The 144,179-nt window shown below is 40.4% G+C and overlaps 6 protein-coding genes across 13 annotated transcripts in view; 4 read left to right on the top strand and 2 right to left on the bottom strand.

Annotated features, from left to right (window-relative positions):
- Positions 1-43,812: 43,812 nt before the first annotated feature.
- On the top strand, positions 43,813-44,968 carry LOC148044174 (uncharacterized). Its single transcript, XM_087722565.1, is given in 3 exon segments — positions 43,813-44,006; positions 44,009-44,484; positions 44,486-44,968. Coding segments are annotated over 3 exon segments (996 nt in total). The 5' UTR covers positions 43,813-43,864; the 3' UTR covers positions 44,864-44,968.
- Positions 44,969-64,114: 19,146 nt separating this feature from the next.
- ALG10 (ALG10 alpha-1,2-glucosyltransferase) lies at positions 64,115-71,001 on the bottom strand. Its single transcript, XM_087722175.1, has 3 exons — positions 70,837-71,001; positions 69,509-69,703; positions 64,115-66,278 (listed from the first exon to the last, which is right to left on the bottom strand). Exons 1-3 carry the CDS (start codon positions 70,999-71,001, stop codon positions 65,223-65,225), a joined length of 1,416 nt encoding a protein of 471 aa, XP_087578301.1. The 3' UTR covers positions 64,115-65,222.
- Positions 70,538-79,833, top strand: TPRKB (TP53RK binding protein). Of its 2 annotated transcripts, none has more exons than XM_087722176.1 (5): positions 70,538-70,690; positions 76,455-76,638; positions 77,175-77,297; positions 78,305-78,481; positions 79,533-79,833. In XM_087722176.1, exons 2-5 carry the CDS (start codon positions 76,495-76,497, stop codon positions 79,614-79,616), a joined length of 528 nt encoding a protein of 175 aa, XP_087578302.1. In that variant the 5' UTR covers positions 70,538-70,690; positions 76,455-76,494; the 3' UTR covers positions 79,617-79,833. The 2 variants fall into 2 exon arrangements, with proteins under 2 accessions (XP_087578302.1, XP_087578303.1); XM_087722177.1 differs by lacking the exon at positions 70,538-70,690 and adding an exon at positions 71,041-71,177.
- Positions 79,834-91,850: 12,017 nt separating this feature from the next.
- GTSE1 (G2 and S-phase expressed 1) lies at positions 91,851-105,642 on the top strand. Of its 4 annotated transcripts, none has more exons than XM_087722562.1 (12): positions 91,851-91,932; positions 93,906-93,970; positions 95,105-95,162; positions 95,246-95,828; positions 98,868-99,038; positions 99,667-99,808; positions 100,762-101,097; positions 101,269-101,329; positions 102,199-102,444; positions 103,588-103,771; positions 104,790-104,918; positions 105,277-105,642. In XM_087722562.1, exons 1-12 carry the CDS (start codon positions 91,904-91,906, stop codon positions 105,352-105,354), a joined length of 2,082 nt encoding a protein of 693 aa, XP_087578688.1. In that variant the 5' UTR covers positions 91,851-91,903; the 3' UTR covers positions 105,355-105,642. The 4 variants fall into 4 exon arrangements, 3 of the variants coding, with proteins under 3 accessions (XP_087578688.1, XP_087578690.1, XP_087578689.1); XM_087722563.1 differs by lacking the exon at positions 91,851-91,932 and adding an exon at positions 91,994-92,162; XR_015697662.1 differs by lacking the exon at positions 103,588-103,771 and having other exon boundaries at positions 105,277-105,287.
- A 2,801-nt stretch (positions 105,643-108,443) lies between these two features.
- Positions 108,444-127,807, top strand: TRMU (tRNA mitochondrial 2-thiouridylase). Of its 2 annotated transcripts, XM_087722174.1 has the most exons (12): positions 108,495-108,644; positions 108,764-108,860; positions 113,779-113,944; positions 115,431-115,537; positions 115,853-115,975; positions 116,880-117,052; positions 117,646-117,699; positions 117,820-117,886; positions 120,832-120,932; positions 122,778-122,922; positions 123,210-123,292; positions 125,819-127,807. In XM_087722174.1, the coding sequence occupies exons 3-12, from the start codon at positions 113,802-113,804 to the stop codon at positions 125,969-125,971; spliced, it is 1,149 nt and encodes a 382-aa protein (XP_087578300.1). In that variant the 5' UTR covers positions 108,495-108,644; positions 108,764-108,860; positions 113,779-113,801; the 3' UTR covers positions 125,972-127,807. The 2 variants fall into 2 exon arrangements, with proteins under 2 accessions (XP_013914170.2, XP_087578300.1); XM_014058695.2 differs by lacking the exon at positions 108,764-108,860 and having other exon boundaries at positions 108,444-108,644.
- A 7,166-nt stretch (positions 127,808-134,973) lies between these two features.
- CELSR1 (cadherin EGF LAG seven-pass G-type receptor 1) overlaps positions 134,974-144,179 on the bottom strand; it is a 182,691-nt gene continuing 173,485 nt past the window's right edge. For 2 of the 3 annotated variants that reach the window (XM_087722171.1, XM_087722172.1), the window contains exons 32-35: positions 143,775-143,942; positions 141,268-141,510; positions 139,801-140,068; positions 134,974-139,241 (exon numbers count right to left, since the gene is read on the bottom strand). In XM_087722171.1, coding sequence (XP_087578297.1) covers positions 139,217-139,241; positions 139,801-140,068; positions 141,268-141,510; positions 143,775-143,942 — 704 coding nt within the window. In that variant the 3' untranslated portion in view covers positions 134,974-139,216. The remainder of the gene's footprint in view (positions 139,242-139,800; positions 140,069-141,267; positions 141,511-143,774; positions 143,943-144,179) is intronic. The other variant, XM_087722173.1, reaches the window with a different exon arrangement.

Below are 144,179 nucleotides of genomic sequence, written 5' to 3'. Positions count from 1 at the left end.
GGTGGGCGTGGGCATCATGTGATACAGTACATCCGGCCTATGGGCCACTGGTTTGACAGCACTGATCTATTGGTTGAACCACACTGCCTCAGAACCCAAAAGGAACTCCTATTATACAGCTTAAAAAGGTAAAGGTAGAGGCTCCTCTTGCATATATGTGCTAGTCGTTCCTGACTCTAGGAGGCGGTCTCATCTCCATTTCAAAGCCAAAGAGCCAGTGTTGTCCAAAGACGTCTCCGTGGTCATGTGGCTGGCACGACTAAACACCGAGGATGCCCGGAACGCTGCTACCTTCCCACCAAAGGTGGTTCCTATTTTTTCTACTTGCATTTTTGCGTGCTTTCGAACTGCTAGGTTGGCAGAAGCTGGGACAAGTAACGGGAGCTCACTCCGTTATGCGGCGCTAGGGATTTGAACCGCCGAACTGCCGACCTTTCTGATTGAAAAGCTCAGCGTCTTAGCCACTGAGCCACCGTGTCCCTATTATGCAGCTTGTGCATCCTAAAACTCCCCTAGGAATTATTCTCCTCTTTGACTAGGGTGAATTTTTGTGTCCTGTCACAACCAATTTTTATTTCAACGGTTCTTTGCTTTCCCCAAATGGTTTATTTTGCACTGTTATTTCCTTTCTTTCATGTTTTGTTAATAAAGTATCAGTCCTTCTGAATTTTCCAGTCAATACCTGGAGTTTATGCTCCCTTGCATATACATAGAGCATTATTTCAAATTTCTTCTTTAGGCACTTGAAAGAAAGGTATTTTTTGAAAAACATATGCTGACAAGAACTCCTTTTAAACAAAAAACTATTTCTTTGAGGACAAGGTTGGATTGTCATCAAAAACTTCAAGTACTGCCAATTCTTTATGTTTACATTGATCATTACAATTTGGCATCTGTTCTTTTTAGTCCGAGAAATTAATTCACTACTAGTTCTCTCGCCTTCTGATGTTGACCATGCTTTCAAAATGCCAGTTTTATTTGAAAACTTACTGCATAATATTGATAGCTGGTAGGTCTTTTCCAACACCCCCTCTCTCCTTTTTCAGTTTCAATTCCCTTTGGGTTGAGAAGAGAGGCTCAGATGGAAGGCCTGGCTGTTGTTGCTCAGAGCTTTTATCCCATTCCCAGCAGGGACTACGGCATAACAGAACATGCTGAAAATGTCTTTTTCACACTCTTCTGCTTATGTTGACTTTCGGTAAACAAGCCGGTAGCCAGAAAGGTAAGGCAGAAACACCAGCTTGAGAAGGATGAATGGTGGGGGAAGGAGAGAACAGGAGAAAGCTTAGGGAAAGAAAGGGGCCAGTTAAGATCTCATGTTTGCTGGGATCCTGCTGTTGAAAACAAAACACAACTTAGAATAACAGCAGTGACTGGGATTTATTCAGGTTTGGGCTTCAAAAATTTCAGCAACGGGTCTTCTGCCCGGCGGCTGCATGGGCGTGGCCATGGTGGGTGTGGCCTAGTCAGACTCCTCCACCACAGCAGGGTGGTGGTGTTTGCCTCCCCCAGGCTCTGGAGGCCCTCCGGAGGCCAGAAATGGTCCTGTTTCTGGCCTTCTGGAGCTTCCGGGAGGCCCATTTTCCCCACTCCCCGAGCGTCTGCATGGGCCCTGCACTTACCTCGCATCCAAAACAGGCCACGTGGAGACTCCTGGGAAGGGAGTAGGGAGGGGAGGGGTAGTGTGGGTGGGGCCAGACAGCAGTGGGATGTGATTGTTCTCCAAACCAGCCATAATGTTAGCTACAGGTTCACCCAAACCCGGGTGAACCCATAGTAGACCCACCCCTGGGTTGATTCATGTGTTCCTTTGAGTCATGGTTGACGCTTGGCAAGATTTCAGAAGTGATTTGTCATTGCCTGGGGCTGGAGAAAGTGACTGGCCCAAGGTATTTAGTTGGCTTTGTGCCTAAGGCAGGATTAGAACCCAGTGTGCTGGTTTCTAGCATGATGCCTTATCCACTACGCCTGTAATGGCGAACCTATGGCATGCACTCCAGAGGTAACACACAGAGCTCTCTCTGTGGTCACGTGAGCCGTTGCCAGCTGGTCTTTGTGGGTCCTGGAGCACCAGAAAATGACCAAAAATGGCTTAGAAACAGTCTGTTTTCAGACTGTTTGGGGGGAATTTTTTGGCCCCCAAATGGCCTGAAAACACCCCCAAAAACACCCCAAAAGTGTGCCGGCCAACTGGTCTTCAGGTTTTGAGCACTCCGGTGTGCACAAATGCATGTGTGTTATTTTCAATCCATATTCACTTTGTAACACTGCAGGCAGGGAGGGTTATAATTTGGAAAAATTCAGGTGGAACAGCTTGGTAAGATTCCTCTTCCTCCTCTGGTGTAATGTAATTCCCTCGACATTTCATACAAGGTTTTCTTCTGCATGCTCCTCTTAATGTCAGGGCATGATCAGTGAGGTCTTTACCTCTTCACCGTCCTTTGAATTATAGCAACGAATTGCAATACAAAAACAATTTCAAAAATTCACCAATTGCACACAATCATAACTGTTAGAGGACCCCAAGTGATTTGGAAATCCCCTTCCTGAATATAATTTCCCTGAAATTCAAGTCTCATGGAGCCTCAGTGTGATTGGAAGGGAGGAATGTAAAGCAGTGGTCTCCAATTTTTCCAGCTTGGCTGAGCCATGGTGGCGCAGTGGTTAGAATGCAGTATTGCAAGCTAATTCTGCTGACTGCCAACTGCCAGCAGTTTGGCAGTTCGATTCTGACCGGATCAAGGTTGACTCAGCCTTCCATCCTTCCGAGGTGGGTAAAATGAGGACACAAATTGTTGGGGGGCAACAGGCTGACTCTGTAAATCACTTAGAGAGGGCTGTAAAAGCACTATGGAGTGGTATATAAGTGTTATTGCTAAGTGCTATTGGCAGACTGGTGGGGCAGAGAGGGGACGGTTGATGCAAGCAGCAGGTGCATGAATAAATATACGCAACTCCATTTGCGAAAGCACAAGTGTCCACAACTTATGCAAGTGGAGCTGTACATACACAATTGTGAGCAGCGGCTCTTTTGTGCCACCTGTTCAGGTGTTTTGGAGAGTAAATTGTCCCCTCCTCCCTGTGATAGGCCCTCGAGAACCAGAGCTATCATGTCACCCTTAATCTTTCTTTTCATTAGACTAGACATAACGAGTTCCCTTAACCGGTCACCATACGGTTTAACCTCCAGACTCCTTGTCATTATAGTTGCTCTTTTCTACATTCTTTCTAGAGCAGGGGTGTCAAACTCAAGGCCCAGGGGCTAGATCTGCTTAGATCTGGCCCACAAGGCCACCATGGAAACAGTGAAGGACCAGCCCGCAATACCTCTGCCAGCTGAAACGGAGCTCAGGAGGGCCACATGCAGCCCTCCTGAGCTCTGAGGGTTGCAGGAGGCCGTCGCAAATGAAAGCGGAGCTCAGGAGCCCATTTTCACTGGCAAAGCACTCAGGCCAGCCACAGACGCCCCTGGCATGCATGGCATTGAGTTAGCCACATCCACCCTGGCCATGCAGACCCCAGGCCCCTGAGGTCAAACACAACCCTGATGTGGCCCTCAATGAAATTGAATTTGACGCATCCGTTCTACTGTCTCAGCCTTTGTCTTTGTATCGCGGTGACCAAATCTGGACACAGTATTACAGAACACTGTATCCAGTGTATCCAGATATACTGTATCCAGTTCTACCAAGTTCTCACTCTATCTTTATTGTAAATTTCCTGACAGTTAGAACAATTAATCAGTGGAACAGAAGTTGCCTCCAGAAGTTGTGAATGCCCCAACACTGGAAGTCTTTAAGAAGATGTTGGATAGCCATCTGTCTGAAACGGTATAGGGTTTCCTGCCTAGGCAGGGGGTTGGACTAGAAGACCTCCAAGGTCCCTTCCAACTCTGCTATTGTATCTGTATATTTGTATTTGTATATTAACAGACGCTTGCAAGACTGAAAATGTTTTTTTCCCTCCATTCCTTTTACTCTTTGGAAAACTAGGAAGAGTCCTTTCTGAAATTTCCTTCCTTCCTTCTGTGGGTCGAAATACCTTTTATGTGCCCGTGGTCTTAGTCCGTGGCTTTTCTTCCTGCCTCCCGAAAGTCATTCCCACATAACATTACATTAGCTCACAAATCTTTGAAGGTCACCTGCCTTTACCTACTGGGTATCTAATTGCTTCGGCACAAAGCTGAGTTGTCGAGCCAGAAGGACCATGCACGCAAAACATAATTTAATAGCTCAAACAGAAATGTCCTTCTCTCCCACTTTTCCTGCATAACTGATGGGGACAATTTCCCCAGCTATGAGTCAAGCAAATAGTTGGATGGGAAAACCTTCATCTGCCACTTGGGGTTTGTTTGTCTGTTTGTTTGTTTGTCTGTCTGTTTGTTTGTTTTTTGCTGCCAAATCTATTTCTGACAGGTGACAATGGCAGCTGCTGCATTTTCTTTTCTTGAAAGATACCGATATGTTGGCTAATTCCTCAAAAGCTTTCTTCATGGCTGTATTTCTAAGCAAACAAAAAACAAACAAACGTACCTTTTGAGTTTCTACTTGATATGCAACGATTAAAGCATCGAGGCTGGTTGCTTTAAAGTGAGAATGATGGCTATCTGTGTCAAACATCCCCAATTCATTGATTGATTGATATTTTTATTTGTTTGTTTGTTTGTTTATTGGACGCGATGTCTCAGTGGCTAAGACACTGAGCTTGTTGATCAGAAAGGTTGGCAGTTCCGCAGTTGAAATCCCTAGCGCCGCGTAACGGAGTGAGCTCCCATTACTTGTTCCAGCTTCTGCCAACCCAGCAGTTCAAAAGCATGTAAAAATGTAAGTAGAAAAATAGGGACCACCTTTGGTGGGAAGGGAACAGCCAGTGGTGAAATTCTTTTTTTTTTTTTTTACTACCGGTTCTGTGGGCATGGCTTGATAGGCATGACAGGGGAAGGATACTTCAAAATCCCCATTCCCACCCTACTCTGCAGCCAGCCAGAGGTGGTATTTGCTGGTTTTCTGAACTACTCAAAATTTCCACTACCGGTTCTCCAGAACTTGTCAGAACCTGCTGGATTTCATCCCTAGTGACAGTGTTCCATGCACCTTCGGCATTTAGTCATGCCGGCCACATGACCACGGTGACGTCTTTAGACAGCGCTGGATTTTGGCTTTGAAACAGAGATAAGCACTGCCCCCTAGAGTCGGGAACAACTAGTACATATGTGCAAGAGGAACCTTTACCTTTATTTATTTATTTATTTTTATTTAGTTAAAGTTCTTCAGAGGAAGATAATCATCCAGTCACCTCAAGACTGGATTACTGTAACACACTCTACATGGGGCTGCCCCTGAAGAGTGCTCGAAGACTGCAGTTGGTCCAGAATGCAGCCGCGCGAGTGATAATGGGTGTACCTAGATACACCCATGTTACACCTAACCTCCGCGAGCTGCACTGGCTCCCCATTGGTCTCCGGACACGCTTCAAGGTGCTAGTCGTTACTTTTAAAGCCATACATGGTTTAGGGCCTGGCTACCTGAGAGACCACCTCCTGCCATTTACCTCCCAAAGACCGATAAGATCACACAGATTGGGCCTCCTCCTGGTGCCTTCGGTGGGTCAATGTCGGCTGGCGACCCCCCGGGGGAGGGCCTTCTCTGTTGCTGCCCTGGCCCTATGGAATGATCTCCCTGTAGAGATCCGGACCCTCACTACTCTTCCAGCCTTCCGTAAAGCTACTAAGACCTGGCTATTCCGGCAGGCCTGGGGCTGTTGATTAGCATCCAGCCCCACTATAAGCAGTATGTATGTTGTGTAATTTTAAACAATTGTATTTCTATTTTTAATTTTTATATTCCCTTGTTTGTCTGTAAGCCGCCCAGAGTCCCTAGGGAGTAGGCGGCATACAAATGTCAATAAACTTCCAAACTTCCATCATGAAGATGAGTGTATTGCTAAAGTGAAGTGAAAAAAGTGAAAGTATGCGGTAGAGGCTTTGCAACATAATATTCACACTCTGCACAAAAGCAGTTTTACCGCTGACAGTTTTCATTCTCTTCTACCTTCCTTTCTCATACCTTTTCTCTGGCACTTTTGCTTTCCACTTGGCTCTGAAGTGATTTTTGGCTGCCTCTCAGTTTTCTTCTCTGGAGCCTGTTTTTCCACTTGACCTTTGCATGCGGGCGTGTGTGGGGGTTTGATCATAATGCTGTGAACATTCAAGAGCAGCACATGGAACAAGTTGTACCTTCAAAATCTCCCAAGCTTTTCATTTAAGCCCTGATTACTTTTCTTCCTTCCCCTCCCCTTCTTTTAATAAGTCTATTTCTCATCTTTTGTGCTCAACTATAAAAGATTTACCTCTGAAAAGGAAGTCACTGATGGTGTTATTATACGATGCCAATACGGCCGTTCCTTCTACCCTATTAATAGAAAGCAAAGAAATGCAGTCGTACTCACATTCTAATTTCAGATCCAAATTCCTTATCCCCAATAGGTGCAGTGCTGTATAATTATGACCTGAGCTGGACTGTGGAGAAAGCATATTCAAAGAAATGCTGATAATTTGATTCTGGAGGGTACAGTATTATTGCGGGAACACAGACCATAGCACTGAGCAAGAGGCAAACTTCCTGCCACGATTCATTACCATATTTTTCGGAATATAAGATGCACCTTCTTCCCCCTGCAAAAAGAGGGTGAAAATCTGGATGTGTCTTATACACAGCATCTTTGGCTTACCGAAACCCCGCCTCCTTTGCAAAAATAGACATGCGGAGGGTTTGGGAGGCTTGCAAAGTTCTCCTGGAGGCTGGGGAGGGGAAAAAAACAAGCAAAAAACAGGCTGTTTTTGCTTGTTTTTGCCCTCCCTCCCCCCAGCCCCAGGAGCACTCTACAAGCCCCCTACATGCCCTTTTTTTGCAAAAAAGGGCCCATTTATTGCTCCTTTTTGCCTCCCCATTGAGCCCCCAGGAGCACTCTACAAGCCTACCAAAGTTCTGCATGCCCCCCCTTTTTTCCAAAAAATGAGGCATGCCGAGGGTTTGGGAGGCCTGCAGAGTGCAGAAACTTTTTTTAAAAATGTACATCTTCAAAAACATGGTGTGTCTTATACTCTAGTGCGTCTTATAGTCTGAAAAATACAGTACTTATTTGTTGGCCATCCATCTTGCCATAAGGTGACTCTGGCAGCTTACAGCATCAAAATAAAACCATAAATGTATGTACAAGTGTATAGAATCGCAATAATATGCAAATTATAATTAAAACTAAACGATGAGGAGGAAAGGAGCACCCTAACCCCTTGGGGCCCCAAACCGATTGGCAGAGTCAGGTTTTCTGGCTCTCACAGAAGATCAGGGAGGTGGGAGCCAATCTCACCTCAGGGGGCAAGATATTCCAGAGTTGGAACAGTTTCTGTCAGGGATGCTGTTACACTACAATCCTAGAGGGACTAACAGTTTAGGTTGCAAGGGAAACTCTGAAAAACAAAATGCCAATTCTATGCCACAAATTGAACAATACCATACTACTGTTTTAGAGAGCTGACTGCAACAAACTAAGACAGAATTTAGGAAGGATTCCATGAATGGAGATTCTAAAGGTGAAACAATTCAAGATGCTTGGGAAGCCCTGAAAAAATGATTCTAAAAGCCCAGTCTACCATAATACCACTGAGAAAATAAACAAGAGACCCCAGACAAAATCAGCATGGTTGCATAAAGAACCATCTGATAAGCCCAGAGACAAAAAGAACAAATATAAAAACGGAAAGAGGGGCTCATAACTAAAACAGCATACCAGCCAAAAGTGTGAAATCAGGAAGGCTAAGTCTCAGTATGGATTAAGAACAAAATGCAACAAATGCCAAAAATAAGGGGAAAAAAAGTTTCTTTTGCTATTTAAGAAACAAGAAGGAAGTCAAGGAAATGATTGGTCCACTAATGGGAGAAGGTGGCAAGAAAATGATGGCAAACAAGGATAAAATGGAACTACTTAATTCATTCTTTGCATCTGTCTTCAGGCAAAAAGAAAAAATAGCCCAACCAGAGAAGACGGTAGTACCACAAAACCGCGGTAGACAAAACCGCGGTCGACGAAAGCGCGTATGTGACGTCATCACAGCGCGACGAAAAAGATCGAAAAATGTAAAAATAAAGCGAAAACCTTACCCTAACCCCCCCAAACCTAACCCTAAACCTAACCCTAAACCTAACCCTTAACCTAACCCTAAACCTAACCCTAAACCTAACCCTAACCCTTAACCTAACGAAAAACCTAACGCTAACCCTTAACCTAACGCTAAACGTAACGCTAACGCTCTAAACTTAACCCTAACCCTTAACCTAACCCTACCCCTAACCCTAAACCTAACCCTTACCTTTATGTGAATCGGCTTGCTGTAATTTAATTTTTATTTCAATTTTTCAATCTTTTTCATCGCGCTGTGATGACGTCACATACATGCTTTCGTCGACCGCGCTTTTGTGGAACGCGGTTTTGACGGGTCACGGAGAAGACAGGTCAAAATAGGTAAGAAATTGGTAAAAGAACACCTATTCACTTTCGAAGATTGAAATTGCCAGTACCAGGTGGTTTACATCCCTTGGTACTGAAGAGGTTGGCACTTGTGATCTTGGAACCAGTGAACAAAACAGTGAGAACAATGGGACAGTTTGCTTCCTGGAGTTGTGGGTCATCCTCCATCACTGGAAGTTTTCAAGAAACGACTGGATTACCATTTATCCATGATGGAATATGGTCTTCTGCCTTGGGCAGGAGGTTGGATTAGAAGACCTCCAATGTCCTTCTCTGTGATTCTGTGTCAGGGTAAGAGACAGAGTCATCTGCAGGGGTGTGTCTAAAAAAGTGTCAGGGATCCAAGTAACACCCCCAACGAAAGAAGACTCCATGGCTTGCGTTTCCTCAAAGTTCCATTTTATTAGAGATGTCATATTGGCACATCTGGGAAAACCCGAATCTGAAAGCTTCCAGGTTTCCCCCACCCAAAAGAAAGTTCAAGCCCCCCCGCCCACATGTTCATCAAATGATCCAATCAGGTACCATCCAAGCCAGGATGTCAGCATTCCAAATATCATGCAGAATTAAATCAGAATCCAAGGCAGAGCTATCCTTAAAGTTCCAATTTAATAAGACAGACATGTTGGCAACCATCTGTGGAATTCCAATTCTGGAAGTTGCCTAGGATTCCCTCCCAGCTGAAAGTTCATGATCTTGTCCCCACACCCACAAATCCATCACATGGTCCAATCTTCTACTTCCACACTGGCATCGCCACCCAGCTGGTTCCGGTCAGATGCAGAGGTGCAGAGACAAAAGATGACCTTGGGCTTCTAGAAAAGAATGACCACAACACATTCCACAATTCTATTCCTTTCTATTTCCCCCTCCCAACTACTACACTAATGAAACAGCATAATGAAATAAGAGAGAGTGTGGCAGGCCAAAGATCCTGAAAGGGATATAACTGCAGGCCTGATACAGGAGTTACCTCCCATCCATCTCTTCGCAGCTGCAGGGCCAGTCGACCTTGACTTTCTGAGAAAGAATGTTGTTATGGCTACATATCACTCACACTCTGTATAATCCTCCCTCTCCCACAGTAGAAAATGTGGCAGGCCTGAAGTCCAAAAGGTAAAAGATGACTTCCAGATCTGACAACAAGTCAATATGGCAACTGCAAATGCTTGATCAACCTTCTTTTGATCTTTACAGTCCATGTAGAGGAATATTCTGGTAAGAAATGTAAGAAAAGAGAAAGCAAAGTTTCTACTGAGTAAGCTGCCTTCCCTGAATACATCTACAGTCTGAATACATCTATGGTCTGAATACATCTATGGCAGAACAGCGTCATTTATCTCCAGTCAGGCGGTTCCACCACAAAACCGCGGTAGACTAAAGTGCGCTCGACGAAAGCGCGTACCTGACATCATCACAGCGCGATGAAAACATCACGCTGTGAGCGGTAAAGTTAAAATTAACGCGACAACCTTACCCTAACCCCCCCAAACCTAACCCTAAACCTAACCCTAAACCTAACCCTTAACCTAACCCTAAACCTAACCCTAAACCTAACCCTTAACCTAACGCTAAACCTAACGCTAACCCTTAACCTAACCCTAAACCTAACCCTAACGCTTAACGTAACCCTAAACCTAACCCTAACCCTAACCCTAACCCTTAACCTAACCCTAACCCTAACCCTAACCCTAACCCTTACCTTTACGTGAATCGGTTTGCTTTAAAAGCGCTTTTTAAAGCGCCCTTTTTTCTCCGCGGTCGTAGTTGTCGTGCTGCTGATGACGTCAGGTACGCGCTTTAATTGGGCGCGCTTTAGTGGACCGCGGTTTTGTCGTGCCACGCAGCCAGGCACTTTACCCTGCCAAAAGTTCTTATGAAATTGCAACTGCTAATGTGGCCAAAGGATATCTGCAGAACTTGTTAAAAAAAAATCAAGATGGCAGCTACCTTGATGCAACTTAAGTTAAGCCTGTTCTTTTTGTGATTGCCATCTTAACTTTTTTGGCCATACCTTGTGAGCACTTATGGTGGAAGAAGAGGATAATGATTTAAGACAGGATAATTTTGAGGAAGAGCCAACGTCACGGCGATACGGATGTGTGGTCTCGATGCTCTGAGACCGTAACCGATACTTTTGCCGCTGGGTGGTCCAATCGGACCTAAACCATCCCGAAGAGACGGTGAACAGGAAGAATTTGTCTTGCTGACCTCAGGGACATCGCAAAGTCCCTGATCGATGCAAGAGAAGTTCTTCAAGCCGGCGACAAAAAATCTAGCCAAGGCTGACGAAGTTGGGGTGGCTCCAAAACGGAAGGATACGGAAAGAGAAAGTGTTTCCAGCTGGTGAGGAACTTTTACTGTTTTAAAGAGACTGCCTGTAAAAAACTTAAAAATTAATTTAAATTGGAGAACAAAAGAATCAAGCGGCGGAATTAAATTTGGAATGGTTTGGGGCAGTGGTTATCTTACTTTTTAAATGCTATCTTCAGGGATGAAATTTATGAAAACCTTTTAAAACAAATGGATTAAGTTTTCTTCTTCTATGTTTTTGTTTGGAGTGCAGCCTGTGATATGATTGTTTGCGCTGAGACTGGTTCTGGAAAAAAATCCTACCTTCCTTTAGAGATTCAGAAATAATCATACAATGAAATCATCTCCCAAAGCACAACTGTCCATTAAGGCACAACTCAAAAACAACACGCTGTTTGAGTTGAGTAACTTTCTGAGGAGAAAATGGGCCACTGTCTACTCTTCCATCTCTATGATCAGCTAGATTGGATGTGCAGCCATTTCATCTCTATAATTATTATTTTTTACCACCACTTTTCTGGGCGCACTTAAAGAGTTCAACAGCTCTGATTAACAGCTTAGAGCTTTGTGGAACAGTGAATTTTCTCCATCCCACGAGCCAAAGGTAGGAAAAATAGATTTGGCTATGAGGAGGACAAGAGCTAAATGAGCCATCCTTGGACTCAAGGACCTCTAAAAAATGTCTGAGACCCAGAGGGCAGCATTTAATCAGTCCTTCTCAACAGCCTTTCCACCTCTCTCTGAAGGATGCTTTTTTCTTCCTCTTCCTTCTTAGTGAGATGGAAAGCGAAATCAAATCTAAGTTTGCAATATTTTTCCAAGTTACCTTTGCTATGTTTCATTTTTCTAACTTAAAAATGAACAGTGCGGTTAGAAATCAGTTGCAAACCGTTGGGTTCATAACTACACAAAACCTTGGTTGCTTTTAAATACTAGGTGATAACCTGGCATTGCCTGGGTATTTATTTATAGGGGGGAAATGTCCAGACCAAACATAATTTCTAATGTTGGATTTTCCCCCTTATCAGAGGGAGCCCCCTTGTGGAGTACTGTGAAGCCATTACCATGGGAACTCCACTGCCTTGTATAGTAGAAGCCATTTTGTGGCAGCACAGTAGAAGCCAGTTTAAGGCACAACAGGCTGTATCTAAACAGAACACACCCTGAGAGGTGTTAGGGGTGTCCTATCCCCACAGTATTTGTTTCCAAAGAGTTTGGTTGAAATCGCTCTAGGCATTCCAGAGTTATGCTGGATCAGAGCTTCCTGATATGTTTCAACATGACCAGTGATTTCAAATGCTTGTTCCTAGAAAGTAGATATGGAAGGTAAGTAAGAAATGAAAAAGAAAAAGAGATATGGCTGAGATATGATTTATTTATTTATTTATTTTGTCAAATATGTAAAAGATAACAGGTATAAGTATAAACATAAGTATGAGCACAGTAAATGGGTACAAATCAATGGAGACAGTAGGACAGGAACGGTAGGCACACTGGTGTGCTTATGCACACCCTACAGACCTCTTAGGAATGGGGTGAGGTCAACAGTAGACAGTCTTAGGTTAAAATTATAGGGGTTTGGGGATGTAACAACAGAGTCAGGTAGTGCATTCCAGGCATTGACCACTCTGTTGCTGAAGTCACATTTTCTGCAATCAAGTTTGGAGTGGTTTACTTTGAGTTTGTGTCTATTGTTTGCTTGTGTATTATTGTGGTTGAAGCTGAAGGATAATTTTGTATACTACGTTTAGGTCAGACCAAAGGAGGCATAATTCTAGGTTTTCCAAGCCCAAAATTCTAAGTCTTGTGGCATAGGGTATTCTGTTGTGAGTAGAGGAGTGGAGTACTCTTCTTGTGAAATACCTCTGGGCTCTCTCAATTGTATTAATGTCCAATACACAGTGTGGATTCCAGACAGATGAGCTGTGTTTGAGAATTGGTCTAGCAAAGGTTTTATATGCCCTAGTTTGCAGTACAATATTACCAGAGAAGAAGCTTCGCATGATTATGTTGACAACTCTTAATGCCTTTTTGGCAATGGGGTTACAGTGAACTCTGGCAATTTGATAACTGATGCAACTTGGAACATGGGAACATTGGTCTTCTGATGGTTTGCAGGAGCTTGTCCAATATTTTTTGGTGAAGGGTACGTTCGATGTGGGGAAATTTTGAAGTGAAAAAGGGAAAAGAAAAGGAAGGGGAGGGGAATCTGCCTTTGAATAGTTCCTGCTCAGTGGCCTTATCAGCTGAAGAAGCTTCTTGGATGAGAAGAGAAATGTCATCAGAGAAAAACAAGAAAGTCCAGTTGCCCCTTAAAAAAGAACCTTTGGGACTATCATTCAAAATCCAAACAGATGATAGGATTGATGAGGCAGGGATTCAATTTCTATGGATCTGTTTGGTTCTATTCGCATATGGAAAATTGTAATTTGGAATGTAAGTGACACACATTTTAAGTAGCAAGAATTAGTGAATGAAGTAAAAGTAAGAATTTTGTGTTTATGTGTGTGTGCAACTAAAAAAAAGGAGAAGGATGTGATACATCTGAATTAAGATGGTTTGATCTTATAGAGTGGGGTTGATGAATGCATGCAGAGAAGCAAAGGTGTAGGTTTAATTATGAACAAGGGGGCTTAAACATATGTCAGAAGGTTGTGAATTGGTGTCATCTAGATTGTTGTTAGTGCCTATAAAAGTAGAAAATCGTAGGTTGGTGATAATTGCATGTTACGCTCCACTGAATGGTGATAATGAAAGAACGAGAAATGAGTCTAGGGAAAAAAACTATGCAATATTCTGAATGAATGTGATCCAGGAGGCAAAAAAATATATGTTTTGCCAGGTGACATGAATGGATTGGTGGAAATGAGATGAGAAAAATATAGGAAAAATGATTGGGCCATTCAGAGGCAGAAGAATAAATGCTTAGAAAATGGTCTGCTTCGAATACATCTATTCATATGCATGCATGGAAAGGGAATGAATATGAATTTAAAAGCATGATTGATTTGATTGTTTGTGATGAAAGATTAAAAACATTATGGAAGGATATAAAATTGATGAAAAATTTGAAAGTGGGACAGATCATTATTTGGTAATGTTAAGAGCAGTTTTTCAGGGAGCTATGAACACAGGCAAAACAAAAGAAATAAAGAAGCAAACAAGAAGAAAAGACGAAAAGAAAGTAAATCCCTGTTCAAAAAAATATATTAGGAGATAAATTAATCCTCCAATGATGTAAGAAAAGAGGATTTGGAAGTTGCTTGAGGTGGGGTGAAAAATATAACAATATTATCTGCTACTGAAATGTAGAGAGTTATACTAATGGAAAACATTTGAAAAATGCTTGATATAATGATGAAGTGAAAGAGGCCATGGATGCGGTAAAATGCATATAAAAGTAATTGCTGTGAGATATTAGGATGACCAAAAGATATATAGTATAAATTTAAAAAAGGATAGGTAAAAAGAATATATTCAGAGAGAAATGAAGAGTTAACTAGAAGCAGCAGGGAAAATGCAGAACACTTTTAATGAGAAAAGTGTTTTGTAAACAGGTTGAAATTGCTAAACACAGCATAGCAGAGGAAATGGAATTACGAATAAAAGTGATGAAAATGTTTAGGATAAAACTGAATTGAGTTTGCTAAAAGAAGCATTTTAGATATTTATAGGCATCACATTACAAGACAGTGATATATCACAGAGTGGATTTTAAATAAATGATACATAGTGTCCAAGATAAAACTCATAGCAAAAAAGCTGTAAATAGTGGTGGATCTGAGTAGGGGGTACAATTAAGAAAGTGGCTAGCTTAGAATTCCTGCAGGACACCTGACTCTTAAGGTAAAGGTTCCCCTTGCACATATGTGCTAGTCATTCTCGACTCTAGGGGGTAGTGCTCATCTCCGTTTCAAAGCCGAAGAGCCAGCACTATCCAAAGACATCTCCATGGTCATGTGGCCGGCATGACTAAATGCCAAAGGCGCACAGAACTCTGTTACCTTCCCACCAAAGGTGGTTCCTATTTTTCTACTTGCATTTTTACGTGCTTTCGAACTGCTAGGTTGGCAGAAGCTGGAACAAGTAACAGGAGCTCACTCTCTTATGCGGTGCTAGGAACTTGAACCACCAAACTGCCAACCTTTCTGATCAACAAGCTCAGCGTCTTAGCCACTGAGCCACCATGTCCCTCACCTGACTCCTACACCACCCTAAATCCCCCAAGTCTTTATTTGGTTACTCTCACGAGAGTGCTGTCAGTCTGGTAAGATTCTTGTAAATAGGCAAGTAGCAATGAAGAAACTTCTCTGATCAACTCACAGTGTCGGTCTGGTTCCTTGCATCTGACATGAATACATTATATTGAAAAATGTTTAGGTTGGAGGAATGGATGGTGTAACTGGACAAATATTAAAATGTAGTTTGCTTTGGAGTGACTATATAACTTTCAACACCTGGGTGAAGACTGCATCTTCCCCTCATGATTGCACAAAAGTATTTTTTTGTTCATAAAGGGACATCAAGGGAGATAGGGTAACAGTGAATAAAAAAAACTACAAGGGAATTATTTATGTAATTATTTATTAAATTTTCCCGGTGGAAAAGAGGTTGCTAGAATTATTATTGAAGAAATATAAAGAGTAATAGTGAGTAAAATTTTGGAGATGCTGTGCTGCTTTATCCAGGCTAGCAATTAGGCAGTCCGTGTCATTTAAAAAATATTTGTATATGAAAACATGTATTGTAAATGCCTTCATTTAGAGAAAATGTGAACAGTTTGAATGACGGAATATTTTTCACAAACATGTAGTTGAAGGGTGAACTTTGACTGGGGTACTGTTTATTGCTTGGTGTTAATCTCTGCTTATCTTGTTTATTGTGTTTATTGCTGACCAGGAGATGTTCTGGTCAGTTAGCTTTTGGATTGTCTCTTTTGAATGGGAGAACACCCCTTCAAGAATAGGTATTGGAGAATACCCATTCAAAGGGATGAATGGAGAATACTCATTCAAAACTCATGTTTACGGTAGGTTGTATGCTTAAAATACAATTAGGAGTGTAATAATGTGGCTTTTATTCACCCAAGTTAATCTCTTGGACCTGACAGCTCTGGGTTTCACCTCATCTGTTCTTCCACATGCTAATTAATATTTAAGTGACAAACATTTTGCATTTTCATGACAACCCCTAAAGGGCTAGAAGCAATTAAAAGACACACACACAGAGAGAGAGCAAGCATAGAAAAGGCAACACAGATTCTCTGTCTAAAGAAAAATAGAATAATATTGATAAACTTCATCTTGAGTCAGTTCCAATCTTTGGACATTCTTAAATGCTGCATAAATTGCTCATTCATGCATTCCTCATACCGAATATTTAAGATACTTAATAACCAAACAGACTTCACAGAATTGAAACAGATTATCACAGAATTGTTTCACTAGACATTTTTAGGACTTTGGGTGATAAAAATGATGATCTTCAAGAGACATGGACATATTGTCTTTCCAGATGTGAACACTTCCAACAACATAACTTATTTGTAAAAGCCCATTTGTTTCTTATCAGAAATAATATTTCCTCTTGCGAGGAACGGCAGCCAATCAAACCTTCTATTCTGCTCATACAGAAAACCGAATGCTTTATTTTCTCTAATCAGGACCTAACGATAAGTGCTTAGATGCTTGTATGTGATCTTTTCAAGTGAATATGTTTAATTCATTTTTCACAATGCCAAATCTATTAATATTGCTAGGGAGAATGCTAGCAGCTCAGCACAATTGAAAACTAATAAGCAGTATAAATAAGGTTGTACAGCACTATGAAGTTTTTCCCTTTCTCGCTAGGCCACTAATATTAGGGAAATCAAAGCAAAGCAATAGAATGTGGCAAATCCCGAGGACAATTTATTTCCAAAGCTAATTTAGTTCATAGAAACAAGGGAAATAATAAAAGTGTTGCTAATGCCTACCGATATATTTTTCATGAGTAAGCATTCAACTGTTTAATCTTCTCATGTGTAGTCTGAAATGGGACGTCTCTGTCCCAGAATTATTAGATAATAACATCTGCAACACCCATATCTTAAAGCATTTTTAAAGTACATTGTTTTAAAGCAGTGTTTCTCAACCTTGGCCACTTGAAGATGTCCGGACTTCAAATCCCAGAATTCCCCAGCCAGCTGGCTGGGGAATTCTGGGAGTTGAAGTCCGGACATCTTCAAGTGGCCAAGGTTGAGAAACATTGTTTTAAAGTGATGACTCTGTCAGACAACTCCAGTCTGTTGAGTCATGAAGAGCCCAGAGAAATTGTAAGACTGAACAACAACCATTTCCTTCAAGCTGAGTCCAGTTTCTAGTGATTGGACCCATGCATATATCTTTTTTGACAAAAACATGGATGATTCCCCCCCCCCCTCATTGTAGTCTGTAATTGGTCGTCTCCCATTCAACCAAGCTCAAATCTGCTTAGCTTTCCAGCTGAGAAAAATATAGAAACATACAGTATGTATGTGTTACGTTGCTGGTAATTTGATTGCAAACGTGTTGTCCCCATTCGAGGAGGCATCTTCAGTGTTCTTTGGGTCAATTGAAAGCACACTGATGATGTCTCCTCAAATGGTGATGAAACGTTTGCAACCAAATTGCCAAGGGCAGAGCTCAAACCAACAACATAATGACCCACTTGAGCTACTAATATTCAAAGACATTTCATATGTATGTGACTCTCTTCTTATCTTTTGCTAACTCTGGTTCCTGTAACTTTTAACAAGGCAAAATGGTATATTGTGGGCAATGGTGGGTTTCAAAATTCTTCGAACCTACTCTGTGGGTGTGGCCTCCTTTGTGGGAGTGGCTTGTCACCCATGTGACTGGATGGGAGTGGCTTGCTGCCCATATGAAGATGCCGACGACACTTGTCAGAACCACCTTAAATTACCTCACACACAGCACTGGCAGGCATAAGAATATGATGTAAACTTGTTTTTTAAAAGGCATCTTTGGTTTGCGTTAAAACAACTTCAACACACGCAATGTTCTGATTGCACCATAAACGCAGTAGTCATCCTTACCTTTCACAAAGGCACTGAGTTTTATAAATATGAGCATGATAGTGTAGAATAATCATATCCAAGGACCAGTGGTGGGTTTCAAAAAATGTTGGAACCTCTTCTGTAGGTGTGGCCTGCTTTCCGGGTCCACTGGTGGAACCTCTTCTAACAGGTTCGGTAGATTTGACGAACCGGTTCTACCGAATAGGTGCGAACTGGTAGGAACCCACCTCTGATTGTGGAGCAACGTTTTTGAACCCAGTTAGCCCAAATGGATTAATTTACAGAATGTGTCCAAAATTTGAGGCCATTAACACCCATAGAATTAAAATTAGGCAAATTTTATAAAACATTTTGTGACATTGACATTATCATAAAACAATTTATACCAGGGGTGGACTGCTATGGTTCACCCGAACCTGGGCAAACCTTATGGCCAGTTCGGAGAACCTCCAAATCCCACCCCTAGCTGGCCCCACCCACCACACCACGCCCCTGCTACCCCATCACACCCCTCCCATGAGTCTCCACGTGGCCCATTTTGGATGCAAGGTAAAAAGCATGGAGGCTTGGGGAGGGGGGGAAATGGGCCTCCCGGAAGGCCTCCGGAGCCCAGGGAGGCAGTTTTTGCCTTCCCAGAGGCTCGAGTAAAGCCTCTGGAGCCTGGGGAAGGCAAAAACGCCCCCCCTCCCGTGGTGCAGGAGGCTGACTAGGTCACATCCACCATGGCCACACCCACTCGGCAACCGAGCAGAGAACCTATTGCTGAAATTTTGGAAACTCATCTGTTTATAACATATTACCAAAAAACCACAAAACATTACTTGGGCAGTTCTACACCAGCTTTTTTCAGGAGACATATATACCATGTTTTTCGGAGTATAAGACACACCGGAGTATAAGATGTACCAAGAGGCAAATTTTTAAAAAAGTTTTTGCACTCTGCAAACCTCCCAAAAACGGTCTGTTTTTCGCAAAAATGCTGTATTTAGTGTATAAGATGCACCCAGATTAAACTCTTATACACCGAAAAATATGGTACATCTCGAAATGTCCTCCTGAATTTTTCAGAACTTTTCAAGTTCATTAGAAGGTCTGCCATTGGTGAAGACATTGAGGAATCCAATAAGAAAAGGCTGTAAAAGCACTGTGAAGTAGTATATAAGTCTAAATGCTATTGCTATTTGTGGAACAAAATGCTTTGATTGGTGGTCTAACCAGATAGAACATATGAGCCAGGCAGGGGTGGGATTCTACCGGTTCAGACTGGTTTGGGCGAACTGGTAGCTCCAACTATCAGCTGGGAGCGAACCAGTTCCCTCCAACTTTCAGCTTGGCCTGCCCCTGTGCTATACTCACCTATATTCCCTCTTTTGAAGCCCAGCTGATAGGCATGGCAGAGTGGATTGTCGCGCCTCAGCTGTTTTCCTGTGAATTGTGCATGCATGCACAGCACGTGCCAGGCACGCCAGGTGCAAAGCACCCACTCAGTGAACCGGTTGCTAAACAGGTAGGATCCCACCCCTGAACCCGGGGATGCCAGAAAAAACAGTGATATTTTCCATAAGAAAATATAGTTCAGGTATAGCATAAAATGCTTCGAAACCTCATTTATTTCAATGGGAAATCAATGTACTTGGTGGTTACCCAGAAATCTTCATAGCTTGGGTTTGATAGCATTCCTTCGATATGTCTGATCCAGTGGTGGGTTCCTACTGGTTCGGACTGGTTCAGCTGAACCGTTAGTGATTTGGCGGTTTGGGTTGCTGAAACCAGCAGGGAGCCAGGCCAGCCACGCCCCTGAGCTTGTTCTCCAGGTGGCGCCATAGGTGGCGCCATCTTTTCGGTTCTGCGCATGCACAGAACAATTTTAATTGCACTGTGCATGCGCGTGTGGTGTGCACATGAGCGAACCAGCCCACTGGAACCCACCCCTGGTCTGATCTTGCAAGTTTTACAATGCTTATGGCATGTGATTTTCTGTGTTTCTCCCCAATATCAATAGTTAACTGAAAACAATAGGGCTGAAAATGTTATCTGGGCTTTGCCAAGCAATTTAAGGAGGTATAAATCCCCCCCCCCCGCACCCCGTGCTTGGCAATTTTCCCTGAAAATACTTTAGAAGTTCTGTTGCTGTGACTGATTCATTTGTCTAACAACATTCATTTTGTCTAACCGGGGGGAAAATGCTCCAGTTTTATTCCTTGCCGTTCTTTTGACTGCCGTTTCTTTTTTTGACTTGAATTATTCTTTCTCAGATGACCCACAGACACAGAGATAAGAAAAAAAAATCAGCTTCTTTGTCAAGCAACAACTGCCATTGTCCCAGTGGTGACATCTGGAGTGGCGCAGAATTCCAAGCCACTGCCCCTAATGGGTCATTAAAATTCAGATGCCTGCATTGTGTACTCTTGTAGAAACTGCAGCTGAAAATACCCCCGTCTTTAAGAACTACAGTACATTTGGTACTGCAAAGTGCTTTCTAATGACTTTATGCTTCTCCAGTGCAGGCTCACTTCCTTTGCTAACTGAAAAGAGGGTTGGGGAAAGGCTGTTGTTGGCACCACAGCTGCGCTGGTATTTTGAGGAAAATGAAAAGTGCCGCTGTGGTTAAAATACTGTGTTGTCAGCATTCGCTTCTCCAATATCTGATGTCACACACAAACTCACACGCATAGTCCATTGTATGTTTTGTTTGTGTATAAGACTTGCTCGGTTTCCTTTGGGGAGGGGTCAATGCAGAATTTATCAGGAGCCTCTGAATTCCATGGATTTTCTTAATGCCTTAAATCCCTTGTTTTATTCAGGCTTTGAAATTGTGCTAACCCTACAAAGTGTTTTTTTTTAAATCTCTCTCTCCTCTCTCTCCCCCCTCCCTCCCTCCGTCTCTGTGTATCTCTGCCTGTCTGCCTGTCTGTCTGTCTGTCACTCTCTCTCTCCCCTCCCTCTCTCCCTCCCTCCCTCCGTCTCTCTCTGTGTGTCTCTGCCTGCCTGCCTGCCTGCTTGCCTGCCTGCCTGCCTCTCTCTCCCCTCCCTCCGTCTCTCTGTGTGGCTCTGTCTGCCTGTCTACCTGCCTGCTTACCTGCCTGCTTGCCTGCCTGCCTCTCTCTCTCTCCCCCCTCCCTCCATCTCTCTCTGTGTGTCTCTGCCTGCCTGCCTGCCTCTCTCTCTCCCCCCCTCCCTCCATCTCTCTCTGTGTGTCTCTGCCTGCCTGTCTACCTGCTTATCTGCCTGCTTGCCTGCCTCTCTCTCTCTCCCCCCTCCCTCCATCTCTCTCTGTGTGTCTCTGCCTGCCTGCCTGCCTGCCCCCCCCTCTCTCGCTCTCTCACACACACACACACACTTTCAAAGCCTGAATAAAACAAGGGATTTAAAACATTAAGAAAATCCATGGAATTCAGCGTCTCATGACTCTATACATTTACTGAGTCACTACGTCTGTTTTTCTCTGATACGTTCTACTTTTCACACCATACATTTCAGCCTTGCAGGGGTTTTGAAATATTTAAAAACATCCCAGCTTCTCAGTTCAAGGGCAAAGTAGGAACTACCAGTTGCAATTTCAGATATTTACCGCTTGCTTGTTTTCTTGCAGAGGTTTCATTGCCCAAGCTAGGTAACATCAGGGTTGGGCAATGAGACTGGTGGTTCGGACGATCCTCTAGTTAGGATTCTGCCCAGTTCAACAAAAACCCCAAATGCCAACTCTGGCTGGCCACACCCACCACCCTGCCCCTCCCACCCAACCCCTCCCAGAAGTCTCCACATGGCCCGTTCATCATGCCAGGTAAGTTCAGGGCCTGCGAGGAGGGTCGGGGAGGGGGGAAATGGGCCTTCCAGAGGCTCCAGAAGTCTGAAAATGGGCCCGTTTCCGGCCTCTGGAGATTCTCCGGAGCCCAGGGGAAGCAGTTTTCCCCCTCCCAGAAGCTCAAGGAAAGTCGCCAGAGCCAGAGGAGGGCAAACCCCCCCCCCATGGTGCAGGATGCCGACTAGGCCACACCCACCATCGCCATAGCCACCATGGCCATGCCCACCCAGCAACAGGGCAGCGAACCCGTTGCTGCAATTTTGGAAGCCCACCCCTGGGTAACGTCATCAGTGCTAGTGCTAGTGACTAGCACTGATGATGTTACTTAGTTAGGTAATGAAACAAATGTAAGGTAACAAGCAAGCTCAGAGAGCACCAATGTCAACCTTGAGCTATAGATATTCTCCTTTATTGTGTCAAACCTGCAGCTGAAGCCCTCTTAGTGACTGGCATCACATGAGGATCAGACAGAAGTCTCTTGCTGCAAACTCTCTTCCTTCTCCTATAATCCACCCCATTCTTATCATTTGCAGACATTCAGGGAATTCAAGCCAAAATTAGCCAGGCTCAGGGATCATTAGTGAACAATATTCTTTCAGCTTACGCACTTTCTTTACATGTTCTTGCTGGACTGTTTCTGGTTGAAACAGCTGGAATCCATCTTTCCTTCTCCCTTTCCACACTACTTAATAAGAAAAGCTAGAGGGAAAGCAAAGTGCTAACAATGTACAAGTAGCCCCAAACTTGTATGAACTGGCTTCTTGTGGGCACTTTTTTGTGGCCTTTCCGGTATTTTGCATTGAGTGTAGAATGTTTCTGGTTTTTATATGGATGTTTCTAGGCAAGGAGGCAGGCTGATCTCTGAAAATTTGATTCCCCTGTCTGGCAGACCTGAATTCAATGGCAAACATTGCAAAAGTTGGTTCTTACCAGAGGTGGTATTCAGCCGGTTCAGACTGGTTCACTAGAACCGGTAGCAGAAATCACAGCTGGGCCTGCGCACCCACCCCAGCTCTATGCTATCCTATTAGGGCATATTTTTGAGACAAGGCGCATGCATGTAAGGTGCACGCATAAGCAAATTGCATGCGCAGAAGGCTGGGCACAGGTGCAGAAGGGGCACAGGCACAGGAGAATGCATGCGAGGTGAGCGGGTGTGCATGCATGGGGTGAACCGGTGGTAACAAAAAATGAACAGAAGTCTAGACTCTATCCCATTCCACAGTGCTTCACAGCACACTCTGAGTGGTTTATCATGTCAGCATATTGCCCTGATCATCTGGATCCTCATTTTTACTGAACTTGGAAGGATGGAAGGCTGAGTAACCTTGAACTGGTCAGGATCAAACTCCTGGCAGTGGGCAAAATTAGCCTGCAATACTGCACCTAACCATTGCACCATCACGATCAGAAAAGGTTGGCAATTTGGTGGTTCGAATGTCTAATTTATTTATTTATTTATTAAATTTTGTATGCCGCCCACTCTCAAAGAGACTCAGGGCGGCTTACAATAAAAGGGAGGGGAATGCTGCGTAACGGAGTGAGCTCCTGTTACTTGTCCCAGCTTCTGCCAACCTAGCAGTTCGAAAGCATGTAAAATTGCAAGTAGAAAAATAGGGACCACTTTTGGTGGGAAGGTAACAGCGTTCTGTATGCCTTCGGCATTTAGTCATGCTGGCCACATGACCATGGAGACATCTTTGGACAGTGCTGGCTTTTCAGCTTTGAAACAGAGATGAGCACCGCCCCTTAGTCCAGTGATGTGCGGTGAGGTTTATGGCTGGTGGGGCAGCAATTATTTTAGACTTGTGGACTTCAACTCCCAGAATTCCACAGCCAGGCGTGCTCAGTTCCGATTTAAAGTGACAGCATTTGTTTTTCTCCTTTGCTAAATAAGTTTCCTTCTTTCTTTTTCTTCTCCCTTCCCCTCCTTCCTCACTCTCTTCCTCCCTCCCCCCTCTCTCAAACACACACACAAAGTTGCACCAGGAGGATGAAGTTTGAATTCCTCCCCCTCCCTCCGACCCACACGTACCTTTTCCAGCTGTTTCAGAGAGGATTTCAACTCTACTCTTGCCTGCCATCATGAAAAGAAAAAAAATGTAAAAGGAAAAAGGCAAGAGGTGAGGTCAGGCTGAGCTAGTTGCTGCCAGAGTCACCGTGGATGACTCTGCTTAGTGCTTAACTGTTTAAAAAAGCCTCTAAAAAAGTGCCCTCTACAGGAGGAGGCATGAGAACAACGTGCCTCATCTACGTCAGGAATTTTTCGGCTTTTAACCCTTGCTTAACTCTGCTCGAGTGATCATAAAAAGTCAGACTAGATGAGGCACATTGTTCTCCTGCCACCTCCTGTAGAGGGCACTTTTTTAGAGGCTTTTTTAAACAGTTAAGCACTAAGCAGAGTCATCCACAGTGACTCTGGCAGCAACTAGCTCAGCCTGACCTCACCTCTTGCCTTTTTCCTTTTACACTTTTTTTCTTTTCATGATGACAGTGGTGAGGCTCTGCCTATCCTGCCTCCCCTGACTGCACGTCCCTGCTAGAGTCAGACATGACTAGCACATATGTGCAAGGAGAACCTTTACATTTACTTTTATAGATGTCCCTGGGACTGAATAAATGTGACCCTTGGAAAGTAGCAAGGTAATTACAGTTAAATATTCAAGGGGAAGAAAATACCTTGTATGGATAAATTATTGTACTTATAATTATCAGTTCATCTATCAACCAATAAAAATGGTTGAGGATGCTACCCATTTCGACTTGCCAAAGACTTAAAAACACAAGTTGAGCTGGAGACATTTTATTGCTTAAAACAAAAAATTCCTGTAGTTGAGTTGGCCCTACTCAGACCATAGAAATAGAAGCCGCAGAAAGTAAGTGGAGGAGGAGGAAAAGATACTAGAAGAACACACCTCCGCATTACTGCAATGAGCCATGAATTCAAAACTGTTAATTTCCTCTGTTATCAAGCTCGTAAGAATTATGAATGATTATCAGTCCCTTTGGAACATAGATTTTATTGTTGATTACAGCTGGAAAGGAAGCTTTAACATGGTCTGTAAACAAAACCATCTGGGCTGCATGAACATTTGCATTAAATTAACATGGGGCTGGAGAATAGATGGGATTCTTCTCCCATTGGAATAGCACCTGGTATCTCCGTTTTACCAAAAGAAACTGTTCAGAGCATGAGTTTCCTCATGTTTATTTTTCACGCATCTCATAAACACAGTGACAAGTATTCTCTCTTTTTCGACGAAATAGTATATCTCCTGCTTTGTAAGGCCCTAAAAAGCTTAAAGGCATTACTTTGAGAAGTTCTTTATCAGTATTTCTTTACTATTATTGTACTGCTTTTTTTCATCTCTAAGTCTCTTCTTCTCTTTATGTTCTTATAACGAAAGGACTTTTGCAGACAATCTTCTCTTGAAGAAGGCAATTATTTTCATTGTCGAAGTTTGTGTGCCCTTTTCCCAAAACAAGACAATCCATATAGTGTGCCAGAGACACTAAATCAGAATAAATTATGCTAAATAAAAGAATAATTTATTGCTCAGGATAATTGATTCTGTTTGAAACAGAATGAACTGTTGCACTGATTCACTTGCGTGCTTTTATAAAAATGGGGTACTGAAAAGAAAAGGAAGACTTTAGGGTGGAACAGGCCATAGACAAAATTTAAATGAGAAAGTGCCTTCTTGAACAATAACCCAAATTCCTTGCCTAGCAACACACTGTGCAAACATGAAATGTAACGTTCATTTCATTTGAAAACTTCTTTTTCATCATACCTCAATAATGCTTTCTCCATCTGACAGGTTTAGAAAATCTATAATAGTGGGATATATGAGTGAAAATTCAAATTGTGCATATGTTTCGTGTAAAAGATATTTTTTTCTCCTTGCGCATATTATCTGCACAATTTGCTCACCTATGCATTCACGTATTTCAGGCTTAAAATTTTACGGCAGTGGTTCAGCCGGCTCTACCAATTCGCATGACTCAATGAAAGTATCATTGTTATTTTGACCACTTCAACCATTTCTTCTTCTCGTGTAGTAAACAGATCATGAGATGGACAAATGTAAAACAGTTCGAAGAAGTAATTCATATGGCAGTGATGGTGAATCTTTTCAGCACCGAGTGCTGAAAGGGGAGTGTGTAAACTTATCGAGGCTGCAACCAAGAAGAGGATCTGCCCAGGGGGCGTGCACAGACCAGAAAATGAACTTCCAGTTTACAGCATGCACATGCGCCAGTCAGTTAGTCTTGCGGTTACTGGCGTACATGCGCATGCGATGATCAGCTGGCCATTGCACATGCTCACGCCAGAAAACTGAAGATCAGCTCTTACAGTTTCCGGCACTGCCGCACTTGCGAAGGCCAGCTGATCGTTGTGCGCGCATGCCCTCCAGAAACCCAGAAGAGGAACAGGTGATGCCGCATGTACCAGGTGAGTTGGCTCTGTATACCACTTTGTGTCAGGGCTCCAAATAGCATCCAAAAGTAAATCAGAGTCCGAGGCAAAGGATTCCTCAAAGTTCCAATTTATTAAGAGAGCCATGTTGGCACATCTGGGAAAACCCGAGGGTTTTCTTTTGGATCTCTGGCCTGCCACTTTGAGGACGTGTGCCATAGGTTCACCATCACGGTCATATGGGGTCCTTTCTATGGGCTTTTTATCTCCAGTTGTTGTATTTTTCACATGCACCTTCTTTTCTGAAGGTGGAACAGGATGCATCTCTTCATGGTTTTGGTTTTGTTATTCCTTTTTGCAGTAAGTAATGTAACATTTACCTGGAAGAATGTTCACTTCCAAGAAAATTTGGCAATTCTTTTACACATAATATCTACCATATTTTTGGACTATATATTTGGACTGGATTATAAGACGCACCATGATTTTGAAAAGGTAATTTTTTTAAAAAAGTTTTTGCACTCTGCAGGCCTCATTTTTTTCAAAAAAAATGGCATCCAGAGGGTTTGAGAGACTTGTAGAGTGCTCCTGAGGGCTGGGGGGGGGCAAAAATGAGCAAAATCGGCCCATTTTCTTCTCGTTTGTGCCCTCCCCAGCCCTCAGGAGCACTTTGCAAGCCTCCCAAACGCTCTGCACGTCCATTTTTGCGAAGGGGGCAAGATTTCAGTAGGCCAAAAATGCTGTATTCAGTATATAAGACACCCAGATTTTCACCCTCTTTTTTGAGGGGGAAAAGGTGCGTCTTATACTCCAAAAAATATGGTAAATGTGATAATAAATGTCAAGGTGTCTCATTTTCATCTGACTTTCATTCTTTGCCTCTTTCATTCTTTGCACATTCTTTTTGTGGGAAGAAAAAAAAATAGTCTAGCTTACCAAAAGCAGCACCGTAGGAGGTGGAATAAGAATGAAAGTCAAAATAGGCAAAAAAAATAGTAAGACAATACCTATCCACTCTAGATGAATTCAGATCACCAGGACCAGATGGATTACATCCCAGGGTTCTAATGGAGCTGGTAGACCTGATCTTGGAACCACTGAACCTATTCTTTCAAAGCTCCTGTAGCATGGAGAAATACCAGAGTACTGGAAAAGGGTTGATATGGTTCCAAGAAGGGGAAAAAAGTGTATCCACAAATCTGCAGACAAATCAGCCTGACATCAATACCTGGGAAGATCCTGGAAAAGATAATCAAACAGCACACTTGTGAGCACTTAGAGACAATGAGTAGAAGCCAGCATGGGTTTTCCAAAAATAGATGATGCCAGGCAAATCTTATTGCCTTTGACAAAGTGACTAAATTAGAGATTCAAGATAATGCTGTAAACATAGTATACAGTATTTGGAGTTCAGGAAGGCATTTGACAAAGTAGACCACAGCCTACATCTTGGTAAAATAGAATATTGTGGGATAGACAGTGCCACCACCAGATGGATTCCCAAATGGCAGCTGCACTCAGTCCTCAATGGAACTGCATCTACATGGAAGGAAGCATGCAGTGGGATACCTCAAGGTTCTGCTTAGGCCCACTACTCTTATACAATAATACAATAGCAGAGTTGGAAGGGACCTTGGAGGTCTTCTAGCCAGGGCCGGATTTTCCTATAGGCTAACTAGGCTTCAGCCTAGGGCCTCAAGATCAAGAGGGGCCTACATTCAAATTGTTAGCAAAATTAAAATTACACTATTCTAAAAACAGTGAACACTAAAACACTGAACCGAAAATAAGGAGAAATTCTACGCATATGACTAAGAAACAAACATAAAAATGTATTGGTTAAGATCGTTCCAGCGCCGCGGCAGTTGGGGAGCCCGCCCACATTCCCGGCACCGGCGGTCGGGCGAGGGTACCAACTGCTGGGTACCAACTTGTACTGGAATGTGGGGATGATCTTGAGGGACAAAGGAAAGAGATACTGCCTAGGAAACACTTGGACAAGAGAAGGAGGTGGCCCCAAGGATCTACCGATCAAAGGAAAAAACTTAGGAAGGACGCACTCTTATTGATTAGACAGTTAAAAGTGGTGGTGGGAAACCTGAAATGTATACTTGTACGATTCTGTTAACACATCCGTACATTAAAGTAGAATTATCTCACCTAGTCTGTTTTCTGCCTGATGTATCCAGGGGGACTGGCAACTGTGCAAAAGGATGATAATACTCCTGCAAATAATGATTATAATAGACAACAACAAAAGTAATCCTAGGTAAAAAGCGAGAGGTATGATAGGCTAACATAACTCAGGAACATTCAGTGAAATGGCTCCTCCAGTTTCTTACTGCATAGATACAGTAATATGAAGATTTTTCCAAAGGTTCCTAGTTTCATAAAACAACTAGTATTAAAGAAATGTGTTCTACAACACTTCTTTCAAGGACATGGATTCCTTTGACTAGATTTGCCTTGACTGATCATTATTAGATGCCTGGGGTTTTGGGAGAAAGTTCAGGAAATGAAGACCACCGAATGCGCCTTAGAAAGTCATACAACCCACAGAGTCTTATTATTACCCCTTCAAGATATGTCAATAAGTCAAGGAACACATCTTGATTGATAAATCTAAAGAGGAAAGGTTACTCATTAAAATTCACTAGGCTTTGGATCAATTGGTTCTGCATATTTAATCACTAGATGTTTCCCCCCAAAGATCATGGGGGGAAAGGTGAGCCAAGGTGAGCCAAGGTGGCGCAGTGGTTAAATGCAGCACTGCAGGCTACTGCTAGATCAGCAGTTCAGCGGTTCAAATCTCACCGGCTCAAGGTTGACTCAGCCTTCCATCCTTCCGAGGTGGGTAAAATGAGGACCCAGATTGTTGGGGGCAATATGCTGACTCTCTGTAAACCGCTTAGAGAGGGCTGAAAGCCCTATGAAGCGGTATATAAGTCCACTGCTATTGCTATCATGGAATTTGATATCTTTAGTTTAATTAAAAGAAAGACTGGGTGGCGTGATAGCTGTGTTCCAATATCTAAGGGGCTTCCACAAAGAAGAAGGGGTCAACCTATTCTCCAAAGCACCGGAAGGCAGGACAAGGAGCAAAGGATGGAAACTAATCAAGGAGAGAAGGGACTTAGAACTAAGGAGAAATTTCCTAACAATTAGAACAATTAATCAATGAAACAACTTGCCTCCAGAAGTTGTGGGCACTCCAACATGGGAGGTTCTTAAGAAGAGTGATGGAGTTGGGAAATGTGATTTTGGAATCACCAAGCAAAATCTTTCAGAGCTCCTGGAGAATGGGGGAACTGCCACACGACTGGAAAAGAGCCGATGTGATTCCCATCTTCAAGGGGAAATGGATCCAGGAAGATATCAACTACAGGTTGACATTGATAGCTGTGAAAATTCCAGGAAAGATAATCATGATGCAAATTTGTGAGCACCTAGAAATGAACGAAGTCATTATTAGAAGCCAGCATAAGTTTGTTAGAAAAGGGTCTGCTTCTGTCTTTGATAAAGTGACTAAATTAGTGAATCAAGAAAATGGTGTGACTATAGTTCATCTAGAGTTCAATAAGGTGTTTGACAAAGTAGACCACAGTCTACGTCTTCATAAGATAGAACAACGTGAGATAGACAGCACCACCATCTGATGGATTTGCAGTTGGCTGACTAATTGCACTCTCTATATAGTCCTTAATGGAACTCCATCCACACGAAGCAAAGCATGCAGTGATGTACCTCTGTCTTGGGACCGGTGCTCTTCAACATCTTCATAAATGATCTAGGTAAGTTGATAGGATAAAATCTACTCATCCAAACAGTTCAGATAGGGAAAGGGGCCAGAAGCTTGCCCACCCTAAGTATTGTCTTCTGATGGCAGCCCCTGACCTATGGATATCTCTGCCTTCTAAAGTTTGTCAGACCTCTATACTCTTAGTATTCCCTAAGTCTTTTCCCTCACGTGCCACACTAAGATTGGATAATTGCACACTAGAAGGTTGACCTCATGTTTGGATGTTTAATTTGTTTAGTTTTACAGTTTTAACAAAACTTAATTTGTTGTTTTAAGCTTTCATTGGGAGCTGCCCAGAGTTGGTAAGACATAAGGAATAATAGATAGATAATAATAAATAAAAGTAAACAAGAATCCAGATCATCCAAGCAAGAAAGACTAAGATTTAGCATACTAATGAGGATAGGTTGTTTGGAGTTCATAAAGAGACAAACCAGATCCCAATTAACACTAATGATCTCTCTCTCTCTCTCTCTCTCTCTCTCTCTCTCTCTCTCTCTCTCTCTCTGTCTCTCTCTCTGTCTCTCTCTCTCTCTCTCTCTCTCTGTCTGTCTCTCTCTCTCTGTCTCTCTCTCTCTCTGTCTCTCTCTCTCTCTTCCTCCCTCCCTCCCTCCCTCCCTTCCTCTCTCCCCCCCTCACACACACACATCAGAAGACATAGATGCTGTTAAAATGATTATAATCTTATTCTATCTTGACCTATAAAGCAAAGACACTTTTTATCTTGCGGTTTAGGAACCTTAGAAGTTATCAGTCAATCCATACAGCAATAAAGAGCTTTCTATATTCTAGTCCAATGGTTTGCTAAACCATTAACATCATCTAAAAGAGAAAAAGTAAGCCGAATTAAAATACAAAAAGCTATCTTAGTTAGCAAGTACAACATTGCTACAATGTCCATGTTGTTGGTACTACGAAATCCATGTTGTGTGACCTTCCCAACCCACTGAATGTATGCACCTTTTCTGCAGCCTGGAGCCCTTCAAGAAGCAGTAGAAGGAATAATTTCTCTACTGACATTTAGCAAGAACTAAAGGGGATTTGTTGTTTTAAAGTTCAGGCAGGCTTAATTCACTAGGCTGGTTTCCAAAATACAGATGATCCAACTTTTCCTATCCCAGTCAATCCACTCATCTCTGGCAGCACAAAATCCAAGTTGATCTTCAGGAGGACATTCCTTTAGTCTTTCAGATCCTGCCAAAAAGGAGTAGAAAGCTGTCCCTGTAAGTATTGATGGACGTAGCCTCATATTTGAGCTCAAACTTTTCCAAAGAGTTAGTTGGAACCTTAGGCACCAAACTTTTGCACTTCTTAAATGAGAGCTGGGCTCAATGAGTAATCAGAAAAATGTGATAAGAAATTGACTCCAGCAGATATTCAGTTAGTAACTGAGTAAGTTTGCTTTGGATTCCCAGGGCTCTCTCTAATTATTTTTGAGCAAGTTCCTTCAGAAGGGAACATATTCTCTCCTACCCGGAGTTAATTTAGATTCAGCAAGGAAACTGGAGGCTTAAAGGCTCCTCAAACTACCACATTGTTGTCACATCTTGTCAGGGTTTGTATTGACTTTCCTCCACATTAGGTTCTTTCCAGATAAGATGGAAGTTAAAGTGTTTGAGTTACAGGAGAGAGGAAAGAACTCAAATTATCAACTCTGGGTTTAGCAGATAAAGGCTGAATTCTCTACTAAGACTGTATGCAGAGCAGCTGGATCACAGCTACTACTCCAACAGGGCTTGTTTTAGGTTTCTGTAATCTAAGATAGATAAAGGGGAACCTTTATCTTTACCTTAATCCCTTTGTGAAGAGAAATTGATTCACAAGTGGTGGCAAGCTCTCTGCCTACAACCTTCATTTGTGTGATCAAGAATCTAAATTTTCATTTTTGTACAGAGTATGTAGCAGACAGAGCATGGGAGAATCAATCCAACTTCCTCCCAATTCCGATTCAGTCAGCAGTTCCATTGGAAATGTGCCAATCATTTTAAACCAGTTTCAGAATTATGGGCATTTGTGTATTATTCTGTTCTGTCAAATTCTCTGTACATTATTTTTTGCTGCCACAAAATACATCTTTTCCTGTGATGGGATTCAAATAACTTAACAACCAGTTCTCTTCCTTAATGACCAGCTGGGTAGGCGTGGCTCGGTGATCATGTGACTGTGTGGGTGTGGCCAACTCAACGTCACTCAGGTCGATGGGCACTTCGCCTTAGCTGTTGCAATGTCATAAGGGTTAACAGGAGAGGCAGTTTCTGTAAACAGGGCAATAAAGATTAGGCTAGAAACAACACCAGAATGTTTCCTTCCTGCCTTCCTTACAGGATTAGCCTTGTAAAGTGGAAAGAAACAAAAGGAGATTTCTTCCAACAACAACAGTTCTCTGAACTGCTTAGAAAGTTAACAACTGGTTCTCCCGAATAGGTGCAAACTGGCTGAATCCCACCACTTATCTTTTCCCAATAAATACTGTGGTATAGAACTTTCTGAAAAAACACAATTTTATCCGTAATGTTCATGGAACTTTCTGAATAAATGCAACTATTCATAATGTGTGAGTGTATGTAATTTTCTTAATTATATCTTTTTAGCAACCAAATAATACATAAATGTACATTTTCCTCAAATATATGCTGCTGTGTGCTGAATGCTAGACTTGAGAATGGTTTTAAACAATGCATTACCGCCACCTCTGCACTGACAGGCCTGTATTGATGAATTAATCCATTTCACTAAAACAAATCTATAGTGGATACCCTTCGCATTTGTTATTCGAACAACTGAATTTTAAAAAAAGAATTAAATTCTCTAGCTACAGAATTTATACATGATGTTTCAGCATATTTGTCTCTAAATTTACACTGGCACTTCTTTTAGCTGTACAGGTAGTCCTCAATTTATGGCCATAATTTTTGTTGCTAAGTGAAACACTTTTAAAGGGAGTTTTCCTGATTTTATGTCTTTTCTTGCCACGATTGTTAAGTGAATCACTGCAGTTGGTAAATTAGGTTGTTAAGTGAAACTGGTTTTTCCCATTGACTTTGCTTGTCAGAAACACATGACCCTTGGACAATGCAACCGTCATAAATATGAGTCAGTTGCCAAGCGTCCAAATTTTGATCATGTGACTATTGGAAAAAATAATATTTAGGAAAAAGAAGAAAGAGAGAAGAAGAAAAAATAGCACAATCTCCAGAAGTTGGAGTCTTAGTAGACAACCAATTAAATATGAGCTAAATATGTGCGGTGGCTGCCAAGAAAGCCAATGCAATCCTAAATTGCATTAACAGAGGGATACAATCAAGATCAAGTGAGGTATCACTTTATAAAGCCTTAGTAAGACCACATCTAGAATACTGCATCCAGCTTTGTCACCACACTATAAAACAGATGTTGAGACTCTAAAGAGAGTGCAGAGAAGAGCAACAAGGATGATTAGGTGACTGAAGGCTAAAACATAGGAAGAACAGTTGCAGGAACTGGGCATGGCTAGTCTAGTGAAGAGAAGAACCAGGGGAGACATGATAGCAGTGTTGTAATATTTGAGGGGCTGCCACAGAGAGGAGAGAGGTCAAGCTATTTTCCAAAGCACCCCAAGGCCAGACAAGGAATAATGGATGGAAACTGAACAAGGAGAGATTCAACCTGAAAATGAGGAGAAATGTTCTGACAGTGAGAACAATCAACCCATGGAACAGAAGTTGCCTTCAGAAGTTGTAAGAGCTTCATGACTGGAAGCTTTCAAGAAGAGACTGGACTGCCATCTGTCAGAAATGATGTAGGGTCTCCTGCTTGGGCGGAGGGTTGGACTAAATGTCCTACAAGGTCCTTTCCAACTCTGTTAATCTGTATGTAAGTTTCATGAGCCATCACTCCCAGATATATGAATGATTAGTAAAGACACAGAACAAGCTGAGGTGGCACAGTGGTTAAATGCAGCACTGCAGGCTACTTCAGCTGACTGCAGTTCAGCAGTTCGGCTGTTCAAATCTCACCGGCTCAGGGTTGACTCAGCCTTCCATCCTTCCGAGGTGGGTAAAATGAGGACCCGGATTGTTGGGGGCAATATGCTGACTCTGTAAACCGCTTAGAGAGGACTGAAAGCCCTATTAAGAGGTATATAAGTTTAACTGCTATTGCTATTGCTATTGCTAATATCTGTGTGCAAATGCACAAGGTTTCCCAACAAATATCTCCAAGTAAACTGTAGGCCTCAGACAAAATCTCATAGTCAAGGGAGCAGAAGAATCAAAAGAAGGCATGGCAATTAATGGAATCCAATGACCTTAAAAAGTAAGTGATGCAACCATTAAATGGGATATAACAACTAAACCTCTATTTAATAAGTAGTGATAGAGGCCAATCTGTGTAAAGTGCAATGTGTCTCTCAGCCTCAATCTCAAAGAGATTTGTTTCTTCAGGTAAATGAAATGTGCAATTCAAAATAGATAATTTTCAATACTTCCCAGAAGAAGAGATTTCAGTTGACATATATCTGGGGCTTACTGTCTCAGTATCACCTGTTTCAAATTCTGAGATTAAAAAAAATCTCTAGAAATGTATGAATGTGAGAAAGACAGATTATCATTACACATAAGCAAATCAAGTGAATCCGCTTGAATGCTGGGAATGTTTTGAGCAGATATGTTAAAGGTTGGTGGCCAAATGTATATGAGGGAAGTAAAATTATGTGTAAGAATAAATGCAATGCTTAACGAATGATTCAACTTAAAGTGGGGAGTAAATTAAGGAAGCACATTGTCCATTTAGTTCAATGTTTCTCAACCTTGGCAACTTGAAGATGTCCGGACTTCAATTCCCAGAATTCCCCAGCCAGCCTTCACTGGCTGGGGAATTCTGGGAGTTGAAGTCCAGACATCTTCAAGTTGCCAAGGTTGAGAAACACTGATTTAGTTGTTTATTGTGTTTACAGACAAATGTATAAGTAAATACATGAAAACATTAGAAATATATTGTTTGAGGACATGAACATGCGTATACTTTTGCATGTAGACCAGGGGTGGGTTTCAACCGGATTGCACTGGTCCCTGCTATCCGGTTGGTCGCCGAACCTGGAAGTAAGTAACTTCCGGGAACGGCGAAGCCACCCCCCCGCACGCGCCCGCACACCCGCGCCCGCTCCTTACCCGGTTTTTACGAATTCTGCACTTCCACGCATGCGCAGAACGCATACAGCGCCTGCGCGATCCTCCAGGAGCAGCTGGAGCATCACGCAGACGCTAGTACGCATGCGCACGCGGACACCGCATGCGTGCGCGAGGACGCCGCCGGCCTCGTTCCAACCGAACCGGTTGGAACGGGGCGAGAAACCCACCCCTGATGTAGACTAAAACCATGTTCTTGCCTAAGAAATCAGAGGATTTGCTACAAATGGTATTTTGTCTATTACCATGCAACAAGAAAGTTCTATCTGAAAATCAATACACCAAAGACCAAGGTAGTTGTGTTTAATAAAGGAACAGAATGAATAATTGAAAATATATGTGAATAATGAGACGCTGGAGCAGTGATGGCAAACCTTTTCACCACCCAGTACCCAAATCAGAATGTACATACAAGCCGGAGTGCCGGAAACACGAAGACCAGCTGCCTGGTGCGCATGTACTCATCGGCCAGCTGGTTTTTGTACATGCTGGAGCACTGAAAACCCCAAGACCAGCTGGCTGGAGCACATATGCCTGTCATTTGGCCATTTTTCAGGCTGGTTTCCGGGCTGTTTTCCAGGGCGTTTTCAGGCCATTTTTCAGCTGTTTTCAGTGTTTCAATTTCTTCCCACTTGGAACTGGCTGAAGTGGGCCAAAAACAGCCTGGAAAAGGCCTGGAAAAGGCTGGAAATGGCCCAATAAAGGCCAGAAAATTGCCCCAAAGACCTGAAAACGCCCCTAAAAATGGGCAGGAAAACGCCCCTAAAAATGGGCAGGAAAATGGCCTGAAAAACAGCCTGGAAAATGGCCCCCAAAAGGCCGGAAAACAGCCCGCCCCAAAAAAGGCCAGAAAATGGCCTGGAAAATGGCCTGAAAAACAACCGAAAAATGGCCCTTATCCTTAAGATGGGATTAAACTGTGCAGTATCCCTGTCCTGCTAGTCAAGAGTTAGCAATGGGATGAAAATAAGAGTTGTACAAACTGGAGGATTTTCAGTACTGATTTTTCTGCGGTTTTAAATATTCTTTAACTGAGCCAGAAATAAATCAGTTTAGTAATTGAAGGTAACCAGCAGTGAGGGATCACTAAGGCCCAGAGCTGCTTTTAAAGCCATGCAAAGTTGTTGTGTGAAAATGCCCAACGTTGATGAAAACGAGATTGGGAGATGATTCTTTTGTTCTTTTAGAATACATATTCCTTTTGCATAATCGTTTCATGACAAATAATTGCAGGCATTTATTTGCTGGTGGCAGTAGGGCGGGGTGGAGGGGGAGAAATACAAGCTCCCTTAATTGAAAACCATTTAGTATTTTCTTATTACGTTTCTTGCCTTTTCCGCCTTCCCCTTTCAGTCGTTTTTTTTTCATCTTTCAACTAACTGACAGGATGTGTTGTTAATAATTAGCATTTATATTGAACTTCATCTCTGAACCACATCATAAACATTAGCCAATTTAATCCAAAGAGTATTGTGTAGGTTGTTGTTGGGAGAGAGGACGGAGGTTAGCCAAAATGTCTGACAGTTCTGAAATTGGAATTGATGGCTGAGAACTCCACCCACCCAAAAGTCGTTTACTTTTAGATTTCTTGCTCATCCTGTCTCTTAATTGTGTATAAATATTGGTGGCTTCCTATTCTGCACTTCTGGAATCAGGCCAGGGGTGGGTTTCAACCGGTTCGCGGTGGTCCCTGCGAACCGGTTGGTCACCGAACCCGGAAGTAAGTAACTTCCCGGAACTGCGAAGGGCGCGCCCACCCGCCCGCGGTCCTTACCCGGTTTTGACGAGTTCTGCGCTTCCATGCATGTGCAGGATGCATACAGTGCCTGCGCGATCGTCCAGGAGCAGCTGGAGCATCGCACAGACGCTAGTACACATGCGTGCACCGCACACATGCATGAGGACGCTGCCGGCCCCGTTCCAACCAAACCGGTTGGAACGGGGCGAGAAACCCACCCCTGAATCAGGTTCTAAATAGAAGAATGAGAAATGCGGAAAGATCCAAGGTGAAGATATATGGCTGCAGTCACCAAAGGAACAGCGCTGACGTCTCCAGGAGTTTCATTATTCAGGCGACGATCTGCAGGTTGAACTCACTAATCCCTCAATCAGCATTTACACATTAGGTCTATTGTGCAGTTTGATACATTGCCCAGAGGGAGGGCTTGATGCTGTCAGTGGGAGAAGTGGAAAAAAACAAAAGCAACAGCAAGCACGATGAGAAGAGGGAGGGAGCCATCTCTCTTCATCATATCAATCTCAGCGAGTTTGTGGACAAAGGGGCGAAGCCTCCTTCTGTCTTATTATGCTAAGCAATACAGTTTGCCTTTCTTTTTGAATTCGTTCTTGCATTTACATCAGGGACCTCCAACCTTTTGTGGCTCAGTGAAATGTGCTGGAAGCAAGTTGCAGGTGCTCTTGAAAATTGGCTGCTGGGAGAAGGAGCTGCCACGTTCACAAAACGACGGTTAGAAACCCTTCCTTTTCCAGAAGATAAATGGAGGCGGCTGATTCTTGCCAGCGCATCCTAACTCCTTAAACTGAGCTGTGGCATTTTCCATTTTTATTTATTTTTAGTGCCCTAGGGGTTGAAGCTAACTTGGATACTGGTGCTTTGTTCTGAGCATAACAGCCTCAGTGTTTTCCCTCGGAAAAAAAATAGATGGATGCTTTAAAATGCGTCATTTTTTGCTTCTGCAGCACAGCTCGACTTTCCTAAACCGAGGCATTATAAAAACACCAGTTGAATACCTGTGCTCTGCTATGAAATTATGTGGTCGGGCTTGATAAATCGACACTTACAGCTTGAAAATTAATGAGTAGTTACGATCGCCTCTCCTCTCCCCTTCCTTCCTCAGGCTTGCCTTTACTCTCCTATCCCCATTCTCGCCCTCAGGCTGGCCCCATTGATCCTCTCCTATTGCAAGCACGGCTTGCACGCATGTGCATGGCTTGAAAACATGCCTAAATAGGATAACATAGAGCCAGGGCCCATCCGCAATTTCCATTACCGGTTCGGGTGAACCGGTCCAAAACAGCTGAATATCACCTCTGAATCTGAATATCCTTTATAATAGTCCTTAAAGATTGACAAAACTAAGAAGTAGTGAGAAACATAGGTTCAATTAGCACTTAAATCCAGCCTTCCCCAGGCTCTTATAATTTACACTCTGCTATTTTTAAATCCCAAATTGGACAGAATCTAGAGTTCATATTTAAAACTTGAAACTGTTAATGAAGTACATTTAGAATATTCAGCTGATAGCTGCAATGGAGTACAAGGGAAGAAGCTTCATTTTGTTTGAAAATTGGCTACATGTCCCCCTCCTCCCCACCCTGGCTAAATGTTCTTATAAAACCCAGTTAGAAAACTAAGTCTTCCTTCATTCGATTTGATTTGAATTAATCTGTTGGGAATAATCAGCAATTGAACAGTAGATTTATTGTATTAATTAATAAGGGCATGCAGAATTTATAATTCAAAGAAGAGGAGGTGCAGGGCTCACATGAAGAATCTATCTGCAACTCTGAAGCATTATGTCTTTCCATAATAACCTCCATCCTCCACCATGAAGCTGATCTCCATTGCTGCAGTAGAATTCTGGGGAAAGATATTTACCGGTAGTTTAAGAAGTTGCAAACATTTTTCCATGCACAGCCATACAAATTCTGAACATCGTTTTCCCTTCAATCCAAAGTGATGCATGACTCTATTAAGCATTGCCTATGATAAATATTAGTAAAGGCTAAGAATAACTGTTTGGCTTTTCAACCAATTTTTCAGAGCTAAAGGAAATCTTTCCATAAACACTGCAGAAGGGAAGATCTGTAGGCTGAAAAGTTTTAATGAAGAAGATTGAGTACCTTGAGCAAAGAGAAAATAGAAGAACTCGCAAGTTTCATTCCAAAATGTCTAACTGTGCAGGAGTACTGTGTTTCTCCAAAAATACAATCTACCTGGAAAGTAAGTCCTAGCTGGGTTTTTTACACATGCGCCCAATATAAGCCCTGCCCCCCCAAAATAAGCCCTAATTAAGACACTGTCCACTCCAAGGTGAGTAAAAATTAAGCTAGGGTGAGGATGGGGGGTCGTGGAGCTGCCCTACTACTTACCTTTGGCCAGGTGCCGCCAGACCTTGCACATCTCAGCCCATTTCTGTTGTGGTCCACAAGTGGCCAGTGGAGTGGTCAGGAGATTTGGAGAGTGGGGAGGTTGGGGAGGAACATGGGCCAGTCCTAGAGTCTGGGGAAGGCTCTAATGTGGGCTCTGTTGGGCAGAGAGGGGGCCAGGGCCATATGCCAGTTATCAGCTGCCTTCAGAGTCAGACATCAGTGAGGCAGATGAACAGCTGGAGCCTGTTCCCAGTGTGCGCATTGTGTTACTCACAACTCCCACAATTCCCAGCATCTTGGAAAAGATCAAAGATTAAATGTTTTTATGCTTCTGTGGGGTTAGGGTTAGGGTTAGATAGGAGAGGCCTCTGTGGGGCCAGCCTGAAGGAGAGAAGGGAATAAGATAGGAGAGGCCTCTGTGGGGCAAGCCTGACGGAGAAAAGGGGATAGGAGAAGATCAATGGGCCCAGCCTGAGGGAGAGAAGGGGGATAGGAGAGGAGAGGCCTCTGTGGAAGAGGCGTGTGCATGCGTGCGGTCACATTTTTGAACCGATAGGGAAAGTAAGTGAATACCACCCCTGATCATACTGGCAGATCTTGTTTCAAGCTCCCTGGGAATTACTGTAAATGTAACATCAGATTAAACTGAAGTAGTAGAGCCCCTTTTTAATGTGCACATCAACACGAGACAAATGGGATTCAGCACTGCTCTACAGTACTTGACTGGAAAGGTTGAAAGATACATTTTGCCGAAGCTTTATTACTTTCAACCTGTGTATTTTTAACTGGAAGACAACTGCTGTGACACAAAAGAATCACACCTATTTTTCCCCCTGGCGTCTCAGAAAGCTATAAAATATGATCGGATGATAACCATTTGCTCCCTAGCTAGCAGAGTTAAGTAATGGATGCTTTGCATTTGTGGGATTGAAATGAGCTCATTTTTATGCAGCCTCCCTCCAGCCACGCGCAGAACACTTCAAATTAGGCATTAAAAATGTGCTTTAAATGTTGCACCTAAAACCCAAGCAGTGCAGGCTGCTAGGAGGGGGAAAAGGGAGGGGGGAGATATCAAGTGATCAATGGCTTTTCCAAACATACTATGTGGTCTCTGAGCTAAAAAAGAATAAATCTCAGGGGGAGGAGGAATTAGCATGGACATATTTCAGTGACCAGAAAGCATTTTAACTAATATTTGGTATTTGGTATTTGGTATTTTATTATTTGTATGCCGCCCTTCTCCAGGAGGACTCAGGGCGGCGAACAATTCAACGGGGAGAAAAAAGGGGGAACATAAAAGACAAAATACAAATAATAAAAGTGGACAACAGTCGCACAACCATACATGTCGAGAGGGGAGGGAACTCATCACCCCCAGGCCTGCCGGCAAAGCCAGGTTTTGATGGCTTTTCGGAAGGCCTGGAGAGAGGTGAGGGTCCGAATCCCTGCGGAATAAACAGCAGTTCTGTCAGAATCAATACTTGAGGTGGAATTTCAAATTCCATATTTAGCAAAGAAAAGCAGAGTCCCCAAATGCAGATACAGTAGTACCTCAATACTCATCATTAACTGGTTCCAGGAGATGCAATAAGTACCAAAAACAATGAGTACCAAACACAATTTTCCCATAAGGAATAATGTTGTGAGTCACAAGGCCACCAATATTGACAGGTTCTAGCTTGTGCATTGAGTACCAAACAAACAACGAATACCAGGACAAAATTTTCACATCAAAAATGCATTGAGTGCCAAATTTGATGGGTTTCAAAGCAGTTGAGTACAAAGGTATCACTGTATTTGGAAAGTTATTTTTTCTGGACAGAAAGGGAAACAGCTCACTACTCTGAGCCGTGTGGAGTAGAGCTGCATAGAAATGTTAATAAAAATAAATAAAAATATTTCCGTAATCCAAAGTGTCAGGAAAAAAAATCTCATTTCACTCTGCAGGATGTTTAGAAAAAAAGAAGAATTCAAGATGTAATTATCCTGAGCCTAAATTCACATCAGAGATGCAATCCAATACAGTACAAAGTGTGGTCATTGACTTAAAATGAACTATTCTACAATAAATCAATTATAATTTGATTTATTTTTTTTGCCTGGGTGACAAAATGCATGTAAACTCTTTCTTGGGAAATTGGTGACAGTAAATTCTGAGGAAACCTAACATATTTTAAACTGAGTTTGAATAGGATTGCAGGTGGTAGGGTATGTAGGTGGAGTAACAGCAGGAGCATGTTAAGCGTTGCCATGCAACACATATTTTTGTTCCAAGGAAAAAAAAGTTATTGTGTCAAGAAGAGTAAACTCAGTGCGTTAGGAGGGAAGAAAAATGGAGAACTAAAGACAGTTCTGTTAAAAGCAGAGCCCATGAATACAATGAAATGAAGAGCCAGCAAGTAGATTGACTCATCTTCATAACTCCTCTATGGACAAGGAGAGGACTTGAGATTTCCCACAAGTGCTCTGTACAGTTGCTTCTCTCAACGATTTAGAGACTCCCAGTGGGTTTAGAACTCTGGGAGATGAGGGATAGTCCTCTTCACGCAAGCTTTCCTTTTTTAAGGACATTAGATTTGTATACTTTCTTTTCAAACCACTTTAATAAATTCTTTGCTAGCTGTTTTTCAGTTATTAGGGATCTTTAAAGCACTGGCTGGGTTTCCTTCAATCCTCCAACTTGGATAATATAGACAGAATGTATGTTTATGTACCTATATGCATATGTTTATGTATTTATTTTGCTTGACATATTCTGTTTTTAATTGTATAATTGATTTTATGGTTGTTTGCCATCCATTCTCACTTGTTTGACACGGGCCCCTGTACAAATTGTATAAATAAAGAAGTATACTTTGAATATTTTTCCTTCACTTGTTTTCTAACGAACCTGTCTTCTTTTCTTTATTTCATTGTTTGTTAAAATCTGTATTTGTTTGGTTATCTGATTTCCAAATATAAATAAAGGTACAAGTCTGTGTTTTGTAGAATATTCTTTATTGGATCCATCTAGGGCAGCTTCTATCCATCAAAACTTTGAGTATAATTGAACTGACATTTTAAACCAGGGATAGTCAACCTTTTTATACCTACCACCCACTTTTGTATCTCTGTTAGTAGTAAAAAAATTTAACCGCCCACCGGTTCCACAGTAATAGTGATTTATAAAGTAGGGAAATCAATTAAATTAAAAAAAGGAAAAAGCTTCAGTATCAGACAAAACCCCTACTGCCCACCATGAAAGCTGGAACGCCCACAAGTGGGCAGTAGGGACCAGGTTGACTACCACTGTTTTAAATAGTCAGGAAAAATAAGCCCAAGAATTTGTTGAGAACCTGGGATGGTGATAAATGATACTTTTTTTTAGTAAGGTCTTAATAAACTTAAGGAATATTTTATAAGAATTTGTAAAGTCCCAAAAGAACAAACATTTGTTTATTTGTTTTAAAAGCTTTCTATGATATATCTATCCCGCGAAAGAATAAGATTGCAATAAATTTAAATAATGCTTTAGGTTTATTATTAACCTTCCTATACTACCAGCTCTTACAATACTAGACAACACAGTATCAATAGTAGAGACCTTCAAGTTTCTAGATTCTATCATATTTCAAGATTTAAAATGGACACTTAACACCAAAAACATCATCAAAAAAGCACAACAAAGAATATTCTTTCTGCGCCAACTCAGAAAGCTCAAACTGCCCAAGGAGCTGCTGACTCAGTTTTACAGAGGAAGTATTGAGTCTGTCATCTACACCTCCATAACTGTCTGGTTTGGCTCTGCAACCAAACAAGACAGACACAGATTTCAATGGATAATAAGAACTGCAGAAAAAACAATTGCTATCAACCTGCCTTCCATTGAGGACCTGTATACTGCAAGAGTCAAAAAGAGGGCTGTGGAACTTCCGGTGGCACCGTAAGGCTCTGACGATGTCCCTCTGGGACGCTCCAGCTCCGAGATTGCATTAAACTGCTAGGACAGCGTAAATCAGTTGTCTAGCAGTTTGAAAACTCTTTCCTCGGGGGAAGAGGAAGAGAAGAGCTGCCAAGCGAGGGTAGAAGTCCCTTAAACCCCCAGGGGCAATTTCTGGGGCTTGGAAGGTGTGAGCTCGCCTGTTGCTCGACACACTCCACTCTCGGGACGCGTCTGCTATTGCAGATCAAAGAGCCACGACCATCCCTGCAATCAATGTTTTGATCTACATTTGAATAAGAAGCAGGCAGAGCAAATACTGGAGCATTTTACAACTGCAAGTACTAAATTTTAACTCCGTTTCATGAAAGTTCCTTCTGTTAAAATTAACGAGATAGAAGCGAAAATGGTGCCCGAATATTAAAGGGTGTGGTTAAACTGAAACTTAACAAGCAATTAACTCTTAAGTGTTTCCTAACATTGATTTTTTTGGACTTAACAAATCGGCTGTAGATAAGTGTGACTGAATAGCTGAAATGGCTTCAAAGCAAGTCAAATTAACTGCTTCAAAGAGCGCTGGCAGCTCTCCAGCCCAGACAAACAATTCTGCAGTCATTATTACCTCCTCCCCCTGCGGAGGTTTTAACTCTTGAAGCTCTTCAAGGCACCTTAAAGGAACAGGCTTCTGTGTTAGAAGCAAAAATAGAAGAGAAGATCACAACTGCCTTTAAAGAGGTCTCTGATGAAATGTCTGAAATCAAGGATTTAATCCAAACCCGCAATCAACAAATAAGAGAAGACATAGTGGATGCCTTTAAGGGTTTGGCTAGCTATGTAACCTCATTGGAGGATAGGGTGGAAGAAATTAACCAGTCCAATGTGAACTTAGAGAGAAAGTTGAAGATGTTCAAAGTAAGACTGAAAAGTCAGAGACAGAAATTACAATGATACAATATAGAGCGATGGAATTTGCTTTGAGAATAAGAGGCCTGAAAGAAAATAACCAAGAAAATTTGAAAGAGATTCTTGCAGAAGCTTTTGATCAATTAATTGGTCAACCCAGGGCTGAGTATGATTGGCAAATTGACAAAATTTACCGCGTTAATTCATGGACTGCCAGACAGAGACAATTACCAAAAGATATTGTAATCTACTTTGCTACCAGGAATACAAGGAACCTGATACTACAAGCATCCTATAAAACCAAATTGCAAATTGCAGGTCAGGAGGTGTTAGTATTGAAGGAAATTCCACCTAAAATGTTGAGATCTAGGAAAGATTATGCATTTTTAGTGCATGAACTCAGAAACCGCCAGATACAATACAAATGGGAAGTTCCTGCCGGATTAGTGGTGAAGTACTCGGGACAAAAGATATCATCTAAATTCAGTTTGGAAGGCCAGAGATTTTTACAGCAACATATTAAAGGCTGGATACCCTCCATCTCCAGGATTAAGAGAAAGGGAAAAAGCTGGAGAGGCCAGACAGCAAGATATTCAAGGATCAATGGATGCTGCTCAAGCCTTGAATCTTCTTGTGGAGACAGACGGAATTATGGAGCAAAGACAAACTCGAGCGGCTACTAAACGTAAGGAACAAGAATTAAAGATGCAACAAGCCCAGACAACAATCCAAGAAACTACAAACATAAACACAGAAGCTGTGGGGGGAGCTAGACCGAAGATGAAATTACAGGATTTCCAGGTGGCTCTTAAAAAGCTTCAGGGAGCTGAAAATGACAATTAAATTTTTAACCTGGAATGTTAATGGCTTAAACTCACCACAAAAAAGGAAAAAAATATTCCATTATTTGAAACAATTTAAAAATGATGTAATTTGCTTACAAGAAACACATATTAGAACAAATGACCAGAAAGCACACACAGATAACCGATTCAGCTGGATTCCCTAACTTCTTTATATACATAATAACAGCTGAATAAATGTACAATACCAATAGTAGATTCTTTCAACTTGGTAGAAGTTACAAACAGAACATAAGCAGGAGAGAATAGTTTCATTCAGAACAGACAGAGAAGTTTCAGTGTCGATTCTCAGCACAGACTCAGATCTGTTTAAGCTCCCAATGGTTGACTTAGTTGCTATGTCTATTCATTGGCTGACCTTGTTACCATGTCTCTCCCAGTCATGAATATTCTAACATTTTTTAATTCAGGCAGTAGCTTAATGGCAAAACATAACTAACACATGCTCTTTGTGAGCTCACAGGATCCGTCCCCAACTATCTGTTATGAATGAAATGCACCCAAAGGATTTGAGATGGAAAATAAAACTAACTATATTGTCTTTGTGACTGTTGTGAATTAAATTGCACAGTGGCATCTGCAATTGCATATATAAAGTATACCTGGTCACCAAGAGTACCTGCACATTGTAGTCAAAAAAGTCAAGATGGCAACCCAATGCTGTGATTGAACATGAGTGTAGCTTTGATCATATCATCCTGGCCACCTTCATGCCTTTTTTGAAAATCCTCCAGCTATTCCACCTGTTCTTAAATTTATCAAAGCAGCACTTATATAAGAATAGCTTGTGGGTCACTTCGTATCTGACTTTCAGTATAAACCAAATTTGGCCTTCCACTTTGAGGAGATATGCAATCACACTTTAGAAATATAAACAGTTGTGAAATGTGAAAAAAATTACTTAATTACTTAATCTGTCTGTGTTCAGATAGACATAATATGGTCCATTTAACCTAATGCTTGTGAAAAGCTGGTTTTAGATGTACTTTTTCTATTGAACTCCAAACTCAGGGAGTTCTCAGTCTACATTGTCACTATTACTTCACAATAGCTCATAAACAAAAATGGAAAACTTTCATTTAAAAAAAAACCACAGAGAAAATCCTCCATTGGCTTCATTTTCCTAATTGTCTAAATGCAGCCATCTTCGGTGCTCTCCTTTTGCAAGCAGATAATAAAACTCTTCAGCAGAGATTTTATCCTGTCTCCTTCTGAGACTTAAACAGAAGAAAGAAAGAACTCAATCTTATTTATTTTCCAGTATTTTGACAGAAAACGCTTACTACAATTTTATCCTTTTCTCTTCATGATTATACCGAGGAAAAAAATAACCCTCCAAATTGATCTCTCTTTCTTAAACTCCATTTTAAATGAGAGCAGCGTGTACTTCACAACTGGGTTTTTAAATGCTCTGCCTTCCTTGACAGCTATGTTAATGATGCCATTTTAAATAGCTCACTAATTTTGTTTACAAAGACAGTTTCCAGGTTTAATATCTTCCAATATTATCGTTCAGATCTGCTCAATTACTCTGCTTAAGTATGTCCCTTTTTGCCTGCAAAGGCTGCTCGGCCCACACGTTTTCCCTTTACAAGTGAGGAGGGAGCTGGGAAACATTTCTACTTTTTATTTTCAAGCAATAAGCTCAGGAGGGAATGTGATGAAAAACTGCCATGGTAGTTTTAGTGTGGAGTTAATGGCAAAATTACAAAAAAGGTGCAACCAAGAATACAATATATGAAAGAGGGAAGATGGGATAATAAGGCTGAAATAATTATTTTCCTATTGAAACCAAATGATGGTTTAAATACTTTTTTCTAGTAATATCAAGATAATTGTATTGAGTACATTTGTATGTTGAGGGGTTAGCAACCTTAAAAACTCAAAGAGCCACAAAGGTCCTAACCGGAAGCCCCCCTTTCAATTCTGGAGCCGACTGGAAGTCCGGTTCCTCCACCATAGAGTCTCTTCCTAGCACGGCATCCTTTTTCCTCTACCTGTCCTAACCGAAAGCCCTATCAATTGTGGAGCCGACTGGTGATAGGGAGCTGCAACAGAGGGACTGAAAGAGCCACATGCTGCTCCAGAGCTGCAGGTTGCTGATCCCTGCTCTAGTTAATGTTCCAATAAGATCCATGCCGTAGAAAATAGTTTAAGAGTTTGACTCTCTTGTTCATGAATCAGTTGTGTATCTGTTTAGATAAACTGACTTTCTATCTGAAGTCCCTGCAATCTAGTTTTCCATGATCTAGAGCCAAGGTGGCGCAGTGGTTAGAGTGCAGCACTGCAGGCTACTTCAGCTGACTGCAGTTCTGCAGTTCGGCTGTTCAAATCTCACCGGCTCAGGGTTGACTCAGCCTTCTATCCTTCCGAGGTGGGTAAAATGAGGACCCGGATTGTTGTTGGGGGCAATATGCTGACTCTGTAAACCGCTTAGAGAGGGCTGAAAGCTCTATGAAGCGGTATATAAGTCTAACTGCTATTGCTATTGCTATTGCTATTGCTATTGCTATTATCTAAATGTTTACTCAAAGTCGAGGTCTGCAGTCAATGACAGCCAGCATGACTGTTTCCTGAAGTGGGGATAATGGGGAAAATAGTCTTTTACCTCTGGAGGACATTAGGTTGGGAACGATAGAAAGACCAAGATAGATATTATAGAAACTCTGGAATATAGGAAATAGCTTTGTATCCAATCTACAGTAGAATCTCTGATCACGAACGCTTCTGACCATGACCAAATCGTGTTCCCACCAAAAAATTCACAAAATTTTTGATCAAGAACACATACTCGGCTGACAATCAAACACGGTCGATTTCCCCTTCCACACCATTTTTTTTGGTAAGTGCCAAACAACAATTTCGTGTGGCTGCTGCATTAATTTTGGTTAGGTTCAGGTCACAACCAAATCGGGTTGCGACCAAAGTTATGGAACCAATTATGGTCATGACCAGAGGTTCTACCGTATTTATTTTAATATTGCTTATTCTTCTCCAATCTGCTATTCTTGAAATGTATAAGACTATACATTTGGGGATTTTCATTTGGCTGGGACTTCTTGGAAGTTTATTATCCAAACAGTTCTGGAGGTAACACAAGTTGGGGAAGCCTGATCTATACAGAAATTGTATCATATAACCTCCTTGGCCCATCCATGAAGTAAGACCATTTATCAGTTGTTGGGACTTGGAGCCTCTATCGCATTGCCACTCTACTTGCCACTCAGGGAAAAGGGCGGCCTATAAGCATTAATAATAAATACCTAAAAAAATACTGCTGAGGAAGGTTAGATCAAGGTGATCTGACAGAAAAAATGGTATTTCTGTGGGAAAATGGAAGAAAATCTTCCAGGCTGATAATTCAATTTCACTTGGAGGAAGAGTTTCTCTAAGTAAACAATTTAATAGTCAGTAATTAGCCTGCTGAGAAACCATTTCTCCATCTGTTGACATAGATCCATGCCTCGGAAATCCTTTCTAAATCCAACTGTTCACAAGTCTGGTCTAATTTTCATCTCACTGGTTATCTGGCTAGATGTTTTGTCAGCCCAACCACTCTGTAGAAACATATGATGGAGATGCTGATAGCTTGAAGATAGAATACAGAATATAGAATAATAGAGTCCAACTCCCTGATCAAGCAGGAGACCCTATATCATTTCAGACCAATGGTTATCAGTCTCTTTTTGAAAGCCTTCAGTGATAGAGCACCCACAACTTCTGAAGGCAAGTTATTCCATTGATTAATTAGGAAATTTCTCCTTAGTACTAGGTTGCTTCTCTCCTTGGTCAGTTTTCAACCATTGTTTCTTGTCTTGCCTATTGGTGCTTTGGGAAATAGTTGGACTCCTCTCATCTTTGTAGGAGACCCTCAAATATTGGAGCAGTGCTATCATGTCTCCCCTAGTCCTTCTTTTCATTAGACTAGACATATCCAATTCCTGTAATCGTTCTTCATACATTTTAGCCTCCAACAGCCTAATCCTTTTTGTTTCTCTTCTCTGCATTCTTTCCAGAGTATACCAAGGCTTGGGAGGAGCGAATAACGAACATTTTACCATCAAGAGAAGATTCTGCATTTCTTCTGTTTCTGAAAAAGAATAACATCAACCAGTGTGTCTCCCTCTGGTTTAATCTTGTGCTTCTCTCTCCAAAGCCGGGCTGCTATATATGAAAATGTCCTCCATGATCATCATAAAATAAAATGAAGGACTGCCATTGATCACCACTCTTATGCATAGTCAGAGGGCATAGAAACAGAAGTTGCAATTTACCAGGTCTCTTGAGCTTTAACAAATGAGAAGGATCCTAATAAGAAATTCACTGACACAGTCGATCAGATATCCTCCAAAAATATGCTGGTCACAATTCTAGAAATGTAGTTAAACCTTTGTGGATGGGATACAGGTAATCCTTCAGTTTGCAGAACTTTCTGTCTCCCATCATCAGTGGTGGGTTTCAAAAATTGTTTAAACCTACTCTGTGGGTGTGGCCTCCTTTGTGGGAGTGGCTTGCCGCCCATGTGACTGGATGGGAGTGGCTTGCCACCCATGTGACCGGATATGAAGATGCCGACGACACTTGTCAGAACCACCTTAAATTACCTCACACACAGCACTGGCATGCATAAGAATATGATGTAAACTTGTTTTTTAAAAGGCATCTTTGGTTTGCGTTAAAACAACTTCAACACACGCAATGTTCTGATTGCACCACAAATGCAGTAGTCATCCTTACCTTTCACAGAGGCACTGAGTTTTATAAATATGAGCATGATAGTGTAGAATAATCATATCTATCAGATCCACATCATATCCAGTGGTGGGTTTCAAAAAGTTTGGAACCTCTTCTGTAGGTGTGGCTTGCTTTCTGGGTCCACTGGTGGAACCTCTTCTAACCGGTTCGGTAGATTTGACGAACCGGTTCTACCGAATAGGTGCGAACTGGTAGGAACCCACCTCTGCCCATCATGTATGCTCATCCACCAGATGTAGCAGATTGGCATATTCCAGGTACCTTTCATCAAACAACGCCATCTTGTTTGACCTAGGAGCCATACCTTTTCTGTTGCATCCATCAGGTTCAAATGCTGTAATATCTGGGAACCAGAATTGGGGAAATATTAATATTAATAGGTTTCAAAATAGCTTATATCCTTGGGCTGTCAGACTCTTAAACACAACCACAATCACTTCATGCACACACAGAAATGTATGACTAGTTTTTGCTTTGGCCTTTTTCTTTTCCCCTAAATTACTTGCATTGGGAGTAATTCTTCCTGCAGACTGGGCGGGCTCCTGTGTTCTTGGATGGATAAAACCTTCCTTCTTTTTATTGCCCATCCAATCACGACAGGTGCTAGGAGTACCAGTGTATGACTCAGTGGGCCCCATCCATCAGAAAAGGGAGGTGGACACAGCCTTCTCTAACTTTCCTTGTAAGGAACTGACTGAATATGAGAAATCAGACACATGGAGCTCAGAGAGAATTGTATGTACCTATGGGAGGGCTACTTGGGCTGAGGATGGGTCATGGGGTTACCGCACCCCAATTTACATGATAAACAGAATCATGCGATTGCAGGCAGTGTTGGACCTGGCTGGGGAAAGAATTGGGGGGCAAGGATAGTTGATGCGCCAAATATAGCCTCTCCACTATCAAACGACAACCCGGCCTTCACGTGGTGCCCCCTGTTCCTACCAATCGGGCTCTGTCGACCCTTGGGACTGGCGTCCCCTTGGGTATATCCAGCCAAAACAGCTTCCATGGATCGCCATCACTTTCCATGGAAGTCGCCTATACCCACGTTGGGTGAAGAGGCGTCGAGTGAGTGAGTGAGTGGGGAAAGAATTGATAAATCCTTGAATATTCTCTCTACTGCCATGGACAAACTTCGTACTGCAGTGTACCAAAATCGATTAGCTCTTGATTACCTCCTCGCAAGAGAAGGAGGGGTCTGTGGGAAGTTCAACTTGTCAAATTGTTGCCTTCAGATTGATGAGACTGGAAATGTCATTAAGCAGCTCACTACGGAAATGAGACAACTCACTCATTTCCCAGGGCAGGAATGGAAAGGATTGGATCTCACCTCATCTTTTAGCTCTTGGTTCCCAAAATTGCCTGGATTGCAGGCCATCATTGCTTTCATTGGCCTGATTGCAGCAGGATGTGTGATCATCCCCTGCATCATGCCACTCTTTGTCCGTGCTATCAGCAACTCTCTATCCCTCTTGGTGGAGAAACGGGCCACTGCCAAGGTCTTGACTCTTATGGGACACACAGGAGAAGAGAGTGAATATGTTGGGCTTATGGTCGATAGGGAGCCTGATGTCTATGAAACTACACAGTAATCTTAGGATTGGGTGAAGTTTCAATAGGGGGGAATGATGCAGCACGGGGTACACAAGTGAACCCCCGCAATACTTAATCAGGTTTATTATAGCCTTAATATAGTTTATATCCTTGGGCTGTCATACTCTTAAACACAACCACAATCACTTCATGCACACGAAGAATTGTATGACTAGTTTTTGCTTTGGCTTTTTTCTTTTCCCCTAAATTACTTGCATTGGGATTATTCCTTATACTATTTGTGTTGTTTGTATTTGTTGTCATGAATTACACCAGTCAGGCTAAAACTAATTTCATTGCATTTATTTTGTACAGTGACAATAAAGACTATACTAACATCATACCGCCCAAGACTTTGCATTTATCAATCCAAATCAAAATTATGTCATAATCATAACTAATAATTTATTTTGGTAAAAAAAATAACATTCACGATTACGACTCCTTGGGGGGGACTATATGAGAACAACAAATTAAGTAACATTTTACTGTCCTTTCATAACACCCCAAATCTGCTGCTTCGCTCTAAACGTGTGTTAGTGTTACTATATGTGTTATTCAGCATAAAGCAAAGACGAATTATTGTTTAACTAATCTTAGGCTCACTATGTAGGACAATTCTGCACTTCAGAACTAACAATTGTTAGAGAGAAAGTGAGCCTCCCAAGCAGAACATCAGTGTCTTCATTTAGTAAGACTCAAAATGCTTGAAATAGATTCCCTGTTGATGTACTCTCTCACACAATCATTATAGAGCAGATCTGGTATCTCCTAAGGGTGTACTAGTTTTTTTTCAGAGGTCTGAGTTTGAGTGCTGATAGCTATGCTCTCTTGTGAAACTCATCCACCTGCTCTTTATGTCACGAGTAATTTAGTCAATGAGCAACGAAAGGCAGCAAGCCATATTTAATAAACCTTAGTGTCCCAATTAATTCCTTCCAGGCAGCTAAGACAACCTTCCTATCTAATTTTCAATTTTCTTTTGACCTTACCTCTACACGTGACTTTTCCGTTTTCAACTGGTTGGCCTCTTTCTAGCTGGGTTCCCCCCCCCCCCCATTCTAGATATTTTCTCCTTCATTCTCCATTCATGCTCCAAAATGCATTTTATTACATGCAATTTATAATCAACGGACTATAGATGCTTTGGTAATAATAATCAATCCACATCCCTGCCCATACAATGTACAGTAGAATACATTCAAATGGTTACACAAACTTTAAGAAGTATTGTATGGGGAATCACCATATTTCTTAGTTCAGCTCTGAAATAAATACACACTTGATTCATGTTACAGCCCTCTGTGACTGCGCCACAGTCAAGCAACTTAAAATGCCAGCCTCCAGTCCTTGAATAACAGGACAGCATTGATGCCTAAACTACATTGCTTTGACCCCGACTTCTATTCTGCCTGAGGAATAAGGCCCACAAGAGGTGCTATAATGCAGGAGAAATTATGAAGATGATTGTTGGATTGTTGTGGCCTGCCAGCGGCCAGCAAAGTTAGCAGCAGAGTCGGACAGTGAGGAGGTTAAGGAGGAATATAGACCGGTTGGTCAGTGAACCCAGAAGTAAGCAACTTCTGGGAACGCCAAAGGGCCCACTCGCCCACCCGCGCTCCTTACCGGTCTTTGAAGGCTTCTGCGCTTCCACGCAGGGGCATGGCACATATAGCGCCTGCGCGATTCTCCGTGAGCAGCTGGAGCATCACGCAGGTGCTAAGATGCATGCGTGAACTGCGCGCGTGCACGAGGATGCCGCCGGCCCCGGATGAGCAACCCACCACTGAACATAGGCCAGTCCTGAAGGCAGGGGAAGGTTCAAATGAGGGCTCTGCGTCAGAGGAAGAGATGGGACCAAGGCCATCCAGCAGTTCTCAGCTGCCCTCGGAGCTAGACAGCAGTGAGGCAGAGGAACAGCTGGAGCCTGTTCCCAGTGTGCACATGCACAGAGCTGCCAGAAGAAAAGAACAGCTAAGAAATCAGGATCAACTTGGGAGTAAAGCCACAGGTGGACGGTGAATGGCCCTTCCCATAGGAAATAAAAGAGGAGCGAAAGGGGAGCGGGCTTTTGCAGGAAACAATTTGTTAGTTCGTTCATTCATTTCAGGAGTGTGAAGATCTGTCCATGAATCTCAGAGACTCTGTGCCAAGCCTTTCCTTGCACAGCACTGGGTTTGGAAAATATTTACACGGCAGCTTTCCAAGCTACCTAAGGCCTGTGGTCATAAATTCACCTTTACCAGGCCTTTGCTGAATGTGAATGAGAAGAATTCACATTTGTTTAATAAAAGGGGTTTTGTTGGGACCAGGAATCTGCTTCGTGCTTTTTGGGGAAGCTTAGGTCAGACATGGATTTCCCTGGTTTTTGTTACCCATTCAATCCCACTGAGTGCCCCATGTTGGCAGGACAAATAATGACCAAACATTTCCTTAATGCAGTGTTTCTCAACTTTTAAGTTTGGCAACTCTAAGTTCCCAGAATTCTCTAGGCAGCTATGGATCTCAAAGTTGCGAAATACCGCTTTAACATATATGGCATTCTCCATATATGTGGACCAGTGGTGGGTTTCAAAAATTGTTCAAACCTACTCTGTGGGTGTGGCCTCCTTTGTGGGAGTGGCTTGCTGCCCATGTGACCGGATAGGAGTGGCTTGCTGCCCATGTGATCGGATATGAAGATGCCGACGACACTTGTCAGAACCACCTTAAATTACCTCACACACAGCACTGGCATGCATAAGAATACGATGTAAACTTGTTTTTTAAAAGGCATCTTTGGTTTGCGTTAAAACAACTTCAACACACACAATGTTCTGATTGCACCACAAACGCAGGAGTCATCTTACCTTTCATAGAGGCACTGAGTTTTATAAATATGAGCATGATAGTGTAATCATATCCAAGGACCAGTGGTGGGTTTCAAAATTTTTTGGAACCCCTTTTGTAGGTGTGGCCTGCTTTCCGGGTCCACTGGTGGAACCTCTTCTAACTGGTTCGGTAGATTTGACGAACCGGTTCTACCGAATAGGTGCGAACTGGTAGGAACCCACCTCTGATGTGGACTATTTCCCTAGCCAGCATGGCTTTGCAGAGAATTCTGGAAGTTGAAGTCTAAACATCAAGCACTTTCTGGGATTTTCTTCTACAGTCACCAGGAATGGATCTAGATGCCATTCGGGACTTTGGCCAGTGGTGGGATTCAAAATGTTTTACTACTGGTACTGTGGGTGTTGCTTTGTGGGCATTGCTTTGTGGGCATGGCAGGGGAAATATACTGCAAAATCCCCATTCCCTCCCCATCCTACTGCTTTCCAGCTCCATTCTCATCTTCAGGGCAACAAAAGATGATCAGCTGGGAGGTAGTAGGAGCAGAGAACCAGCCTATTTGCCGGTTCTCCGAACTACTCAAAATTTCTTGTACTGCTTCTCCAGAACCTGTCAGAACTGGCTGAATACCACCTCTGCTCTTTACAGCCCAAATGTAGTAGCTTTATTTGTCATTTTATACGCCATTTTATAGCCAAGCTCTGGTTTCCCTTATTGCAGGCTTTTGCTAATAAGTTATAAATTGTGTACCACCCTCATGATTTCACAGGTTTTCTAAGTTGACAACTATATAATAGCCTTGTTTTTATGGTTATCTGAAATCCTGAAATTACTGATTGGTTGCTATGCTGCAGTTTCTTGTCCTTAAAAGTGAGAATGCCATCCTTTTTTTTTAAACTTCTGGAGGGAAAGAAATACACGAGAAGGAAATGATAAGATTTCCAATACAGTTTTCACTATGAATGCAAGATTGTTGTGATACATTTTATAATCTGGCTACCTGTCGATCTCCGGGTGCGCTTCAAGGTGCTACTTGTCACCCATAAAGCCCTACATGGTAGTGGATCTGGGTACTTGAGAGACCGCCTGCTGCCAATTACCTCATCGATTAGGCCTCTTCCGTGTTCCATCTGCCGGTCAATGCCGACTGGCAACTATGCGGAGGAGAGCCTTCTCGGTGGCAGCTCCGACCCTATGGAACGATCTCCCCGTGGAGATTCGTACCCTCACCACCCTCCAGACCTTCCGCACAGCCCTCAAGATCTGGCTATCCCGTCAGGCCTGGGGCTAAATACTGTAACCCGCCCGAATGGTACGAATGTTGTGTTTTAATAACGTATTGTTTTATATGTTTAAAGTCTGTTTCCCCCCTCCCTCTTGAGTTGTAAGCCGCCCTGAGTCCCCCCAGGGAAAAGGGCGGCATATAAATAAACTTCAATCCAATCCAATCCAATAATCTCACCTAGAGATTTACCATCACTTTCTTTATAAGTTACTATCCAGACTGACATTCTTGCCTTGTCCTAATCAGAATGCAAATTGTTTTGGATAGGTTGATAAAGGCTTTCCATGGAATGGATTCATTTACCGAAGTTACTTGAATCAAATTAATCTTGTTAAAATAAATTTGATAAATTTATATCTTCCTGCTACTAAGGCAGAACACCCTTGACGGAGGGGAAATCTTAACAGAACTGTTTTCTAGAGCTCCAGATGCACTGAGCAACCAAAACTCTGGGTGAATTTAGAATTATATCAGTGTTAGGGGTGAGAAAAATCTGTGCATCACCTTACAATAATTGATGTGGATGTGAGTTCTTCTCTGGGACAGAGAGGTGGAGAAGGACCAGTGGGGTATTCATGCCCCAAGTCTGACCATCCCAAATTGCATAATGATAACAGATACATAGATAATAGAATAGAATAACAGAGTGGGAAGGGACCTTGGAGGTCTTCTAGTCCAGCCCCCTGCTTAGGCAGGAAACCCTACACCACTTCAGACAAATGGTTATCCAACATCTTCTTAAAACCTACAGTGTTGGAGCATTTATAACTCATGGAGGCAAGTTGTTCTACTGATTAATTGTTTTAACTGTCAGGAATTTCTCCTTAGTTCTAGGTTGCTTCTCTCCTTGATTAGTTTCCATCCATTGCTTCTTGTCCTGCCCTCAGGTGCCTTGGAGAATAGTTTGACTCCCTCTTCTTTGTGGCAACCCCTGAGATATTGGAACACTGCTATCATGTCTCCCCTAGTCCTTCTTTTCACTAAACTAGACATACCCAGTTCCTGCAACCGTTCTTCATGTTTTAGCCTCCAGTCCTCTAATCATCTTTGTTGTGCTTCTCTGCACACTTTCTAGAGTCTCAACATCTTTTTTACATCGTGGAAACCAAAACTGATTGCAGTATCCCAAGTGTGGCCTTACCAAGGCAATATAAAGTGGTATTAACACTTCACGTGATCTTGATTCTATCCCTCTGTTTATGCAGCCTAGAATAAGGTAAGATAGATATAGATCAGAATTTCTCAACCTTGGCAACTTTAAGATGTGTGGGCCAATGCAGAGTGAGCTCATCCCTCATGAAAACTGGTGCCATGCAAATGACAAAGCCTTTATGCTGGTCTTCTTCCAAAAAAATGCTTAGAAGTGTGTGTGTGTCTGTCTGTCTGTGTGTGTGTGTGTATACACACACACACAGAAACCCAATATTTTTTACTTCGTGATGGACTCTTGTGACGAGCCGATTGACAGATGATGGAAGCAGTTAGCTTCCTCCCATAATTGGGGCTTACCAGGGGTTGTAAAAATCTAATAGATACCTTTCACCCTGGCTTCGCTGATAATGGATAAGAGCCTGTGGCCTAATGGCTAAGAAGTCTGCCTAGTATGTAATATAGCCCAGGTTCAAATCCCAGTAAGGGCTAGCTGATGAGAGCTAAATAGCTTGAAATAGATCTATACTAGTCTCCCTTTATTTATTTATCAGCACAAATAAACACACACACACACACACACACGTGTGTGTGTGTGTGTTTATAAATTTGTGCTGATATATATATAATTGCCTGTGGCATAGGAGAGGTCCTACATATTGTTTGGTATGCTTTGCTTATTTTCTGCTGTTGTTGCCTGTCTCTTTAAGAGAAAAAATATTCCGCTGAAAATAAAAGCACACTATATTAGAGAAAAGGGCTAAGCTACAAGCTTCTGCTTCCATTCATACAATGCACGCACTGTATCTCTTTTCTGCATCCTTATGAGGACTCTTCAGACCCTGTTTATCATCTCGGTCTAAAATCATAAAACCCAATTATCCAGTTCAATCAAATTATATTTTATTCATAAACCAAATATACAGTCCAATTAAACGTTAACGAGTTCATTATCCGAGATGGGCAAGGAACATCATGAATATCCCTCCAGAGGTTGTTGTACAACTCCATAGTCTCTGATGAAGGACGATGGGGTTTGTAACACACAAAAGCACTCCGAAGACTACATTTCTCTTTTTTTACATAGTTATATGAAATAGTTTTCAGAAATCTCTCTTGAGCGAGAACTGTTGGCTGGTCCTCCTTCTTTGCTTCCATCTCCCTATCTAAAAAGATACGTGCCTAAATGGAAAATGCAACATTCTGCCAATGAAATATCATTATCAATAACTGCAACTATATTAGAGCTGGGAAGCAACGTTTTAAAAGATGGGATAGATGCCTCTCGGTTGATGTTTTCTAGTAATGTTTCGCATCTCGTGTCTGTGAAAGAGGACTCCTTCTCATTCATAGTTTGGATATGGACCATATAACTTCCTTGACCAAAGCCCCTTCCCATTCTCAAAGCTGCACCCCTTCAGGATTAGATTGTTTTGAACTGCACTTCGGTCTAGTGCCAGCATTAAGCTAGGCACGTTTCTGTAATTGCATGATTACAATTCATACAATTGAAGAATGAGTTAAGAGGTGTGATATTATGTCCTTTCTGAAAATTGAATGCTAAATGGCCCATATTTCCTCTAATGAATTCTTCTAATTTCCAATAGAGTTAGTGCTCCAGTCCATTAAAAATTAATCTGAAATCCTGAGAATTGAAGGAGAGTCCTATTGCCAGAACTTCTTGACAATAGTGTCACTTTTATGGGTCTTTCTGTTCTAAATATTCTGCACCTCTTCTCAAGTTTTCTTATCACAATAGAAGCAATTCTTATCTTATCTCTTATAGATATATAAGATACGTAAGATACGTAAGATATGTATGTATGTATGTACTATGTATGTATATTATGTAGATGAGGCACGTGGTTCTCTTGCCTCCTCCTGTAGGGGGCGTTTTTAGAGGCTTTTTTAAACAGTTAAGCAGAGTCATCCATTGGGGACTCTGGCAGCAGCTAACCCAGCCTGACCTCAGCAGCTCTTTCCTTTTTCCTTTTACATTTTTACATTTTCATCATGGCAGACAAGAGCAGAGTTGAAATCCTCTGTGAAAAAGCTGGAAAAGGTAAGTGGGTCGGAGGAAGGGGGAAGAATTCAAAATTAATGTAATTTGTAAGGGCTTTTGAACATAGAGGCAGGGCTTTTGGACATAGCGGCAGGGCTTTTGAACATAGCGGGATGCCTCTATGTCGGACACAGTGGCAGGGCTTTTGAATGCCCCGGCGCTGTGTCCGGCATAGAGGCGGGATGCCTCTATGTCAGACACAGCGGCAGGGCGGCTTTTGCCTCTAGCGCCGGGGCATCCCGCCTCTATGGCGGACACAGCACCAGGGCGTTCAAAAGCCCTGCCGCTGTGTCCGACATAGAGACGTCCTGCCTCTATGGTGGACATAGCGCCGGGATGTCCAAAAGCTTTTGCCCACTTGCCTCACCAGCCATAAACCTCACCACACATCACTGTACTGGGTGGGGGTGGGGAGACACCCCTGGTACATGTGTGTCTGTGTGTGTGTTCCAGCATAACTCTGATATGCCTAGGAGAGTGAGTGTGGCATCCTTGAGCAGCAATTGTTTGAGATGTCATGGAAGAGGGAAGGGAGAGCCTGTGCCCTTAAGGATAGTGAGTGTGGCGGCCTAGAGAGGCAATTGTTTGTGATGTCAGTTCCTTCCCAGCTTTCTCTGGAAAGCCAGCCATGACATTCGCCCTCCAGTGGACCAATAGGGAAGCACCTGATGGATTTGGGGCTAAGTGCCAGGATTGTAGACAGGGCGGGAAAGAGGAGCACATGAGAGGGGAGGGATAATGGGCATGGGAGTAGGGGGAAGAAAGGCCCCTGTCAATGGCTCCCTGTCAGACAAACACTTCGATGTCTATAAATACCCGGGCATACGGGGTATCACCTAGTATTTTGTAAAAAGGAAAGAAGCCAGGATGCAGCAAACTAATTTCCAAGTGCTTGGAATACTATCTTGTTAGAAAGCTGATTACTTTACATACCACTTTCCCTGTCTCAGCCCATATTATCACAAAAGTATACAAATGTATTTTTTTACAATAAAGAATACTTGCTTGTAACTCTGTCCTTATGTCATAAAACATTTTCTGTGGCCAGCTGTTGATGTTTGCACACTTACCGTAATTCAATATGGGCTACTTCAAGGCAGATACATTTTTGAATATCTCCCTGTATTTTTTAAGAACTTTCCCAATAAAGGCAATAGAGATATCTAGTAAGAAAATATACCTGAAACAATGACCCAAGGAGTCATAGATTGTCTAATTTTATTTCTAAATATATTCTGGAGCAAATTAATTGGAAATTAAAAAAATGAATTAGAAAAACTATTTTGCAAACCAAACAGCTCTCCAAATAAAGTCTGGTGTTTTTAAAGAACATTTTTTTTCTTAACATGTCTATTGAAAGAGAAGGAAATGTTAGTTACAGAGATTATTCTTGGGATTCTCAGGTCTTAAATTATATGGTGAAATAAAACCAATTATTTTCATGGGCAACTTTTCAGGCAGTTATGGGTAAAATCATACTAATAGGCCGAATTCATAGAGATACAGCTAGTTAAAAATACATCTGAATATGGGGGCAATACTGCTAGTGTTTCATAGACTTTGCCGATTATATTTAATATTGAAACAATCCAGCCATGAGAATCGTGATTTTTATAGAAATATTAAGACACCTAATCAATAATAAGGAATCTGTTGTGGTGTTAATGGAGTGTGAAATCATGTTAATAATATTCTATTATTAATCCTGCTCCCATATGCAATACAAAACAGTGAAAAAAAATATTCATTTGGCAATTCTGCAGCATGCAGAAAAAAATGCTCACATCAAAGCAAAAGGAATATTTTACTTAAACGACAAAATTCAGTATTTTAAAGGAAAACGCATGCACATATCACAATAGTAACTCATGGTACAAGAAAATTAGAATTAAAAAACATTTCTTGAAAATAAACAGACATTTTCTTTTCTTTTAAATAACAGGAGGAATAATTTGGCAAGTGAACACAGAATAAATACAGTGATAAATTTATACTTCTCTTCAGTGTTATTTCTATAACAGGGACAATGAATTAACCTGCTTACTTCTTTTTCCAACAGGCATCACCGATCTTGTAGTTATTTACAATTCTATACCATCAGCAAATTCTGATGGGTTCCTACCGGTTTCAACCGGTTTGGCTGAACTGGTAGTGGTTTGACGATCTGGGTTGCTGGAACTGCAGTGACCCAGGCCTGCCATGCCCCCAAAATGGTTCTCCTACGGGGCCGCCATCTTGATTTTTGATTCTGCGTATGTGCAGAACAATTGTAATTGCACAAATTTATTTTTCTTTTTTTAACGTTTTGTGCACGCACAGACCTTTTTTGTGAAAATGTGAACATGCGGGTAGCACAAAATTTTTGCGTGCACCGAACCGGGACCAACTCCTGCAGCAAATGGATTATTTTATGCAGTAATTGTATTGGGCACTTTAGCCCTCATTTTAGTAAAAAAACAACATCACAGTTTTATTACACATTTCTATCCCCTGCACTGAAAAGTCCCAATAAATATAAAATCTTTGCCATGAGGGATAAAATGCAAGACGTCAAAGTACTATAATACATCAATTTCATTGTTTATGTCTCATGTACCACTTTGGTTAAATGCTTTCATTTTTCTTTTAATGTAGAAAATCCAAATAACATTTTATGGCTACCTATTGAATTCCATGGCTGTGTTCAGGTCATTTCTGCAGCTATCTGCAGATGTCGGCTCTACAGGGCGGTAACTTACGAAGCTGTTGATGCTCTAAAAAGTTGGAAGGAGGAAGTATATACATAAGATGACAATACAAATTCATTCATTGCATTTGTATAACTGCCCTCTCGCATACGATCCTGGGTGGCATACAATATTGTACATTTGACAATTTGAGACATTACAGTACAATGATTACTAATTCACTTCCTTTTAATCTGGAGAAAAACTGGGGAATTAGAGATAATATATCACAACTTTCTAACTATCATGGCAAAGAAAGAGAAAAATATTCTTCCAAGGTATTAAAATAATATACAAGGTAAGCGTATGAATCCATCCATCTTCTTGGCTATTATTTTTTGTTGTTGCTGCAATGATATATCTTTGGTTGTATTGATGCCAGTTCAAATTTGGGCACTCAAGATGTTCTGAACTGAAAGTTAAATCTACCAAAGGAAGGAAATTTATCATCTGTTGAGCCAAAGTAAATGCCAGTGTTCCTGAGCTATGTGGGCTAATTATAATGCTGATCACTGGATTAAGGTTAGGTTTTCACATTTGTGGGATGTTTGGTAAACAACATAGCAAAGACTTCTCTTCTGTACCATGATGGGCCATTTATAATAGTGTAATATAGTGGAAGAGAAAAGCTATACAAATAAAAGAGAAAGAAAGAGAGGGAGGGAGGGAGGGAGGGAAAAGGAAGGGAAGGCAGGCAGACAGGAAGGAAGAGATCCTTGTGCATGTTCAAAGGTTAAAGCAATACCACTATGGCAGGGGTGTCAAACTCAAGGCCCGGGGGGTAGATCGGGCCTGCAGGGTTTTGAAGACTGAAGGATGGACGCGACAACCAGGATGAACGACTAACTGCTTTATTTACAACAACTAAGACAGCGATTCAAAGTGGCGCGGTGCGCGCCAAGGTATTTATATAAACGATACAACCAATAGGAACCCGGGACTTGGGCAGCAACTGCTGTCAAGTCCCCGGGCCTATCAACTGGTAACTTTCGGCCGGCAACAGCTCCTGCTGCGTCCCGACCAATCAGGAAGCAGCAGGCTGTTGCTGGCCTCCAAGAAGGTGCTGAACTTGCCGAGCCTAATTTACATGGCTCATTAATATTTAACACAGGGTACTTAAGATCTGGCCCATGGGGCCTCTGGAAACAGTGGACAGGCCCACGGTGCTTCTGCCAACATAACTGGGTTCTTGGCATTGGTAAGTTATCACCGGTCTGCCCCGGTACAGGCGTACTGGTGCCTGCCGGGAGCACCAGGTACCATTCCAGCACGGTGCTCCGGAGGGCCCACCCGCATTCCTTACTGGTATTTGAGCTGTTCGGGACTTTCGTGCATGCACAGGGAGCATACGGCGCCTGTGCAATGATCCGCCGAGCAGCTGGAGCGTCACAGAGGCATCACGGGCAGTAAGTACACATGTGTGCACTGTGTGTGTGCACACGTATTCATGTGGTGGACGCCTGGCCCCCTTGCACCGTACCAGTTGCACCGGGATCCGGAACCCACCACTGGCTCCCGGCCTCCATTTTCGACTGTCATGACCTCCTGCAATCCTCTGCCAGTGAAAACGGAGCTCGGGAGGGCAGTCTTCCTGAGCTACATTTTCACTGGCAGGTAGAGGGTTATAGGACGTGGCAGCCAAAAACGGAGCTTGGGAGCCTGTTTTCACTGGAAGAGCACTCGGGCCCCCACAGGCGGCCCCCACAGGAGTGACGTCAAGCTGACATGCACACCTGGCCATGCCCTCATCTTCACCTTATTGGCTATACCCAGAAGACACACCCCTGGATGCCAAAGAGAAATACCTATTTGAGAGACCAGACTTTCTTGACTCCAAGTGCCCCATCTGAATACAGGTGACATTTAGCATGACAAAGGAACTGAAGGTGAAAAACCCTTGGATTTTCCATTTTTAAAAGCACGACTGATTCCAATTTTAGAGAATAAATATTTTAGAAAGACCCACCTATTTCAGCATTGGTCTGCTTTACAATTAGAACTAGATGCATTTTACTACAGTAAGAGGATTGCTCCACTATAAATAAAATTCCAGTTTTCAAGGACCAATGCCCCCCCTCCAATTTTCTATTAAAATATTTTTTCTTCACATTTTGCAGGCTACTGTTCTAAAAACATTCAGTCAAAAGCTATTAAAAATGCTGCAAATTGTACAGTAAGCACAGCTCAACAGCGCCACCATATGACCCTAATTTATCTGTGTTTATTCTTCCTAACTCCTCCAAGTAATGGTTTTAATATAGTATTTTTCTTATACAGTACATTGTATGATTTTCCTGATTTTAAACATGTTCTCAAAAAGGGAAAGTCGTCCCTGTTAGCAAGTATTTCATTTCTCAACTTTCACAGGAAATTTAAATTTCTTTTAACTTTGTGAGCAAGTGTGATCTTTGTGATTATTCTCCGCACAGAGTCTACCAAAGCCAAGTGCTATTTGTACAATTTTTAAAGGTGCCCAGGGTGACAAATCTACTGACATGCACTTTAAAATTGGTCACTTTGAAATCAAAAGAACAATCTGCAAAAGCTAAGATATTTTACAGACAATTTTCAGTAGGAGCCTTTTCATCATGTGAGAAATTAAATCACGATAACCATGTCTATACTTCCAGTTAAGAATCATATGAAGGTTCCCTAAAGATACATTTCTAATTTCCTTATTCTAAGTGTTCTATCGTTTTCCACCTCAAAACCTGTATTATTTTTCTATTACACGAGCTTGGAAAATTAAGTGTATATCTATGAAGAGGGAGGAAACTGTTACAACTGGAAGAATACTCTTGAACACATTTCAAACAGACAAAAAAGCTAAAACAAATCCTATCATTTATTGCTTATTAACACAATTGTGTTAATATTTGGTTCGTGATGAAAAAACATATTTATTTTACCTTATTCATTGCTAAGTGTTCTTATTGAGTATAGCTTTAAATATTTGTTTTCACATCTTAAGCATGCTTTACCCAAGTACTATGGCCCTTAAATATAAGGAACACTGATTTGGTTTTTATTTTTTGGCATTGAGCATGCAAATTTATTACTAGAATGAAAAAAAATCTCAGGTTTTATTTTAAAAAACATTTTAACTGCCATAGTTTGACATGTTGAAAACAAAATCAATCAGCAGAACTGTCATCTTATATCACTGAGAACTGATATTTGGTTAATTATAATAACAGGTCCTATAAAGACTTATGATTTATGCTGAGGCTACAAATTGATTTATGTCGTCAGTATAGCAACCTGTGGTATCTAGAAGTTCTTTTAGTGATTAACAAATCAAGTATATTATACAATATTTGCCCATGATATGTGATTTAAATATGGTTCTCTAGCTCATAATCAATTTCTTCCTAGCTCACACTGTAATCCTATTCATTTCTACATAGCTGCACTGATTGAAAGTTTCCTGCCAGAAAAATATCCAAGATTTCAGCCGTAAACTGAAGCACATTAGTTGCAATAAACTGATAATTGTGTGACTTTTACCTGTATCCCTGGACCCCAAACATTATATATTTAAAAAATGTCACTGTATGTAAGCACAAAACAATATTACCCAAGCATGGTAAAAAGACAGTATAATAATTGAATGACATCAAATCAATCACTTGTTACATGTGTAGAGAAATACAATGAAAACAGTCAACGTTTATGCTTTCTGTAGCATAATTGGTATGATCAAAATGTCCATACATTCACGTTATTTTGGGAATATGAGTAAAATTTCCCCTGATCTTTTAAGAAGTATGATTACTGATACACCCTTATATAAAAACAGTCCAAAAACCCTACACATTTCACATTTCTTCCATTACAAAACATCCAGAATACTTCATTTTCCTTAATGAAGTTTTTCAAAAGTGTAACCTCTTATTTGTAACAAAAAGCTCTAGAACAGGTTTTAGGAACCAAAATGTTACCACATAAACCTCTGGATTTCCTCATTATTTGGCCAGTGAAACGGTTTGTTCAAAAAGAAATAGAATGTTATTGCGTTCACCAAACTATATATAATCAACTCTAAGAAAAGTTTCAAAAGTGATGGCATCGGAACATTAAGCCTATATATAATGTATGGCAAAATAAAGTAACGGAATTCTAGAAGCTTTTGTGGAACGGTGGCTGCAAACAGACATACAAAATATACTAAGTTCCAGAAAACAGATTTTGACTTCAGTGCATCTGTGAAACTCCAGCCAGCAAATATATAAACTGGAACTAATATGTACTTGACAAGCTCATGTCTTTGAAAGATTTTTCTCCACACATAAAATGTGTAATGTCTGTTATCGGCAAGCAAATATTTATGGACGTACGTAAATTTCCAGACGAGGAATAAAGAAACAATTGTGAGGACACTGTATCGCAGAAAATAGATCCTCACAGAATGGAGAAAACTGATAAATTTACCGGGCGTCACTATAAGAGGGAAGGAAAAAAAAAGACTAAAAGAAAAAAAATAAAATAGCTGAGGGAAGTGCAGGCAGGCTTCATGGCTGCTCCTGTCACCAAGAACGATGCCGCCATTGAGGACAATGAAAGTAGCAAATATCACCACCACAGTAAGGTACGGCCATATCAAGGGAATCAGATTGCTGATGTTTTTAAAAGACATAAAGTACCCAAGGAGAAATCTAATAATCCTGATTGACTCTGAAATGATGTTTTGTGCCGGTAGGTTTTTCTTCTCTTTGCTTTTCAATAATTCCACTTTCCAGCTTTCACTTAGCTTTTCTGCAACAACATTTCCACCGCAAAAAACCGTCCATACAATATTCGTCTGGCGAAACATCACCCCACAAAATCCAAGGCATGCTGAAGTTTTATGATTGCCATAGAGACACATTAAATAGGCAAAGAGGGTAAAAAACGTGGATCCTGTGTCGGTATAATAAAGGAATGTAAAAAAATAAAGAGTTGGAAATGTTGCTAGTGTCAAGGTTGACAGGATTCTCTGGAATCCAGAGGCAGCCTAAAGGATAGGGGGGGAAAACAAGAAAAAGAATCAGGGCTATTGTTTCTAATAAAAATTAAAAACAACACGGGCATATTCACTAAGAACTTGAAATAGAAATAATTAAAAACATTAGCATTAAACCATAGCACACCACATTAAAGTTCGTTGTTAGAAATTCAGCTCCTAAAAAACGTGTTGTCCAGTTGATGGAGTTTTGAATAATCATAGTGTTGCATTTCATTAATTGATTATGTTCGCCCAGGAACAAAAACATTATTTGTAGGGTCAAATTTGCTTCTATGATTCACACATTGACACCACTATAGAAGAAGTGATTTTGATTCTTTTATAAATAAAAACAGTTTCCTTTACAAGATTAGGCTACCATTTGCAGATTTTATAATTACCATACACGTACACCAAGCACATATTTAAAATAAAACATTTCACTATCATACCTGTTACAGATAGTCCTCAACTTACAACAGTTCATTTAGTGATCATTCAATGGCACTGAAAAAATTGACTTATGACCATTTTTCAGTGTTACAACCTTGTCACATCCCCATGATCAAAATTCAGATGCCTGGCAACTGGTTCATACGTTTTATGTCCATTTCTGTGTCCCAAAGTCATGTAATGACCTTTTGTGACCTTCTGAACAAGCAAAGTGAATGGAGAAGCCAGATTCACTTAACAACCGGCTTATTAACTTATCAACTGATGATTCACTTAACAACTGAGGCAAGAAAGGTCGTTAAATAAGGCAAAACTCACTTAACACATCTCACTTAACCACAGAAGTCTTGGCCTCAATTGTGGTTGTATGTCAAGGACAATCTGTATTTGATCATTTGTAAAAAAAAAATTAATAGTCAGGAACGATTAAGGAATGGAAATAAAGTTGGAGGGGAAGATCATATTAATAATAAAAGATGCAGAAGCAGGAGAAGCAGAAGAAAATGTATATTCTATGTATATGTCAAGCAAAGTAGAGGGAGAGAAAAGGCATGTCTATTTTTTGTCCAATCTGGTTTTCAGATTCTGCCTCTGAGTCCAAATACTCATCACTACTACCAGTATCCCAAAATGAAATGTCACCACGTCTTTTAAAAACTCACTTCCCCATCGTAAGATAAGATCATAAGACTGCACAGAAAAAAAAATGCCAACCAGATAAGATTAAACTGATTTTAGATTCTAAATGAGATAAGACAACTAAAGTTTAGAGTTTAGAGTTTAGAGTTTAATTTCATTTGTATGCCGCCCTTTTCCCTAAGGGGACTCAGGGCGGCTCACAACTCAAAAGGGAAGGGGGGATACAAACAGTTTAACACGAACACAAAACTATACATAGTTAAAAAGCACAACAATCATACCATTCGAGATAGGGGCAGCGAATCTTTAGCTCCAGGCCTGTCGGAACAGCCAGGTTTTAAGGGCTATGCGGAAGGCCTGGAGGGTGGTGAGGGTACGAATCTCTACGGGGAGTTCGTTCCAGAGGGTCGGAGCAGCCGCAGAGAAGGCTCTCCTCCGGGTAGTCGCCAGTCGACACTGGCCGGTGGATGGAATTCGGAGGAGGCCTAGTCTGTGGGATCTAATTGGTCTAGTGGAGGTAGAAACCACTAAAACCACAAAAGTGAGATAACCCTGGGAGTGGGAAACAAGCATGGCTTATTTCATAATAACACTGGCAGTCCTTGACTAACAAGTTCATTTAGTGACTGTTCAAAGTTACAACGGCACCGGGGAAAAAAAGACTTATGATCATTTTTCACACTGATGGCTGTTGCAGCATCCCCATGGCCACGGGGTTTATATTCGGATGCTTGGCAGCTGCTTTTTATTTATGACGGTTGCAGTGTCCCCAGGGTGATGCGGTCACTTTTTGCAACCATCGGAGAAGCAAAGACAGTGGGGAAGTCAGATTCACTTAACAACCATGCTACTCATTTAACAACTTCAGTGATTCACTAACAAAATAACAAAATAAATTTTGGACTCAATTTGAGGACTACCTGTAAAATAAAGCTGGGAACAACAGATAGCTGCAGGCATAATGTCAAGAACATGCTTTATTCTTCCAAGGTATTAAAATAATATACAAGGTAAGCGTATAAATCCATCCATCTTCTTGGCTATTATTTTTTTGTTGTTGCTGCAATGATATATCTTTGGTTGTATTGATGCCAGTTCAAATTTGGGCACTCAAGATGTTCTGAACTGAAAGTTAAATCTACCAAAGGAAGGAAATTTATCATCTGTTGAGCCAAAGTAAATGCCAGTGTTCCTGAGCTATGTGGGCTAATTATAAAGCCCTATGAAGCGGTATATAAGTCTAACTGCTATTGCTATTGCTATAATGCTGATCACTGGATTAAGGTTAGGTTTTCACATTTGTGGGATGTTTTGTAAATGTATGCAGAAAGGTGCCATCGAAGAAGACTTCTTAATTTTGTCAAATATTAATGTATTTTGGAATGTATGCAGAAAGGTGCGATCGAAGAAGACTTCTTAATTTTGTCAAATATTAGTGTTACGTTATGTAGAGTAAAAGTGTTTTAAACTATATATATATATATAAATTTAAAACACTTTTACTCTACATAAATCAACACTAATATTATATATTATATATTATATATATAAACATATATATATATATATGTGTATATATATATAATACACATATATTATATATATATATATATATATATATATATATATATATATATATATATATATAATTTATATATATATGCGTGTGTGTGTATATATATATATATATATATATATAAATTTAAAACACTTTTTCTCTACATAAAGCAACACTAATATATATATACACACACACACACACACTCACACACACACACAAGTATTTAGTACATGAACAGTGTGGCATTTGGGTATCATTAGTTTTGATACATAATAATAGTGATAATATTGGCTACATTAATAATGCTCACATAATTATATTATAAATATTAAAACTGAAGTTATTGACATGTTAGTGTTTGCTCCACCATATATATAATCCTTCATCATTTAATTATTCAATATTTTAATACACAATACTAATAATAATAGTAATATTATTTAAGTACATGTAATAAAATCATCTTTCAACTGCTCATCTTTACATCTACATATTAATTTTATATCAGACTATGCATAACAATATTAAAATTTAAAAAAATATTGTGTGGAGTGAAGCTATTTTAGATGCAATGTGCAGAATGTACCTTTTTATGGTGTATCCTGCAGAAAAGCAAATATAATAAATAGAAGTTTCCAATGCTGAAAAGCAGGTTAATGAATCGGAGGATTCCAGTAGAGCAGAGGATGCTTTCGGACCAACCAAAGAGCCAGCCTGCGGGTTTCAGGATTCCAACTGACAGCAAGTACAAACCAGGCAATGTGGTGATCATTGGATCCCACTATCAGAAAAAAGAAAATAAAAAAGAATATTTCAGCTCCTTGTATTCTCCCAAATTCTCCTTTGTACTTTTGTATTCTCTTCCAAATTCTAAAATATTTATTTTATTAACATACTTAAAAAATACTTTTAACTCATAGCACTAAACATAACAACAACAATAGTGGAGAGAAGGAGGGATGCGGATATAGAATAGAAAAGAAAATATAGAGAATAGAAGAATAGAATAGAGAATATAGAGAATAGAAGAATAGAATAGAGAATATAGAGAATAGAATAGAATAGAATTCTTTATTGGCTAAGTGTAATTGTACACACAAGGAATTTGTCTTTGGTGCATATGCTCTCAGTGTATATAAAGAAGAAACAATGCTATAATATAATATAATATAATAGAATAGAATATAATAGAATAGAATAGAATAGAATAGAATAGAATAGAATAGAATAACAGAATTCTTTGATGGCCAAGTGTGATGGCCAAGTGAAACAATGATATAATATAATAATAGAATAGAATAGAATAGAATTCTTTATTAGCCAAGTGTGATTGGACGCACAAGGAATTTGTCTTTGGTGTATATGCTCTCGGTGTACATAAAGAAAAACAAAATAAAATACATTCATCAAGAATCGTAAAATACAACACTGAGCGATAGTCAAGGTTACTAATAAACAAACAAATTATACTAGGAAACAAAAAAAAACAATATAAATTTTAAAGATACAAGCAGCATGGTTATTATAAATGGAAAGAGATAGGTACTAGGAAGGAAAAGAAGAATACTTGACCACTTTAGGGAATTCTGGTCTATTTAGAAAAAAGGGAGGAGATTGTCCTCTCCTCCCTCCAACCAAACGCGCCCTTCAGATTTGAAGAACGTCAACTTCCATCAGCCCCTTCCAGCAAAAGCAGTGGTGAGGGAAGATGGGATTTGTAGTCCAAAAGCATCTAAAGGCAAGAGGCTGGATCTGTGCGGTGCTTCGTGTAAGCAAGGGTGGAGAAATGATAAGGAAAGGGGGGGGTGTCTATTTTGCGGGATATTAAGAAAGAAGGAGCCACCTTCGGCTGCCTTTGGAACCTGCGAAGCTCCGCGCTTCGCAGGGGATACGCTCGCCCGCCCGCCCGCCTACCTCCTGGAAGCGACCCGCGCAATAAGCTCTCGCTTGCGGGACGTGGAAGGCCTCGTCCATATAGGCCTCCCGCTGCTGCCGGTTGAACGCCGAGAAAAGCAGGCAGGAGACGAGAAAGGTGCAGCTGAAGGCCGCCGAGAAGCAGGAGGCCTCGGAGCGCTCCATGGCGCGCCTGCTCCCGTCCGCTTTGGCCCAGGCACCGCGGGAGAGAGCCCACGGGCGGCGCTGCCGGAGACCGCCGAGGGGAGGCCTCTACGCCGGAGAGGCCTTCCCGGCGGGAAACTGGTCGGCTGGAGGGAAGGAGGAGCCTCGGCGGGCCGCTGTTCTTGACCCGCATGCAGGTTTGTGGGCCTCGCCCGGCTGCGGCCTCCTTCCCCGGGATAGCAAAGCAGGGCGTGTGTGTGTGTGTGCGTGCGCCGGCGTTACTTTACAGCCCTGGTGCAAAATTATCCTCTTCCCCTTCTTAGGAGTGAACTTGTGCGCTTTATCTGCACGCTTCTTGTTGGTGCTCAAGGTGTTCAGCAGCTGTGATGGCTAGGGTGGGTGGGTTGTAATGTTTCCTGGAGAGCACCGTAGAGCAGTGTTTCTCAACCTTGGCAACTTGAAGATGTCCGGACTTCAACTCCCAGAATTCCCCAGCCAGCGAATGCTGGCTGGGGAATTCTGGGAGTTGAAGTCCGGACATCTTCAAGTTGCCAAGGTTGAGAAACACTGCCGTAGAGGATGGGGGGGAAACGGTGTAAAAATGCGCTTTTTGGAAAGGATCCAATGCATACAGTGGCCTTTTTAAAAAGAAAAAGTGCAAACGGGTTAGGTTAGCGAAAGGTTGGGCTGAGTGCAGCGTTGTTGCTGCTTCCGTGGATTGCATTCGAAGGGGTGGAATTCAAAGAATAATAAATAATTAAAATGACTGCATTTGTGTAATTTATCATTTCTATTTATTTAAAATGGAATGGGATAAAAAGTAGAGCAGAGTAGGAATAGAATAGAATAGAATTCTTTATTGGCCAAGTGTGATTTAGACAAGGAATTTGTCTTTGGTGCAGATGCTCTCATTGTACCTAAAAAGGCATAAAAAAATGCATTTGTCAAGAATCATAAGATGCAACACTTAATGATAGTTATAGGGTACTGATGAAAGAAATGTCCTTCTGGATTCGGCTCCAAGTGGTGAAAAAGACACTGGAGACATGGAGGCTGCTTGGAAAGATGGTTTATTGTTGGACAGGGCCACATGGCTTGAGCCCTGAACAGAAAAGGTGATCACATGCTTCAATGTTGGTGGAGAAGAAGAGAAGGGCTGAAGGAGGGGCTTGCTAGGCTTTTTATAACCTGTTTAGTCCCACCTCTCTTTCCTGTTCCTGTGTAAGAAATATATTCTGATTGGTTGTCAGACTCCCATGGGGCCATGCAGGGGCTACTCTCTAGGCTGTGTTTTGAATCCAGGTATGGATGAGTTCTCAGATGCCATGTGGTCAATTGAGTAAAGGGCCAATATTATCATGCTTTCCTGCAGCTGCTGGTGAAGTCTTTATTATGTAAAGTGGACTAGCCTGGCCGTCTTAATGGCCCATTATCAGTGGGGATGGGCAGGAAGCTACAGGCAACTATTCTGTCTTTTAAAACATGTTTCTTTCTTTTCACATCCAGAGAAATATTTTGCCTTTTCAATATTTCCTAGGATGTTTCATTTTTCTGGGAGAGGGCTGGATGATAACTTTCCGCAGTACAAATAAACAATCAGGAAACAATCAATATAAATCGTAAGGGTTCACTGACAAAAGGACGAACGACAAAACTGCGCCCGACTAAACCGCGGTGACAAAACCGCATGTTCTAAAGCGCTCCGACGAATGAGCGCTGAAATGCGGTGACAACAGCGCGCTGTAAAACTAAACCTAACCCTAACCCTAAACGTAACACTAAACCTAAACCTAACCCTTACCTTAAGTTAAATCGGCTTTCTGTCGACGCGCTGTTGTAAAGCGCCCTTCTGTCGACGCGCTGTTGTTGCTGTGCTGTTGTCGGCGCGTTGATGACGCGGTTTTAGCGACGCAGTTTAGTCGGGCGTGGTTTAGTCGGGCGCGGTTTTGTTGTTCGCCCTTTTGTCGGGTCACGAATCGTAAGGATACAAGCAACAAAGTTACAGTCCTGCAGTCATAAGTAAGAGGAGATGGGGGATAGGAACGATGAGAAGATTAATAGTAATAGTAATGCAGCCTTAGTGAATGGTTTGACAATGTTGAGGGAATTATTTGTTTAGCAGAGTGATGGCATTCGGGGATGGGGGGAACTGTTCTTGTGTCTGGTTGTCTTTGTGTGCAGTGCTCTTATAGCGTCATTTTGAGGAGTTGGAACAATTTATGTCCAGGATGCTGTAAATATTTTCACAGTGGCCTTTTTTAAACAAAAAAAAGCAAACGAGTGAGGGAAAAGTGGGCTGAGGGCAGCGTTGTTCCTGCGTACGTAGATTACCTTAGGAGTGAAGTTCAAATAAGAATAATAAATAATTAAAATTACTGCATTTATATAATTTATCCTTTTTATTTATTTGGAATGGAATATACTAAAAAGTAGAGTAGGGTAGGAATAGAGTTGAATAGAATAACGGTTGGAAGGGACCTTGGAGGTCTTCTAGTCCAACCCCCTGCTTAGGCAGGAAACCCTACACCACTTCAGACAAATGGTTATCCAACATCTTAAAAACTTCCAGTGTTGGAGAATTTACAACTTCTGGTGGCAAGCTGTTCCATTGATTAATTGTTCTAACTGTCAGGAAATTTCTTCTTAGTTCTAGGTTGCTTCTCTCCTTGGTTAGTTTCCACCCATTGCTTCTTGTCTTGCCCTCAGGTGGTTTGGAGAATAGCTTGACTCCCCCTTCTTTGTGGCAACCCATAAGGTATTGGAAGACTGCTATCATGTCACCCTAGTCCTTCTTTTCATTAAAGCAGACATACCCAGTTCCTGCAACCGTTCCTTATATGTTTTAGTCTCATAATCATCTTTTTTGCTCTTCTCTACACTTATTTGATTTTTATCCCATCAACTCAAGGTATAGAACCTAAATTATACTGTGTCCTCCTCCTATTTTCCCCATAACAACAACCCTCTGAGGTAGGTTGGGCTGAGAGAGAATGACTGGCCCCAAATCACCCAACTGGATTTTTATGCCTAAGATAGGAATGGAATTCAAGGACTCCTGATTCCTAGGCCAGCCCCATAATAGAATTAAAGAGCGGGATGGAACCTCAGAAGGTCTTCTAGTTCAACCCCCTGCTCACAACAGGAGACATACCATTCCGAACAAATTGTCCAGACTCCAGACTATTCTAGAAAAGTTCCAGCAATGCAGCACCCACAACCCCTAAAGGCAAGTAGTTCTACACCTGTACATTTGGAGGGTTTTCTGCCTAAATACAGATTCCTACGTTTCTCACCACTGAACTGCATCTTGTTAGATAGGGCCCAATGCTTAAGTCAAGATCTTTCTCAATCTTGAGTCTATATTCCAAAATGTTATCAATTTTTCCCAAATGGATGTCATTTGCAAATCTGATGAGTTCCTGTTCTATCATCCTATTTAGGAATTTATGAATCAATAACCAGTAGACCAAACTGGCTCTATTATACATTAACATGCATTAATAAATAGATGTATTAATTAATGTATCTATTACAGAATTATAAATAATGAATATGATATAATTCAATTATAGTCTTAAATATAATTTAATGATTGTGTAATATAAATATATAATTTATTGTATTATGATTAATAATGTGATTTTTATTTATATAATAGTACAAATAATATAATGTATCATAATTCTAACTATACTATATTACTTACTAGCTGATAACCCGGCATTGCCCCGGTATTTATTTATAGGGGGGAAATGTCCAGACCAAATGTAATTTCTAATGTTGGATTTTCCCCCTTACCTGAGGGAGCCCCCTTGTGGAGTACTGTGAAGCCATTATTATGGCAACTCCATTGTGGTGTACAGCAGAATCCATTTTAAGATACAAAAGGCTGTATCTTAACAGAACACACACCCCGAGGTATTTTAGGGGTTTCTTACCCCCCCACAGTATTTTTTCCAGAGAGTAAGTCATCTGTGTACCGAGTTTGGTTGAAATTGCTCGAGGCGTTCCAGTGTTATGCTGGAACACACACACATACACACACACACACACACATACACACACACACACACACACAGAGCAATTTATAGATAGATAGATAGATAGATAGATAGATAGATAGATAGATAGATAGATAGATAGATAGATAGATAGATAATTCTCGACTTACAGCAATTTGTTTAGTGACTATTCAAAGTTACAACAAAAATTATTATTAATGAAATGTATTTTAGAGAAGGTTAGTGTGATTTTCCTCTATCCATGTTAAATTTTGATTTTCTTTTCTACTGACTTACTTTTTTAAAATGATCACAATATAAATATTGCCATAACCTTAACCCTCATCTAATTTTAGAACTTACTTACTTCTTCCCTCCCTCTCTCTTTTAGCAAGCAACATCCACAAAACAATATTTAAACTTAATATTTTAGAAATAATCTTGAGGGAAGATTTCTTGAATTTAGATGGGACAATGCATCAATAAGAAACTAGATAGATGTAGAACAGTAAAACTGGTGGACCCGCGGACCAGATACGTCACACTCAGGCCATGCCCACCCCAGCTCCGTGAAGGCAAAATATGTCATGATATGTCATGTGACATTGATGTGGCGAGTTTGACACTGGTGATATACAAAGATATACAGTAGATATTGTCCTGAAAAAAATAGTCAGTTAACCAAAAATTAGCAAGATCTATACCAAATGTTATGACTAAATCATCTTTTTGTCAAATGACTTTTTGCCAATAAAGAGCATATTAAAAAAACAGCTCTAAAAGATTACTTCGTCTGTGATATGAGAACTCACTTTGTGTAAGTCTGAATGAAGGGCTTGAAAATCTATTTTTATAAAGATGCATCTTGTAATTAGTTGCAACGTTGAATGTGCTCTATTGTCATTTTGTGTGAAAGACATTGAAGAAGAAGTGCTAATAGGAACTTTGAGGTATCCCATATGTGCATGGAAGCAAAGAATTTTTACATAGTCGCTACAAATGAACTCTGGATACTCGGGCAGCTGTGAAGATTAATTAAACTTAAATTCACATTTTTTATAAAAAAAATGTTGATAATCCTACTCATATTGGCACAATTTTCTTACTTGGTGACTAATAGGCTGAGAAAAAATTCAGAATAGCAATGATCTTTTCTCTGTAGAAAAAAAATATTCTTGAAGCTGTTCCAGTGTAAAAGCCAACACTTGTTGGAGAACAGGTAATTAGTGTAAGAGCACGTTTCATAAAACCTAATCAATTCTGGAACATAAACCCAATTAGTTTAATTTTCCAGATGTTACCATTGGATAAACCACTAGCTGCACTTCATAGCAATTCAGGATTGACCTGATCCCTTCTAGTCACCTCACAGAATTAATCTTTAAACTTCAGTACATCTCTGTTTTCCAAATATAGAAGTTTAAATATAAACAGTTTCCATATGTAACTCTTAAATGTTTATAAATGTTCCAGGTTTGATTAATTCAGAAGGAGCTTACTGTTCTGGTACAAGATGGGATGTTTAAAACATTGCTTAGAATTATTTCCTGACTGCCTTGTGACTCTTATCCTATTTAATGGTGTGAAAAATGCTGCTACTCTGCGGAGGAAAGCAATGGACGGTGCTATCGATGGAGCATTAATTAATCCTTCAATGGTAAGCAACTTTTTTTTTTAATCCATTTTTCGATAACCGATGCCCAACAAGCCGCCCTAAATCGGGATCAATGGCGTGCTGTAATCCGTGATGTCCTGCCCCTGGCCTTCACAATGCAACGGTCACTGCCTTATGGACGTTGACATTTACGAAGATTAAGTCCAAGTAAGTAAGTCCAAGCAACTTGTCTCCATTTTACGTATTCAGTAACGTTCAGAATACTGTTTGGAAAAAAAAAATCCAGTGGGTAGAAACTTCTAAGGAGATAAATAATTTTCACCTCACTTTTTAAATTGCCTGCTCAAACTTCTGGAAGATTGTTTCTAGTGATTTTGCTTTCCCATGGGTAGAAATGTGATGTATAGTCTAAATTTTAATATAAATACAGAGCCTAAACGTACTATTCCATTTCATAGCTGTAAAGTAGGGGATTGCTTTCCTAAAGAATCATTTTATAAAATGACTAAAAAAAATGCAAGTTGTTATTCTGGAACCGATTACAGCCGTTGAAAACCTCTTTATATTTTCTCCGGCAGGTTGTTGATCCTTTTCAGATACTAGTAGCCGCAAATAAAGCTGTTCATCTCTACAAAATTGGCAAAATGAAGACAAGAACACTTAATGCTGAAATCATATTCAACCTTTCACCGAACAATAATGTGAGATGGTTATAACTGGGGCTGAGATACTGCAGTCCCTCTGCCTTGTTTCATGCAGCTTCACACTCTATAGACATGTTCCTTTATTTTTGGGGCTGTCATTTCTCTTCCACTTTGTGGGTTGGTATACTGTCAGGAGAAAAAGAGAAAGAAATGTTGCACTATAGTGAGAAAGGAAGAGAAAAAAGTAGCATACCCATAATACAAGAAGCTTCACCTAGCATTGGGATTTGCTTTGTTTTATTTTTGCTAGCCTCCAGCTGCAGCTCCCCATTTTACTGGAGACCAAAGCGTAATCAAAGCAGAAGAGCCATGGTGGTTCAGTGGTTAGAATGCAGTATTGTACACTGATCCTGCCCATTGCCAGGAGTTCAGTCCTGATCAGCTCAAGGCTTCCATCCTTCTGAGGTCGGTAAAATGAGGCCCCAGATTATTGGGAGCAATATGCTGACTCTGTAAACTGCTTAGAGAGTGCTGTAAAGCACTATGAAGCGGTATATACGTCTAAGTGCTATTGCTATATTGCTATAACGGTATAGGGTTTCCTTCCTAGGCAGGGGGTTGTACTAGAAGACCTCCAAGGTCCCTTCCAACTCTGCTATTGTGTTGTATTGTATTGCTGTTGATATAACCCCCACCCCCCCCAAAATGTTAGCCATTCTTAATTTGTACTCCGCTCTAAATCGGGGTTGTCAAACTCGCAGCATCACGTCATCACATGACATATTGTAACTTCGCTAAACCGGACATGGGCGTGGCCAGTGCGTGATGCATCTGGTTCTCGGTTCGCAAGTTTGACAGCCCTGCTTAAATCAATTTTTCAATATTGAGTGAAAGTATTGAGCTGAAAGAAGTAAATATTAAACACCTTATTCTCGGTTAAGTGAAAATAATATGTAGATCTTTGTATCTTCTAAATGGGATGGTTATTTTTGAAATAACATTTAGATTAGATCAGGTGCTAATGACTATGACTAATACAAGACTGTATTTTCCTTTAATGTCAGATTACAGATGCCTTCAAAAAATTCGGCATTTCTGATAGCGACTCTGCAGTCCTCATAGTTTTGATTGAACACGAAGAGAAAACTGTGAACCTGAACGACATAATAAGTGAAGTAGACGGCCAGCAAGTTTCCATTGATCATCTCTCTGAAATAAGTGACATACAAAAAATTAAGAAGGTTTGTTTCAGCTTCTCTGAGTAAGAAGATAGAGTAAACGAGCATTTTAATAAATCAAAACATTGAAGGTTCAATGCAGTGTAACAGGTATTCGCTTGGGTATTATCATCAAACCTAGGGTAATTTTCTCTCGGATATGGATGTATAGGATTGCAAGCATATAAAAAGAAGTTTGCATAATCTTTCACATATATACCATACGTTCTTCCCACCCCCCTAAAATCTGGATTGGTTTCAGTTGCCTGGAAATCTAAATGTTAATGTAGCAAAGCCTTTTCCTAACTTCCAGCTACATATTTGGAGAGTGGCAGAATGAGGAAGACTGATGTAACTAATAAAAAATGTAAATGTCATAACACAACCTATAAACTAAGGGTAAGCATCTTGTAAGCTGTTAAGTGTCATGTCTCCTGTGCTACTGAAATTCAGAGGAAGATCATATTAGTACACTGAACTGAATTTCTGGCTTTTTTCTGCACTTCTACATTTTCAGAAGAGGTTTCTTGGGATATTTTCTTTTATTCTGTGCCTCCATGGCCACTCCGGGTTCCGTCTACCAGCCAATGCCATCTGGCTACTACCCGGGGGGAGGGCCTTCTCTGTGGCAGCTCCGGCCCTCTGGAACGAACTCCCCGCAGAGATTCGGACCCTCACCTCTCTCCAGGCCTTCCAAAAAGCCGTTAAAACCTGGCTGTGTCGGCAGGCCTGGGGTTGATGAGTTCCCTTCCCCTCTCGATTTGTGTGTCTGTTGGTTATTTTTAAATGCTTGTATTTGTAGTTTTTGTGTTTCCTTTCCCCCCTTGGGTTTGTGAGCCGCCCTGAGTCCCGCTGGGAATAGGGCGGCATATAAATAAAACAAAACCTAAACCACTCCATCAGTTTGCCTTTCAGGGCAACTCTGAAGTGTAAAACTGCCTGTGATATCTGGTCTCCAAGCATTGAGTAGATGACCCTCCCTCCCCACTTCAAACCATTTTAAACAAACCAAAATAAATACTTTGTAGAATTCATGCTGTCTCTTGAGAAAGTCACCATTCTGTTATCTTTGCAGGTATATAAGCTCACTCCACAAGAAGAAAAAATAGGCACCCTGCTGGATGGCATCATTTGCAGAATGGCAACCAAAGAAATATGACTGCATTAGAAATGACAGCTGTTCGTTACTGAAAGAAATTTTATTTTAATTTTCTTCCCCCTCTTGTTATGTCGACATTAAATGTATTTTGGGATCTCTGATTTGATCTGAAGCACAATTTTATTCATGAAGCAGAACGATGCCGCTTTTAAAATGCTCTGCTGCCAGCAATTAATGATTGTCAAATATCTAAATATTAAAATTTAAAACTGCAGAATTCTGAGGCCATTTCCCTGCTTTGCATGTCATCATGATTCTTTGACTCGCCATCTCAATTTTGTTTCTGGGAAACACAGAGCAATGAGTAAAATTGCAACAAATTTTCAATAGAATTCTTTAGCAATGAAAAAATGGGAACTTAAGGTAATTCTGTACTGATTCCCTGCTTTCATCTCATTTCAGTCTAATGAAAGTCTCATAGAACTTATACTCTGTTGCTCCAAAGAGAGACTGTTTGCATGTGAGTTTTTAATTTTTTTTAAAAAAAATTAATTAATTATTTAATTGGGAGTTTTCCTGCCCTTGGCCAAACTTTGTATCTTGAGGTTATCATCTCTTTGATCAGAGGGACCTAAAAGAGATAAATTCCATTTTGCTGTAACCTTAATTTTATTTTTTCTATAGTCTTATTGCAGCTGTTCCACCTTACTGTTTCAACCAAACATAATCTGTATAGCATAGCCATGTTACTAGATCATAAGTCATTCTGTTATCTTTTTCCATTTGGGGAAGCCTCTTATGATTGTTGTTTTTGTTGCAAAAAAATGCCCTTTTTTCTGGAAAATTGATGACTTATTTTTCTTCGGGTGGTCATGGGAATGTACTTTTTCCCAAGCTTTCTGAAAATCACCCACAGCTGGTCTCTTGTTATTAGTAAGCTAGAAAATGTAGGCTGCACCAGACTGGTATTTGTACTGCTCCAGTGGAATGCTCCAACATCGTATTCGGAAGATTTCTTCTTTAATCTTGGATCTGAATTGCCCTAATCTAGTTTTTTTTCTCACTTTGGTGCCCTGTTTGTCTTTGAAACACAACTGCAATGGTCATATTGGCTGGAAATTCTGGAAGTTGTAGGATCAATATATTTATTGTGCTAATGCTAGGTTGGGAAAACCTGACAGCTTTGAACATGGAGCACTTTGTTCCAAATCTTGCAGCTTTTATTTTATTTTATAGATCTATGTATGTGATTACACTTTAAAAATGTAGAATATATTCTGTCCTACTGCTTCCTTGGGGTTATGTCAAATTTGCTCCCCAAACAAATTAAAGACATTTAAATTGGATAAATACACTTCTCAGTGACATCACCAGAGCCGACCTGAGACTTTGAAGTTTATCTATTTATATTTCATATTTCTTAACTGTCCATCTCCCTCAGAGATTTATAACATATACAATTGTAGATTTGGCCAGCAAATATTTTTATTGGTAAGCTAGATGCATTTGATGTATTCATACAGGTTGTAACAAAACCACATCTCCAGATGCTTCTTTGAGGTTATCAAAGTTGAGAAGCTCATGGTACTCATATCAAGTTAAAAACCATTCAGTCCACTAACTCCTCACTCATTTACACTTTGCCCAGTTAGACGTGGGAAATTTAGAATATACACCATAATCATGCATTGTAATATATTGTTTGTAGAAGAAACAAAGATGTCAGCCGTGAAATCTAAAAGAGAAGCTACTTGTTGAAAAATAAAAGAAAAAAGGATTAGCACAAAATAAAATTGTGTATTACCCAGTTTTCCAGTAGTGGATTTGAACTTGTGTCTTGGTAGTTGTAACCTTACTACTTACTTACTACTGCATTAAGATTATATTTACAATATTTTATTATGAAGGATTAGACAACATGAAATAGCAAAAGTGTGATTGGTTTTACAGGGTTTTTTTAAGAAAAAGCTTGTTGAAGAAAAGAATTTTTTATCATGGAAAATTAAAGATTTGTTTTCATTCCCTGACAAAATAAATGGCACATGGAATATATCATTCGTTTTGCTGGCTGAAATGAAGCTTCTATTTTTGGTAACGTTAACTGGTGGCGAGCAGGTAGGTTTAAATCATATCCTTTTTTGAACATAAATGAAAAATGGCTCGCGTGCAGTTAACATAAACCAATGTGCTGTAACTTTGTTGTTCCCTGGGAGAATGCTTCGTCAATTTTACCCTTAGTGGTGGAATACATTAAGAGATGAATTGAACCTGGATGGTTTTTTTTTTTAAAAAAAACTTTTTGAAAACTTCAGTGATAGTACAGCTTGGGTGTTGGTAAAAAACCCTGAGAGATAAGTAGAAATCTTCAGCTTCTATTATGAAGTAAGGCAGCCTTGCTTTTCCTTTTTATATTGGGAGCTGTTGAAATAATGTTCAGATCTGAGGGAATCCCTGCATAAAAATCTCACACAAAAGAAATCCCTTCACAATTATATTTGTTTCTAAACTACCACACTTTAAGATGTTTATAGCAGCAGCAAAGCAGCAGTTTAGCGAGTTAAAGTAAGTAAAAAATTCCCATAATTTTAGATGTTTTAGGAGGTGACAAGTTTTGGAAGCATCTACAAGGTGGATACCTCTTTTGGCTCTGCATACCTTGGAAGTCAAGTTAACAAGAGAGCCTCTCTGAGGAAGATGAGTGGTTCAATAATGTGAAAAATTAATAAAACTGGAACCCAGCTAATATTCTCCAATTTATACAGTCTTGGAGGTCATAAGTACAAACCATTTTGTTGGCCACGAATTACAGTTGACTTCATAGGCCAAGTTACAAATTAAGTTTGATTTCATTTAAATTTAAATTAAGTACTTTTAATTAATTAATCTCCACAGAACCATTTTCTCCATTAGCTACAATATCATGACAACTTTTGGAGATCTCAGATGTTATTCTAAGTTTGGAGGGCGGGGAGCTGCAAAAACAAATTTCAGGCTAAGCTTTCTACTCTAAAGGAAAGCTTGTGGTTGACAAAGCCCACCATTATTAGTCTTTTAAGTAACTACACAGACTTTAAATCAAACTTTCCCAATCCAATGTTCCCAGATGTGCTGGACACAGCTTTCTGTTATTTCTTGCCAGAAAATAAGAACTATATTGCTAGCATCATAGGGACAATGATCAGAATCTCTTTCCAGGGCCATAAAAATGTAAGAAAAATCAGGTACAGGTTGCTGATAACTAGACTTCATTTAAAAATAAGAAACAGCTTTCTAACAGTAAAATTTGTACAATATGGAACAAGTGTGTGCCTACGGAGATGGTGGCTTCTCTGTTTTTGGAAGCTTATAAAAGGCTGGGCATTTTTCTGCATACTTTGTATTGCAGAGGGTTAGACCAGGGGTCAGCAAACTGCGGCCCTGGAGCTGCATATGGTTCTTTCCTCCCTCTGCTGCGGCTCAGTCACCGGTCGGCGCCACAATTTTGAGAGGAGCTTCTGGTGGTGGGGAGAAGCACAGTGTGCCAGGAGAAGACTATGGCAAGGGGAGGGTTTTCCAATTGTCTCCACAATTAATAGGGCTTTCGGTTATGACAGGTAGAGGAAAAAGTACGCCGTGCTAGGAGGAGACTATGGTGGGGGAACTGAACTTCTGGTTAGCTCCAGAATTGAACAGGGGGCTTCCGGTTAGGACCTTTGTGGCTCCCAGTGTTTTTTTTTCTGTCGGAAACGGGTCCAAATGGCTCTTTGAGTGTTTAAGTTTGCCAATCCCTGGGTTAGACCATATCAGTGTTTCACAACTTGGCAACTTTAAGAGGTGTAGAATTCTAGGAGTTGAAGTCTACATATCTTAAAAATGACAAGCTCAGAAATACTGGGCTACAGGATCATTGCTGGCCCTTCCAACCAGGGGTGGGTTGCTTCCGGTTTAACAACTGGTTCAATGAGCACGCGTGCTTCGCGCAAGCACACAGCGCTGAAAATGGAGCATTTAGAAGCTCAGCTGCTTACCTTCCAAGTCAGCAACGGTAAGTAAAACAGCTGGAGGGGAATCAGCTGAGCTGTGCGATTGAGATGAGCTAGAAAGCAGAAAATAAAGGGCAGGATAGAGCAGGGCAGGTGGGGGAGGCAACTGATCATCAGAGCGACCAGTTCGCTTGAACCGGTATAAACCAGCTGAATACCACCTCTGCTTCCAACTCTACAGTAGTATGGTTTTAGGAAAGCAATGTTAAACTTTTCTTCCTGGTATTTATGGGTGTCTAATAACCACCCCTAACTTGTCATGTTCCAGATACCTTACACTACAATTCTCACGATCCTTAGTCAGCAGGCATATTGACCATATTAACTGGATAATGAGATTCATAATTTTTTCAGTAGGTCATGAGATTTAAGAAGTCTGATGTCATGTGTTCTCAGCCTCTGTGAATAAATCTTGGGCAATAAATGGTGATCCTCTAGCAAAGAAACAATACTACAATAATCACATGTTTAAACATAACCTTTACCACAGGAACTCAGGCATTTTTTTCTAATGCTAATTAATTCACCTTTCCAATCCTTCAGTATTATGGGCAAGTGTTACGTTCACGCTGCAGATAAAAGGGAAATGACAAGAATTTTCTAAATGCCAATGGTTAGGTAAATGGCAGGACTCCTGGAGTCCTTTCCTTTCCCATATTAGTTGAAGAACCTAAATATGTCACTGCAGCATCTTTCTGCTTCTCAATGCCCTCCAGATAATGTGGGCTACAATACTTTGTTTTCTTTAATCAGGAGGGCCATTAGTCACCATGGCCAATAATTGCATGAGTTAAAGTTCACATCACTGGATCGCAGTCTTCTGAGCTAGAAATCCTGCTACACATTTAGCTATAAATTAAATAATATAAACCACTACATAGGGGTTCAGATTCCAGTTGTCCAGTTTTCTATTAGGGAGGAAGAACATAGCATTGTTGTTATCGACCCATTTTTTTTAACTACTGAATTTAGCCTGAGTAGAGGGCATAGTCTAGTTAATTCAGAATTAAATCCCAGAGTACAATGAGACTTACAATCGGTGAAGCACATACAGGATGCATTTTACTAAATATTGAATTGGATCTACCACCTGCATAGTCCACCTACCACCTCAATTCTTTCCTAATGATCATGTCCATATTTTGGTGTCCGAAATTCAAGGCCATTCATGATGTTGAAAGACAACTCCAGATCAGCAACTTATTGACAAAACTCTTTCGAATATGACTTCTTGTTAGTTGCAAAGTTGTGTCCGACTCATCACGACCCTGGGGACAATGGTCCTCCAGGCCTTCCTGTCAGGGGTGGGTTGCTGACAGCATTACTCCCGGTTCGGCATGGAAAAAATTGTGTGTCCGCGGTCTCTCTTTCCACCTAAAAAGGTCTGTGTGTGTACAACGTTAGAAAAGGGGAAAAAATTAAATTTCTGCAATGAAGATTGTTCTGTGCATGTGCAGAATCGAAAATCACGACGCTGACGAAGATAGAACTGGCTCGGGGGTGTGGCAGGCCAAGTACCTACTTGGCCAAACCAGTAGGAACCCACCTCTGCTTTCTATCCTCTACCATCCTCTGGAGTACATTCAAGCTCACGCCAACTGCTTTGGTAACTCCATCCAGCCACCTCATTCTCTGTCGTCCCCTCCTTCTTTTGCCCTCAATCTTTCCCAGCATCAGGCTCTTCTCCAGTGAATATGGCTATAGTTAATTTAAGAGTGTTTTATACATTAGTATTATGTATATCAAAATAAACCTTTACATTGTTTTTTCTTACATTTAAGAAAGTTGAAAAAGTAATATAAACCCATTAGTAATTCCATTCCTCAATTGAAAAAAAAAATCACTGCTTAAAAATGCTATATTTATTATTGTCTTCAACAGGGTCTTACGTTTTTGAATTCCAAGAGGGGGAAAAAAAACATTAAATAAGCTCAGTAATCTTTCCTTGCCCAAACTCCCCAGACTGCAATGAGAATAACCATGACGATCAGGGTATAGAGTACGCGGACTGTTGTTTGTTCATTTTCACACCAGTGTTTGCAGCGAAAAGAATTGTGCCAGTTCTCTCCAGGGTATGCTGATGGTTTAGGCCGATGAGCACGAAGACAATGAATCCTGCCAAAAGAAAAACACAGAGATTAGCAATTTCCTTCCCTATCATCTCTCCCAAAGGATGCTTGATGAACATCAAAATGAACAGGATTTAGGATTAGTATGCCTCTAGTTATCAGGAGTCAGGTTTATCTTAAAGACACACCCACAAAAACCATCAGGCAATCTTCAGTCGGAAAACACAAAGGCTTTGTCAGATATTTGATTCCTATATGCACTACAGTTGGCTTTTTTTTTAAAAAATGCAGACATTATTGCTTTATAGCAGGGGCCCTCAAAACTTTTTAAACGGGGCCGATTCACGGTCCCTCAGACTGTTGGGGGGGGGGCGGACCATCTGGGTGGGTGTGGCTAGGTGGTCATGTGACTGGGTGGGCATGGCCAATTTAGCAGTCCATTTTGCCTTTGTCCTTGCTACACTTGCCCCTCCCTTACTCGCCCACCGTCCTGGATCATATGGCTATGAAAAACATCCTGAAAGACTGTTTTTAAAGCGTTTCCAAAGACTTTTAAAGCACTACTTTACAAGCTGGCAGCAGAGCTGCTTTTCAAGCCAGCAGCCCCTCCCCTACTCATCCACCGGTCCTGGATCACGTGGCTCAGGGACGTGCAGTCACTAGAGGCAGGGGAGGCGTGGCCTCACCAGTCATGAGGAAAAGGAAAGAATTTTAAAGAATTTTTAAAAAATAATTAAAGCCAAGGTAGTTGCTGCCAGATTCCAAGTCACAGTGACTTGGATCAGTGCTTAGTGTTAACTATAGGAGGAGGCCAGAGAACTAGGGGCCTCTTGTGCATAAGCTATTTTTCGCCTTTTAAGAGTTAAGCAAGGGTTAAAAAGCGAAAAATTACGTATGCAAAGGAGGCACGTGTTCTCTCGCCTCCTGTAGAGAGCATTTTTAGAGGCTTTTTAGAGTTCTCTGGGAGCAACTAGCTCAGTCTGACTCAGAGCTCTGGCCTTTCATGAGGGCAGAGTTGAAATCCTCTCTGAAACAGCTGGAAAAGGTGTGTGTGTGGGGAGGGAGGAGGAATTTAAAAAGTTTGATTGCATGCAGAGCCACTTTGCCTTTTCAAACACACACACACACACACACACACACACACACACACAGCTGGATAAAAGTATATAAGCCCAGCTTCACTGAAAAGGCAATGTGATTCACTTGCAATCAAAGGTTCCGATCGGAAGGCAGCAGGGGAAGGGGGGTATGGCAGAGAAGCTACTTTCAAGCCTTTGGAAAATATATCCAATCCAACTTCTGTGTTTGTTTGAGAGTGAGTGAGTGAGAGAGGGATCCAACTTCTCTGTGTGCGTGTGTCTGTTTGAGAGAGAGGGGAGGGAGGGAGAGAGGGAGGAAGGAGGGGGAGGGAGAAGAAAAAGAATGGGAAAACTTATTTTGCAAGGGAGAAAAATGCTGTCGCTTTAAATCGGAACTGAGCATGCCTGGCTGTAGAATTCTGGGAGTTGAAGTCCACAAGTCTAAAAAGCTGCCTCACCAGCCATAAAGCTCACCGCACGTCACTGACGTGGCTGCACAGGTGAGATCACCCCTCTGTCAGCTGGTCCTCCCCAGCATCCTTCGGCAGCAGCGGTGTGATCAGAAGTGCAGCTCAACCAGTGAAATAACTAACCAGAACTGCAGCTGGAGTGGATGCTCACTGGAAGTTAAGGCCGATGGTGAGGGGCGCGGTGGAATCCCACCCCTCTGCGGGCTAAATACTTTGCACTGGTGGGCCGTATCCGGCCCATGGGCCGTAGTTTGAGGATCGATGCTTTACAGGAAAATTAACTGTTCGATCTCTGATCACTATTTAATTTGAATTTCAAATTGTTGAGAAAATTGATGGGCTTACTGGATACAAGCAGTTCTAAACATGGAATTTTGACTGGAAATAAATCTCACTAAATTCAGTCAGACTTGAAGGAAAATAAGCATATTTAACATTGTGGTCTGAATCTTGCTCTATTCATTTCTTTTTTAATTTAACGAACAGAGAGAAAAAAAGGCAGAGACAGCAACAAAAACAAATCATGTCTCCCAATGCATTATAACTTGTTGAATATATCTGTTGCCTCATTAAATATATGGTTGAACTTACTTGCTCCATTAAGCCAAGGAAATTGAAAGCGTAAGTCCCATTGAAATCAACAGAAGAAGAAAAATCTTATGAATATCTTTCATTAATTTCACTTTGAGTTTAGGTGATTAATGTATTTTGAACAATGGTTTAAGAGCAGTTCTGCTTATTTTGGAAATAGGATTGGAATAGCTATTTATAATGGACTTGCATTGGTTTTATCACAGCAATAGCATCATCTATCCAACCTGGCCATCCTAATAATGGAGCCATACTTAGTACATAGATAGGAACTCACCAGATAGATTATAAAGTACTGAGAAACTAAATATATATCTTGAAAGAAGGTAAACTAATTCTGTCTTACTGCCAAGAAAACACTGAGCTGATAGAATCATGATATAACTCTTGTACTGCAATAATATTCAATTGACTTTATAATTTTTAAAAAAATATTTATAGTTGTTAATGGCATGCAGCAGGTCCAATTATGCACTGGAGGAGAAATGTTCTATGCCGCATTCCTAAACACACTTATCTCTATAGCATATCATTCAATTTCTTTGTACAACTTCTTTCTCGGCAAGAGCATCTGAAAACCAGATCCGCTGGCAATCCACTCTTTTCCTCAAATGTTTAAATGGATATGGGCACCCCACATTCACAATTTGAAATTTTTACATCACCTATAATAGGCATTTGGTTTCAAAATAAAATATTGCATGCCAATAAATGTAAAGTACATTTCCATTTAAAACAACAGGTCCAGAAAAATGAAAGTACAAAAAAACCCTTTTACTCTGTTTTCCTATTTCCATCAAATTCTGGCCTTCCAGGAGTTGTTATTAGGTAAAATTTATGCAAACAAAAGAGTCTGGTAATCCAGCCCACACCCTCAATTCCTTCAGCTTCTGTGTTCTCAAACCCCCATGGTTCATAGCCTATTCTTGCACCGCAGATATTAAGGCAAAGCTTGCAATAATTCTGTACAACTCCTTATCAGAGTCCCTAAAACTCAGCTGTAAAGAGGGGGAAAGGATAAATGACAGTGAAATTGCTTGCTGCTTTAAGATGACAAACCCAGGGTGGCTTACCTCCTAGACACATTCATTTCTTTCTTGATGGCTCTTCAGCCTCAAAGCCAAGGGCCTATTAATCGGTGAAATTGGTAGCAAAAAAAGCTGTTTTGTGCAACTAAACAGGATTAAATGCGGGGAAATGCCATGGATCTGTGGCCGGTCATGATCGTACTCGTCTTCTCTTTCCTTACTGGCTATTCAGTCTTTATAAACAGAAGCCGCTAAATCTATCCTTTTCCAAAAGTGGAATAGTGGAAAAAATCCTCCCTACTTATATCGTGTGTGTCTTCAAAAGGAACAGGACAGGAGGGTGGGGAATGATGGGGGCAGAATAAGGGAGGCAAGCTTGACTACATCAGACACCATTCTGTTTCAAAACTTAACAAAAAGATACTTGGAATACTGTTCTGTTTTTTTCATTTTGCCAACACAAGCATTTGCATTTCTAGATATGAAAAAGCAAATCATTCCTGTTTATCTCAAGAACTCCTAGAGGAAGTCCTAGGTGGGGGGGGGGGGGTTTCCATCCCATAAATTACTTCAAGTTAGTTTTAAATGAATACCCAGCAAGGACACCAAGAATACACTTCACCCTCACTTTTGGGATTTCTTCACCAGTGTTGCATCTGGATGAAAGAAAATATATGCACCCTAGAATATAAAGATAGCATCACAACCTAAATCTCCAATATTATTTCTTCCTGCGCTGTTATGTGAACTCTGAAGTCTGATAGCATCTTTTCCAACTCAACAGATTTTATTAAATATATGCTTGTGGTTTTTAATGATTGTTAGTCAGAAATGATACTATTGGTACCATATTCCTGACATTTTACCACCATCAATCAATGTTACTCTCCTCCTAAACTGGAAATAGGCACATTTTAAAGTGAGGTGAGTTCTAGCCCCACTTTAGGCACAAAACCAGCTGGGTGATCTTGGGCCAATCCCTTCATCCCCAGGGAGGAGGCAATAGCAAACTATTTCTGAAAAATCCTAGGGTCTCCTGCTTGGGCAGGGGGTTGGACTAGATGACCTGCAAAGTCCCTTCCAACTCTGTTAATCTGTTAATGCACCTTGCCGAGAAAACTGCAGGGGCTTGTCTAGGCAGTCTCCAAGAATCAGGCATAGTTGAATGGAAGAGACACATATAAAGACAATGCAAATTATAATATAACTATGTACATATTGAGCTGGGTGCCGCGGTTGGAACATGCTTTAGGAGTCTAAAGTGTAAAAAAATTGTAAAAAAAAAATAGTGTAAAAAATTGCCTAGCTGCCCTGACTATTTTCCACCATTGCTAATATTTATTAGCAATATTCATTGCTAACATAGTTCATCCATTGCGATATTTACAGAAAGAAAAATGAATCTTTATTTTTTTCCTGATAGAAATAGTGTGTTTGTTCCTTTCCAAATGAACTGCGTGTTATTTCCTTTATCATATATTGGAAGAGGACACATTTGTTTTTATAATCAAACTCTGTATTTCTTAGCTGGTATTCTGTTGGGGCCCCTAGTCACAGTCATGACAACGCTTTAGAAGTTGACAAGAAACATATTTTTAAAGACAGAGTAGCTCCCTGCAGCTCCCTGCCCCCGCCCCCTTTGTCAATGGGCCATTAAGAGGCCCAAGCCAGTCCCTTTACATAATAAAGAGTTCTCCCCTTCAGCTCCAGGGTGATGGGATTAAGGCATGATTAGCTTTTACCCACTCACCACTTGGCATCTGAGAAATCAACCAAACCTGGATTCAAAACACAGCCTAGAGAGTTGCCCCTGCATGGCCCCATGGGAGTCTGACAACCAATCAGAATACATTTCTTACACAGGAACAGGAATCAGAGAGGTGGGGCTGAACAGATGATAAAAAAACTAGCAAGCCCCTTCCTCCGCCCTTCTTCTTCATCCAACATTGAAGCATGTGATCACCTTTTCTGTTCAGGACACAAGCCATGTGGTCCTGTCCATCTTTAGACCATCTTTCCAAGCAGCTTCCATGTCCCAAGTGTCTTTTTTCCCCCACTTGGAGCCAAACCCAGAAGGACATTTCTTTCAACACACTAACACTGCAATCAGAACAAAAACAGAAGTTTAGGCTTGGGTGATGTTCAAAACAAATTTAACGCTGGTGCAGAGGATATTTGATTTGACACTTTCTAGAGAAAATGTTGTTTCAATTTAAGGTGTTAGCCAGCCATGAAAAATTTCATCAGAGTAACCAGTGTTTCTGCACCTCTTTGTTGACAAGAGGAGTCATTCTGAGGGCAGTTAAGAAGTGTTGGGAGGTGACTCCAAAACGAAGCATGAAAGTTATCTAGGCATAGGCACTAATTGCTCCTAATGGCCATATATGTGCTACAACATAATGCATCCCAACTTCAATAATTCAGAATGAGATATTGCTCTCCCATTCTAGTCCAGTGTTTCCCAACCTTGGCCACTTGAAGATGTCCGGACTTCAACTCCCAGAATTCCCCAGCCAGCGAATGCTGGCTGGGGAATTCTGGGAGTTGAAGTATGGACATCTTCAAGTGGCCAAGGTTGAGAAACACTGTTCTAGTCTACGATGAAAACAGAAACAAAGCTAAAATATGGGCTTAAAAAAGACATTAAGCTAAAAAATGGGCTGCACTTCTGATTCAAAACCCTCCTCCTTCCCCAGCCCCTGCAGAAACACTGCAGCAACCTAAATTTTGTGAAGCCAACGCTTAGAATTAAAAGGTGCAGTAATTAACCTTATAATAGAAGGCCAGATCATAGAGTTAAGCAAGGCGAGTTCCCTCCCTGCCGCCCAACTCTATGGTCTTCCGAGTGGTAAGAATTTTGAGCGTCGCTCGGGTAGGAAAGAAGGCCAATGGCAAAAAAACACAAAAGACTACAAGCTCCACGTCACACGAAAGCAGGCTAAAGGAGGGGCGGACACTCATTTTTCTCTAATTGGTCAATAGGCTGTGACGTTATTTAAATCAACCAATGACACGGGAGAAACTGGTTAGAGAAGTGGGCCGAGTGGCCGTTTCAAATGGAATCGCGCGGTTAATTCCGAGGAGGAGAATGGAGTCTTCCTTTGACCCCGTTCTGAGGTGAATTCGAATTCAGTCCCGAGAGGTTTTTTTGAGCGGGTGGGATGGGGTAGGGGTTCACATTTAGCGGCTTTCAGGCTGTGTGCAAACGACAAACGGTGCCGTATAGCAAAACGTGGCTCAGCTCAAGACAGAAAAAAACGGACTAGGCGCTCAATCCTCCGAGGAGTATCCCAATTTATTTCGTGAACGGTGCACACGAGGGCCTCGTGGAGGTAGCTGCGCTGGCGGTGAGGTAGCACGTAAAGCCTGGAGGTGATTGGGCCGGGTATGGAATGCAAAAACGGCAGAGGACAATATATTAGACCACGAAACGTGGTCTCCCAACCCCCCTCAAAAAAAAGGCGATGGGATTTGTCTAGTTTTATTCGTTTGTTCAATTTATAAGGCACCTGATCGCAAGAGACCCTGCAGGTATAAAGAACAAACTGCTTTTCTCGAGAGAAAGACTTTTTTTGCATTTGTGGCCCATGCAAAATTTATTCTGCTGTATATTGCACAGCATGTTGTATTGCTTCAATCTAAAAAAAAAAAGTTCTAAATCAGTGTTTTCCAACCTTGGTAACTTTAGGATGTGTGAACTTCAACTCCTAGAGTCCCATCCTGGCTTGGTTCGTACATTTTAAAGTTGTCAAAGTTGAAAAAAAGCTGTAAAGGATCTGCTGTCGAGTAGAATACGAAATTTTATTGGTTTGAAAGTAAGCTCTTAAGGCAATATAAGTAGAATAAGTAGAAATTTAGTTAAAGTTCTTTTTCTTTTCTTTTGGTTGTGTTATAATTACTGTAAATATACTGTAAATATTAATTTTTCTTTGGCTTTGTTTCTCATTGTTACCCTGACATGGCACTGTCTTTTCAATAAATTGTTTTTAAAAAGACGATCCTATATAGATGTTAATTGCAGGTGTCTCAAAAATGCAAGCAGTGTGATGTCTCCAACTTGCCAAAAAGCTGAAAGACTTCAGATAAAAGTAGAGCTTGCTTTCATGATGGTTTTATAGCCAAGCCAAATGATAGGACCTTCTTGTATTTAGCTCTCAAATGCTATAATTTCTAAGTTTTCAATGAAACTAGAGAAGAGAAAGGGATTTAGCTAGGAAATTTATATGTGGTGGAAGATTTTTCCTCCGGTGGTGTTCAAATAAAGCATAGGTGGGAAACAATGAAAAAAGCTAACTTGAAAATATCATTCCATATCTAAAAGCTAACTAAGGATACATCTTAAATGTTATGAAGCCAAATTGTGATTAGGTTTGCTAATCCATCTTCATGTGGTGTTAAATTATTGTATTTATTAAAGGAAGTGACCTGTAATCTTTCACCATGCTTTGCTCTGAAAACGTTTTTCCATTTGTAGCACAAATGTTGCTTACTGTTATATGAAGATATCCTAATATTACATATTGTAACATATTTGAAATTCCCAGTTTCCCTGGCAATAGCTGCCCAGATTATTAAAAAAAATGCTGTATATAAGGCTAGAATCCCTATTATAATGAGTGTTTGCTGCAAAAATTCTTAGTGAGAGGAAGCACAAAAAAGTTCCTTGGAGTAAAAATTCCAATCTTAACGACAAACTCTAATCTGTCTTATACAAAGCTTCAAGTTCTTAAAATGTGCTCTAGTTTGTCTACTGTAAAATGCAGAAAAAGGAATGCTTATTGATCTGGGTTCCTATCAAAGCCAGGATATTTCCTATACTGTACCTCTACTGTCACATTAAACAGTAGAAATAAATAGGATGATGGATGTACATATGATGGATGTAAATACTAAACAAGAACCAAACTTCAGCCAATTAGGCCATTAGTAATATGTTTAGAATATTTAAGTTTCTTATAGTGCAGGACAGAAATGTGTTGGGATTATAACAGCTCTTTGTCCATTTTTATCATTACTCTCAATTTTTGGCAAAGCGATGTGATAATTTGAATTATTTAATATCTAACATGAGATACGAAACTGTTTTGCAGTGATACCATGGAAGATAGAAAAACATTGGATTCAGAATGTAAAACAACACATGTTCCTTCCAATGGTAGGTATTAAAACAATATGTTGTAAGGCGTCTTCCTAATTACTCTGTTGTGACTTTTACAGAAAGATACCAAAATCAATCTAAGTCCACTTGAAGATAAAGAGAAACAGTTTGACAGATTCATGACAGGGTAGTTTCTTCCAGGTTGTCCTTTTCTGCACCCAGGACATGCCATTAAAACTATGATTGATCAACCTACAAATTCTTATATCACCATCTGCTGGAAACCCAAAGCAAATGTCTGGTACAGATAGTCCCTGGCTTACAACAATTCATTTAGTGACTGTTCGAAGTTACAACGGCACTGGAAAAAGTGACTTAGGACCATTTTTCACACTTAATGGCTGTTGCAGCATCCCCATGGTCACATGACCAAAATTCAGATGTTTGGCAACTGACTCACATTTATGAAGGTTGCAGTATCCTGGGGTCATGTGATCACCTTTTGCAACCTTCTGACAAGCAAAGTCAATGGGGAATCCAGATTCATTTTACAACCATTTTATTAATGTAAACAACTGCAGTGAGTCACTTAACAAATGTGGCAAGAAAAGTTGTAAAATGGGGCTAAACTCAACAAATTTCTCATTTAGCAACATAAATTTTGGACTCAATTATGGTCATGTTGAGTATAGTGTTTAAAATCTCTAATGAAAATAACCAAAGGTAATTTTATTTATATAAATATATTTATTTAGCATTACTTTTGCTTACTGTTAATATTAATGTATAGCCATTTGCTATATGTACAGACACTTCTTGCATTGAAACTTTTTTAGGATGTAAGTTCAAAAGAAGCTGACTTGCTAGCACCTTTCCTATTATAATTCTATTAACATAGCTTCCACACCATTTCTCATTCATTCAATTAATATGAATAAAGAGATGTTCCTATCCTGTGAATGTCTATTAAACAGAGTCAATCCATTAAACTGAAAGTTCATGAAACCAATGCCCATTTGCGGCAATATGGTACAATAATTTGAAGGTGTATGGAATAATAATTTGATTTCTGTAGAAAAAAAGTGAATCCTAGATACATTTATTTATTAAATTTATATGCCACCCATCTCACTAAGAAGCATTATAAATGTTATAATAGTAGTGTATGATAAATTATTCTTGTAATTTCAGATTTTCACCTCCTGAGTGAAGAAAAATTTGATTTTGACCTTTCACTGTCTCCCACAAGGTAAAATTAGCGTTAAAATCAAGGTGCATTAAGAACAGACAGAAATATGTGCAGTTACCTGACTTAATTTCTCTCTATCATAGTGAAAATGAAGATGAAGTTTTTGTTGGACCAATGAACCATAAAGAAAAGTGTATTGCTGTGCGACTTGAATCCCAGGAAGAGAGTCAAAATAAAACTCAGTCACATGACCTACCTTGGAGCCCTCCTGCTGGAGATAAATTTGTGGAAATATTTAAAGAAGCTCGCTTGCTAGCTTTCCAGCTTAAAAGTGGAAACAAACCAGACAAAAATAATACTATTCATCCGAGGGAGGGAAAGACAGAGGTGGTTGAAAAGTTTGTGAAAGAATCAAAGTCAAAACTGAAAATCTTTGAAAAAGGAATAGTGGCAGATAAAACACCAACAACCCCTAGAAGAGAGACATACTGTCTATGGGAAAGCCCAATCAGTCAACTTCAGAAGCGTTTAAGGCAACCTGTCACAATAATGGACCGCCCACGTTCTCTGAACACACCAAGTCCTGCTAAAACAGATAAGTTACCTAAAATGCACTCTGTATCCTCACCCCAAGCAAAGAATAACACAAGCCTTCAAAATAGAAGCAAATTTCAGACTGCAAAAACATCACCTGCACCTAGAAATAAGAACTTAATAGCAGGGGAGGTAAAGATTTTTTTTTTTTGCATTATATCTAAGCTGTAAGTTGTGTCACAATATTACAATCTAATTCTAGTTAAAATTTATTGTCTTAATTTGTATTTAAATCTATGGGTTTGGTGATATTTATGTTTCTGTTTTTGAGAAAGCATGCAGCTCTGTGCCTGATTTTTAAGGTTATTGTTTGAAACTGAAACATCTGCGTATTTCCTGGATTGGTCAGAATGTTAGATGAAAGTGGTGGGTATTGCTAGCAATGTTCCCTCTAATTTTTTTTCAGTGTGTGCGGAAAAGTATAGTGTTTGAGCAGCACATTTTCATGCTTGAGCACCTGAATTTTTTTCACAGATGTTTCACAGCAATTGATTTATAGGATCTGAATTGGAATGGAGAAAAATGTTGTGTGTGTGTGTGTGTGTGTGTGGTTGAGTGAGCGAGGGATCCGGTAAGGGAACTGCGCTTATTTAGAAAAGGTAAATTATTGCAAACACGATCAGTCGAAGATAAGTATGGGGACAGGTTGGGCAGTAGAGGAGTGGGAGAGAGGAAGAAAAAAGAGGGAAGAGAGACAGAAAGAGACAGAGGAGGAGAGGGAATGTGACAGAACAGTGGGAAAGAAGGAGAGATAAAGGGAGACAAAGAGGGGGAGAGAGACAGAAAGAGACAAAGAGGAGAGCAAAGGGAGAAGGAGAGAGAAAGTGACAGAAGAATGGAAAAGAAGGAGAGAGAAAGAGGATGAGAGAGACAGAGAGAAAAGAGAGGAAGAGGAAAGAGTAAGAGAACATCTCATTTCAACCCTGAGGTGCAAATATTCTCTTTGGTAATTTTATTTGTCCATTTACTATCCAATACTCTCATTTCTCCTTAAGTTCATCAAGAATTCCCTTCTTTTTATTGAATTTTATTGAATTTATCACAAAAGTTGAGAACAACTTTTTCAGCATAGCTTTACAGCTATTTAAAATATATAGTAATTTAGGTCAGGTTTTCAGAACATTAGTCTTTATAAATCACTAAGTGCAAAGAAACAGAATTCAGAAAGTTGGCTTCTCTTTTTGTAATTGCCTATTGTCTGCTTAATTTTCTACCTACATTTTTGATAACTGATATTCACTGTTGACCCAAGAAGCTCATCATAGAAAGAAACCCTCCCTATGAACTTTGTTGGGTTTCCATGGAATGAAATTTGATCTTTTTCTCAACCATACAGTAGCATATTCTTTCTAAGGAGGATATAATCAAGATAGTCCATAATTGCCTATCAATTTAACAGTATGGCGATTGACAATCTCTTTATATTTCAACTCTAACTCTTTCAATCTTAAAGGTTTGGTGAGGAGAAATCCAAAAATTCTTTTAAAGAGGAAAAAAAATGCTTGTACAATTGCATCCATGGAGACCTGTATATATACACAACACAGAGAGATGGCCAGATGAGAGGGGCTGCAGAGGGTCTCCCCGAGTCTAGGGCAGCGAGTCATTTGATGAGAAACTTGCCTCTTGGAAGGAATGACCCAGCTTGGCTCACACTTTCGATCTGCCGCTCAACGACTGAACGGAAAAGCAAAGAGGCAGGAGAGACGAAGCGGGAGCCAAGCCGGGTCATTCCTTCCAAGAGGCAACTTTCCCTCGAATGACTCGCTGCCGTAGACTTGAGGAGACCCTCTGCAGCTCCTCTCATCTGGCCGGGATGCCAGCAAGAGTGTAGGGCTGAAGGAAGGAGAGATACACACACTCACACTCTCTCTCTCTCCCTCCCTCCCTCCCCCCCCCTCAAATGGCAAATCTGAGCAGCCGCTGCTGGGAGCCCGTCCCATGCCTTCTCCCAACCCCCACACCCTTTCTCTCAGCTACTTTCTGCCTTGTGGACCTAGAACTGATTACTGTCTCCAGACTGGTTCTCCTCTCCTATTATTGTGGAAGGCGTCTCACAAAAACCACTGTGTGGCAGTTGGAAACTGCTGCGTGGTGTTTTGTTGTCATGTGGATGGCTGCGCAACCGCGCAGCTTAGAGGGAACATTGATTGCTAGATATAGTTTGAGGCTAGGGTAATTTATTAAGAAATGGTATAGGGTCTGTTTGGGGTGGGGTTGGACTAGATGACCTACAAGGTCTCTTCCAACTGTTAATCTGTAAGAATCTTATTGCTTATTTAAGTTTCTAATGCTTAAGAGCTGTGGTGGTGCAGTGGTTAACTCAGTTTTCCATCCTTCTGGGGGGGGGTGTAATATGCTGACACTGTAAAACCGCTTAGAGAGGGATGTAAAGCACTGTGAAGTGGTATATAAGTCTAATCGCTATTGCTAATGGTGTTACTGCAAAAATGCATTTTGCCTGACATTTGAATTAGAATCTTAACTTGGAGAGGATGGGGGGGGGAGCAAAACTTTAAAGATGCCAAGGAAGAAAGCCAGAGGGGAGAACCTGAGGCTTTTGAACATGGTTTATCAGTTGCTTCCCCAGTTTCTTGAAATGTAGTTAGTTCTGCTTTAAAATAAACAGATTTTGAAAGGTTCTAGTTCAAACCTTTTTTTGTGTCTGTTTGTATTCATACATGAATATGAACTGGCATGCCATTTTGAATGGGTCAGCAGCAGAAAGGAGCTTTGTCTTCATAAGAAGAGACAATGCAAAGCAGAAGACCTGCCTTTTCAATTCAAAGTCATCCCAAAGTTTGACCAGGTCACACCATTATGTTAAAGACTTAAATGATTTATTTTAAATTCATGTTGATTCAGTGTGAAGTATTCAGTATTACTTGAGAAAAATGCTTTTCAATACAGTCTATACTTCCAACTGTATTTCAGACAGTTGCCTACATTGGGGAGTAGGGAGAGCATAAATGAATTGGATTTCATAATATCGGAATGTTTAATATTTGCATTCTTAATAACATATCACTTGATCTCCTTAACTAATGGTCTGGTTATAGTTTGATGGCATAACTATTCAGGACAGTTTTCATTTAATAGAAAGAACTTGAGATTTTTGTATATTTTTGATGTTTATTTGTTTTACAAATATTTCAAATCCAAATCTTGCAGCCCAAACAAGGAAAATTGCCTAGTTCTTCCAGCAGGATTTATTCAAGCAGTATGGGATCATCTGAAGATTTGCTCTCTGACAAATCAAGCGTCACTTCGGATGCAGGAGAATTGTCCTTTTGTGCCAGTTCATCCATGCAAAGCAAGAGAACTCTTCCTACTCCCAGCAAGGTGAATACTCTTTAACTAATTGTTAATTGGATTTGGATGTTGAAATACATGGCACTTCAGTATTTTATCTGAAAGTACTTTTTCCATAATTTAAGCTGCTCTGAATCTATCAATTAGAAATTACAAATTAAATTTAAAAAATACATTTTAACTGGTGTGTCTTTGAGAGATGTTTTGATTTTCTCCCATGCAATGAATCAACATGGCAAAAAAATCCATTGATGCAGAAATGTGGTTTTGCAAAGTAGTAAGTTCTGTCTAATTTGACCTCATTTTTTGTAATAAACAGAAGAAAATCCATATGCTATTAATGCAGCAGTACCCAAGTTTTCTGCCTCTGTGGACTTGCATGGGGGGAGGCGGGGCGTGGTTTCGCACACACACACGTACGCACGATTTGCATGGCCTATTTCACAACAGGTTGCTGTATGGCACTGGGCCACAGACCAGAAGTTAGGGACCCCTGCTATAATGGAGTGGAATAGATAAACCTGTACTTAAAATTGAAATTATCCAGGTAGAGAGATGCAATTTGATGAGAAAAAAATTGAAAGCACAATGGTCAGAACAATATACCTGATTATATTTGTTTGGCATACAGCCAGATCATTTATCTTTGTCTTTACAGTTGGAAATGAAGACAAGACAACTGAAACCTCCTAATAATGTTCGTATGCGAAGAAATACTTCATCTTCCTCCTCCTCTTCTATTTCCAGCATGAATTCAAGTTTGAATTCAAGCCTGCCAATTTCTCCTAAAAGAGGAAGTGGTAATTATTCAGTTGTAGTTTGATTCTAGTGCATAGTATGGAATTGGGAACTGTGACTTAATGAAAACATATTCAAGTAGTGAAGAGTTGGACACTGAGTGGGGAAGGCAGGAGCCACAGCTATTCATAGAAGACAAAACTGTATTAAAGTACAATGACAGTGGTGCTTCTCTTTAGTAAATTCTTCAACAGCACAAACATCTTACCAGGATTTTAAAAGTGGAATTTAATAGCACATGCTTTTAAATATGTTAAAACTGAATGTAAATGTATCAGAACATAAAAGACAAATACAATAAATCACTGCTCTTCATATGCATTGTGATTTAATAAACCTCATTTGTTAGGATCAAATAAATATAAGAATGATACAGATCTGAGGCTGAATTACTCCTATATGGTTTGATTGCATGTGTAATAATGTCTTAAAAATGTATCAATATTCTAATTGAGTAAGAACAATGATTTGTATGTTCATAGTAAGAAAAACTAGGTTCAGGTGCTATTTTAAGACATAAATAACTTTGGTGACCCAGATGGATGACACATGTAAAATAAAGGAAGTATTCCTAATTTCTTATATGACTTCAGATACCTTTGTGACAGTAGCATCCTCCAGGATTGCTCCAGTGGGTTGAGTGAAGGGTATTGGGATACAGTAACTCTACTCCAGCCAGACTGATCACTTATAAAATACTATCTGTCTGAGGACATGGAATGCTGCAGTCTTATTTTCCTTCATGCATTCAGCATCATGACAAACATCTGTACTAAGAGGGGTACATTTTGCACAAGGAGCGCACATTGTTTTTGTGATTTCATATACAAACATGTTTATTGCTATCCAGAGTATAAGGTTACTGTAGTAGACTGGTACCTGTTTTTGTGAGATTTAAAAACTTTTTTGACTACATTAATGATAATGCAGTCTTTGCTGTCTTCTTATTTTCTAGTCAAAACAAGTATTACAAAAGCTCCTGCAGACATCTCTGGGCGCTCTTCTGTAACAAGCAAGATTTCCATAGTTAAACCTATGAAAGGATTGTCAGTGAATGCTGCCCACGCTGATGCATCTGGAAAACAACCCACCCCCAAATGTGCTAAAGAAAATCCTGTGAATACACCCAAATTTAAAGCTCCCCTGACATCTGAGAGTGCAAGCAATAATCTGCAGAAAGGTTCAGATTCTTGTCTTCAAAAAGTATTATCAAAAAACACATTAGGAAACACAAGTACAAGTTCAAGTCTTAAACTTAACTCTAAAACAGCAGCTCCAAACTTAAAGCTAGGTAAGGAAATTGATCTTAATGCATTAAATTATGCTAATTACTGGAGAGTGTTGATTCTGTACTAAATATGCTGATGATAAAAAAGAAATTAAGCATTTGTATATTTATGTGTCGAAGAAAATTAGTATGACTACTTCAACTGTACTTTCTGCTTATATTTTTTCTGTTCAGAAAATGAAGTCCCCAGAGTATTGCAATCAAATACTGTATTATCCAATAGCAATATTGAAAGGTAAATTTCTATATGATGACAGCTACTGATTTCCACTTCAATTGTTAGTCCTCATTGAGCTGTTCTGTAACATGATTGAAAACCTTGATAGAATCCAAATTGTTTAATTTCCTGGGAAAAGGAATAACTACGTTGTCAAGCTATCCTTCAGTAATATCCATATATTTAGATAAGTTCTGTGCTTGCAATTGAGATAACTGCAAGCTTGTCAGAAACTTCAAACTGAGGCAATTATCAAGGCACAGTATAACTGTAGGTTTGCCAGTTCAAATATTACACTAAATAATTGTTAAGTTTAATTTTCCATGGTTTGAGGGCAGTATCTGACTTGGAACCCTGTAAAATACAGGCAGTCCTTGCTAATCCACCACTTGTGCAGCAACCATTCAAACTTACAATGTTGCTAAACAAGAGGTACTTAGTCTTCATAGTTGTGGCCATCACAGAATCTCAGTGGTTAGGATTTGGATGCTCAGCAAATGGCTGATGATTACAATGTCACAGTATCCCATGGTCATGTGATCACCACTTGCGACTTTCTTGCCAGTTTCTAACAGGCAAACAAGCCGGAAGGGGGTTGCAATTGGCGACCATGGGATACTGTGACTGCATGGGATTTGCCCATCTGGAACTGCCAGAATTGCCGTCATAAGTTGACATGGTCACATGACATAATGCCTTACAACTGCATTTTTTAAAATTGTAATTCCTGATCCCAATCACTATCGATAAACAAGGACTATCTGTATGACTTTTGGAACTACTGTGATATGCTATGTACATGAACGTAACATTTATAAACTACTAAAAATGACTTTTAGTTGAAATTTTCGGGTTCTAAATTTGTTATGTTTTCTTAATCTCTGTAGCAATGTTGCATTTTCCACACCTGTCAAACAATTACAAAGAACGGTATTAAAATCCTGCTCTGCTGTGAAGCCTTTTTTACGGACTCCTGACAGAAGGCATTCCATATTGCCTATCTCTGTTGGTCGAAGTATCTCGGGAATTCCAACACTGACCCCCCAAAAAGTGCCCAGAAAAATGACACCTCCTAATTGTTTAGCTCTTCGACACATCTCTAGTGCGTCTTCTAAAAAGACTACAGAAATTAGGTACGTCTTCTGCCATTTTTCCTTTATTATTGTTTATTAATATGCCCTGGGCTTATCTCTGATTTCAGAAAATGCTAATTTTATTTATTATTTATTAATCAAGTTTATAGACAGCCAGTTTAGTCTTGATTAAGGCCCCAGGCTAGAAAGTGGGAAACCGTGAGTTCTAGCCCTGTCTTAGCTATAAAAGACAGTCATTCTCTCTTAGCCCAATTCACCTCATAGGGTTGTTGTGGAGAAAATAGGACAAGAAAAATGTGTTGAATATGTTTGCCATCTTGAGTTATTTGTAAAAAAAATAAAGGTGGGAAATAAATAAGTTATAAAGTTGGTTATCTACCTCCAAAGCAGAGTCTGGCTCAAATCTTGACTTTAATATTGAGTGTGACTTTAACTCTTATAAGAGAAAATTACACAGTTTCAGTATGGAATTCTCTGGTACTAATAAAGAAGAACATTTGTGGCTCACGGTTGAAATGAGGGGTACTTGGTGCTTTCTCGAGCTTGTCTGTTTTCTTGCAGACAATTCATTACCCTAAATAGGTAACATAATCAATGGTAGTAAGGAGTGCTGTTTGCTATCAGTTTATATTCTCGTGTCTTGCCTATCTCTGGGTGCGGTTGGTCTTAGGGATTCTTTGGTTGGACTTCTTACTAATTCTCATTCTGAAAAAAACATGAAACACACCCCAGTAGAGGTGCAGGGTTTTCTATGACATTCCATACTGGTATCCATCAACTGAATGCACTGGAATTATTCAATTAATCAATTCATATAATGTGATGTATTACAATACAGACTTATGATTTCTGTTGGCTGCAGTTGATGATGTTCAAATGGTGTAACTATGTATTTGCCACAACAATATATTTCTGCAGGAAGCTGTCTTTTTTACTGTACTATAATGAAAACATGGGTCCATGGGTTTTAAGGATTTTGCGAAAGATACTTAATGAAACAAAAATCTTACAGTATCTTAACTATTTATTTTAGTGTACGTTTTAAGGACAGTCCATTTCTCATGTAATTTTGTTTTCCTGTGGGATTGGGGTAAAGAAACAATTGCATATACTGAATAGAAATAAATTATTCCATAGTTTGGAATTCTGCATAAAAATCGCTTTTTTGCTGTTTCTGCCTAGTTCTAAATGTGTGACTGACAACAAGACATGCATGTCTTCAAGCCCATCTTCAACAGAAGGAGACTTATCTCCACCAAAAATTATACCTATCGCACTTACTTTTTCACCAGATAAACCTTTTATCAAAATAGAACAAGACATTACTAAAAAAGGGGAAATAGCAGAAGTAATACTAGCTAAAGAGGTAAGTTTAGCTGTCAAAATACAAAGCATATATTACAATAACAATTAGTGTTGCAACTGCTGCTTGCTTTAAAAGAATTTGAAAGATGCTATCACCTCCTAGTGTACTTATTATGGTAATATTTTACACTAGGAAGACTCTTATGGTATCTTATTTCTCAGAGTATAAAACACCTTTTTCCCTCAAAAAAGAGGGTGAAAATCTGAATACAGCATTTTTTGCTTCCTGAAACTCTACCCCCTTTGCAAAAATGGCTGTGCATAGCCTTTAGGAGGCTTACAGAGTACTCCTGGGGGCTGGGGAGGGCAAAAATTAGTAAAAAACGGGCCGTTTTTTGCTCGTCTCCCCCCCCCCCCCAGAAGCACTCTATAAACCTCCTAAAGGCTATGCATACCCTTTTTCTGACAAAACATGGGCCCATTTTTGCAAAAAACACCCTGTTTTTTGCTCGTTTTTGCCCCCCAGTCCCCAGGAGCACTCTACAAGCCTCCTAAAGGCTATGCATGCCCTTTTTAGGACAAAAAACGGGCTGTTTTGGGGAGGTCTGCAGAGTGCAAAACCTTTTTTTAAAAATTCTCTATTCAAAATCTTGGTGCATCTTATACTCCAGTGCACCTTATACTGCGAAAAATGTGGTATTTCAATAATAAAGGATTTTGTTGGCTTTGCTTTTAAATGTGCTTTGCAGATCCATCATTCTCGAAAAGATTTTAAATGAAATTATTCCAAATGTTAGTGATATTAACAGTCCATCGGTGCCTCCTATCAATACTTTGACATATTCTTGTTAAGAGTCAGTTGTTAGGAAAGGTGGGTGGGAAACCTATTTACACTGATGATTCATTAAGGGGGAAATTTGAATTAGATCACACAAGCACTAAAATCAAAGGCAGTTTGGATCAGCAGAATATCAAAGATTTAGGTATTGTATTTTGGGAGGTGGGAATAGATGTTATATGACCTGACATTCTGTATTTTTGAGAGTATGATATTGGAACACTTAAAACACTTTTTCTAGGACTTGTTGATAGAATTTGAAACAGATAAAACACCAGTTGCCATCCAGGAATGTGAAAACAAACCTCTCATTGATCTTTTTAACACTCCTGAAATAAATAAAGCCCCTCTGTTGAAACCTACAGGGCAGGTAAGGTTCTTTTTATCTCACTCTTAATACTGTATGTAAGTGTGGGTTGATGATACAAAGTTTAATTGTACATATTTTACATTGAGGCACGCAACTATATCTTTGAAGATATAGTTGAGTGCACATAACTCTGATGTTATATATACTGCATGTAATATTAAAAAATTTAACCTCAAAATTCTGCCAAAAGCTGGCATTAATAAGCTATTGCAAAATTAATATTTGAATTGGGTGCAATTGATTGTAATCAAAACTGCACTGTTAATGTAGATTTGCTAACAAATGGGGTTCTTTATATTTTCAAGAATGTAAAAGTTGTGTTTAGTCAATGTTTTAATACTATATTTTCTACTTCTAGCTAATAGATCTCAACTCTCCTTTGATGAAACTAAGTCCTGAAGGAAATAAAGAAAATTCACCTCTTCTGAAATTCTGATTTTAAAAAAAAAAGGCTTTCAAACTGGAAAAAAATCTAGAGTTTAGCAACTAATGGTTTGCTGGTCAGTAGTTTTCATTCTGGAAAAAAAAGACATGAAATTAAAATTGTGAACTTGAAATGTTGATATATTGCTGCTAGGAAAAATAGAAAATATACAGTTTTTTATTTTAAGCAATTTTGGTTGTAGTAAATGTCTTTCCTGGTAAAATATTTGTTTTAAAATTGTGCAAAGTAAATTGTAGGTGTATATCAAATATATTGAAATAAAGTTAAGCTTTTAAAATATTGATTACATATTTTCATAATTATTGCAAAATATTCAGAGTCTCTGAAGACTATCACAATTCAATCTCTGTAAGAATGGCAGATTTTTAAATGTAGAAATTCTATTTACGGCAGGATAGAATGTGTTTCTCACTTTTCCTTTATAGTCAACAAACAGATGTGCAAAAAGGAACGAGTTCTCCAAAAAATTATTAATTTGAATAATTCAGTAGAGAATTACAGTATACTGCCCCAAACTATTTTCCATTGTGATTGAGTTTTAAAAATCCTATTCATCTTTCTGTCTGGCTAAAATTTGTAGTTAGCAGCAACTAGCAGCAGCAACTAGCTGCTGCTAACTGGATGTTAGTCTCTAATCTTTCATTTCTAAGTGGCTTGTTAAGGCAATTCATGTTAGAAAGGTTATTTGCCTCATGGAATTCCTTATAGAATGAATAATAAAAAGTTGTAAAAAGCAAAACCAGTATTGCATTTCTTTATCTTATTGCAACAGCTCAGATGTAGATGAAGTTTTGTCCTGTAATATATAAAATAAAATGTTGTAGTTGTTGTAGTTGTTTATTGTCATTGCACCTTGTACAATGAAATTAAATGCCATCTTCAGTGTACATTATAACTATAAAATATAGTTATCATCATCAAAGAGAAAGAAATATTATAAAAATACTATTATTGTTTAAGTCATTTCTCTGCTTTTTGAAGGGAGGATTTTTTAAAGCAATTTTGATAGTAGGCAATCTCTGCTGTGCTTGACCCACTCTTCACAAGAGCAGAGAGATTGGATAGGAAGAGATTATAAAACAAAAAGCAGGCACACAATAGGAAATATACTGCCTGTTTGCCTAGTGCACTTGTGGCTTTCAGCTCCAGAATCAATGCATTCCTTTCAGTGTGTATTCTCAACTCTCTTGTGATCTCTTCCTCTCCAAATTCTCCAATCTGCAATTGGGGGGGGGGGGGGAGAATTGCCAGGTCTTCCAACAGGAAGGATTTATTCCAACAGGATTTATTCAAATAGTATGGGATCATTTGCTCGCTGACAAATCAAGCATAGCTTCGAATGCAGAAGATTAGTCATTTTCTACCAGAGCAGACTGCTGTGCTACTCTCCCACACTTATCAGTGATTTCAGGGTAGCTGCTCAGCAAAATAAGATTTCCCGTTTCACTGCATAGCCTCCCATCATTCATTCATAGAGATACAACATTAAAACACATTGAGCCAGGGACTGACTTGGAAATGTGTTGGGCACAGTGGAAAATGCTAGCAGGAAAGATGCTATAAAGCACCAGGCTGAACCCACTTCTGATGAAAGGAATGAAAAATCATTAAGTAACAGGAAAAAAAAATGATACATGGCATGCTTACATTAAGGTTAAATGCAAGTGGGGAAATGCCTTAATTCTTATCTAGTGTTTATCACTTATTTTAAGAAAGGTCAGGTGAACTGTCTTTACATAAGTTCCTTTTTAATTTTAATTTTTTAAAATTCAAATAATACATAGTAAATACAAAAAAGAAAGCGAAAAGGAAAAAAACCCAAATATTACAACGTACCCCCATCATCTAGAGATGCTCCCCCCCCTTATATTTCTTCATCTATAACAACTAAGATACACAATATATTCCAATTGTGCCCTTATCCCCTCCAAAACAGCATATATTCTTGAGTAGGTTTATTCCCTTTGCCTTCCACCAATACTGATTTTATAAAATCCCCATATATTTCATTTACGTAAGTTCCTTAACATGGTTATCCATGAATGATATGGCAATCATATCAACCAACAGAACCAACAGAAGATAATATAGTCCTAAGAATATAAAAAATATCTCTTTGTTTAAGGTAGTTTTTTTCAAATTTGGCAACTTGAAGACGGCGTGAATTTCAATTCCTAGAATACCAAATACCAACATGCTGACTAGGGAAATTTTGGGATTTGAAGTCCACACATCTTCAAGTTTGCTAAGTAGGAAGAAATAATGGTTTAAGGAATGGTTCCTAAAAGTCTGGAACTTGCCTTGGCATAGAATAGAATGTAATGTAATGGAAGTAATGGGAATGGAATAGAAGGGAAGGGACCTTGGTCTTCTAGTCCAGCTCCCAATTGAAGCAGGATACCCCATCTCAAACAAATTTCTTAAAAAACTCCCGTGATGAAGCCCCCCACAAGTTGTTAAGCTTCATATTTACAACACAACAGGAACCTATTCAAAACAAGTGATCCCAACACAGGTTTGGCAAATCTGCACCGGCCCAGTCTGGTACAGTGGTTAAGGCCTCTGGTTAAACCCAGGAGACAATGAGAGTCAGTCCCTTTCAGACCCTCAGAAATCAGATATGGCAAAAACAGCTCCAAAAATCTTCCTAAAAAAAAAAAAAAGCTGGGGCTGGTTCAGACAGGCACCAGGAACCATCCCTGACCCTGAAGGTGCACACGTGTGCAAACACACAGGTGTCCAGTGGTTGCTTCCATTCCTCCGCCTGGGGTGAATCAAAAAGGCAGGACTTCAGCTTCCATCATCTTCCTCGGCCTATGCCAGGAGTCTTCAAACTTAGCAGCTTTAAGACTTGTGGACTTCAACTCCCAGAATTCCCCAGGCTGGGGAATTCTGGGAGTTGAAGTCCACAAGTCTTAAAGCTGCTAAGTTTGAAGGCCCCTTGGCCTATACGACCCAAAGATAAAAGGACAAGAAAGCTCCTCCCACTGTCGGGACTCCCCCCCCTCCCCCCCCCAAAAAGCGGCCCTCCTCCGGAGGGAGAGCAGAGGAGAAGCCCGGCTTTCCCCGGCCTTTTGTGAGCTCAGCTCCGCCCAGAGGCGGCCCCGTCCTGCCGCCTCTGCCCTTCAAGTCACGGTGGGCCGCGGTCGCAAAGCAAGCGCGGCCGGCCTTTTGAAGGCAGCGAAGCCAGACCATGATGGGGGCCGCGGGCCGGCACGTGGTGTGCGCCATGTCTGGCGGGGTGGACAGCGCCGTGGCGGCTTTGCTGCTGAGGCGAAGAGGTGAGGCTTCCCGAGCGGAGAATGGGGGCGAGAGCGGCTGGCCCCGTATTTCACCCACCCCACTCCCCCGGCCTCCTTTAACTGCCCTCCCTCATCCACCCGAGCTTGCTTTCCCTCAGTAGAACTTCCGTTCCGATCTATGGAGACTACAACTCCCGGCATTCCCCTTGCGAAGGGCCTTTGAGAGGAGAGCGGGAGGGTCGTAGTTAACATCAGGTGGGTGAAGCCTGAGGGAAGGTGTTGCTTTGCGCGGATAAAACGCTCCTTCCACTTGGATTCCTGGGGACTATAGCAATAGCACTTACACCTATATAGGAGAGAATTAAATAGAATAGAACAGAACAGAACAGGAAGGGGCTTCGGAGGTCTTCTAGTCCAGCCCCCTGCTCAGCCATTTCAAACAAGGGACTGTCCAGTCTCTTCTTTAAAACCCAATTGGTTTGAATCTAGTTTGGTCCTCATCTGAGCTTCCAATTTCTAGTACAGTGTTTCTCAACCTTGGCAACTTGAAGATGTCTGGACTTCAACTCCCAGAATTCCCCAGCCAGCGAATGCTGGCTGGGGAATTCTGGGAGTTGAAGTCCGGACATCTTCAAGTTGCCAAGGTTGGGAAACACTGTTCTAGTAAGTTTAAAATCCTATAGCCTCTTTTTGATGGGTTAGCTCCATTAAGCCATTTTATAGTGCCTTTTTTTTTTTTGGAAGAAGACTAGCATAAAGCCTGTGTCATTTGCATGGCACCAGTTTTCATGAGGGATGAGCTCACTCTGCATTGGCCCACACATCTTAAAGTTGCCAAGGTTGAGAAATTCTGATCTATATCTATCTTACCTTATTCTAGGCTGCATAAACAGAGGTATAGAATCAAGATCATGTGAAGCGTTAATACTACTTTATAATGCCTTGGTAAGGCCACACTTGGAACACTGCATTCAGATTTGGTCGCCACAATGTAGAAAAGATGTGGGGACTCTAGAAAGAGTGCAGAGAAAAGCAACAAAGATGATTAGGGGACTGGAGACTAAAACATATGAAGAACGGTTGCAGGAACTGGGTATGTCTAGTTTAATGAAAAGAAGGACTAGGAGAGACATGATAGCAATCTTCCAATATCTCAGGGGTTGCCACAAAGAAGAGGGAGTCAAGCTATTCTCCAAGGCATCTGAGGGCAGGACAAGAAGCAATGGGTGGAAACTAATCAAGGAGCGAAGCAACTTAGAACTGAGGAGAAATTTCCTGACAGTTAGAACAATCAACCAATGGAACAGAATTTGCCTCCAGAAGTTGTGAATGCCCCAACACTGGAAGTCTTTGAGAAGATGTTGGATAGCCATATGTCTGAAGTGGTGTAGGGTTTCCTGCCTAAGCAGAGGGTTGGACTAGAAGACCTCCAATGTCCCTTCCCACTCTGTTATTCTAATCTAAAAATATACCGTTTCACGGTGGATTTACAGTCCTCTAAACCAGTGGTCCCCAACCCCCGGTCCGCGGACCGGTGCCGGGCCGTGGAGTATCTGGCACCGGGCCGCGCAGCGGCCGGGGGCCATGATCGCTGCAGCGGCCGGGGGCCTAAGGGAAAGTCGCTAGGCCTACGGGACAACGTCGTCCAATCAGTAAGTAAAGTGGGATGAAGGAGGGGTGTCGGTTCAGTTCCTTTCCAGTTGCGCGAGCAGTGCACGCAAATTGGTGGCTGGGGTGGCCGGGCGCGTGCCTGGGACGGTGTGTGGAGCGGGGCCACCGGACTGAGCCTCTCAGAGGCGGTTGGTGGGCGTGTGCCATCGCGAGGTTTCGCCGCGAGGAATGTGAGAAGCCCAGGTGGTTGTTTCCTCCTCCCCTCTTCCCCGCGAGCTCTCGCCGGCGCCGGGCTTTCCCCTTGCTCGTCTGCGGCCGCCGTTTTTGTCTCCCGCAGAGGCTGTTCCCCGAACCACCACCACCACCACCAACCCGGCCTCCCCTGTCAGCGCCCCGCATCATGTCGTGATCTCCGGGCGGACGTGTGAGACCAGGGAGGTGGCGGTGAAGTCGTGGTTGTGTGTGTGTGAATGCGATTGTCTGAAGTGAGTCGGGGTGAGGAGGGGGGAAAACACTTTTCATTTTATCGCAGGGCTACCAAGACGGCAAGTATGGGGGTCATGGGGGGGGGGAGAGAAGGGAGGCTGATCTGGAGAAGCTTTGGAGACTGATTGGGAAAGAGGGTTGAAAGCCCACGGGGTCTTCTCACATCTCTATAAGTGGCTCTATAAATGAAATAATTCGATTTTGTTAGCATGATTCTGCGACAAACTCTGCCCCCCCTCCAAAAAAAAAAACCCCTGACTGAATTCTACAAGCAGTTGCACCGACCCCCGGATTTTAATCTATTACATAGATCCTCTCAGGGTATGAATTTCAAAGAAATCAAAAGGGGAACAATATACCTTTTAGCTAAAAACAACAGATGAGGAAGTTTCCTTAGGTCTGAAGTTTTCTCCAGTCTCCAAATGAAACATTTGAAATGCCCTTTTCTGTTTAGATTTCAAACTTTGAAATAGAGAAGTGTGCATGAAGGAAGAGAGACAGACAAGCACTCTTAATGCATATTGTATATTCTCTCTCTGCGTGTGTATTATATACTCTTAATATGCACTCTTAGTGTATATTGATTATGAAATATTTGCTGCTGCATGTGGAGACGCCCCCCCACCCCTGCGCGCGCTCAGCGGGCCACGGTAAAATTATCAAAGGCTGACTGGTCCGCGGCGATAAAAAGGTTGGGGACCACTGCTCTAAACGGTTTACTGCATCGGCATATTGCCCCCCCAACAATCTTGAGTCCTCCTTTTACGGATGTCAAGTCATGAACATAGCTGCACTTAATAACAATTGAACAGAGAGCACACCACAAAAGTCTCACTTTGGGATTCAGAGGTTTATTAGAATTTATAGCATAGCAAGCATAAAACCTTTGCTGTAGGCACTTGCATTACATTGCATAACACTTTTCCCACAGCCTCAGCCGCTCTCATTTCGGCATATAGGGAACTATGGTGTCTATACCAGCTACTGTTTCATCAGATGAACATGCACATATGCTGATTACAAATTTTGAATCAGGCAATTTATGTCACTATTGAACCTATCTCAGTCCCCCCTCACCCCCAACTTTACTGTGCTTGAAGGGGGTACCCGTTATTTTCTCCTCACACCGACCTCGGAAAGATAGAAAGCTGAGCCAACCTTGAGCCTGCTGAGATTTGAACTGCCAAGTTGCAGGCAGCCGGCAGACAAGGTGGTCTTTGACTTACAACCACAATCCAGCCTAAATTATCTGTTGCTCAGTGAGATATTTATTAATGGAGTTTTGCCCCATTTTACTACCTTTCTTGCCACAATTGTTACGTTAATAGCTGCAGTTAAGTTAATAACATGGTTGTTAAGTGAATCGGGCTTCCCTGTTGACTTTGCTTATCAAAAGGCCATAAAAGGGGATCACATAACCCCCGGGACTCTGGAACTGGCATAAATAACAGTTGCCAAGCATCCTAAATTTGATCACGTGGGCGATGCCACAATGTTTGTAAAAGTGAAAAACGATCATAGCTCACTTCTTTCATTGCCGTTGTAACTTTGAAAGGTCACTAAATGAACTGTTGTAAGTCGAGAACTACCTGTATTCGAAATGCTTTGTCCTTGCCTTCTTTCAAAGAACATTTTAAAGCTTCTCTGCCCTTCCTGCAACCCTGGGCTCTCATAGTGGTCTTCCATCCAAACATTTAGTCTGTCTTGAGTCTGCTTAGTTTTTGCAGATCAATCAAGCTCATCTAGGACCTCCATATAGCTTGTCATCCATTAAATTATGCCCAATTCTTTCAGATTGACTTGCTCATTGGCATTCAGTGGGCACAACCTGGGTCCTAGATCAATCTTGGTAACTTTAAGATGTGTGTACTTTAACCCCCAGAATTCCCCCCAGCATATTGGCTGAGGAATTCTGGGAGGTGAAATCCACACATCTTAAAAAGTGCCCAGTTTGAAACACAGTGCTTATAAACCAATCCTTTTTTTCTGAGCTCATTCTGTCTCTAGGGTTGCTGTTGTAAGAAAAAAAATGGAGAAAGGATTTGTTTATAGAGGAAAGTCAGATATATAAGAAATACAAAAATACAAATATAATATGTTTTTCTGTTATGCTATTCTGTGTTTCATATGTGTGCCAGTAGGTGTATATAATACTCCCAAATATATATACTTCCGTTTGCAATTTTAAATCTATCTTCATTTGGCTTTGGAAATCATTTTCTCCAGGGAACTCTGAAAAAGTTGTGGTTATGTGAATTTTGTTTACGCTAATGGCATAGGTGTATGTTTTTAACTGAGCATCCTTTCTCTGTTATTCTTTAAGTAAACACTTAATTTTTTTTAAGAAAATGATTTAAATGATTTTACATGAATGAATCTATAAATATTTCCAGCGTAGGGTATCGTTTTTGGAATCAAATTCACACACAAAGTGCTGCTAAACATGCAGCTATTTCTGGCATTTATTATGTTTACTTTCAAATGTGTAAATAAAATTTAGCTATTCTATGTAACATAATCCTGGGAAAAGATACTTTTGGTTTAAAAGAGTTGCTGATAGATATTGAGTGAGACCCACGCACAGACTTTGAAGGATCTTTTTGCTAAGCTCTTATTTAATTCTTTATTTTATATTTTAATGATAGCAATGGCAATAGCACTTAGACGTATATACCGCTTCACAGTGCTTTACAGCCTTCTCTAAGCAGTCTCTATATTTTAATGATGAAACTAAACATGAGCTAATTCAATGCTTTTATGAGCAATCGATGACCAGAGATAACTATTCAGTCCATTATTGCCTATATATTTTGACACATCTAGATAGAATGAAGATTTTCTACTTGTCATGTCCACAATTTACTATTCTGGTAATAGTATATTTTATAATAGCACAGTAACAATTATCCAAAACTGGATAAAGTGTAGCAGATATAAGTTTTTGCCATAGATGATTCAAAAACTTTAACAGTGAAAGATTGAACATTATTTGTGGGGATATCTAGAGTATGTTAATTTTTCTTATGCGGTCTTGCCACTTATACTTTCTCATTTCTTACTTTCCCCATCTGAGCAGGATATGATGTGACTGGGGTGTTCATGAACAACTGGGACTTGGTGGATGAAAAGGGAATTTGTCAAGGCAGTCAAGATTGTGAAGATGCTTATAAAGTGTGTCAGATACTCAATATTCCATTTCGCCAAGTTTCCTATGTTAAAGAATATTGGAATGAAGTATTCAGGTAAGAGAATTTTCATAAATCTTTTGCTGAAAGAAAGCTTTGTGTGACTGGGAAGATTAATAAGAGAAGCAGAGGCTTCCTATGTAGGATTTGCAAGCTTCCTTGCCTAGTTCTTGTCTCCTTTTCTGGTCTTTATAATCTAGCAAAGCATCAATGCTCTATGCTTTGGTTATGAAAGGGTATATTAAAAATTTTGGAACATTCTGAAGTCTAATAAAACTTATTTGCCTCTGGAAGCAAAAACAATCCACCATGAAGCCGAAAGAAGCTTATTTGAAGAGCCACCAATGATAAACTAAAGATATAGACATTCTTGGGTTGAATTTAACTTCTGATGACTACAATGCAGGCACCTGGCTTTCTTGGGGATAATATGGAAGTAATTCACCATTTCCTATTTATGATATACGGGTAGTCCTTGACTTACAATCATTCGTTTAGTAACTGTTTGAAGTTACAACATCATTGAAAAGAATTACTTACAGCCTTATTGATGCAATAATTTTATAATCCACATTTAGTAGTGAAATAGGTCTATAGTTTTTTACTTGTTGTAGATCTGACTCTTCTTGTGATATAAGCATTATATATGCCTCCGTCCATGTTTCTGGTATCTTTGCCTCCCTTAATAAGTCATTAAATAATTCCAACATTACATTGCTTAATACTCCTTGTAGTGTTTGGTACAGTTCTGCCGGTAATCCATTTGGTCCTGGTGTTTTCCCATTCTTTCGCCTTTTGATGCCTTCTATTACCTCCATCATTGTAATTCTTTCTTCTAGTGCCTTCTTAAATTTTTCTGGGATTTTAGTTATTCTAGTTTTTTCTAAGAATTGTCTTATTTTCCTTTCTGGTACCCTCTCATGTTGAGAGAGTTTGTTGTAGTAGTTCTCAATTATTATTTTCTTTTCTCCATTTGAATGATGTAGATTCCCTTCTTCATCCCCCAATTGGCTTATCAGCTTTTTTTTTTCTTTCCTTTTTCAATCTGTAAGCCAGCCAACGTCCTGGTTTATTTGCTTTTTCAAAAAAAGTTTTGTTTTGCCGATTTTATTTTGTTTGCCAAATCTGCACTTTCTATCAGGTTCAGTTTATGTTTTTGCAGTTCCAACATATTTTTGACTGTTGCAGCATCTACTTGGTCACATGATTAAAATTTGGGCTCATGGCAACTGCATATGTTTATGATGGTTGCAGCATCCCAAGGTCATTTGAAAATCACTACTATAAGCCAATCCTTTTTTCGGCCATGTCATTTTTAATTGATTAAAATAAGAAGCCTAATTATAAACTGAAACAATTTCAGTAAAATCTGGTCAGGGCAAAGCGATTGGTCTATTCTGATCAGCTTATTCTGATTAATTTGATATGGTTCAGATGTTTAGCTGTATATAAAGTAATTGGGGTTCTTGATGGAGCAGTAAACATGCCTCTGCATTTCCAAAAATTCATAATGATTGTAGTGTTTTTTCTCCCTTACCTACAGCTACCTTTTAAATGAATATGAAGTTGGACGGACACCTAATCCTGATATTATATGTAATAAAAACATCAAATTCAATTATTTCCTACACTATGCTATGAATAACATTGGTAAGTTCTATTTTCAGTGGTGTTTTCCTTTCTGAAAAACAAAGCTCGGGAATAAACCTGAAAATCAGTCCCAATTTGCATACAATCTTTTTACAGCCTATCAAGATCTGGCTTTTCAGATCAATCTGTGACTTAATTGAAGGCTCGGTTTTACACTTTTATATTCAGAGAAAGCATTACTGAATTCAGTGAAGTTTCCTCCTGAGCAAAGTGGTATAGTATAATATCATAAAAAACAAAAGTCGTGAAATATATTAAAAGTCTTGCTAAAATAAAAGCATCTAATTTCTCTTTATTTTTTCAAAACTATGCCAGGAGCTGATGCAATAGCAACTGGGCACTATGCAAGGACCTCCCTGGAAGATAATGAAGTTTTTCAGCAAAAATATCAACAAAAACCACGAGGACTATTCAGAAATAGATTTGAAATAAGAAACGGTAAGTGTTCCACTGTTTAAATCCAGATTAGATACATAGCATCAATTCTCAGTCATCCAGGTCATGATTGTCCCAAAGATGCTTTTTCAGGAGGCAACTGGACTTCCTTGTTTTTCTTTGAAGACGTCCACTTCACATACAAGAAGGTTCAAACAGATTTCCAGAAAAAATGCAGATTACAGAAATCATTTACACTTCAGCTTGAAATTCAGACAACACAGACTCATCTCCAACAGCCTCTGCCTGTCTTCAATGAAGAGACACAGGACAGAAAACATCCTTCAGCCAAAAAGGCTCCGCACCCATTTGTACTACTCAGGTGACCCTGAGGACACAGATAAACCTCCAAGTGGCCTCAATGACTCTCTAGAAGAATGCAAAATGACCAGCTGCCTGAAAGGAATATAAATCCTTCCATTCTCCACCATCCAGTCAGAGATGAAGCAGCTTCTTGGATGAGAAGCAAAATGTCTTCAAAGAAAAACAAGAAAGTCCAGTTGCTTCTTGAAAAAGCACCTCTAGCATCAATTAGTATAATGAAATAAATTTTTAGTAGTAGGCACCTTGTCTGCAAAAGTCTTAGAATACAGATTAAAACTGGAAAACAAGATGAAGAAAAAAGGTAATTTTTGCAGAAAGAAAATGGCTAAAAAATCTGCTGCATTGGATTTAAAGTAGTATATCATATACCGTATTGATCATATATCAAAGTATCATATCACATTATATATCATCATCTTCATATCAAAGATACCATATCATAATCAAGAGCCCCTTTTGTTATTTGTTACTTTGGCTTTCTTGGCATATAGTATTAATTGCATAGTATGTTGGCTTGTTTTATTGTTTTCAGCCTTGTTACATTTTTCTGTGATTTAAAGAATCGAACCAAATGTTCTTGCAGCTGTCAAACTTCTTCAGGGAGCGGATCACAATAAAGACCAAACATTCTTCCTCAGCCAGATTTCTCAAGAAGCTTTGCAGAAAACCATTTTTCCTCTTGGAGATTTAACAAAAGACTTTGTGAAGAAGATAGCTGCAGAGCATCAGCTTTATCATGTGTTGAAAAAAAAAGAGGCATGGTAACATTTCCTACTCAAAGGACATTATAAGGGGGGGGGGAACCAATCATTATAACTTAGAGCCGTGTTTCTTGAACTTGCACATTCATTTCCCTCTTCATACTTCATAGTGTCCCCCTGAAGCCTGGTTCATATGTGAAAGAGCTACTCTTCCATTAAGATGTGTGGATTACAACAAAAATTCCCCAGCCAACAATTGTCAAGTTTGAAAAAAAACATTAGTTTAGATGCCTTTGCAATCTGGAAAAATGACCAAAAGCTGTTCTTTTGATGGATCTTGTTTCTGGATAAAATTACCAATTGTGCCATTTTAGTATTTTGATCATTTCTAAGTCAGGAATTAGTTGTTCTATCTTTCATTGCAGTGAAGTAGGATAGTCTTCTGTTGAACACATATTTTTGTATTTCAACATTTCCTATTGTTTAATTTTCCTCTAAAGTTCACTATATTTTCTTTAAGATTATTTTTTGCATCTAACATGTTTCTAGCTAGGTAGATCTAATAGGTGAGAATAGATAGATATAAAGTGCCATTATTTGAACTTTCAAAATACCTAAAGGGTGACCATCAATTGTGTTTTATTTTAGAGCATGGGCCTCTGTTTTGTTGGTAAAAGGGATTTTTCAGAGTTCCTTCTTGAGGTGAGAAATTACTGATTCACAATTTTTATGAACACGTGTACATTTTATTTTATTATTACTTTCAACATGTATGACTTTTAAATGGGATTTAAATTGAGAGGATGTTTTTCCCCCTTGTAGTATCTGCAACCACGTCCAGGAAATTTTGTCTCCATTGAAGATGGCAAAGTTCTTGGAACACACAAAGGTGAGCAAATGTTTATTTTATCCAATTCCTATTAAATGTTGTGAAATATAAATAACTCTACATTATCCTCCCCCCCCCTCCCTGAATCTGGCAACATAAAATTCAGTAAATCTTTAGTTTTCCCCAAACTGTCTCATCACCATGAGCCATGATGGCTCAGAGGTTAGAATGCAGTACTGCAGGCTACTTCTGCGGATTACCGGCTGCCAGCAGTTTGGCAGTTCAAATCTCACCAGGCTCAAGGTTGACTCAGCCTTCCATCCTTCCGAGGTGGGTAAAATGAGGACCCAGATTGTTGGGGGCGATAGGCTGTTTCTGTAAACCACTGTAACTGTAAAGCACTGCCAAGCGGTATATAAGTCTAAGTGCTATTGCTATTGCTATCCGGCAATGGATTTGAATGAACTCAGAGCCTCAAGCCCCTACAATATCCTCTTATTAAAAACATCTGCCACAAAAGCTTCAAATTAGGTGGCGAGTTATTAAACATTTGGTTACTGTTTTTATTAGGTGATACTGTGTAAGGAAGAGGGATTTTATAAAGTGAACAAAATGTAGATCCTTTAATCTCCTTAAAAATAAACAGTCAAGCAGGCTAAGCATAAACATACTTAAGAAAGGAATCTATTAATGCTGAAAATTAGACCAGATTTGTAAGGGGAGAGTAATGTTTTTTCGGGGGGCGGGGGGGGGAGTAATAATTACTGGGCTTGGCCTGCGAAGTTCCGGGGGGCGGGTGGTTTCCATATGAAAAGGGATTCCATAGGATGACATTGCCTGGAATTTTGACAAGTCCAAGTGGGAGAGGAAATGGCTTAAATTAAGCCTTGACATTAGGGAGAAGAAGTTATGTGGTTTCTTTGACATCTGACATCTTATTTGATTGCAGATCTTTTGAGAGAGCAGGGGAGGAGGAAAGGAAGGAAGGAAAGGAAAGGAAAGGAAAAGAAGGAAAGGAAAGGAAAGATCGGTTTCAGAGGCAATGCATTTCAATAGAACTTCCCAGGCTCCTTTTTGTAGACAACTTTCCAGAACAATGATTTTAGCTATTCAGTTATATTATTTGAATTACTATTTGTTATTATCACTATTATTATTGATGGCTAATAAGTTGCTGTTGAAAAAATAAATTGAATAAATTGAAAGGCTGTGACTGCTGCCTAGGACAGTGATGGCGAACCTATGACACGCGTGTCAGTGCTGACACGCGTAGCCATTTGGGGTGACACGCACAGGATTTCATGCGATTCATCCTCGGCTCCTGCACGGCCGCCGAGGATGAAAGAATCTGTGCTGGAGGAACGGGGGGGGCGGGACGTGTGATCTCCCCCGCCCACACTCACTTACTGTATCGCCGCCGCCCCTTTCTGAGTGCAGGGGCTGCTGGTAAGGCATGCGTGCCGTGCGCACACACGTCATCAGTGCGGCGAGGGAGGACCCGCAGGAGAGGAGCGCTGGAACAGTGCGCGCCTCTCTCCAGTCAGGCCGGCACAGAGAGTCTACTCCTGGGACTGTCGGTTACGACCACACTACAGCAGGGAACAGCGGAGTGCCAACGGGAACTGTGAGCGCCATTATACATTTTTGTAGTTTAAACTATAAATTGCGCAAAATTATGTTTTTGTCGAAGTGACACACAACGCGAGTTATGCTTGATTTTTTGCCGATTTTTGACACACCATGCCAAAAAGGTTGCCCATCACTGGCCTAGGAGCATTTCAGAAAACCTGCCAGAGATATATTGCTGACGATTGTATTACAAATGGAGCAGTTTATAAATCCAATCGATCAGCATTCACATTCTTGTGTTTGTGTAATGACCAAACCCTAACCTGTTAATATATATTATTTTAAACACATCTGGCTGCAGTTTTACACTGGGGGTAATCTGTTGGCTAATTATGTTCAGAACTCATTCTCATGTTCAGAAATTTCTGTTACATCTTTTACTAAAATGACCTTAATTTAACTTTGCCCAACCAAAGGCTTTGTGGATTGTTGACTTCCAGCACCATTGGGGGCCTACCCACTTAAGGAAAGTTGTGTGCCCTTCATTTGGATGCTTATTGCGAGAGTTAAAAGTACTTTGAGCTACCATTACTTCTTGCTAGTGTTATTGGAACTTGGAAGTTAAGTCACATTGGAATTGGTTTAGAGATGGGATATTGGTTAGGATGAGGCTGTTACACTGATTCTTAAGCAAAATTTCAATCATACATTCTGTTTTTTAAGGAAATTCATCTATATAAACTCTTGGCAGATTATTTTAATCTGTAATATGTGTTTGCTGGTATCATGAGTAGACCTATTTTTTCCCGATGAAATACAGAAAATACAGAAAATACAGAAAATCGTGAGTTATAGTATTTTCACAGAGTAAGCTTATATCTGATACCTGCTAATTTGCTGTTTCCTTTTTTTGTGCTTTTGTTAATAGTAATAGAACTTAGACTCATATACTATTTTACAGTGCTTTACAGCTCTCTCTAAGCAGTTTACAGAGTCAGCATATTGCCCCCAACGATCATTTTACCTACCTTGGAAGGATGGAAGGATGATAATCAATACTGCTCCAGAGTTGTAGGTACTAGCTTGTAATTGATCTTATTCAGCTTGTTGCTCTGTGCATGTTCAAGATATAAATCTCATTCCAAGCCAGCTTGGATGATAAGAGTTAAAATCATGGACCAGAGGAAAGAGAGTAAGGGACTATATACTTGTTGCAACAGCACAATCAAAGACCTGCTCCTTTGTCGGGATGTTGGTTAGGGTGAGACTGTTAAGCATAATGAGCTTAAATGCCAACCGTACATTCAGTAGTTACGTGTTTCCTTTCTGCATTTTGCCTCTTGACTAAACAGCGGGTATTCATAGTCTTTTCTCTCCTCTTGGTTTTCCACATATCTGTGGGTTATCTTTTAAAATATGTGTTTTGCTTTTCTTAGGTTGCTTCTTATATACGTTTGGCCAGAGAGCTAAGCTAAGAAACTGCAGTAACGCATGGTTTGTTGTAGATAAAAACATATCCTCTGGGGATGTTTTTGTGGTAAGTTTGCTTGCATTTGTACCGTTTGTGATAGCCGCCTAAAAGAATGTGCTTATTACTGGCCCAAGATTCTTGGCTTTTGCAAACAAAAGAAAAACCAAAGCTGTTAAGTCAACCGGGTGTCGAGACGTTTCATTACATCCTGTTCAAACGAGATTTTGATCAACAGAAAATTGAAAAGGATGTTGGCACGAAGTATGCAATAAATGCCAAGCAATGAAAGAAGCGATTAGACGGTTGAGCTTCACCTTAAAACAAGCATGCCTTCATCCTAAGTGTTTCATCTTTAAGTCAACCATCATCCTGATGCCATAGTTCTATTGTTAGCGATGGCCACTGTCGCAGGCTGGAAGGGCTGACTTGTACAGTGCATCCTTAGATTCCTGCTTCTCTCTCCCTTATCAAAGGGAAAGGGATGCACATTTGTGAGGGTGGAAGCTGCTGTGAGATTTTGATTCCTGAATCAACGGTCACGCAATGTGACATCAGCACTGGGAGAGGCTGAACAAGCAGCAGAACTTTGATGGACATGCTGAAGCTGTCCGCTTGCTCCCTCTTATTTCCCTTTTTCCATGGATAGTGTATGGATACACATGTAATTCTCATGTAGCAACTTTGCAATTACACCAATCATGAAAAAGTAACTTTATGTCCAATTCTTGTGTTTATGAGCATTGTAAGGCAAAGAAAGGTTTGTAAGGCAAAGAAAGGTTGAAGTAAGATAGTAAGTGCAGTTGTGCATCGCTTAGTAACTCCTGTTACTAACTGAAGTCGCTAAATGAGGACTGCCTATACTTAATATGCTCCTTTAAGCCTGGATAAAATCCCTAAATTTATATGGGGAGCAGTGGCTCCACTCTTGTAGCAGTGCTTTTGTTCTTACCTGGCCCTTTAAAGTATGACAGTTTGGAGATATAGCATTTAGTTAAGATTAATATCTACCTATACAAAAACATAATTTCTTGTTCATATTGCCTCTGTAGCTTTAGCAATGTATAGGCTAATTACAGTTAAAACATTTTAGGACCAACACTTTCCTGCTTTGTGCAGGAAGCAAAACATTCCATAACAATTATATAGTGCAATGTTTTGTGATCTTGGCAACTTTGGACTTCAATTTCCAGAATTGTGTGACTTGAAGTCCATATGTCATAAAGTTGCTAAGATTAAAATACATTGATCTGGTTTAATAGTAGAAGCCTGTTGGTTTCAATAAATTACTGTATGACCCATGAGGGCTCAGCACCCTGGAGCCTGTGGTCTCGAATAGCTATTGGAGACCCCTGCGATCACATTACCAGCATCCAACAACATGGCTGTTGAAAACTAGCAGATTATTTCCCTCATTTTGGAAGGCAGACCCCATAAATGTCTAATATAAAAGGCTTCAGATAGTTTTAAGATAGTTCAAATAAAGAGAGAGAAAAATAGAAATCCTGGCCAGCTGGTTCTATATGGTATATAGCCTACTGTACTGTAGGCTATGTTTAGCATTGCCTTTTGAAAAATGTTAAATAATATTAAATTTGCCCACCCCAGTGTTCCATCAAACCAGCCTGTGATATTTTCTATGGTCTCCCTTCATAAAACAAATAAAATGTCTTCCCAGACTGTTGAAAACGAATCCAGTGAAGCATTAAATGAATGCAATAAAACATTGCATTAATCATCCCTGTGATAGAAAGAGGACCTCACGATTTGAGTTTTTACCCCCTCTCAAAGCAGAAGTCTTTGCCTTCCAATTTAACTTTGATTTTTTTTTCTTTTACTTGTTGCTAATTTTATCTATGTATAGTGGTGAGATGCTGAGTTGTAAAGATACATCTTTTTTGTATCTTTCTTAAGGCGCCCTCCAGGGATCACCCTGCGCTGTATAGAGACCTTTTACGGACAAGCAGAGTTCATTGGATTGCTGAGGAACCACCTGCAGAACTCATTCAGAACAAAATGATGGAGTGCAATTTCCGCTTCCTACACTTGATGGCGCTAGGTGACTAGACTTTGTTAATAGAAACGTGTGGTGGCACACAAGGCCCAGAGAGGGCATTGGGAGAAGGATATGTTTATAGAAGGAAACATTATTTGCTCAGATGAGAGTACAGATTTTGAGGTTTTAATTTCTGATTTTAATTTTACAGGTTTGTAAAGGGTATTTTAAAAAAAATTGAATTCTGTGTTTTATTTTGATGGTTTGATTGTTTAATTATGTGAGCCAGGCTAAGTCAAATCAAATCCATGAAAGTCAATCGCTTAACAGTTTTTTTTTTAAATTCGTAGTGCCTTGTACATTAACCCTAAATCAAGATGGATCAGTATGGTTGACTCTGGCTAAGCCAATAAGGGATCTTACAGCAGGGCAGGTATGTGCTGAGCCTTCTTCTCTGTGATTATCTTAAATTTTCTAATCATCCCAGGACATATTTCCTTGTAAATACACTCAGTTGTACTTTTGAACAGTTAGATTGAATAGCAAAGTGTGGAGCAGATTTTGCCCATGCACTGTATAACTCAGGGGTCGGCAACCTTAAACACTCAAAGAGCCTTTTGGATCCCTTTCCCACAGAAAAGAAAAGACCGGGAATCACAAAATCTACCCGGAGTCAAAAAGCTTAATCAATCGCGTGCCAGTGGGTGTCGTACATAGGTGGTTATGACACATATTTTGAGCGACGGGAAGCCGCAACAGAGAAATGAAAGCCACATGTGGCTCTAGAGCTGTGGTTTGCCGACCCCTGGTATAACTGGACGAAATAAGCAGTTCATACATATTATTGGTTGATTTATTAAACAATTACATATGAGTGAATAGAAAATCTCAGTGAGGAATCTTGGTTCTATCCATTGCTATTGCTGAATGCTTGAACATGATCCAACATGGCTGGCGTGATTCATTATAATTTTCCCTTGGGTTTGTTTGATTCTCAGCACTGAGGAGAAGGTTTTGTAAACATCTGTACTGCATTTGTCTGCTAGCGATAGTAATAATGAGGGGGAAATTAAGCTTTATTTGAAGCCCATAGGCATTTACTTTCAAGGAGGCCTCATTTATTCTCCAAGAAAAACATTGTTAGTAATATTGAATAGAATACATTCTTACATGCAGAAGATATCAGATATGATGTGTGCATCTCAGCAAAGGTGTGGGGGGAAGGCAAGTCTGCTCTGTCTGCATTTATCCTGGATAAGATGGTTCACTTTTTTTTCCTGGTGAAGATGGTTCAGTAGTCTAATCTTCAGTTAGAACAGTTTCTCAATCTCAGCAATTGGAAGATAGGTGGACTTCAACTCCCAAAATTCCCCAACCAGCTGAAGCTGGCTGGAAAAATTCTGGGACTTGTAAATCCACCCATCTTCTGAAGTTGCTCAAGAAACACTGATAAAGCTATTTGAGAATTTTGTTGCCTTCTCACCACAATTAACACAGCAAAAAAAGCAACTGTAATGGAAGGAGGAGAAGGATAGCTTTCATAATTAGCAAAAAAACATTCAGAGGACTTGTTAAGCTGCAGGCTTTATCAAGTCCTGTCATGCAAGTTGACGTTGTGGAATAGATTCTGTAAATCACCAAGAGTCGGTGAAAAAGAGTAGGATGTAAGAGCTCTACCCAGCTTGTCCAAAAATCCTCAGCATTAATAACTATCTGAATCACGATGGCTTAAAACTGAGAAATTTCAAATTGTGCATATTTTGAACAAAGGAAATAATGCAGTTGGAAAAAGGGAGAGGCTCCGTTGAATTCCTTAATTCAGAACATTTGTTCTAAGATGTGCGAATATCTAAGCTGTTGTGATTCACTATTGATAGGTTTGCTAGATTGTTATAATTAACTCAATGTTTCAGACTTCATTGGGAAGCGCTCCTTACCATGTGAACTGGAAGAACAAAATCTGTTTGAATGCAAGAATTAGCCTATCATTATTTACTTAGGTGCTAATTTTTATCAGTTCAATTTACACTGCTAAGAAAGATCACCTAATCATTATGGCAAGAATTATACTAGCAATGAATTCACTCTCACATTCTCTACGTCATATTGGATGTTTAAAAGCTAAGTAGTCAGAGGACCCGCTTGGTTCCACCACAAAACCGCGATGCCCTTATCCGCGCCGACATAAGTGCGGAGGCAAATCCGCGGGGTCCGAAGCGCTAAGAAAAAAACGACCCTACCGCCGCGACAACAGCGCGGTGACAGAAGGGCGTTCTACATGCTTCGTTCTTTGCCTCCAAAGATAGCCCTCCTCCTCCAGCTGACAGCAGCAGCGGGCACGGGGCAAAGCGGGCTGCCCAGCAGCAGCAGCCCGTGGGAAGGGTCCAGCTCAGCCGCGGGGGGCAGCAGGAAGCGGAGGAGGATGCGGCAGCGGCGGCGGCTGAGGCTCTCCCGGGCCGGCGAAGCGGGCTTGCCCGGTGGCGGTGGCCGCCCATCCAAGGAGATGTTGTTGAGGAAGAAGAGGGCGGCCTGCCTCTGCCGGGCAAGCCCGGTTCGCCGGCCCCGGGAGAGCCTCAGCCAACGCCGCTGCTGCGTCCTCCTCCACCGCCAGCGTCGGCGGCCCTGCTCGGGCCCCCCGCGGGCTTCCTGCTGCCCCCCGTGGCTGTGCTGGACCCTTCCCGCAGGTTGCTGCTGCTGCTGGGCAGCCCGCTTTGCCCCGTGCCCGCTGCCGCTGTCAGCTGGAGGAGGAGGGCTACCTTTGGAGGGAAAGAACGCCCTTCTGTCGCCGCGCTGTTGTCCCCGCGGTGATGACGCGCGGTGATGACGTCGCGACTTTAGGGACGCGATTTAATCTCCGCTATTTTGCGTAGCGCGGTTTTGTCGTGCCACGGACCCGCTTCTTCTCAATACACAGCCTCACGCTTCATACAATACAATTTGTCACTCTTCTGTCTTCCAGTTTGCTGTTTTCTACAAGGGAGACGAATGCCTAGGCAGTGGCATGATTCTGAGACTGGGGCCTTCGGTCTTTACTTTGCAACAAGGCAAGAACAGGGAGACCGCTGGTGTGAACCTACCAAGTGACGAAGTCACAGTCCACCCGACCAAATGATTTCTTGCTTTTTAAAAACCAAGCAGAGCTTATTATTTTTAAAAATGGTTAGTCAAAAGCCTTGGAATGATCGTCGGATACATGAATGCACATCGGGATGTGTTTGGAATTTCTCTGAAAAAATAAAACAGTTGTGACACATGGAATGACTCTTCTGGGTGAGAAAATGGTTACCTTTCCCCAGCCCTGTGCAGATGTTAAACAGAAGGCGACATCGCTCAAATAAGTGTGTATAGGATCACAATGTAACATATACAGTTTGAAGAATCCTGTTAAGATTATGTAAGTAAATTTTCTGGAATGTGGAACCGTATAATTTATGGCTAAATCTACTGTTGTGTGATCACAATAGACTTCTTTATCCTCTTTCTCAATATTTGCCTTTTGGTTGCCCATCTTGTAAACTTTCAAACCAGAAAGCCATTAGCAAATTGGAAGGCAATGTTACAGCTCAAAGATAAGGTAAGAGAATATGTGTGTCTGTGTGAATTCTGGGCATATCTAGAGATCTCTTTTTTTTATTTTCCTACTTGTTGAAAAATGAATGGGGCTTCTTAAGGAGCTTGTAATGAAATGTCCTAGTATACATTAATTAATTGAAATGCAACTAGGAAAATTTCTTGGCTCTTGAACTAAAGCTGGCAACTTTAGATATTTTCCTTTATCTATTGAAAAAGCTGCTTTGTGTCATCTCTTCAGCTGTATTTGGGTATTCCAGCACCCAACCAAATTAGAATTGTATTGGGGAGTTGACTAGATCAGGATCCACATTTTCTGCTTCTCTCATCTGTCATTCTCCACAAAGTTAGAGGGCACACATCTCCAGTTAGAATCCTGTAATCCTAGAAGCAGATTCCCTATCAGGTTTTCAAGCCTGGGATATGCCTAAACAGAGCCAGAGTTTACTGCATGCCTTCAAATTGTGGAGAGGAAGGATTGAGGCAAGGCTTCTCCTCATTTTCTTTTGTGTCTCTATTGAGGGTGTGGGATAAATAAGACCTTAATAAACTAAATAATAACTTTAAAGGTGGCATTGAAAATCATTGACAAAAATGGCATTTTCCTGTTCTGTAATTTTAATAAAAATTATTTTAATGGCAACACAGTATACACTATTGTAGGTTTGTGGGAAATGCTAGTCTTCTACATAGCTTGCTTATTTTAAAGAGGAAAATCTCATAGATTCATCTCAAGTCCAAAATTTCTACAGTGTCTTTTTTCCTGTACTTAAAATGAAATAATGTCTCTTTTGGGAAAAGTGTATTATGAGTCAGATTCATAATTGCCTATTATTTCAGAGTTTTCATTTTTTTGGCACAAATTACTGTCAGGTTGATGTTACATGAACCCTATCTATGTAATTAAATTATTAATTCATTCCTTTAGGTTTAAAAGCTTTTGATATGTATTTCAAGTAAACAAAAGCTCCTACTTTGTAAAGTGAAAACGTTTTAGATTTTGGTGATTATTTTACAAATAACATGAAAGACTCCTAAAAAACACTTCAGTCAATAAGCTTTTAATCATGTTTTATGTTTCAACGGGTGAGAGATGTATTTTGGGAGAAGAGACTATGAGCAATATTGAAGCATCAAGTTGGAACAAGCTGTTCTCCCATGAAGACCAAGGATGGCTTTAGAGCTGCATCATAGCAACCAGAGTTTCTATGGTAACAAAATGATTCAGCCCATATGACAGGTTGTAGCACCTGCAACTATCTTCCCTCCCCCCTTTTTTTCTGCCTAGACCAGAAAATGCTGGAACACCTGTAGTATTAATGACTATATTCGCCAAGAAAAATCAAAATTGTATTTGTAATAATAACCGTATCAAGATGATGTGCATTTTGTCTCTTTCCTTTCACTCTCTGGAAATTCCATACTATTAATGTAAATTTTTGATTGATCTCTGGAGATGAAAAAAATTACTTGGCAGGGAGGAGCCTTACACTCAAGCATGCAATTGTTCCCTTTTGCATGACAATTTAGTATCATTACTAAATCAAGAGAATTTATTGGAAATGGTAGCAATGGGACCCATCTCCCTTTCACCATTCCTCAGACTGACTCATCCAATTACTTCTATAGGTGGAGGCTCAGGGTACCCACAGGGTTGAAGTCAAGGTGACTGCTAAAAGCCCAATTGAAGAAGCTCCACCTGTTTGTTTTTTTATCTCCATCATGTGCCATCTTAACTTTTTAAACCACACCCTGTGGATCCCTCTGGTGCTGGCTTTATTGTGGCACTGCCAATCGGAACAGCTACAGTAGCTGCTATTTATTTTAGTATATACAATGAAGTAAGCCTACAGTAAGCAGCTTGTCCAGCATAAATTTCAGAAGAGAACGACAACAAACCTAATGGTTATGGAACACTGAATGAACAAGCTGAAATACACACTCCACTGCACCTACCAAGCCCCAACAGGTGTGTTGATTTCCACGTAGTTCCTTAAGCCAAGGTGAGGTCCTCTGGAAGGTCATGCCATTGGGAGGCCATTAAGTGTAGAGACCAAGGTTGTTTGCTCTGTCATGCAGTGTAGGCTACCTCCAGTGTGGAAATGGGGGTGTCCCCTCAGTAGGCGTTGTGTAGGGGTGGGTGTATATTACATGTGGCAAGAATCAGCCCCGTGCCATGATCTTGATCCTGAAAATAGGATAACAAGACCTGCTTTCATTTTGTTTAACATAAGATTGCAAACATTTAGGCAAAGTCAGATATTACCTTTTTGTTATCAAGAAGCATATTGGAACTAAGGATAATACTAGCTTTAGTGACAGTAATTAAGAGCAGTTGCAGAACAAAACAATTCAAAGATAGTTATATGATTCTAATCCCCCCTTTCCCCTTCTCAGCAAATCCCTTTATAGAATAACACACCCTGCTTTGTGTTTTCTACAAGATATACTTAGAAGTATACTTTTTGTTGCAAAAATTATATAAATATATATGGAATTCAAGATAGTCCAGAGCAAAACCCCTTCATAAAGTTTCATGAATCATCATTCATGGAAAATACAGTTTGACTATTATTATTTTATGTAAAATGATCTCATCAAGACTTAACTGAATTATGAGAGTTGCATTGCTGGTTCAGTAATGTTTGTACAGTGGGCCAAAAAAGTATTTAGTCCGCCACCAATTGAGCAAGTTCTCCCACTTAAAAAGATGAGAGAGGTGTGTAATTGACATCATAGGTAGACCTCAACTATGAGAGACAAAAGGAGAAAACAAATCCAGATAATCACATTGTCTGATTTGGAAAGAATTGTTTTGCAAATTATGGTGGAAAATAAATATTTGGTCACCTACAAACAAGCAAGATTTCTGGCTCTCACAGACTTGTAACTTCTTCTTTAAGAGGCTCCTCTGTCCTCCACTCATTACCTGTATTAATGGCACCTGTTTGAACTTGTTAGCAGTATAAAAGACACCTGTCCACAACCTCAAACAGTCACACTCCAAACTCCACTATGGTGAAGACCAAAGAGCTGTCGAAGGACACCAGAAACACAATTGTAGATCTGCACCAGGCTGGGAAGACTGAATCTGCAATAGGCAAGCAGCTTGGTGTGAAGAAATCAACTGTGGGAGCAATAATTAGAAGATGGAAGATGTTATAACCCAGCAACAACCTGTGTTGCGTTCTAATTGGTTGGTCAAGGCACAGCATCTGATTGGCTGGCCTCGTGACAGTTGGGCTTGACAGTTGCTTCTGGCTAGTATAAATACCCTGACAGTTGCAGGGAAATCTTTGAATCGCTTGTCATCTGGTACTAATAAAGATCTGTCTTGCATACATGGCTCCTGCGTGTCAATTCCCTCACAACAACAACCCACACACTCACACACGAGTTTACAATACTGGCGACGAGGGTGGGATTGATATGCGATTCCGCAGGAGCCAAACAACATCAGCCAACTAGTAAGGAGCCACAGGACAGCCAGAAGCCCTGTCGCTGCCTCCGTTCTCCGGGCCGTGCTGCCTGCGCCCACTGCGAGCCTTGCCACCGTGCCTCAACTCCTGCCGAAGCCGCTCGTTGCAAGCCTTCGGCGCCTACAGGCCTCCAGGGCCTGCCTTCCTGTCCTGCCTGCCTTCCAGGCACCTAGCTGTTCCAGCTGCCTCTGCCGAGGCCGTTCTACGAAGGCTGCAAGCATCTCAAAGCCCTGTCTCCACTTCGCTGCCTCCAGGGCACGAATTCCTCCCTGCGATGCCTCTGCAAGCATCTCAAAGCCCCTGTCTCCACTTCGCTGCCTCCAGGGCACGAATTCCTCCCCGCGATGCCTGCCTGACTAGGAGAGAGAGAGAGGAAGAAGGAGGAGGACTGAAGCGTGTCCCTGCCATCCGTCTCCTGCCTTGCTTCCTCGGCCTCCTGACCTCAGCTCCGCGCCTCAACAAAGGGAAAGGAGAAGCCTGCCTTCTCGGACTTCCGACGCCTCCTCGGCCTTCCATCGTTCCCTGTCTTAGCTGCCTCCAGGGCCTGAAATCCTCCTGTCCTGCCTGTTTCCTAAGATACAAACCTGTTTTCCACTCTGCTCGAGGCCTTCAACGAGCCTGGAATGGGGAATTCATTGGGCATGCGCAGGATTGTGAGGGAAAATGTAAATAAAGAAAAAAATGGGGAACTGCTGTTTGAATCGTATTAATAAAAAAATAATTCACTTAACGTGGGGAAATATGCAAATGTAATTTTCAAAGTTGCTTGTTATTGCAAATGTAATTTTCAAACTAATTGAAGCTACTAGCCCAGAATGTTCCTGGACAGAGTTGCTAAATTTCTACTTCTGTTTGAGTTGCTAAATTTCTACTTCTGTTTGAGTTGCTAAATTTCTACTTATGTTACAAAGTTAAGCATTACATTAAAGTGGTTACAAGTGGTTACAGTTATCAGGTTGACTGGGGGGAAGGAGAGAACACAATTGCAAATGGTAAAACAGGAAGACAAAAATGTGAATGAATTGTACAACACAGAAGGGCAAATGTATAATGTACAATTGAATGGTTATTATACAAATAACTGGGGGGAAGGAGTGTTATAACCCAGCAACAACCTGTGTTGCGTTCTAATTGGTTGGTCAAGGCACAGCATCTGATTGGCTGGCCTCGTGACAGTTGGGCTTGACAGTTGCTTCTGGCTAGTATAAATACCCTGACAGTTGCAGGGAAATCTTTGAATCGCTTGTCATCTGGTACTAATAAAGATCTGTCTTGCATACATGGCTCCTGCGTGTCAATTCCCTCACAACAACAACCCACACACTCACACACGAGTTTACAATAGAAGACGCAAGATCTCACCCCGTGGGGTCAAAATGATCACAAGAACGGTGAGCAAAAATCATTTGGAGGAGACAGAATGCTGAGTTGTATCCAAAGAACACCATATCTACTGTGAAGCACGGGGGTGGCAACATCATGCTTTGGGGCTGTTTTTCTGCAAAGGGACCAGGATGACTGATCTGTGTACAGGAAAGAATGAATGGGGCCATGTATCGTGAGATTCTGAGTGCAAACCTCCTTCCATCAGCAAGGGCATTGAAGATGAAACTTGGCTGGGTCTTTCAGCATGACAATGATCCCAAACATACCGCCTGGGCAACGAAGGAGTGGCTTCATAAGAAGCATTTCAAGGTCCTGGGGTGGCCTAGCCAGTCTCCAGATCTCAACCCCATAGAAAACCTTTGGAGGGAGTTGAAGGTCCGTGTTGCCCAGCGACAGCCCCAAAACATCACTGCTCTAGAGGAGATCTGCACAGAGGAACGGGCCAACATACCAGCAAGTGTGTGCCAACCTTGTGAAGACTTACAGAAAACGTTTGACCTCTGTCATTGCCAACAAAGGATATATAACAAAGTATTGAGGTGAACTTTTGATATTGTCCAAATACTTATTTTCCACCATAATTTGCAAAAAAAATTCTTTCCAAATCAGACAATGTGATTATCTGGATTTGTTTTCTCATTTTGTCTCTCATAGTTGAGGTCTACCTATGATGCCAATTAAAGGCCTCTCTCATCTTTTTAAGTGGGAGAACTTGCACAATTAGTGGCTGACTAAATACTATTTTGCCCCACTGTATTTGTGATAAATAACTCAGATTTCATCTTTTAACGCTACAGTAATTACCTTTTTGTCAGTCTCCCAGGATACCGCTGGTATAAATTAATTTCCTTTGTAAATCATCTTGATGATAGATCTTACACTTTCAGGCTCCTTTTCTACTATATGCAGGCTGAGCTAGTAAGTCAGTCCTCAACCTATGAATTGAACCCAGAACTTGTGTTGTTAATTGAGAAATTTGTTAAGTGAGATTTGCCCCATTTACAACTTTTCCTGCCACTTTTGTTAAGTGAATCGGTGCAGTTGTTAAATTAGTAACATGGTTGTTAAGTGAAACTGGCTTCCCCATTGACTTTGCTGGTCAGGAGGTTGCAAAAGATGGTCACATGACCCCGGGACAGTACAACCGTCATAAGTATGAACCAGCTGTCAAGCATTCAAGTGTAAATCACGTGACCACGGGGATCCTGCAATGGTCATAATTGTGAAAAATGGTCATGCCACTTTTTTCAGTGCTGTTGTAGCTTCAAATGGTCGCTAAATGAACTGTTGCAAGTCGAGAACTACCTGTACTGCCTTGAAAAAGTTGGGATACATCCAAACATTTATCTGCCTTGAAGATAATCAGTATTGTGAACTGTGGAACACAAATATCAGGAAATGTTATGTGACCCTTTGTATTACGTTATAAAAGGTTTTGATAATTTTTATGTAATAACATTTTACACCTGCCAAATTTCAATTCCATAGGAGTCATGGGCCCCGAATTTTGGATGCATTGTGTAAGTTAATCCATCGGAGGTACCTTGGTTCAAAAACTGTTGTCCTACAAAGTATTGTTTTGCCCAGTTAAAGGTCACGGCAACAAGAAGTTTAGTATTGTAGTACTAAAGAAAGTAAAGGTGGCTCAGTGGCTAAGACACTGAACTTGTCGATCAGAAAGGTTGGTATCCCTAGGGCTGCATAACGGAGTGAGCTCCCATTACTTGTCCCAGCTTCTGCCAACCTAGCAGTTTGAAAGCATGTAAAAATGCAAGTAGAAAAATAGGAACCACCTTTGGTGGGAAGGTAACAGCATTCTGTGCGCCTTCGGTGTTGAGTCATGCCGGCCACATGACCACGGAAACGTCTTCGGACAGCGCTGACTCTTCGACTTTGAAATGGAGATGAGCATTGCCCACTAGAGTGGGGAAGAACTAGCACATATGTGCGAGGGGAACCTTTACCTTACTAAAGAAAGTACTGTAGTACTAAAGATGAATAGAAACATCCCACATTTGAATACCATTGAAAATTTTGTAGCGTCATGCCTGAGAATGTGTACATGTTTGGGACATTTTCCTGAGATAAAAGACTTTTAATGGATCTTTTGTCCTTTTAACCATGATGGGGCAGATTTCTTTTCTAAAATCTCAGGTCCCCACTTGTTTGGGCTCAGAAACTGAGTAGGATCAGGGACAGGTTTTTTCCCCCTATAAAGACTTTTTGGCTTTATATACCTTATTCTCTCTGTAAGGTGATTAAAAGGAATACAGCAGAATAATCTGAAGAGTTTTAATTCTTAAATTTAAATTTAACCAATTAATTTCAGGATGAATACTGAAAATTTCAGGCTTAATGGCACTTGCAAAGCTTTTGCTGTTTGGGTGGGCAGAAACAGTCAAATGCAGGTAGTCCTCAACTTACAACAGTTCCTTTAGTGACTTCGTGACAACGGCATTGAAAAAAATAGCTTACGACCATTTTTCACATCTCTGTAGCATCCCCAGGATCACGTGATCAAAACCCAGATACTTGGTAACATGTTCATACTTATGACCAAGGTCATATGATCCCCTTTTGCAACCTGCTGACAAGCAAAGCCAATGGGGAAGCCAGCTTCACTTAACAACCAGCTTACTAATTTATCAATTGCAGTGATTCTTTTAACAACTATGACAAGACAGATTGTACAATGGGGCAAAATTCACTTAACAAGCATTTCACTTAACAGAAATTTTGGGCTCAATTGTGGTCGTAAGTCGAGGACTCCCTGTATTCACTGCCCACGGAGCCTTTACTGATGATAAATTGTGAATCTAAGTCTTCAGCCGAGGTGGCGCAGTGGTTAGGGTGCAGTGGGCTATCCCGTCAGGCCTGGGGCTAAAGATTGTAACCCGCCCGAATGGTATGAATGTTGTGTTTTAATCATGTATTGTCTTATATGTAAAAGTTCGTTTTCCCCCCTTCCTTTGGATTGTGAGCCGCCCTGAGTCCCCCCAGGGAAAAGGGCGGCATATAAATAAACCTCTAATCTCTAATCTAATCTAAAGTACTGCAGGCCACTTCAGCTGCCTGTTTATCTGCAGTTCAGCGGTTCTAATCTCACCGGCTCAAGGTTGACTCAGCCTTCCATCCTTCCAAGGTGGGTGAAATGAGGACCCAGACTGTGGGGGCAATATGCTGACTCTGTAAACTGCTTAGAGAGGGCTGAAAGCCCTATGAAGCGGTATATAAGTCTAACTGCTATTGCTATTGCTATTCAGCTGCAGATGCATTATTAATATTGTTGAAATTTAAATTGGGAAGATGCACATCGAATGTAACGGAGAGGAAAATAATACTGTATAAATGTGAATGTGCTGATTATTTCCTAGAGAATCCCAAGTATGACTTACAGCTAATTAAAGAAAAAAATATTTGACTCAGAAACCGATGTCTGCCATGGGAGAAAATGTTTTTTTCCCCCGTTTGTACTTGCTGTTGAACTTTGATGAAGGCAGCAGTGCCAGCAGCTGAAAGAGGCTGATTCAGAATCACATCTTTCGATCCACTAAAATGATTTTTTTCCCTAGAATGGTCTTTATTCCTAGGATGCTTGTTTTAGGGTCAAATTGTTCTTGGTTTTCATAGCATTCTGTAGAAAGTTTTGCTTTTACATAAAACCAGAGTCTGTAAATCATAAATTCACAAGGCATCATTTTATGGAAATAAATGGTTATCATAAAAATACAAACAAATTCAAACCTTTAATTTGCCATTACATTTTCTCAACACAAATTCCAGTGTTTTGAACCTTAATAAATATACATTTTTAAAATTCTCCGGTGTCTAAAATCATAAAAAATAGGTCCTTATTTCCTCTGTGGCTAGCACACGCAGCTGGTCTTCTGATCAAAAATAACTCACTACATCTCATTGGGCAAAATATACACACAGACACAGATGTCACATCATTTAGCACATATTGACGAATGATAGGCAAATAGTTACACATTCAATTTTTTTACATCAAAGTTTTATGCAGCATGAAAGCAACATACATATATATATATATATATATTTAAAGAGCATGACTCTTCCCCTCTTCTAAAAAGGCCTCATGGAATCAAGGTTGATTTAAAAAATAATAATTTAGCAAACATTCATTTTATATGGGACTTTTGTCTAGGTTTGAAAAAAAGTAAAATTTGTACACACAATCTTTAAAAGCAGAATAGCCGAACCTCCAATCCACATTAAACACTTTTACAATTCAGAGGGTCAATAGTTTAGGTAGATTTTAATTCTCCCACTGAAAAAAAAATGGGTGTAAATGTCTCTAACTTAGTTGGACTGTGTTTGTCAGTTGACATCTGCTTTTCTATATGAAAGTGGGGGGAAAGCAGCAAATGTTCTGAGAAATATAAATACGAAACACAGCTGATGTTCAAAACAAGAACATCTGTTCTTTTCTTCATTAACTGACATTATTCTCTATATCAGCATTTCTCAACTTTGGCAACTTGAAGATGTGCGGATTTCAATTCCCACATTGGCTCAGGAATTCTGGGAGTTGAAGTCCACACATCCTCAAGCTACCAAGGTTTAGAAGTACTTCACTACAGTGGAGGTCTCCAACCCGCAGTCCATGGCCCAGAAGCCACAGAAGAGCAAGCAAGGACACGAAGTCGCATTTGTGTAAGCGGCGCACATGCGCAACACACACCCTCTCCTTCCCCCCCACTACCACTGGTCCGCTGAGTGGGAAGGGTTGAGAACCACTGCTCTACAGTTCAAAAAACATGCTTTCTCACAAGGCAATTCTGTGCACTTGGGTTATTTTGGATAATGATTGTGCATGTGGGTAGCTATGCATGCATTGTCAAAGTCTATAAATTACGCTGCTTGGTAATATAAGAGATGTTGAGCTGCAAAGTGAAGTATTTTAACTTTCAGACCATCCACCAAGGAATATGCATGCTTTCTCAGGATTTACAGAAATTCAAAAGTTCAATCTTGATTTGAATCAATACAAGCTGGGCTGTTTTCTTAGCAAAATAAACTATCTGGTGATTCAAATCTGCATAAGAAACATTTTAGACTTTGTGCAAGTTCATTAATTAAATCATGCCTGGTGTGCACCTGCTTATTTTCTTACACATTCACTCAAAGTGAAGTAGTCTCGTAGCATCAACTAATACGTTTTATGAACAGGAACACACTTTTGTTATTCAGAAAAGGTGCTATCCGACTTCTAATGTTGCTCCTACCATAAGTAACACGGCATTCCTTCTACAATGTCACAATTGAAAAGAAGGGGTTTCTGCAGTTAGAAGTAATGCTAAGTATAAACTACACCACAGATAAAACAGAAAGCTTTCATATTAAACACAATTAAGGGGGAATTTCTCCCAGCACTGCCCTCTGGTAGGACAGGAAATCCAACAAGCCAATAAGAGATGCTAAATTATGAAACTTTAATTCAATTTGAATGTGTAAAATTGTGCCTCCTACCCGCCTACCTCATTCTTCTGATTAATAAATTCAAAAAATATCAAAAAATTAATAATGCAAACAAAATTTAGAGATGTCTTAAAATACGTTTTGGCTTCATTTTTTTTTCTTGCAGAGGTCCATTTCATTGAGGGACAGTAACCTTCCTCAGATCAAATTCTGAATTTATAAAATCTAAATTTAGATGACAGATTTCTTGAAAAGAAAAAAAAAAGGATTATTGAATCTTCCTAAGCATCCAAACATTTCCTGCTCCTGATGCTTTTTAATTGGGAGAGGCAAAATCATAAATGAGAATGAGTTCAGAAGTAAACGCTGAGCTCTCATATAGGTTCTTCTAGTAATATTTTAAACCTTTCATGTAAATTATCAATCATCATCATACTAAGAGTTGGCTACTCTTATCCTGATATTCCAGAACTGAGGGAAAAGGCACTTTGGCTAAAAAAATCACATCTGCCTGAGGCCATTAGGAAATACACAACTAAGGCAACATTATTTGAACTAGAGCAGTTCTGAAACTCTAAGTCAGGAATTCAGGGAAGGGATTTTACAATTAAAGATGGAGAAACAAGCAAATTGTCCTTGAGAATGTTCTCAAAGCTTCTTGCTTTATCCATGCACGCTCAAGAGGCAGTTGTAGTACCAAAAGTTTGAGAATTCCAGTGAGATGCAGGTTAGAAATAAATGATAAAGGTGCTATATTTTTTTTTGTCCAATGCTAAAAACCAGTGAAATTATCATTTTTATCCATGGGGTAAATTCACATCAATTTAGATGTGTTTTGGGATTTGTGGTCTACAGATTTCCTATTTTATATGATCCTTTTTCTCCTTATATATAGTAGTTTGATTAATTCCAAAGTGGTTTGAGTTCATGAAAGTCCTGTGTATTTTCCCCGTTGATTGAGAAAAATTAATTGCGGGTCTAATCATGCCTGAAACATTCCAAAATAGACCTTTTCTCAAATATACCCTAATTTATAAAGACGACAGAAATGAAAAACCGACAAAGCTGCTCCTTTCTCCCAACTGTTTCGAACACAACGCTGTGAAGATATTTAGTTCCCTTGACAAGAGGTTTCATTTATTTCAAAAACTCTTTCGACCTTTTCTAAAAGATGGAGTAATTAAAATATTCTTAAACTTTTTCTAAAGAGTCAATTATGGGAACAGAGTGTAATTTTGTTTTTTAAAAGAGCAAAATGAACAGGAGGCAAGCTTCAAAAGTTAGATAAATTTCAACAGAATTAGATGACACTATTAAAAATTTGTAGTAATTTCAAAACAATGCTGACGATTGGCTATGGACTCCACCCAAGGGGGAGGAAGAATCTAAATATGCTGAAGGATGCAAAGAGAACCAAACTTCCTTAGAAACCTACTGGGGCTTCATTTATGAGATGGATTCCTAAACTCTGCCAAGCTAGAAGCAGTGACTTACAATCCACAATTGGATTTACATGACATGTTAAGGCACAAATGAACAAGCCACCTATTGTAACTCAATGCAATGAAGAAATCCAGTGAGACTCCAGGCTTATGCAAAAATATTGTCCTGAGGCCATAAAAGTACACATTGCAGCCTTTAAAAACATTTCAGATTCATATCATAAATGAATGAATTTAGATACTCTAACGTGTCAGTCTTTTTTAAAAAGACTCACAAATCAAGCTTTAGATTCTTCTCCCTTTCCCTCTCCGCTGAAATGCCAAATACAAGTAAACTCATGCAATTCTTTTTTAATATAAAAAATATCAAAGTTCTTTGCTCTCCTGCTATCAAATTTGAAAAAAAGAACACAACAGCAAATATATGAAATATACAAAAGAACTGCCATATAAAATGTATAAAATTATCTACAGCTATATATATAGATGTATTTATATATATTTATATAAAACAATGTATTTTAAGGCAAGGCGTCCCTTGGGATAGAAATTTGAGAAGAACTTTGATGGGGTACATTGTCCTCCGGAGTTCTGCAATCTTGCTAAAATTGAGTAAAACCCCAGCATAAAATCAGATCTTGTGTATTATTGACGATTTATTCCTCAAAGGTGAGTCTCTTGTTCAAGATGGATTTCTCCTGCTCTATTCTCCTTGTAGCATTGCTATGGCTCAGTCCATATTTCAAAGTCATTTCTTCCCCCAATAATGAATTCCATTTACTGGTCTCCATATGGCACAAATGATGCAGTCGGGCAAGTACTCGGAAGGGCTCGCTATCTGTAACTTCAATGAGCAACTCACAGGAAATTGTGGGATTGTCACAAGTAGGTGCAGATTCCCAAAGTGACAGTCTTGGCATCCTCACTCCATGGCAAATGGGAAATGAATGCAGACTTCAACCACAGGGGACGACCACAATGTTACAGTAGAGTAATTTATCCAAGGCACCAGAGTCTTCTTCGCTATTTCCTGATGGTTCAAATTGAAGTTTCATTACTGCCTCTGTTCACGAGAAGAAGTAACCATGCAACTTAGGGTTAAATAGTGCCAAGCTGACAATCGCAAGTGAAACGACTAGATTATTATACTTATGTTAATATGCAGAAGAAAAGCCATGCTTCAGCAGCTAAGTGGACATCGCAAAAGGCCAAAGTGACAGAAAATTCTTGAGAATAATATTGGGGAGGGGGCGCAGGGCCTTAGATGAAGGTAACTGGCAAGGAAAACATTTTGGGAGAGAAAGACAGAAGTTACGTTTGAGAACACAAAGCGAGTTTAGATCTGATTAGATCACAGAGATTATACTAAACCTTACAGTTTTTGTGACTCAGAGGTCACAAAAAGTGTTTCAAGCTAGTAATCTGAAAAGTGTTAAAGGACATGAAAGAGAAATAGGGGAGGGGGAGAAGCGAGGGGAGAACAGATGGTTCTGATGCTGATTCCTGAATGAGTGTCCAAAACAAGCCACTGAAAAGAATTAAATGGTAAGTCTTTGGAAAGAAATAAGCACCAGAAACTCAAGAGAAAGTATCACGGTAAACATGCAGAATGGGGCACTCACTCAGAATCCGAGTTATTCTCAGCCGTTATTGTCCCCATGTGAACATTCATGGCTAAGCCATTCATCTGTTCTGGAGGGTTTTCTCTTCTTGGGTTTTTGATGGTTACTCCAGAGTCTGAAGTGGAGCGAACACCATTGTTAGTCCCAACAGAAGTTGTTTTAGGGGAGATGGCAGTTTGATGATAGTCTGACAATTTTTCTCGTAGCCGATTCTTCATGTTTTTGTCCACCAATGGAGGAGGGTAGGTGATTTTATTTTTCAATATGCCTAACACAGGGAAGAAGAGGATATGACCATCATATTAATGTAATAAGACAAAAAAAACCCAAAAGATGCATTTAGTAAAAAGGCTTTATGCATATTTATGCTTGAAATGAAGAAAGTTTCTGCTTCAACTTCTATAATACTTTTCATTTAACATACCTGATGCTCATCAGGATATGACCTGCCCCACCAAGCAAATGTAGGGTCAATAGGAAAATATTACCTATTAATTGTAGTTTATGGTGAGGACTATTTTAATAAGGAAGTAGGATTAAAAAAATGAAGGAAGTCCCCTATGTTTATAAAGACTTCCTGTAAAGGTATTGGAATTCCTGCCACTTCATTACATGAAGCTAAAAGAAATTCAGGCTGGCCAAAATGTCCTTTCTTGTCACAAACCAATTAACAGTTTTCAACAGCCAGTCAGCATATGTGTAATTTCAGATTACAAGAACAGCATCTTAGAAGTATACTTGCCAGTATGTGAAATGGCTTTAAGCTATAAAGGTAAAAGTTCCCCTCGCACATATGTGCTAGTCGTTCCCAACTCTAGGGGGCGGTGCTCATCTCCTTTTCAAAGGCGAAGAGCCAGCATTGTCTTAAGACATCTCCATGGTTATGTGGCTGGCATGACTAAACGCCAAAGGCGCACGGAACGCTGTTATCTTCCCACCAAAGGTGGTCTCTACTTTTCGACTTGCATTTTTACATGCTTTCGAACTGCTAGGTTAGCAGAAGCTGGGGCTAATAACGGAAGCTCACCCTGTTACGTGGCATTAGGGATTCGAACCTCCAACCTTTAGATCAACAAGCTCAGCATCTTAGCCACTGAGCCACCACGTCCCTCTTTAAGCTATAGCATTGAACAATTTAGTTCTTATTTTTCTTTGCACTGCAACTTGCATTAAGAGCATAACAAGAACTATCAGGTGAAGCTGAAAGTTCATGTTTCAACAACTTGTTTCTCGCGGTGGCCACCCAGAACTCTCTCGACAGCTCACAAGTGAAGCAAATTCCTTTTAGGTTTGTTCCCCCAGCAATCAATATACATGATAGATCTGAACCTGAAGGCATCACATCATTAATAAAGATTGATACTATACTTCATGAATGTATCTTCTCTCCTATTAAAGCCATATAATTAAATAGCGTTCACCCCATTGTGCAGTAATGGATTTCATAATGAAAACCTTCTCTAATACCTTTCCTCTGTTCTGGTGGCTGATGGTTTTGATGAGGGACTGGTTTATTCTCCTTCTGCTGCCCCTCGTCCTCTTTTTCCTGAGGTATTTCACTGCTGTGGTTCACTTGATTTTCCTGATGCAGTTCTACATTAACTTTGGTTTCCACCTTCAGTTTTTGTTTTGCATTCGGCTCCTCCTCATCACTTGCATCGACGCCCTCAGATGGCCAGTAAGGTCTTACATGATTGGGTACTGTATCAACTGCAGGATGCAAAATATTTAAAACACAATACAAACACATGCAGACTTTTGAACTAAAATTTCAATGAGGAACTCTTCAGATTTCTACAATTATCTTCAACTTAAAGTGAAAAAATCCCTGGGCAAAATTTTTTGGTTACACGATGGAATTAGATAAATTGCAAAAAACATGGGATAGGAACTATACACTGACAATGCTAATGCATATAAGGAAAATATTTATCGGTGGCATTTGCCACTGGCAAGATTGGAAAAAATGTTTAGTAATATGTCTGCCAAATGTTGGAAATGTAATCAGACCCCAGGTATTCATTATCAAATGTGGTGGATTTGTATGAAAGCAAGAAAATATTGGAAGAAAATACATACTTGGTTGGAAAAGATGATTAAGCAACACATAGATCTGAAACCAGAAATATTTTTGTTGGGTATAATGCCAGAGGATTATGATAAAGGGATTGTATATTTAGTTTTGCATGTACTGACAGCAGCAAGGATTGTATTTGCACAATATTGGACAAATGAGAACACTCCATCAGATGAGGATGTAGTTCGGAAAATATTAAGACTGTGCAGAAATAGATAGATTGACTTTAAAAATAAAAGACAAAGAAGACAAAGAATATTATTTGTCATGGAAAAGATTTTATGAGTGGTTAGAAATAAGAGGTAAAATTAGATGAAGAAAGATTATTGCTATATATGAATTAAATATAAGATGGTTTATAATTATAAATATGCCAATATAATTAACAGAATTATGAATAAGCTAATATAAAGAAGAAATTGAACAAAAACTATTCTGTTATATTTTTACTATTGTTACTAGCATATGTGTTAATATGTCATTTTGTTCTCTTATTGTTTGTCTTTTGTAACTGATATACCCTGACAATACACTGTATTCAAAATGTTTATGAATAAAAAGAAAGAAAGAAAAGAGAGAATCCATCAGGAAGGAAAGACCTTTTTATTGCTCACTCTTCACAGATAGGTAGAGTCTTTATGATGGTCAATGATTAGTCCACCAAACACATTGCACACATAAAATTAATTGCTTAGTTAATTAGGTAAGCATGCCAATCAAACTGCTGAGCATGTCTCGTATTACAGGACAGAATTTGCCACAACTGAAGAAAATACTGCAATAATCACTTGAAACTGAAAGTCAAATTTGTAAATAAAACAAGATTAGAACGATGAGGAAATGCAATTAAATGTGGAGTTGACAGCTTGAGGCAGATGTCAGCATACAACAGTAAAGAGACCTCTAACGACCTCAACAATTCCTTTTCTCCATGGGTTTAGTCTAGAGTTGGCTGGAATAATACTTATATTGCCCTCTAAAATCACTAATGGAATTTCTACAGGATCATTTTTTGTGTGTGTATTTTAAATACGGCACTGTCTTTACAAGGAGACTGAGGTTAGGAATATCTGAATTGTATAGATGGGGTTTTCAGGTAAGCAACCTTAATGTCTATGGAGATTCTCAATCATTCAGGTCATAGTTGTCCCAAAGGTGCTTTTTTTCAAGAGGCAACTGGACTTCCGTGTTTTTCCTTTGAAGACGGCTCTCTTCTCATCCAAGAAGCTTCTTCAGCTCTGATTGGATGGTGGGGAAAGGAATATAAATCCTTCCATTCCCTTCCATCCAGTCAGAGTCGAAGAAGCTTCTTGGATGAGAAGCGAAATGTCTTCAAAGAAAAAACAAGGAAGTCCAGCTGCCTCTTGAAAAAAAGCACCATTGGGACATATTGTCCTAAAAAAAAAAATCACACACTGACTGATTTTCTTGGCCTCGAGGCTCCTTTTCTTTCAAGGGGGAAGCTCAAGTACTTATACCAGGGGTGTCAAACTCGATTTTATTGAGGGCCGCATCAGGGTTGTGTTTGGGGGGGAGGCATGGCCAGGATGGCTGTGGCTAGCTCGACGTCACTCACCGAGGCTCTGTTTTCAGCCCACTCAGGCTCTGTTTTCAGCCGTGACAGCCTCCTGCATCCCTATATCAGCAAAAATGGAGCTTGGGGAGGCCGTGTGCAGCTTCCCCAAGCTCTGTTTTCTCTGGCAGAAGGTCACAGGAGACCGTTGTGGCCAAAAACAGAGCCAGGGAGGGCCACGTGTAGCCCTCCCGAGCTTCATTTTTGCTGGCGGAGGCACTGCGGACCCGTCTTTCGCTTTTTCAAGGGCCAGATCGAAGCACTCTGTGGGCTGGATGTGGCCTGGTGGCCTTGAGTTTGACACCTCTGGCTCATACTCTTTACCTTTAGGAGTGCTGTGGACTGGAATCCGTTCGTTGTTTTTCACAGTGCCAGTGTTCCATTTCTTCTCCACGCCTATCACATCTTCCTCACTATCTGACGAGTGAGAGGAAGCATACGAACTGCTGTGTTCATCAAGGGACAGTTCACTGTCAGAATCAGAATCACGCTCTGTGGATAAAAATAACCAGTCAGCCAGTGAAACGAGCGGAGACAAATAAAACTGAAATTTTGCCATAGATTTTCTGCAACTACCCTGGGATGAGCTTTTTACTATATGCAGCAATACAGCCAGGTGAGATTCCCAGGAGATAAGATATGATACTAGGAAGCAGCAGCGTGAGTAAAATCTAACCTCTGTAACTAGAGGTAGTCCACAACTTAAAACACTTCATTTAGTGACTGTTC

Source organism: Thamnophis sirtalis, unplaced genomic scaffold (genome assembly GCF_051295495.1).
Source record: "Thamnophis sirtalis isolate CommonGarterSnake01/CBP01778 unplaced genomic scaffold, rThaSir2_p1.2 scaffold_9, whole genome shotgun sequence".
NCBI lineage: Eukaryota > Metazoa > Chordata > Lepidosauria > Squamata > Natricidae > Thamnophis > Thamnophis sirtalis.
The sequence above is the reverse complement of the archived record's forward strand: the minus strand, read 5'-3'. Positions and strand labels throughout refer to the sequence as shown.

Bases quoted from the DNA above. Each gene is read 5' to 3' on its own strand.
- ALG10 (XM_087722175.1), bottom strand. From the start codon at position 71,001: ATGGAGCGCTCCGAGGCCTCCTGCTTCTCGGCGGCCTTCAGCTGCACC. The intron at 69,704-70,836 runs GTAGGCGGGCGG...TTTTTCTGATAG, and splicing joins GCGCGGGTCGCTTCCAGGAG to TGGGATCCAATGATCACCAC. The intron at 66,279-69,508 runs GTACATTCTGCA...CCTATCCTTTAG, and splicing joins GCAGGATACACCATAAAAAG to GCTGCCTCTGGATTCCAGAG.
- TPRKB (XM_087722176.1), top strand. From the start codon at position 76,495: ATGGGATGTTTAAAACATTGCTTAGAATTATTTCCTGACTGCCTTGTG. The intron at 76,639-77,174 runs GTAAGCAACTTT...TTTCTCCGGCAG, and splicing joins CATTAATTAATCCTTCAATG to GTTGTTGATCCTTTTCAGAT. The intron at 78,482-79,532 runs GTTTGTTTCAGC...TTATCTTTGCAG, and splicing joins ACATACAAAAAATTAAGAAG to GTATATAAGCTCACTCCACA.
- TRMU (XM_014058695.2), top strand. From the start codon at position 108,557: ATGATGGGGGCCGCGGGCCGGCACGTGGTGTGCGCCATGTCTGGCGGG. The intron at 115,538-115,852 runs GTAAGTTCTATT...AAACTATGCCAG, and splicing joins CTATGCTATGAATAACATTG to GAGCTGATGCAATAGCAACT. The intron at 117,700-117,819 runs GTGAGAAATTAC...TCCCCCTTGTAG, and splicing joins TTTCAGAGTTCCTTCTTGAG to TATCTGCAACCACGTCCAGG.
- GTSE1 (XM_087722562.1), top strand. From the start codon at position 91,904: ATGGAGTCTTCCTTTGACCCCGTTCTGAG. The intron at 95,163-95,245 runs GTAAAATTAGCG...TCTCTATCATAG, and splicing joins CTTTCACTGTCTCCCACAAG to TGAAAATGAAGATGAAGTTT. The intron at 99,039-99,666 runs GTGAATACTCTT...TTGTCTTTACAG, and splicing joins CTCTTCCTACTCCCAGCAAG to TTGGAAATGAAGACAAGACA.